We start from the raw sequence: 144,179 nt of genomic DNA on the forward strand, positions 1-144,179 counted from the left end.
ACTAATCTTTGTTAAATGTCCAGTGCAAGTTGAGACAAATATTTTTTCCTCTTGCGTGTTTCTAAGTGCTGCGATAGAACAGGGATGAATAGTAAATCATTTAAGCTTTAAACTTCTATTTCATGCCTACAGGTAAGGGTTGAGGACAGGGTAGCATCACAAGGAGGAAAAACAAACCTGGTCAGAGTAAGCTTGATTCCAGCCATCTTCCCTCAGCCACAGGCTGAGGGAAGATATTCAGGAGCAGCTGCCACAGATGTCCATGCTCTGACCCATAACCCACTTTGATGCGCCAGTTCACCCTTTTTCCAAAAGAGATGTTAGCACCACCCTAACAGCAGCAGTAGTAGCACCATCATGCCTCACCTTTTGGGATTCCCACCACCTGTGCAAGGAAGAGTTCATCCTCATCATATTAAACAGCATGACAAATAGCCACTGCCCTCTGTACCATTTCAACAGCATCAGTATATCATAAATGAAGTACCTCTACATTTTCTCACCTGATCCCATCTATCTCACATTTATCTTATGTGATTGTCTTCTATATGTGGAACAGGTTGGATTTAAGTTACCATTTTAGAGGTAATTTCCAAGGCAGACAAATCTGTTGATAGAGACCCCCTCCAGTGTTTCCAGATGACAGAAAAAAACAGGTATGTTCATGGAAACAACCACTTGGCTTATTGTTTTGCTCCTGAACTGGTTGATTCTGGATTGTTTATGGCAAATTGATACAATTAATTCACTGGGATAATTGATGTCAGTGGTGGAAGTGTGGCAGACTGCAAGTTTTTACTTCAGGAAGTCTGCTATCTTTGGTGTCCAATGGACAGGGACCCTTGGCTGAGTCCTGAACTAGACTGGATCAAGTCATGACAATGCGTTGCATTTGGTTTCAATGAAGGGGTTCAATTTTACCAAGTGCTCCTTGTACTGTCACTATCCAGTCTGTCACTGAAATTTGTGATAAGGATGTGAAGATGAATGTTAGGAAATGTGTCCTGGGTCACTTCCAGCAAGGGTGAAAAAAACTGGGCTGCTGGATAGCTGTCCACATGAATGATGGCCTCTGAGAACAACACTGAAAAATTGAAATCCCCCAAGAAAAGGATGGATTTCTTGGGCTGAAAATGCTAAACCTCAACTTTTCTTTTGGTGTGCTGGTGAACGATAGGGTGCCTGGTGGCAGGTGCAGTGTCTGGGTCCCATACAAGAGATGGGGCTGTCTCACCTCTTGAGCTTCTTTGCCTGAAAAGAAAAAGACAGTATGTTTTATTCCACAAATACTAACACACAAGAGGTTATAGGCTTTCAGCTCAAGAGGCTGCCTTGAAAGAATTATAGATAATACATTTGTTGTTTCATTACCTAGCAGTAAGATAATAGCCTCCACTCCTTGGGTACACTACTTCACATAATGCACTTTCAATTTATTCCTGTTTTTATCTGAACTCCAGTATTCAACACAGGGGCCAGCTTTCCATTTCAAAACTGTAGCAATGATCTAAAGTCTCGTGAATTAGGATGGAAACATGCGCTCATATGTGGGTGGGTGTCCTCCTGGTGGTGATGGAGTTCCTCTGTCTGGGCCTGCAGAACAGACTGTTGACCCCGCAGAGATAGAAGAGATGCTCCCTGTTTCTGATCTCCTCCCTAACACACCGGAGGTCAGTCTGCAGCCTCCTTGTGCTCCTCCAGATCAGACAGGTCTCCTTTTCAAGTGGTTGTTGTCCTACAACAGCCGAGAGTCCTCCTGCCTGTCCTTGCTGTCCCTGCAGAAAACAGCCTCCCGACATTGTTGTAAAATCTGTGTAAAATGAGTACAGACATCTTTTTAATATCACACAGTAGGAAATCAACTTGTTCCTACACAGATTAGTATCCTCAGTGGAAATATGTTGGATTACTCCGGCACACATTTGATCATGAGTCACAATCAATTGAAACAATGTGCCATTGCTGAAAGTGAAAAACTACTGTATAACCAACATCTTTTAAAATTTTGTTTTAGGTAATGCACAATCAAGGTAACAAACAGCAGTGATTGAAAATTAATTAAATAAAAAGTGGAAAAATCCTTGTATCACTCGGCTTGAACATCTTACCCCCCCGCCTCTGTGAACATTCATGATGGCCCTAAATGATATAGACGGGATGAGTAATGAAAACTTAATGACATTGAAGTCACCAATGAGGTCATGAATAAAATCTCCAGTGAGGTTGTTGATGGATCTGATTTGAACTCTAGCAATACTATACTTAATATCCAAAAAGTATGTCACCTTCCATCACAGTTCAGGTAAACTCAATTTTTGTCAGTGAAGAAATTAATTATTTTACTTTTGAATTTATTTGCATGTTACAGTTAATTTTAAGCATAAACAGCACCGACTGATTTTTTTTCCCTGAGATTTCATTGAAAAGTTAACGATGTAATTGTCTTTTTTTTGTCATGGTCTTTAATGGTCGTCACAGTGAAATAGCAAATGAGGGTTAAGCGTAGTTCCACGTTGGACTGACGGAGACATTAATTAAGTGAGGTCAATTCACTTTTGTTGGACGGTAGTGTGGCATTGTAGTTCTGACTGTTGCCTATGGTTCACAAAATGCATGTTGGAGTGTTTAATGTTGACAGTGATCAATATTTGGTAATACTGCACTTGAAACTGCATAATATAACACATAAAAAAAGCTAATTTTGACACGTGGATTGGAAGTCAGGCGTCTACAGTATCAAATGTCCTGTCGGTGATCAGTTGTTCACACTGAAAAAGACGTGGCCTATATGAGCTTTTCTCATCCAACCAGCTGTAACACATGACACCATAACAACACCTGACTGGTGAGCTCAACACAAACGATAGATTAGCATAAATCTTTAAAGTGAAATCTGTCGCTCATTTGAATTGACTGGTGTTACTAGAGAGGCAAATGAAAAGTGTTAAGATAAGCCCTTTGTCTTTGTCTGTTAAATGCCCTCACCTTGGATTATTGAGCTTCTGTCAGCTGCACTTTCGACTCCCCTTTGCTTCCTTGTCTGGTTTGTGCTTGTAGAAGGGCATTCTGGAGAGGGGGTGGAAGACACTTTGCCTTTACAGACACTCAAGACAGTCATTATTCCTGATCTCATCCTGATAAAATTTGGTAGCCCTCCTTTGCAATGTTAGACATATAGTGACAGAGAAATAAATAGCCTGACATCTATGACCAGCTACTGCATTAATATGGGCATGTGGTCTGTTTTGTCAATGCCAGGGAAAATGTTTTAGACAGCATAGAGAAATGGCTGTGTAATAATAATTTGTGGTACTAATTTGACTATACATAGTTTGTCAAAGTTATACCGGTTTTGATACCAAACTAATTTATCTAATGCATCAAAACATGGTGGGATTATAAGTAAAGGGACTGCTCATTGATCTCCAATGTACTTAATATTTTAAGTAGATTACCATAATATTATTTGTAGAAATGGTGACACATTAAATTATATTATTGTTACATATTGACAAATAGCGCCATCATTTTGTAACTTATTTGGTCTGCTGTTATAACAACATGTCTTGTCTGGAATTATATTAAGTCTAAAATTGTATTATTCTTTTAATGTTTTGATATAGGGGCTATTTTTTGCTTCTTGTTGCGGTTTGAACTCATTCATTCTGAATTGTGTCAGAAAGCCTTTCACCTCTCTTTTGGGAGACTGAATATGTTATATGTCCCAGCATATGTCATACAAAATACTCCTGTAGCTTCTGTCATTGCAAAAAAACATCCCATTCTTTCCTTGGTGAAGCCCTGACTTCTCATTTCTAAAGCAAACCTTCCTTTATGTGTTGCTAGCTTGTCATTAACTGCTGCAGAATTGTAAAAATGGTTGAACGTGTGTGCGGCCCTCAATTTGTGACACCTCTGAGAAGCTTCGCCAACCTGACACTGTCATCATTAATTAGTCTTTTCTCTACTACTGTGAAACTGAAACAACAACATAACATCAAATTTGCATTCTCTCTTATCGTGGTGGGAGGACTGTGCAGTCAGTTTGATGGCTGCTTGAACTGGACGGCAAGTCTGCCTCGGCCAACGGGTTTTCAATGAATTCCAGGTTCCGTTGATGTTTCACAAAGTAATCAGAGGTAGCTTTGTTCCAGGTAAAGTGGATAGATGGCTACATCATGGCCATAGACAAATTTTGACTGATCACTTGATCTTGACATAGGCATGACGCCCTTATTAAATTTTTGGGTGCTGCAAAGTTGGGCAGCTATGTCAGTGACACAGTGCAATGAACAACTTTAATTATTAGCCAAAAGAAACATCGGTGCTCATAATAGCATCGATGGCTACAGCTTTACTTGCTTTGGAATGATTAGATATTAGCAAACATGAAACACTTACTGGAGGTTGACCGGTAAAAGTAGAATTAACACTAGAACTCCCATGGCAATCATTTGACTGCTTTCAAAATTTGAAATGTCATAACTTGGTTTAAAAAAACATATGTACCAATAGGACTTTTCCTAAATCTGTGTATATTTAATTCTAACATTATTTGATCATTAAAATTTCAAAACACAAAAGAGGTCTGAGTATTTCTACCTAGAAGTACCATAGGCAGTCATTTTGACTGCTTGGACATTATTCATATATAATTTGGATTCTCGTTAGGGTCTAATGATGACAGCAACCTATTTTGAACCAGGATACATTTGTTTTAATTTCGCAGTTCAAATTTGGATGTGTAATTGCAGAGAAGCTATGTTGTGTCAATTAAATAAATAAAAATTTCAATCATCACAGTTTTAATTTATGTCCTGCTGTGTTTTACCTATTCCACCAATTTATACTTGTGTTATGCCCCATTCTAGGGGAACCTTTGACATAACATGCTTGTGTGCTCCCCCCGTCTTCTCACCACAAGAAAGGCCAGGGACATCAGTAAGCCAAGTTCAAAAAAGGAGCAGTTTTTATTTGCCTCAGAGCCAGAACAGGTGCCAACATAACAAACAATATCCTAAATCAACCCTACCTTCCTAACAAAATAAAAGGGAAATAAATAACAATTTACTAACCTACCTAACTTAAAACAGGAGAAAAGGGGTCAAAGAAAATGGCTTCTGCCTCCTACCAACTGCTCAAACGGTCTACTAATTATGTACAACTATTTACAAAGATATGCTTTAACTTACACACGAGTAGAGAACTTCACCGAATTGCCACAGGGCACAAACTATCTGATCGCTACTATAACTACTGCAACAGTTCAGCAAAATGGCGTTTCCTGGCGGTGGGAAGGCTGGAGAGGAGGCAGAGTGCAGTCGGCGGGCTGTTCAAATAGGTCAGGGGACCCGCCCCTGACCAATCGTGCGGCAACTATCAGGCGAGCCAGCTAATGAGCGGACACCACCTGCTCCTAATTCCCTCATTCACAAAAATAAGACACACACACAAACCAAGGAGAGAGAGAACACTGCAGCACAACACATACACAACACAGTACATGACCCTTGGGGTCATAACACTTGGATATTTTCATAATAATCCAAATTATATACAAATAATGTCTGAGCACTCAAAATGACTGCTAATGCTAGTTCTAGTAGTTGCAGAATCCTGGTTAAATGAATTTTTTGAAAAAACAACTCTTTATTGTACAAATAAACACATTCTGAATGCCAATGTTTCAAACGTCATAATTAATTGAATGATATTGTAGTTACACAAATAGCATTATCTGTGGATGCATCTAAGGTGAGATCATGACTAAGAGAAGAGGTAAGAGGTAGTCAGAGTAGTTCGAATAATCAGCAGTGGCTTTTTTCACTCTTCCACTACACTATTAGAATCCTATGATTTCATGCTGGGGCAAAAGTCCATTGTGACTGAATTTGGAACATTTTTTTTTACATAAGTAACTATAAGTTATTCTTGATTTGACAAATATGACAAACATTGTTGTAAATTAACATTAAATTCATGTTTCTGTATCCAAAAGTAGCTCGGCTGAAACTACAAAATAGTATTTTGCATTAAATAAGGTCCATAAAGTGTAAATTTGAACAGTCATGTGGGATTGTGTAACTGCTGGAGAAACATGCAGTGCTATCTCTTATTGCCAACACTCGAGATTTAACCTTCTTTTTGAATCTTTGGCAGCATTAATAATATGGCAGAATATGTTCTTTACAGCTCACAAACAGACTGTTTAGTTACAGTATAACATCCCAAGTATGAATGCATTACAAATATGGGTGAAACAGGTAAGTGAACTGAATAAGAAAAAATCAATGACCGTTGTTTTTTGAGCTATATCCTTATTTGAGTTGGATCTTTTGTAGATGGGACCACACAAAGACATTATTTTTCTTTTCAATTACCTAGCTCAGAGCTATGCGGATTTCAGGGGGAACAGGTAAAGCATTTATCAGTCAATCACTAGCAGTGAAGGCATGTATTTTTATGTTTCTTTAAAACCGAAAGCTGCGTAGTCATTATGTCTCTGCTCAAAAATGTATTTTTCAGCTCGAAAAAAAGCTTTCTTCAACTCACAGTTATCTTTTCACACTTCAAATAAGCCAAATAATAGTGATTCAGTCCAATCTTCAAAGTACTGTTTTGTATAAATCGCAAAATACAAAAACAACTAAAACCTTAACTACTGACTATTGTCTTCAAGTGTATGGGAAAGAGAGAATTCTAACTTGGTTGCTCAAAATTAATCACTCAATGTTAGCTCATGTTATTGCTTTGCCTTAAATTTTTATAATAATTAAAGTTGATATTCTTTCTTTACCTTGGGAACTCGCAGTATTATTGTGGTGCAAATTTTGATTTTGCAAGAATTGTTTGCTGATTTCTACTTACCGGTACCACCCTTGATGGAAGTTTATCTCTTTACCCCATTTCTTTTTGTCAGCAGAAAAGAAATTGTCGGATGGGAAGAAAGGTGGCATAAAATGCTGGGCTCTAAATTTAACTGCGAGAAAGGAAGGAGATTAAAAAATGCAAAATTATAATTCAGTATCCCAGGGGAAGAGGCAGAAGCATTCGAGGACCAGTACAATTCTCTCTCTGATGGAAACCCTTAATACAGATTTATCTGATCAAGAGCATCTCAACATCTTGCTCAGGTCAGCCTGAGGAATACTAATAATCCTGTCAATGAAAGTCTCATTTCTCAAAGGGAAAGGAATGGGCCTTAGAAATAAAGTCATTTTGGAATGTAATATTCAGTGTTTATGCATTTTGTTGTTGTGATGGATCCTAAAATGGTCATTTTCAGTTGCTTTTGAGTTTATACTGGTTGAGTGGGAACATGTTGATTCACAGTAAAACAAAAAAAGTATTCTTAGTGATGTATTATGTGTTACTGATGATGATTTATTCATATTCATGTGAAAGAAAAAAAATGAAGGATGACTGTACTGTATTCAATTATTTTTTAGTTATATGTAAATCCCAATATTTACATATAACTATTAGAGTCCTATAATTTCCTCCTGGAAATCAAAGGACTCTAATAGTTATATATTTAGTTTTATACTTACATTCTAGCGGGAACTTGAATGAATTCCAGAATAAAACAATAATATCAGACTTCATACTAAACTTAATATGAAAACAAGATTGGGAAAGGAGCTAACGTTAAAGGAAAAGACACCTGTCAAAAGAGCAAGTAGAAACGACATTTTAGAGAAGTGTTAATTCTGTTAGCTGACCGCATGAACAGAACTGTATGTAGTTACAGCGTTTTTGTCAGATGCCTGAGGGGCATTTTGGATACTATATTGATTGTCCCATTCCAAACGGAAACCATAGCTGGACAGACTTTTCGTGATAGCCAGCTAGTTTCACTCAGAATTTGTTGCCGTTTTCTGTGTCGTTCCTGCTGTTTGGACTTTCTCAAAAACAAAAAAATTGTTGGAACAATTATGACACTCTAGAATTATGTTAAATAGGAAGTCCATGCATAGTTGGGGATGAGCAGATGAAGCCCCATGAAGCATTAAAGCTTTTCATCCCAACCGGTTCAAAGCTTCATGAGGCTTCATTTGCTCTAGTACATCTACTGGATGCTAAAATATCAGTGGCATGAGTTTGAAGTGTGTGGCAATTTGCAGAAAGCCTGTTAATAAAACTGTCAGCGAAATAACGAAGTAGGCAAAACATGTATAGTTTAATGATTTTATATATATATATTCCCGTTTTAGAAAACTCCTGCCTTATATCGCTGTCAAAACTCGCGACACAAATTGAACCACTACCTGAATCAGGCCATGTCCACCCGTAGCCGCATAAGTGCGTTGATCAACACTTTTATAAACTCCGAGAAGGGGAACGGCACATGTGGAAATTCAGTTTCTTATATATATCTTCTTCTTTCTTGTATGTATATATGTGTATGTATATATATGTATATATATATATATATATATATATATATATAGAGAGAGAGAGAGAGAGAGAGAGAGAGAGAGAGAGAGAGATTTGATTTTGATTTTTAAAATCACATTTATTCATGAAGTAGGTATTACAAGATAGTTATGATAACAAACATCTAACCGTTAACACATCTAAGAGATATTCACTCAAACATGAACACACACTTCAAAAAAACTGTCATTTGAAATGTGGGCAAAATATACTTGAATTAAACCAAACAGTGACTGAACATGAGTTCCTCATTTAACACAGAACATAAGACACCTTTGACACACTATAGGTTTGTAAAAGTGTCTAAATCATTCATAGCTCTGAAATAGTTAAAAGAGAAAGAGAGAGTGAGAGAATCCTACACCTGGATGATTTTGAAAATAAGACATTCCATGCTGTATCTCTTCAGCAGTATTTTCTGCCATAAAGGCTCAGATTTTTCCTCCATTTTTCCTCTGTAATAACTGGAGATACTGATGCATCATTACAGTGTGCTGTCAATAAATGAAGGAAAAAGAAAAAAGTCTTTTGGCTAGGGCCTATTCAAAAGAGGATGCCTAGCCGCTAGGCAGAGCACATTGGGGTTTGATAGATTTTTTTTCTTTTACAGTTTCTGACTAAATCCACAGTCCTCATAAAACATACAGGCTGTTTGGCAGCAGAGCTGTTGGACTGACTCTGGTAATTTGTCATCAAGACTCAAATTTGTGTCTGGATTACCTCACCTGGATAAGTATCATTGTTTGAAGGTCAGGGGAAATGAATTGGCTGTCCCCTGTGTCCTGAGAAATGCGAGACTTGTTAGACGAATGTTAAAGGTGTAGATATATCAATGTGTGTATTTACTTTCTATCTCAAATGATGTCCAAAAGACTCATCCTCTATCAGACATCACACTCAGCTCATATGTAGTCATAACACCATAAGCCATCCAATATTCTATGTAGTGAAAAGCGATACTGGGATCCCTGTGAGGAATTCACATGCTTTAGAGATACTCCTTTGGGAAAAGTGGAGGTAATCAAGCATAACTGCCCAGATATCATCTGGACATTGGAGTCATAAACAAGAGCCTGGCACTTGCCAATTTAGCAGATTGCACTGTCAGTATGTAAACAACGAAAAGAGAGAGAAAAGACTCATTTGATAGGAAATGTCAGAGCATGTTTAAAATACCTTGTAAATTAGTGCAATTAATCATGAGCTGCAAAATCTAAGGTCTTCTTCTCAAACGCTCTCCTCTGGAACTGAACTCAGTGCCACCAGAAAATTGAACAATTACCTTAACACCTAATTCAAATCAAGAGTATGCATGGCAGTGTCAATTGCTAATTGGGGAAAATAACTCAAAGTACTTCGAGGTAATTGCTATTATGAAAAGTATGGTTATCTCATCTTGTTTTTATGACCCATTTGTTTGTTTTCCTACATAATGAACAATAATATTACACTGAAATCACTTATCTGATGCTGTTCTAAACTGTGAAGCTATGGGCACCACTGATTGTCCTGTGAAAAGTCTTCCTGTGGTTTAGTCCAAATTTTTAATCACAGCAAAGCCAATAATACACATGTCAAGTATAATGTCTTAAACTCTATCATCACTCCACTTTCACATATAAAATTGAGAACTGTAAATTGAACAGAATCTTTTTTTTTCCGCAGTCCATCTTTCACCCAGTAAACCCAGTTCAGTTGACTTCACATAGAAACGGTTTCAGTAATGCATCTTATTTCTCTGTACCCTGAGTCAATGTAACAAACTGCTCCCCTGAGGGCTCCTGCTGCAGGAATGATGGCAAGAGAGCAGGAAGTGACAAGGGCATGTTGGGAAACCAGTAACCCCACCACCACCACCACCCTCACACAAAGGAGAAGAAATAGTTCTCTTTCTGTGTGCATTGATTCTTCAATTGTGTGATGTAATGACATTAGAGGAAATCAGATCAGAAGTTGTCTGACATGACATATTAGAGCTGATCCTGTTTTATTCTGCATGGATTATTGATATTTTTCTGTCTTTCTTTTTTTTGCATGTTACTGCGGATTCTCCAGATGGTAAGGACAGACTGGTTCTGTTCAATGCAGTGAGAACACGACAGACAACGTGGGAAGATGAAGATGTTTTATTTCACATGTACAATTTCTGAAATGTTTCAGTGACTTAATACGTGCAAATTCCTGTGCGGTTTTAAAATATATTTAACTGCGCACACACTCTCCCAGGCAGTCTTTTTTCTAGTTCTTAGTTGATACAGGTGCAGAGAGCGAAAAACATGTATGTCACTTCTCAATGAACTCCCATTTACAAGATTAATATGAACACTAAATGTCTGTGACAAAGGAATACAATAAAAATAGTTCTGCAATAAACGTCATTTTATTGAAACAAAGAGGTCTGTTTTGGGTACAATTAGTCAAGCTGCATTCACTTCTACATAACTTCTCTGTATTTTGATGGAATTTGCATCATATTTAGGCTTATTTTTTATAAAATTACCTGATTACTAAATCACTGCTTTTCCCGTGGTCATATTCCATTTCCATATAATAGTCATAATAATCTCATATCCAAAACCAAACTGGACTCCCTTGTCACCTCTGTCTCTTGCAACTTCAATATGATTTTAATGATATCCACAATAAATCCTACATAGTGAGTCTCAGTGTGTCATTCAGGGTTTCTCATTTAGTTTCATCAGCAAACATTAGATTTCATCACTGCAAGTGCATATGCACAAGAAAATAGACACAACCACTGTTGTTGATTCCTCAGGTGCTGCCTGAGGTTCATCTTCATTCCAATTTCATATCCTCAAAGCTATTTGACTGAAGCTTGCCCCAATTACACCTGGGAAATATTGGATACATGTGGCACAGACTCAAGCAGAGAAACACTATCTCCAACTAAACGACTATTACTGAACTAAAAAAAGGGGGCATGCAGGTCTATGAAAACCTGCTCACCTTAAACTGTGAGCCTATGCACTGTACTGTTGTGTCCATTGCATTTCTCAGATAATCGATTGTTATACAGTTTTCGAGAAGAGTCTTGTACATGACTAGATGATGTCTTTTAGTTCCCTTGCTTTGAAAAAAAGTGTATGTACTATGGGTGAAAGAGAGAATACTAAATTTCTAAAAAAAATATCCTTGTATACGATGCGTAAATGATTTGTAACTGATCAGATGGAATTTCATGAGTGCACAGTTCATGAAGCAGTACATTGATTTTAAAAGGAGTAACAATAAAGGCATTATAATCTGTTCAGCACATGTAGTTTGATCATAGGCCTACTGGCTGTTGCTGGAATATGATGTTAACGCACACTAACAAGTCAGCTGCAGTCACATGACCCTGCCCAGTGAGGTCAACTGTCTGCAGTGATTTATTTATCTGCTACCTACAGTCGCTGTAGGTATTTCATTAAAAAAGGTTGCTTGTAAAATATCGAGGGAATAATTTTTCACACATTGCAATTTTTCTTTAGACAATGTTGCAACATTCATCTCTCCATGGGGAGGATTTTACGTTGCTTAAAAATAAAGCCTTTTCAAAGCCCTCAGTTGCTATTATTTACCATTCATCCAGAAGAGTGAGTGCCGCTCGTGACAGAACCTCTGCTTCATGCTAATTTAGAGGGCAACATCATTATCATTATTTCTTTGTGTTGCATGCAGACAATGTGGCAAATTCCACTGACTCCAATTAGGCTCTTGTTTAATCAATTCCATTTACCAAGGAAATAAATAAGATTCCTCTTCTCAAGACCTTACTAATTCCATTGTCATCTGATATTACCCATAATTTCAATCTAGTATGCAGCTCACGATATAAAAAAAAAGAAAAAAAAAATCAACTGGTATAAAACCACAGTTCCTGTGACTGAGACATGGCTTAGATAGTGTGAGAAAAAAAAAAATAATTTGTGAGGATATTTGTGGAAAAAGTCAAAAGCAGATTTTTTTTTTTTCATTCTGAGTTTGGAAGCAACATTCTTGTAACTCCTAGCAATATGAATATTAATGAATTAATATTCTGTCCATCCATCCATCCATTTTCTTGAGGAGATGACCTTTATCATTCGTCTCCAGGTGCTTTTCCACGGGTGTTACTGGGTCTTATTCTAGCTGGTTATGGGGGGAGGCAGGGTACACCCCGGATGCCTCGCCAGCACATTGCAGGGTTAATATTAGTAATTATTATTATTATTATTTCGATAAATATTAATATATTAATCTTTTTAACAGATTTTTAATTATGTCAGCAAGATACACGGGGAAATACATTTTTATGAAAATTAGTGTTAAAAAAACGTAAAAGTAAGGAAATTATTAGTTTTCACTGCATTATTTTTTTGTATTATTGTTTGTCTTTTTCATGCAATTCTTTTTTTTTTTCGATAATTTTGATGAAATCTGACTTTTCGTTTAGGGAGGACTGAGCTTGGGTTTAAAATAAGTGTAAAATAACCATATCTAACCAGCAGGAGTCACACGACCACTATTTTTTTTTTTTAATGATAAGTAGTCGAAACTTAGAAAATCAAAGCGGAAGTGAGAACTTGAAAGGAAGGAAAACTCTTCGGGGGAATTCGAAGAGGGCTGTGTTACATCGGAACTACGTGATGAAAAACATACAAGCCGAGTTCTAAAGATTGAGAATAAAGTTAGTCGCTGCGGTGCCATGGGACTCCCTACTTTAGAGTTCACCGACTCTTTCCTGGACAGTCCGGACTTCAGAGAGCGCATTAAATGCCATGAAATCGAGCTTGAGAGGACAAATAAATTCATCAAGGAGCTCATCAAGGATGGGAACATGCTCATCACTGCGCTCAAGAGTAAGTCAAGTCGCACAACGTGGACCTTTTCAGCTCTAGAAATAATATTTTTGCCGGCCTAACAGCCAATACCTAAAAGTCACAGGCGACTTGCAAACATTGGATGCTTTGAGTGCGTTGAAGTGTCTGTTTAGAGGTTCTTCTTTGAAACTGGACACACCCGGAGCTGAATCACCCTCACTCCCATCGGGAAACATCTTATTAACAGTTAAAAAGCTTTAAATATGACCTAAAACCACACTTAAACCATTATTCTGACGTCTTTGTCTTTTCTTTTAATCCCTGCCTCTGCTGCACACATGCAAAGACTTGTCCGACAGAGCAGCGACTGAAGACCAGCGTGTCTGCGCGTTATCAGTGTTTCTACTCTGCTCCAGCACCGACTAATAAGGTCACAGGCAGACACGCACCACTGACATGAATTAGTGCATTGTGAAAGATTCAGGCATACCCAAGGCTTTTAAGCCACATATGCAGAGTTCAGAGAAAATGAAGATATTGAGCAGGAGCTGGGTGATTAAATGATTGGGGCACCAGCACTTGTCTTGTCACTTGTTCAATCTGAGATTTCACTGTGATGATTAAAGTGGACTTCCTGTCCTGCTTGCATCCCTGTAGGGATCTGCACATGTTAACGTACCTGTGAGATGAAGAATGATTAGAAAATACAGACCTCATTACTGTAGACAATTTACTTTACTTAACATTTACTTAACATTAGACTGTATAACCAGCAGTCCTCCCAGCAGACCACTCAAAGAACTCACCAAACTCAAAGAACAAAACGTTCTAATTCTGGATGAACAATGTAATCATCAGCCTGTAGTGTATATTTTTTTGATGTGTGAATATAACTGTACATTCTGATAATATGATATATGTTAATATGTTTCCAATATGTGAATATGTCAATACCATATGTTTCAGATGTTAATATGTATGTATATTATTTAACTATTTATGTTTGACCCCCCCTGCTGCCACGATCGCACAAATTTCCCCACTGTGGGACAATAAAGGTTATTATAATAATAATAATGATCATTATTATTATTATTATTATTATTATTGTTACCTTGTCTATACAGACAGTTTCAGTACAATACATGTACATACTGTACATGTACCACTGCTTTTTGTTGCGATGGATGGATGGACAGATGGGTAGATGAATGGATGGATGGATGGATGGATGGATGGATGGATGGATGGATGGATGGAATTTCATAAGTTTATGTAGAATATTGAGAATGAGGTTGTAGAAAAAATGAAGGGGGACATTCTGAGAATGGGGGTAGTTTCTTTTTCCATCCGTGCACAATCAATCCTTCAGTGGTCTTTATTTCACTTTCAGTACCATCTTTATCACCTTTGTGACAGCAGAAACCTCAATCTTCTCCTGCCCTGGACAATTCTTGGCTGGCTTCTCATATGAGCTGGAGATGAAAGGTCACAATAATGCATGAAATGCTTCCTAAATCAGCTGATCTGGTCTATAAGCTTCATGAAAATCAAAGCATGTGGCATGTGAACAAGATAACGAAAAGCAAAAGTTAAATCAGTAATTGCTATAATTATATTATTTTTGTATAATAGATGTATTGTTTTACTTGCATTAGTTTAATATTTGTGCAGAAAAAAGTATTTTACCAAAGACTATTGTATGTGTTATGTAGTAGCGTAATGCATAACATTTAAGTCTAAATCTGGATTTTTTCAGGAAAGGACCCCTGTTTGTCAATGAAGCTCAAAATAATGCTCAGCAGACAGTAGACATTCTAACAGGATTTCAGGTTTTTAAATTTCTTTCACATTAAAGCATTATTGGAATTGAAAATGTTAAATTTAGACTCATCAGACCAAGATATAGATTTTATCTGTCCATTAGTTGTGGTTTATGACCCAAGGACTCCTCTTGTGACTGGATTCCCTCAGTTGTGGTTTATTTGTAGGCATTTGATCATGAATGCTTGACTCACCCACAGCCCTCTCAATAGTTGCTATTGAGATATACCTGTACAGTAACTGCTCCTTGAACTCTGGCATGCATTTATGTGGGCTTTAATCCAAGGAGCTGTTGATCAGCTAATTCTGTGTCCAGTCATTCTCATCAGTACAGTATATCTACTGCTGCAGAGCTTATTCTTGATCCCCCTTTCAGATCATGATAAAGGGCCAGTACACCTTTATTCCACCCTTTGGTTATGAACACAGCAAAGGTGTAATGGGAGTCTGTGTTTTCATCTAAGATAAAGGCAGAGGATGCAATACCGTCCTTTGGAGAAGAATTAACACAAGGGAGAAATGCAGGATGTTGTTCTGAAGTTATAACTTTGTATTTAGTATGTGACCCACATCCAGACGCTTTACAAACTATAGTAGCAGCAACAATTAACTCAAAGATGAAACTGAAAAAGTTTTGTTTACTTTAAGTATAGTAACTTGTACAGACTTTCGACATACATACACTCATTTCCATCTGTTTTCCCCCATTCTTTCTCAAGTCCATGTTCTGTTTTGAGTGTTAATCTAATATCAATTAAAACAGCAAAGACCGCTTAGCACCCAGATGATTGTGCCCCTCTGACTATTGACTAGAATGTGGTATTTCTGAGTGTAACTGAAGGCCAAATCAGTTCTGTAACCAGACTGCTCTGTCAGTAGGCAGGGCACCACAGGTGGACAAGAACACCCTTGTGAATGGTTTATTCATAGCAGTTATACTTATATGTAGGATGTCAGCGGTTCTTCTGGTTTAATATCAAAGATGACCTTAAAACTTTGTGTTGCCTTGAAATGTCTTAAGGTCTCAATACTTCTTTTTGTCTCCTAACAGAAATGTATTGAAACTTTGTTTTGTTTATGTGAAACATGTCATAGATAAGGCCCTGTTGAACTACACCAACAATGTCTCTGGTTTCGTGAAGAAAACACAAGGTTAAAAAATAATAATAGTAGTAACATGAAACTGACAGTGTGTTAATTATTACATGAAATAAGCCAGTACTTCGCCGCGACTGAGCAGTTACAGGTAGGAATGTTTAGGAATGGCTAGTATTTGTCTTCTCTTTAGTAATGAATAGAACAGTCCTCTAAGTGGGAATCCCGTTTCGGTCAAGGCTAGTCTGAGAGCCCTGGAGCTAAGAGATGTAGGTAAATCATTGATATTCTTTAACTTAAGATTCCATAGAGGTTTGTGACCTTTTTTTGACCTATCAACAGTGGTGACATTAATAGAATACTTTTAATGGGAGCTTTTTTCGTAATAGCAATGAACTCATGTTTCAAGCTAGAATACTATACCATGATTAATTTGGTTTCACATGTGCTCTCTGTGTAAATGAGGCCTGTTGAGCCAAGGTTGTCTAGCTCATCACCTCTAATGTGCTCATGCAAGTTACTAAAACTGCAGTTTTTACATCTTACACATATAACTACCATACTTTAACAGCGTTACTATAAGACTAATAAAATCACACTTTAACTGTGTTTTTATTATCCACCTGGATCATCAAGGATCTGGATCAAGTTCATATCAACCCTAGAGGTGGTTCATAGGTACATTAGGTACATAGGTAAATAGGTACAAAATTAACCATTTTGTGAGTAAGGTTGCAGAAACTGTAGTTACAGCAAATAAAATTATTTTTAGTTGTGATAGAAAACTTGTATGAAAAGTGTGTGCATGAAGCCATGAGATCTTATTGGGGATTGCTCTGAAAATTTGTCTGCAACGTCTGTTTTTAAACTTTTACAGGTTTATGCTCAAATCACATAAGCACCTGTAATACTCAAAAAGTATATTTCTCAATGGAGAAAACTAGTTTTGATATGATGGGTAATAGACATCTATGGTGGTACCATTTCTGTAGCCTTGGTCTGCCCAGATGAACTGCAGGCTCGGATGATTTCAGTGAAACTGTTTAATTATAAAATGTATGATTTTGTCAAATAGAGAAAATGAGAGTGTGCAATACTATTGTGGATTGACTATCTTATTTTTGTAACAGACATTTCTAACCGTCTTTTTGATAGTGTTTGTAAATGAAATGTTTACAAAGTCTGCAGAGTCACATTAGTTTTACAACTTTTGCAAGAGACCACACACATATTAATAACATTCATAAATGAAAATAACAGCTTAATAGCAGTTATCATCATACGTAATTTTTCTAAAGAGTTTTGGGGTTTTAAGTTAAGTCATGATTTGTTCAGTATTTTCAGTAAACATTTAATTTTTGTAAATTTTTACAAATTAAAGTGGCGTTTCATCATTACTGGACAACATCCCAGTCTTCACTGGCTATTACTACTCCATGTCCACACCTGGTCATCAGCTACAGGGTGACGCTTCCACCTTTACTTTATTATGGATCCCCCATTAGCACTTGCAAATAAGTGTGGCCATTCTTTCTGGGGTCCAGTACACAGACAAGACAACATATCATTCATACAACAAATGCAATACACAGACATACAATGGTTCACTTCTAGAAGGATAACACATAGTTTAAATTCTAATTTCAGCATCATGAAATATATCAGCAGATAGGCTTTTCCTAGCTTTTTTTTTCCCCTCCCATTTTCTTACTTTATCTCTCTCCCTCCAAATAAACTAGATAGAATTCAATAAACAAAACAAGATTCAGAGTACATATATAAAAACAAATCAATAAAAATAAAAATGAATACAGTTAAAACCTGTGAATGAAAAGTTGATAGAGCTGTTACTATTCCAAAAATATGGTATTGAGCAACTGTGAAAGACCATATTAGACCATTCCACCTATGTACTAATACTTTTGAGGCATGTATATAATATGATTTAAAAACTCATTTAAACTACATTTAGAAGCTGTTGTATTGCCTGAACACATAGCGTGTGGGCTTTTGTTGCTTTAAATGAGGTCACAAAAATGTTCAGTTGAGGGAACTCTTAAGTGGTTGTTTGTCTGTGTGCAGATGATGCTGTCTAGGCTCAGCAACAGGAAATGTCCCGTAAACATGCTTGGATAACCATCTCCCCAACCTCTTTCAACAATATTTAGCTGGACATCGTTTGCTTCATTGTTTGTGTTCCTTTTCTATGCATAGCTCTTCTGGTCTGACTGTAGAACAGCCAGTGAGTTGCAGATTTATGGTGTTTAATGTGCTGCTGCTGCTTAGACTACTTTGAGGAATTTGAGCTCCTGTATTGAAATTTAATAAATCATACAGTTCATTATGTGACTTGTTTGGCAATCAAGCCAAGCAACCTGGTAAGCACAGTTCATTTATCAGAGCAAGGAATTGGGATGTTTTTGTGGACGTATTTTAATAAAGGGGAAATATTTTGTATTCCAAACCTGCTTTTCCATAAACAGCAAAGACACACAAAAAAAAACCTCATTTGATTTGAGAATGAGGTCTGCTCTGAGCTACTCTGTTGTTTCTCTGTCAGTCAAAGTGAGTGCCATAGTGAACACCGCATTTTCAAGCTTTTGTTACACCTTCATCCTGAAAAATATTAGGGGTTGTATTTGTGTGTTATCTCCACGTTACAAACTTGCCCTTATACTCGTCAACTAGACATGTTGTTTTAGCACTAAATCCACATTTTTGTCTTTTTGTCCAGTGTCATTGAAATGCTGTGCTTTCCCAGTCAGTAAGTCAACAAACAGCTCAATATTTGTAGAAGAAAAAGCATCATCGGTATTAATTCCCTGTAGGAGGATTTTTTTTTCCATCTAGTTGTTAGTTGATATATATGTTTGTGTGGGCGTGTGTGTGTGTTTTAGGCCTGTACACACACACACACACACACACACACAAGAGACCTGTAAGCATGCAGATAATGAGACGTAGAGCAGCAGGCAGCCCTTATGAACGACTTGTAAGGGGACGGTGCCTTGCTCAAGGGCACTTTCGCAGTGTTCAGGAGTGGAACTGGCATCTCTCCAATACCAGTTCACATTCCAAACATTTTGGTCCACATGGGCCTTGAACCGGTCACCCTCCGGTCCCCAGCCCAAGACCCAATGTACTGAGCTACCACCACCTCCAAATGATCAAAAAAAGAAATCAAGAATATTACTGTTATGAGTGCGTTCTTTTCAGTTTAGTTAAATGAAATTATTTTTTTTAGAAGTGAGATGAAATGATGAGAAATTTGAATTTGCCACATTACACCCATGATTTTTATATGTTACATTTAAAAATAAGCTTGGCTGGTGAACATCATGAGTTATGTTGTATATTCTTGTGATGAAGGTCAGATTGTACAAGATAATTTTTCACATCAGTTAAACCCACACAAATGGTTTATTCAGACTTTCAATGGAATGCACCACTCACCGACTTCATCAAAATATTTTTGCACCATTGTCTTGCTTAGAATCATGGTCTTGATAAAACCAAGAAAGCTTTTTTGTATTCGGTTTTTTTTTTTTTTTCACATTTTGTAAATGCCATCTGTTATAACAAAAGGAAAATTCTGCTTAGTGCATTTCTTTAAGAATCAACTTAAACTATGATTGATTTTTTTCTTCGATGTCTTCTGTTGTATTAATTACTTGTTCTTCACTTTGAATTGCATTTGACTTGCCCGAAATGCCAATAGAAATAAATTTGACTAGTTGATTAATTTGTCAGTCTGTGTGTCTTTTCAATGAATATATCACAGCTCAGTGTGAAAGCTGTGTCCTTGGTGATAAATGGTGAAGGTTAGCTTGACTGTCATTTTAATTCTGGCATATTATTATGACTATCATAAACCTTTTCTTTAGAGTAACATAGTTCACAATAGAATTGAGTCAGAATCATATCAATGAATCATGGTCAGCATCTTTCATCTCTGTTTTCATTTTGTATTTCAATGAAATCAATGTAGCTGTAATTCCAGCTGTATATCCAAGGTAAAGCCATGCCTCTTGAAAAAAAGTAAAACTATAACGCCTGCAAGCATATTTGATTTGGAAAGAAATTTTGTGAAATCAATCCATTAGCATCACAGAGCATCGCCATTAATTAAGGGTATTGGAGAGTCGCTGTAAAATGTCCCTGTACCCCAGAGACCATGCTCTGTTATTTTTTCCATGTATACAGCCATACTTGTCTTTAACTGAAGAATTAGGACTCAGAGTGACAAACTGCTACTATGGCCTGCTAGAACAGCAGTTGGCACCAATTTATTTCAGGTTTAATTGTTAGGCCTGAGTTTCTTGCAACTTTTGACTATACGAAACCGTCGGTATGCTGTGGTTGACTCCTCTCAGACAGCCATTCTTCCTCCCCTGCTGGGCAACTGACAGGCGAATGTAATAATAAGTGGTTGAAAGAGACCTTACCCGAGGGACCCCTCCTCCAATACAATACCTTCAAATGGAATCAAAGTAGCAAAATGCACCCTACTGTTGCATGAAAGAGATTTCCCTGCCTCTCGTTAAGCTGGGTGTGTCGAAGTGTTCCCCTTTGAGGACCCTCTCATCTGAAATCAGTTGTATCACACTGACAAGATAAAATGAAGATGAGTTTGATCTACAGGCAGACACTGGACTGTCTCTACTAGAGATGAGTATATTTTAAGTTTTATTTTGTTTTTGTTTTCCTCAATAAAAGACAAAGATCTGAAGTTTGGGAATGTCCCTCGAGTATATTAAATAGGAAACTCCTTGACTACATATCAAGTCTTTTCGGGGGAGTTATAAATGTTTAGCTCTTTATGCTGTTTATCCTATTATCTTTCTATATTTCATGACGCTGTGGACAGACATATTAGTCTGTAGGGTGTATAAACTCTGCAAGGGAAGCCTTTGGAGTTGCTGTCACTGTACAATTATTGTTATGACCAATGCCCTCACAATTTATGTCCAAAAGCCTTAATGATATTGGAGGTATTATCCAACTTTGCAGTAAATCAAAAAGCAAATAAAATGGGATGGAAATTCAATTTATTTTAAGCTACCTTTTCAAGCATTATCTGCAATCAATAAATCCTACCACAAAAGAACCATATGATTTCATTATGAGGAGACTGTCATAATGTGATACTAAGTATGTATTACTCTACCAAATTCGATTCATGAATTGTACTGTTTTTCTTTATTTCTCTTTGTGTTTATTCTTAGATCACAAAGTAACTTAAAGGTGAATAGAGCATGTGTGTTATAAAATGGAAACTTTCTTGTGGTGTTTTGTAAAGGATTGTCAGCAGGTGGGTTTTGGTTGTAAGCAGGAGCCCTGAAGCTGAGATAAAAGATGTACCAAGCTACATGTTGTTACTGACAGACATAGTGCTCTGTCACGCCTCACGCACTGGACAACAAATGAGATTATACCCAAATATCAAACATTCTAACATTCTAAGATCCTCTGAGTGGTCTAATCTAAATCTAACCTTCTCTCTAAGATTCTCAAACATTCTCCCTCATATAATGTTACTTTGCCATTATAAGATCTTCTCTTTATTTAATGTTGTCAAAATACATGGTTGTAATCTTAAAAGTAATTGCTTCAAATTAAACATTAATTTAATATGAATAAATAAGTGGGCGGCACTGTGGTGCAGAGGGTAGTGCCGTCACCTCACAGCAAGAAGGTTGCAGGTTGCAGTCCTGTCTGTGTGGAGTTGGTATATTCTCACCATGTCTACCTAGGGTTCTCAAGCTTCCTCTTACCTCCATAAACATGCAATTTAGGTGAATGGATTGATGTAAATTGACCGTAGGTGTAAGTGTGTGCATATGTAGTCGTTTTTGTGGCTCTGCAATGCGGTGGTAACGTGTCCAGGGTGCACACACCTCTCTCCCGTAGTCAGCTGGGATAGGTTTCAGCATGGTGGAAAAGCAACTGCAAAAGAGATGATTACAGTCATCTCGTCGTCAAGAAAATGGATGGATGGATGAATAAATAAGTTGCCACAGTGTTAAAATTCTATGGTGTACAGTAATTACTTTGTTAAGGTTAAAATATAATAAGGAACAAATGTGTCTCCTTTGTAAAGGGATATGTGAGGAATATGGACACTATTGTTTTGATCATTTGACCTGCCAAGGCAGATGAAAGAATATCTAAATATCTGAATCTATATATCCATAGATTCATATAAACATACAATTAGCAGAAAAGGAAATATAATAAAAATATAATGTATATGCAGTAAGTTGATTTGACAGTTTACAGTGAACTTGCCAGTTTCGAAAATAAGACAAATATTATTAAATTAAATTTAATCAACTGTGAGAAGGTGTTACAGGCTGTTAGTTCTGGGTTGACTAAAAAGAAGACAGGTGAGAAAGACTTAACTGTTACTTAACAAGATGGACCACAGTACACGCTTTTATTTTGTGTTTTCTGTACATTCTTTCAGCTGTTGCTCTGTATGGACACAAAGACACACTTTTCCGTGCTTTTTTGCTGGTCTCAGCGGTGGACCCTGCTCAAATAACTCCAGGCCATGACCACAAAAACTTGACATAAGTGTGAGTGAAACGTGTTTGGGTACACAATCAAAATTAAAAAACCTTTTAACAACCTCACACTATCAGAGGTTTACAGTTGTTTTCCACTTTAGAACATGGATTGAATGCCCAACCCTACACAGTTTAGTGTTATATGTGTTTAATGTGGATTGAGTGAAATGACACAGTGGCATAATGTTCACAGGAGCTTCTGGGTTCAAATCACCCAATGGAATAGAGTATTTATTTGGAGGAGTTTGAAGGCTCCGTCTTGGTCCTTTGGCTTCCTCCTACAGTCTCAAAGTATGTAGTAGAGGTGAAACGGAGTCTTAATGAATTGACAACAGACAGGTCCATACCATGAGAACATTGTCATTGCAGCTTTTGGTCAGAGGAATTTGGTTTGGAAGAGTGAAAGTACATTAGACCAAGTCATTCCTTCAACTGAAGAGCAGGAAAGATGCACCAAATGTGACTAGAACTTTGATATCAGGCTAGATAGTTCAAAGTTGCTGTTAAGGAAACAAAATCACCACTGGCTGAGCTCTGGGGAGAAGAAGCTCATGATACTGAACAGAGATAAATGGCACTGGAGAAGGAGGGGCAAGTGGGCTGGGAGGCGAAGTGCATTCCTGGTTGATCCATGTGGATTCACCAAGTTTCTATTGGGGTAAATGACCACTTTCTGTGCAACAACCTGATAAAGAGATAAGTGCTATGGCCTTACCCCTTTCATACCGTCACCCAATGTAGAATTCAACACTGGGGAGCCCACTTGGAAGGAAGTCTAGGAAGGTTACAGCAGCTCGAGTCAAATCGGGTCCAAGATATCTTACTGTTCAGAGTGTTTTGGAATCCATCTCAATCCTCATCTTGGAAGGGAAGACCTTCTTCAGTGTCCTATACAGAGGTTTGAGAGACGTCTTCCTCAAGAACATCTACTTCAGCATCTCCAGAAAGACAGTGTACCTGATGTATCAGCATATCTAGAATAAACCAATGCAGTAACCCAACTAATATAGGATGCATGGGAGGGAAATGGAGACCATGAAGTGCTGTAGCTCAACCTGAATGGAGGATTATTACTTGGTGTACCATCTCAGTTTGCCTCTTTGCAAAAACCCTTATCACCATTATCAGATTATTATCATCATCGCAAATAGCACTTTCATTACATGGCAGGTGATATTGATTATGTTCTGAGGGGATCATAGGGAGGAGGCACAGGAACTTATAGAGCAATGCTGAAGAACTGGAAGAAAAGTATGTCACAAACCCATAGAGTTGGGTGTAGAGGCTTGGCTGGACACTCGATAAGGACTAAACCCTACTTGGCATCACTAGGGCTGCAAAACAGAGAGCCATCAAATCCACCATGGAGGCAGCAGAGAGAGCCTCTTGATTGCTTGTGTTCATAAGGAGTCATCAGTGGACTAATACTGCTGTACCACAAACCAGGGCCTGATCAACCCTGGCTTGGTCATCTGAGGAAGGATATTTGATGTAGTAAAGACCTGAAACTCCCAGCTATCCGAGCAACATCACTGATGATGTGTCCCAGAACATTAAAGGATGTGTCTTTAATTGTTTTTTCTAAAAGATCCGTAGAGGAATGAAAATGCTTTTTTTGTTTGTTGTTGAGTAAATGATTTATCATAATGGAATTGTAAAAGTTTTTTAAGTGGATGTCTAAGTAAAAAAAAAAAAAAACATTTTAGAAAGCTATACATCTCTTGTTTGCCTGTTGATCCTAAGGGTGCAATAGAATAAAATTCGCTGTAGAGCTCACTTGATTCCCTTTGGACTTTTTCACCTACTTGATTAAATAAATTAAGAAACGTCTTATAAAATGAACATAATAGTGGTCACCATTATTCTGATAAGAACTGTGATTTTACTTCATATAGCTTATCATTTGCAGAAGTTACACATTTCTTTTTATTCTGATCTGAAACAGCTGGTTTTTCTATCACACACACACACACACACACACACACACACACACACACACACACACACACACACACACACACACATACACACACAGTATCACGTACGAAATGCCTGCTTCTTTCAGGAGTTGTAGAGGAGATTAAATATCTGGAGAGTCGTTGAAGTCTCCACTTTCTCTACATCAAAGGAATGTTTTTGTCATTTCTGATTTCTTCCCTTTTTTTCTAGAATACAGTCTAGTGACATGCCACCATTTCCCCCCTAAATAGCTCCAAACTTTTGTTTTGTTTACTGCAATTTCGATGATCAGGCAAGCATACTACATTGAGCTATGTAAAAACAAACCTTTAATCCATTTGTTGTCCTGTCATTTAATTTAGAAGCGGAAGAATGCATTTTTGGGTCAAGGACAATGCCTTTTCATTAGATTAAACTCAATTTCCAACCATTAACCTAACCTGCATGTATGTCGTAGCTACATGCTAAAACATATGTTATGACTATAGATATCCATCACCACTGAAATGGCTGCCCTCAGGCAGTTTTAAAGAAAATGTTTGATCTACTCAATCATTTAATCCCTCCATCTTTGTCGCTCAGTTTCTTCCTCCAAGTTCTATCCATCAAGTTGTTTATGTGTCCATTAGTTGACTAAAGATCAATGATCCCACAATGTAAAGGAAAGTGAATAAAAAAAGATGGATCCACAGCTTTATCTACCACCTACCTTGACAAAGCCTAATACATCCTCCAAGTTTCATGGCATCTGTTCAGTAGTGCCTGTGTAATCTTGCTCACAGAAAGGCAGACAAAATAACCAAACAACAGGCACCAAAGGTAACCATCTGGCCCTCCAAAACTAAAATAAGCATTATGACACATTTCTCAGTGAAAAAGCTGGATGACAAAAAAAAAACAAATTTATAAGTAAAGTACCTCAATATGTGAATGTAGATTGCAAACAATTGGCAAAGACATTTAAAGAGATAAAACACCCCAAAAGCAGAGAGTCTTTGTCTCTATCGACTAAAAGATTTAATTGTACATCCTGGAATGTGTAACAGTGATTATTCCTTTACTGCTTGCCTAAAGTTAAAAAGGTTTCTCATTTGTCTTCTTTTGTATTGATTATCTTTCTATTAATCACTGCTACTCTTTCTGTTGATCACTTTAAGTGAGTTTGTTTCAGGAGAACTACTTCCTGCAGTGCTCACTAATGAGCAATGGACCAAAATTGTACGCGTGGAAACCCAACCTTAGTAAATAATGCATATAAAAATGAAATTAGTACAGAATGGTTTAGCGAGGTCTTTCTCAAGTATTGCAGTGATTAATTATATGAACATACAATGGTAATATGTTTTCATAAATATGGTCATGTTGGGACATAGCAACAATAGAGTAGTTACACAATTTAGAGGAGACAATCAAATAAATCTGAAAGAGTACTATTTATTACTTACGAAAAAGCAGCATTTTAAAATGTGGACAGGATATAAGACTGCATTGCCAAGCTCAACCTTTGGCCCATTATTTTTTATGTTCAAAATGCATTCCCATATGTGAAGTGGTGTTTGTTTCATGCATATACAGTACATAGTTTAATATTTGGAAGGGTATGCACTGCTCATCATAGATTCTGTTGCTATTACGAGCGATAAGTGAGCACTAAAGCTTGTGTAATATGGTCTCACTCCCTACTCATTAAATATTACTATCAATATGACTCAGCTTTAAAAGTCTAATAAATAATATATTACTATATTTTCCTTTCTAATGTTTTCAGGTACACTATCAGATATTATCAGGAACTTACTGATAAAATAATTATCAAAACTTCACCACAAGAACTATGGTTATCAACAGTTTTAGATATATTTCAGTTGGCACTGCATTGCTGGACATTAAGTTAGATGCTAAGAGTGATGCTTGCTTGCTGGTCGCCAATGACGTATGACGCCCAACTGACCACTGAATACGGAATCTGCTGCGGTGCAGATTTTTAAGCTTTTCTGACCAAAGGGATGACGCTGCACATATAAAATTTATGTTTTCTTCTATTTTTCATAATGATGAATAACATATATGTCACTTAAAATTAACTTCACTGTCCCTTTAAGATATGTATTTTCTTATTTCACATGAAAGAATATTCAAGTTTCTGTTCACTTAAGTAACAATAGGATTGTTGATGATGTGATGTAAGTGTCAGAAGAAGGAAGGGGAGAAGCAATTAGTGAGTTACTGGCAGTGAATATGAGAAAAAATGTGTCAATTTCAAACTGTGGGGGTTGACAATCTAGATTATTTTAGAGTCTCCATCTTGTTTTGCTTTTAATAATTCAACTGAATTATGAGATGTTAAAAGCCTCAATTATGTGCTAAAGCTTCATCCCACTCTTTAAAGTACTTTGAGGTTACCTCAACCTCAACAAGAACATGATCACAGTACTAACACAGCAGACCCACACACCTTACGTAACTAATGTATAAAAATACTGTACCGAAATTGGTTGCATTATGTAAAATTAAATACAATTTCAAGTGATTCATACGTTAAGTAAGCTATTTGCATGTCAACACTGCAGTACGTTTATTACATGCAGATGAAGCTTACTTTTTCTTCCTCCCAACATGTGCTCACTTCTTTTTGTCAATTTACCAGAAACCAAACCATCTATTATCAGATCCGTCTAATTTCTGGAATGCAAATCCTTAAAAAGCTTTATCTTGTAAGGATCCACATTTTCATATATGTATAAGTCGTTATTTAAAGATACACTCCAGAATTTATTCAGTCTCAGAAAGAGTTCTGTTATGAGCCAGTCTCATATGGTCTTATGCATTCCGTTATGTCATGGTTTCTTATAATGAGTAAATGAAACGGGAGGACAATGTTCAGAAAACTAATACTTAATATTTGGCGCAGTGGGTAGCACAGTGGCCTCACAAAAAATAACCAAAATCAATGCGGATGTTTGTCACTGCTAGTTTACAAGTATACAATCAGCTCTGATTTGGAGAACGCATTCAGATCAAGTCAGCAGCGTTACTGTGCAAATATTTTTTTTCTTCTTTTTACTTGCACAGAAACTCACTAAAATATGCTTGGACTGGATTCAGCCCATTTCTTCTGCACAGAAATAAATGCTGAGGCTCATAGGTACTGGAGTATTCAGAGCCAGTCTCGTATGTGCCAAACTCAACAGTTTCAGTTTCTCACACAAACTTCACATAGCTTCGTAAATGTGTCCATAAAAATGAGATGAAGCGATAACCACTCTACTCTTAATGCATCTGGGATGGTACAGTCATATTTTTTTAAGTAACATCAGTCGTGGATGAGGAAAAAAGGAGGGATAACTTTTTTTCTCAATTGGAAGAAACATTAAACCTTTTCTCTGGATTATGCCAAATGTCAGTGAAAGAAGGTAGCATTTTATCACCTTGAATCATAACTGGAATGCAATGTACATCAACAATACAGTGTGTGTGTGTGTGTGTGTGTGTGTGTGTGTGTGTGTGTGTGTGTGTGTGTGTGTGTGTGTGTGTGTGTGTGTGTGTGTGTGTTTGTGTGTGTGTGTGTGTGTGTGTGTGTGTGTGTGTGCGTTGAATTTTGTGGGACATCTTGCAGCAATAGTTAAAAGTTGCAGGATCATTTTTGAACAATTACAAATACAAATATAGTTTTATATGCCAAGAGAATGTTTGTTTCAAACATTAATATGGCAGCCAATACAAAAAATGAATGTGACCAAGGTATATGAGTTCCCAAACATTAGGTTCTACAGTATGTATTGCTATTTATTTGGTTGATTAATTAAGTTCTACTTGCCCTTTGATTGAAGCAACATTGAGAATTGTGCTCTCATAAAAATTAGTGCTTTTTAAAGATATTCTCCATTTTCAAAATAAATGAAAAAGAAATGTAACTACAAACACACACACACACACACACACACACACACACACAATATTATTAGCCTCAACACGTGGATATGTAGTGCAAAAGGTCCTAATTTTTTATATTATCTTGTCCAGTATTTTATATTATCTATCTATCTTCAGTGTTAAATTCATTTGTACATCCATGTTTTGTTCTGATGCTCAGACCCTCTGATTTTGCAGATCTGTCTGCTGCTGTCCAGAAGTTCTCCCAGTCCCTGCAAGAGTTTCAGTTTGAATGCATAGGCGATGCAGAGACAGATGATGAGGTGAACATTGGTAAGTTTCATTTGGTCAAGCTCAGTCAAGCTCCTGTCTGTCTCCTCAATTCATAAGACGGTCACCTTGGCTGAAGCCTCCTCTAACATTGCTATGAAAAGTCACTTAACAGAAGGGCACATTTTGCTGCAGTATTTATTAAAATATATTACATTTGGGTAATTGATGTGATTAAAATAAAAGGAAAATGTTAATTGTAGGAAGAGTGCAAATTCCTCAGATAGGATTTGTTCTACACTTTACCATAGAGCCGAAAGTTGACTGCCATTCATGTATGGATAATGACATTATTTTGCTTGTCATACTTCCTCTGCACTCTCTCACACCTATAGGAGATCAGAGGGACTAATTGTGATCAGTGTCAGAGATAAATGGAGGTGTAAACCTCCTAGCCACCATTAGGAATATGAAAGCAGCTGCTCAGTGGGCCTGTATTGCTCTAATGGGCAGGACTCCCAGTATGATCCTCCTCCTCTTTTTATTTTTGCTGCTCATTATCCACAGCTCGAGTCCTCTGCTTCATGGAGCTGGAGACTTCTGAATTGCTGTCCATCTGTGAGGCTAGAGTGGGTATCACCATCATCTGTGCAAGGCTGTAATGTTCATCACAAAGCTTAATGAATTGCCATTCTTCCTTTTTTCTCTCAAAGCTGCAGTGTGTGTATTATACAGAGGGGATCAGAAGCCCAATTATGTCTATTGGAAAAAATCCACAGCCAAATCTAAGCCTCATTAGATTCAAACATGCTTTAATTTGAGGCCATCCATGCTTTCTCTGGACTTTTGTCAAGAGCAGTGTTAATCACAAACTGAACAATGGATATGTAAGCTGCTCACCTGCTGTGTCGCTAGTCCTGCTGTGTATTTACATTGCTCAGATAACAGAGCCATAGGTATCTTATCGATTGTCTATTGTAGACGATAACTTAATTTATAATAGATTTAATCCAGTTTACAACATTTCAACAGTACAAGTAACAAAGAAATTGAAATTAAATATTGAAGTCTTCTACCATAGTGTAATGCTGTGCAAAATTTTGGACATTGTGAACACTGAGCTTACGAGGTAAATACCATCTGAAAGAGAAATAACTTACATTAAGCTTCACAACAATCTGTCTGCTGGATATCTTCGAGAGAAAAAGCTGTGAGACTATTTTAGGAGGGGAAAATGAAAGATGTTGAAATCGATGTATTCATCATCGAATCTGAGGTTTCTGACTGACATATCTAGACCTTGCTTGAATGCCAGCCACTGTCTTGATGCAGTATTGGTATAGTTCACTTTGATGCTCCAAAATCCCCCACATAACATTGTGATCCTGTGTGTGCTGTAAGACAGGTTCACCTGACCCTTTATTGATTTCCCTTCATGACTTACTGCAGTGACATTCACATTCAATGTCAGTTATCTTGGAATCAATGGGGACAAGAGATTGATGTGGCAATAGAAATTAAAATTTTAGGAAAGGTGTTTTTCATTCATTCAAAAGGTCAATCTTTTAGTTATCAAAAGCTGTTTTGTTGGGACGGATCAAGCCAAAAGACATTGAGAACTACATCTAAAAGAAAAATCAATTAGCAAACAATTACCAATTTAGAAAGGCAACTTTTTAACTCACAAAATGTATCTGAAACAATAAAGTCTTCATAGGTTGGTTTTAAAAACTTACATTAAATTTCATATTGACTCATCAAACGTTGTTCTCGGCTCGGCTCTTGACTTCATAAATTGTATCGCATTCAATACTTTACAAGTTATATTGCCTTTCTTCCTTTTTACCTGTGAGTGATATGCAAGCTATAACCTCAATTTGACTCTCATTTCCTTTCTTGGGAATCTAATCTTGTCCCATCAACAGCTCCAGCTGTGCCCTACAGCCCCCGAGACGTTTGTACTGTTGATAAAAGAGCTGGTAGCGTTACAAGGTGGCTAGCCTACCAGCAGGATAAAGGGAACAAAATCATTGTTCAATTGAAAACAAAAGAAAATGCATTTCTGTTTTCAAAAAGCTTTGGTCTGTAAATTGACTAAACTGTTTGAGGGTCCCCACACCAGGCCGCTGGGAATGATACTGATATCACTGTGTTGGCAAACAGAAACCTGACTGCTGCTAAATTGCTGAACAAGGGATGACACTGGGCTGACAGAGGGCACCCTGCATCTGGTCCTCCGTTTCACAAAGCTGTGAAGCTATGAAGCTATAATTCTCCTGTAGAAATATGATGATATCATGGAGTGTATGCCGAATGTGTTTGGGTCTGCTGAATATAATACAACCTACAAATGGAAGGGCCAGATGGTTTTGAACATAGCAAGTGGATCAGTTTCTCCTACATTGTGATGGTATATTGTAACACAGTGAAAGAAAATAAAGGGAAGCAATCAGTGGGATCCATTCAATTGAAGTATTGTTGTTTTTGATTTTTTTTTTTGCTGCTAGTCTTGGTTTTAAATTGGACAGCTGCATGATTTTATTAGGTTATAAAATGTTCAGCACTGAAAGCTCTAAAGCTGCTGTGACAATAAACATTTTAGCACCATGCTACAGTGCTTTGTGGGGTGCCAGGAACATCTGATGTTTAACTACTGAGCCACTGCGGTAAAGTATCTTTTTTAATCATCTAAATATTACTACACAGTAGATCACTGTGTACTTGCTCATTGATGAACATACTGCACGTAATGTAGCATACATGTCAATGCATTTACAGTACTTCCTGCACTATAAGGCGCACTGGACTATAAGCTGCACCTTCAATGAATGACCTCTTTCAAAACGTTTTCATACATAAGGCACATTGGCTTATAAGGCGCGCATGATTACAAGGCGCACCTTAAATTTAAAACTTATTTTAAAACTTTCACCAGAATAGGGAGCCCATCATTATAAGGTGCATAGAATAGAAACTACTGTAGTAGCTATGGTTGCATTATGCATCCACGAGATTGAGCAAAGATAAAGGGATTGCATTCACAACTGCAACCTTTTCTCAAATTGCAAAAGCTAAGTCACTGCTAGCCAAAGGTGCTTGGTATGCTACCATTAATTCTCAAATGTGGTTGACACCTGAAACAGCAGGTAACTGTGTGTGTGTGTGTGGGGGGGGGCACAGTTTAGACTGTGTCTGGGCCACTAGAGTAGAGTAGAACTTTATTTATCCCTTAAGGAGGTTCTGTCAGGGAAATTAACTTCTCCCACTACACACAGCACAGTGAGTACACATAAACACAGAAAAAACACAGAGAAAGTAGCATCAGCACCAAATAGAAAGAATAATAAATAATCCACCAAGATTATACAAATATAAGGCATGAATAGGTATAGGAATAAGAAGGCATAAATAAACATGCCTAGGTAGGCATGGGTAGAGTGAAGTGTCTGGATAGGCATGGGTAGAGTGAAGATACTGACCAGATAGGCAACAGTGTGGAGGTTGAGGTTACAACTGAGAACTCATCTGAGAACTCATCTTCAATGAATGGCCTATTTTAAAACTTTTTTCATATATTAAGCGCACTGGATTATCAGGCGCACTGTTTGTTTTTGAGAAAATTAAAGACTGTTAAGTCCGCCTAATAATGCGGTAATACTGTATTGACCAAACATGGTATTGTACAAAATTATCTGTCTGTGTATTTCAGCCCAGTCATTCAAGGAGTTTTCCCAGCTGTTGAACACTGTTGAAGAGGAAAGGAGGCGCTTGGTGAGTTTTACATTTTAAATTTAATTTACATTGCATACAAGGTTTTGTAAATGTATCAAACAAAAGAGTGGGATGCTTGTCTTACTGCTCTCAATCTGTGAGGGTAACCTTTTTGACAGAAATCGGTTTGTGCTGCACTATTTGTATTTATTTTTACTTGTCTGGGGTGTAGATATCTTGTGAAAATGAAGGAGATCTGAAGGTTCTCAAATTCCATTTTCAAACAGCTGTAAAAAGAAAAGTGTATTTCCATTGCCAGTGGAACAGTAAATCATTTTGTTACGCGGTGGAAACTATTGAAATACAGTGCGCCCTCGTTTTTTGCGGTTAATACATTCCAGGAACCACACACGATTGAGGAATCCACGATCGATATCTTAATCTATATACTGTATTTTATCATCTACAGTAATTTAAACGTTTATGAACCCTCCCCATGCTGATATTAAACCACATTCTATCTGTATTACCTTTTCCCACACTTTTATCGACTGTTTAGGGCACTTTTGTTTCTCACTAAAGTCTGAGACTAATGGAAGAGTGCACTTCCAGATGCTGTCAGCCAATAGAATGCACATACGTTTTCACGTGACTGCCTACTAAAAATCCGTGATGAGGTGGAGTCGCAATCTTTGATGCGCGAATGCGCGAGGACGCACTGTACAATGAAAATTAAATTAGGTCAAAGCTATTTTGTGTAACCAAAGTAGCAGGAAATAGATGAGAAATGGAAGCTAAAAATAGGACAACATCTTCTTTTCCTTTCGGCTTTTCCCTTCAGGGGTCGCCACGGTGAATCAGTTGACTCCATCTAACCCTGTCTTCTGCATCCTCTTCTCTCACACCAACTACCTTCATGTCCTCTTTCACTATATCCATAAATCTCCTCTTTAGTCTTCCTCTAGGCCTCCTGCCTGGCAGTTCAAAACTCAGCTTCCTTCTACGAATATATTCACTATCTCTCCTCTGGACATGTCCAAACCATCTCAGTCTGGCCTCTCTGACTTTATCTCCAAAACCTTTAACTTGTGCTGTTCCTCTGATGTACTCATTCCTGATCCTATCCTTCCTGGTCACTCCCAGAGAGAACCTCAGCATCTTCATCTCTGCTACCTCCAGCTCTGTCTCCTGTCTTTTCCTCAGTGACACTGTCTCTAGACCAAACAACATCACTGGTCTCACCACAGTTTTGTACACCTTTCCTTTCCTTTTAGCTGAAACTCTTCTATCACACATCACACTTGACACTTTCCTCCACCCATTCCATCCTGCCTGTACACGCTTCTTCACCTCTTTTCCACACTCTCCATGTCTCTCGACGGTTGACCCTTAGTACTTAAAATCCTCCACCTTCTTGATTTCTTCTCCCTGTAACCTCACTCTTCCACTTGGGTCCCTCTCATTCACACACATGTACTCTGTCTTACTGCGGCTAACCTTCATTCCTCTCCTTTCCAAGACAAACCTCCACCTCTATAGCTTCTCCTCCACCTGTTCCCTGCTCTCACTACAGATCACAATGTCATCTGCAAACATCATAGTCCATAGAGATTCCAATCTAACCTCATCTGTCAACCTGTCCATCACCACAGCAAACAAGAAGGGGCTCAGAGCTGATCCATAATGCAATCCCACTTCCACCTTGAACTCCTCTGTGTCACCTACAGCACACCTCACCACTGTCTTACAGTCCTCATAAATGTCCTGCACCGCTCTATTATACTTCTCTGCCACTCCAGACTTCCTCATCAAATACCACAGTTCCTCTCTGGGCACCCTTTCTAAGCAAGTTTCAACTACTCTTTCCCATAACTTCATTGTATGGCTCATCAGCTTTATTCCTCTGCAGTTGCCACAACTCTGCACATCTCCCTTGTTCTTAAAAATAGGCATCAGCTCACTTCTCCTACATTCCTCAGACATCTTCTCACTATCTAAGATCCTGTTGAACAACCCAGTCAGAAACTCTACTGCCACCTCTCCTAGACACTTCCATACCTTCACAGGTATACTAGTATACAGGTATATAGCATCAGGACCAAGTGCCTTTCCACTCTTCATCTTCTTCACTGCCCTTATCACTTAATCCTGACTAATCTTTGCTACTTCTTGGTCCTCAACAGCCTCTTCTAGTCTTTTCTCTCTCTCATTTTCCTCGTTCATCAACTCTTCAATGTACTCTTTCCATCTTCCCATCACATTACTGGCAACTGTCAATACACTTCCATCCCTATCCTTAATCACCCTAACCTGCTGCACATCCTTCCCATCTCTGTCTCTCTGTCTTGCCAACCTGTATAGATCAGTCTCTCCCTCCTTACTGTCCAACCTAGCATACAAATCATCATAAGCTCCTTGTTTGGCCTTTGCTACCCCTACTTTCACCTTACGCTGCATCTCCCTGTACTCTTGTCTACTCTCCTCAGTCCTCTCAGTGTCCCACTTCTTCTTAGCAAACCTCTTTGTCTGTATACACTCCTGTACCTCCTCATTCCACCACCAAGTCTCCTTATACTTTCCTTCTAAATGACACAACAAGTACTCTCCCATCTGTCTCCCTGATCACATTAGCTGTAGTTCTCCGGTCATCTGGAAGCACTTCATGACCACCCAGTGCCTGTCTTAACTCCTTCCTAAAAGTCATGCAAGACTCCTTTTTCAGCTTCCAACATTTCGTCCTCTGCTCAGCCTTTGCCCTCTTAATCTTCCTCACCACCAGAGGCCTCTTAAACACCACCATCCTATTCTATTTGGCTACACCCTCGCCTACTACTGCTACGTTGCAGTCACTGATCTCCTTCAGATTACACCGTCTACACAAGATGTAGTCTACCTGTGTGACTCTCATAGGTCATCCTATGTTCCTGCCTCTTATGGAAGAAAGTATTCACTATAGCCATTTCCATCCTTTATGCAAAGTCAACCACCATAAGTCCTTCTGCATTCCTCTCCTGGATACCAAACCTGCCCATCACCTCCTCATCTCTTCTGTTTCCTGCACCAACATGTCCATTGAAGTCTGCACCAGTGACAGCCCTCTCACTTCCAGCTATTCTATGCATCACATCATCAAAGTCCAACCAGAATTCCTCCTTCTCCTCCAGCTCACATCCTGCCTGTGGAGCATACCCACGAACAACATTGAACACCACACCTTTGATTTCTAGCTCCAGACTCATCACTCTACCTGACACTCTTTTTACCTCCAGGACATTCCTAACAAACTCCTCCTTCAAGACAACTCTTACTCCATTTTTCTTCTAGTCTACACCATGATAGAACAACTTGAATCCTGCTCTAAAATTCTAACCTTGGGACCTTTCCACCTGGTCTCCTGGACACACAGCATGTCTAACTCCTTCTTCTGCATCATGTCAACCAACTCTCTATCTTTTCCTGCCATAGTTCCAACATTCAACGTCCCTACTCTCAGTCCTATACTCTTGGCATTCCTCTTCTCTCTCTTCCTACGAACACATTTTTCTCCTCTCCTTCTTCGACCAACAGTAGTCCAATTTCCACCGGCAGCCTTTAGGTGAACAGCACCGATGGCGGTCGTTTTTAACCCGGGTCTCGACAGATCCGGTATGGAAGTCATAGATTTGAGTCACATATTTTATTTGGCAAAAGTTTTACGTCAGATGCCCTTCCTAACACAACCCTCTCTATTTATCCAGGCTTGGGACCGGCACAATAAGACACTGGCTTGTGCCCTCTTGCGGCTACATTGTCGTGTTGCGGCTACATAAAAAAAAATAGAATACATATAGGATGTATATTATCTTGTATTATATTCATATACTTGCTATATGTGATGTTATATGTGTATATACATTTTGTTTTCAACTTTTTTCAGTATTCCGATTGTCAAATAAAATAAGAAAGAAAGAAAGAAAGAAAGATTTTTTTGATTTTTGCAAAAACACTTTAATTTCATTCAAACATTTTGCAGTTTTACATTAGATGAAAGCATTTAAGTGCCTCAGAAGATCTTTTCCAAAAAAAAACTCCAATCACATTTAACATTTAGAACATTTAGAACATTTTACAATTTTTCATTAGATGAAATTTCAAAAACACTAAACACTCAAAAACATTAAACACCAAGAAACAAAGGGAAATACAATATAAAAATTAGTGCATTATAACAGGAAGTTTGCAAAAGTGAGGTGGTCATCAACTAAAGTGCATAGGACATTTTTGTAACACCAGATGTTCCTAAAGTTATTCAGGTCTTTTGTCAATTTATAGAAACCAAATTCTAGTTTTAAGCGACATCTGATGTTACAGCAAAAAACAGTAGCTGCTTCTTGAACGGTATTGTTTTCAATTTTCCTCTTCCTGGTCACATAAATTGCAAGTTTTGCCTCCCCAGAAATAAAATTTAAAAGCTGCCACTTTCTCTGATTCGATCTATTGTACCCAGCACCGTAGATGAATTTCCTGATACTAAAGTTTTCATTGAACAAGTTAAAAACATTCGTTAGAAGAGTGAAGAGCACTGCAAGTCTCCCACACTCACTGAAAGTATGAAAGACTGTCTCCTGAAGGGGACAGAAGGGACACTGGCTGGACACCGCAGGGGCAAAAACAGAGACAAAAGCATTGGAACTGACGGCACCATGCAAAATCCTCCACCGGAGGTCGGCTGTTTTTTTCTTGAGGGGAGGTTTGTACAGAAGTCTCCACTGTGGGTCAGGTCCATTTCCTGTCATCCTGTTGGCCCAGGTAGTAGGTGCTCTGTTACACAGGTTTTTCTTGTTGATCACTTTTACACATTGTTTGTACAGTATTTTTTTGTTGGCCATGTGCAGGCTGATCTGTCGTTCATCTCCGAGGAGAGGACCCTCCAGTTCTCCAAACAGGGGACTGATGTGGACCTCTGGGAAAGGATCTTTGCTGTCTGGTACAGTCCCTGTACTATAGTCCAGGAGGAGGCCTCTCTCCTTCCCGGAAAGTCTTTGCCTCCACAGTTGTAGCACCCTCTGAGCCACCCTGGTGGACTGGATGTTCAGCAGGGAGCTCACAGCCTGGGCATCCGCCAGCGCAGGCCCGGCGTTGTCCACCAGCTGCTGGAGGGTCATGGTCCTGGTTCTGCAAAGCGCTGCAGACAGACCAGGTGTGGCTCCACTGCAGACGTCCAGCCTGGCTCAATGCACTAGTGGTTCCCTCAGTAACCAGAACAAAGAGTCAGAGCTTTTTCCTGGGCTGCTTTTAAAAAGGGCCCATGACTTAAAAACACCATGATAAAACGGAGGCAAACCATTTAACTTTAGAAACTTAGAGTCCATTAAAAACAGTGCAGCATCCAGGTCCAAGTGGCTCACTCGTCTGAATATGCAGCTGGCCACCTCTCTCCACGTCAGATCCGCTGGTCCGGTCAGAAACCGCTGGATGAACTGTAATCTGAACGTGGCTGTTCTACTAGCCAGGTGGATGAGGCCCTGTCCCCCCTCCTCTCTTGATTAAAACAACACTCCTTGAGGCACCCAATGCAGCCCATCCCAGAAAAAGTTAACAAGTTTGGTCTGGATTTGGGCTAGAAACCCTGATGGGGGTTCCATACAGGCCAAGCGGTGCCACAGCTGCGAGGCTACCAGATTGTTTATCACTAAAACTCGACCTCTGTACTACATTCTGGGGAGCAACCATTTCCATTTTTTAAGTTTCCCTTCTATTTTGTCAATGACGCCCTCCCAGTTCTTCCTGGTTGTTGTCTCATTTCCCAGGTACACACCGAGATATTTGAGACCATCAGTCTTCCAACACAAGTTTTGAGGAAGAACTGGGAGGTTGCCATGCCACTCGCCAACAGCAAGGGCTTCACTTTTGTTCCAGTTTACTTTTGCAGCAGTTAAAACATTGAATGAGTTTGTCAAACCCACCAGAACATCAACATCCCTTTGGTTTTTGATAAGAACAACAACATCATCAGCATAGGCAGATAAAAGAATGTTCTCTCTAACACCAGGTAAAATCAAACCATCGATGCTTTTGCGGATTTTACAGAGGAGGGGCTCCAGAGAGAGTGCATAGAGCATTCCAGACAGGGCACAACCCAAGAAAGAAAGAATACTTTATTGATCCCCATATGGGGAAATTACTTTTTCACTCAGATGTATGTTTGTGTTAGTTACAGTGCGTGTACAGGCCCCTGAAACACAACTACAGGACACAAGGGGCCTGTGAGCATGCAATTACCTGTAGTTCACACACCATCAAACAGTGTATGGGGAGGCAGAGTGACTTTTGGGGTGCACCCTGATTGAGCAGCTTGTAAGGGGCGCCTCGGCTGTGGCTGGGAGGTGAGCCGATACCTCCACCTCCCATTGTCAGCTTACACTCCAGGTGGCTGGCCGGGAGCGGGAATCAATCCACTGATCTTCGATCCAAGGGCGATCTACTGCTGAACCACTGTGGCCCCGCAAATACTGCATTATTGACATGTTTTGACTTTTTGTCTTACCAGCGTTAATATCCTCATGTTTTTTTTAAACCTTTTTTTAATGTGTTGCTATGGCTATACACAAAATTTGTGGGTCTGCTCCACGCATAATTTTGTAGGAGTAGACATTTTAGAGAAGACTCCAGAGATGTGCCTCAAGGGAGGATTTACTTTATTCCACATGCTGTATGTACTAAAGTTTGGTATCTTGTTTATCAAGTTGGATATTCAAATTAGTTAAGCTGAAGGTTTGCACTCATTGATTTTGTTACTGCTTAGACATTTTCCTTTGGACACTGCAACCTTTTTACTGCCACTATTTTCAAGAAGTAAATTTCAGTGTTTCATATCAGAGATATACTTTGGAGAAATATAAAGATTGGGACTATTGAGGAGGCATTTAGTATAAGTTTTCACATAGTAATTGTTATTTTAAAGTTATTGCAATGAAGTAAATCAACATTGTTTCCATATAAATGTACATGTTCATGTTTTTGGACAAAAACCTGCATGTTTTTGGAGTTGAGAGGAAATCAGGGAACCCAGAGACAACCCACGCAGACACAGGGAGAACATATAAACTCCCCTCAGAAAGGACTTGAACTCTCTTCTCAGCCTTCTTACTGTGAGGCGACAGTGCTACCCACTGTGCCGTGAATGGATTGATGGATATACAGATGTAATTAATCGTAGCATGAATGTCTATTGACATTTAGCTACTTAAACACAAGGTTAAGTTATATGCATTAATGTTAAATCTCAAGTTTATTTGACCTAATGAAAAGTTATTCCTCCCGGTATTCAACCTACAACTTAATTGTTTGATGAAAACTGTTGACCTAAAATGAAGGTAATGGGTCACTGCTGTTCAGGACATAGAATATTCTTTTTTATACTTTAATTTAACTAGCATACAGAGATTCTACAATGAATCATACTGCTTGTAGACCTTGTTTTTTAGCCTTTTTATAAAGCTTTGATACACAAAATTTACTTTTAGATTTGTAGAAACTTGGTGGGAAGGTTGATTGTGTGGCAGGTATGAAATTAATTCACTTTCACATTTTTGCTGGAGCCTATCTCAGTAGACTATAAGTGAACAGTTTTCCAGAACAACATTAGTTTGTTTTGCCATGCCATTATTCTTTAAGAATTCCTGAACCCGTTTATGAAATCTTGAATAGGCTCAGTGAATACCTGTTAAAATATATAGAGAGTGTTAAGTAATTTAGATACAACATGCCAGGAATACTTTTTAGGGCCCCAGATTTTTCCTACATTTCCCAGTTTGGGATAAATAAAGTATATCTATCTATCTATCTATTGAATCTATATTTATCAGCATTAAATTAACTCCAAATACTTAATTCATATTGATACATACATACCCAGAATGTAACGTTGTAATCTGTCAGTAACAGATATCTGCTTTGTAGGCTGGTTTATGATAGCAGTTTACTTTTATGTTTTTATGGTATTTCAAAACACAGACAGTACAGTCATATGACATTCAAACTGCAGTGTAGAGATGAGGTATTGATTGTCAAAGAGAGATGGCAAAGGAGAAAAATCAGCTAAATGCCAATGGCTCAAATATTGGTTTATTTGTCAAACCTTTTTGTACTAAACATGCTTAAACTAAACTACCTGTTAAATGTGACAGCACAAAGAGGAAATTCCTTAAATGCTTTCCAGAGCACAGCTGTCACAATGTGTGCATCTGGTTGGGTTACAAAGCCAGAAAAATGCCAATTACGAGAGGGTTTGACACAGTTGTTCTGCACAATTCATCACAAAAATAACAACAAGAATTTATGGCAGATGGTGTTTATATTTGTATGGTTTGTTCCTGCTAATATGTTAGACAGATGTGACGTAGCCAAACATGAGTAAAATAAACTGAGTGGTGTAAACTTTCAGCAGTGGATCCTGACATTAAACTGACATCTACCACCCCCTTATCCCATTTTGAAGCTGGACTGAATCTGTGAGCTAATAATAGAATGGCACGGACTGTTAAGAGTTAATGAAACCCAGACATATTAAAGGAGGCAGTGAGAAAACCTATATTGCTCAAAATGAGTGTCCTGTCCTTTGTGGAAAATCAACTAAGATAGTAGATATCAAAGGTGGCTTTGCAGCATTGTATAGTTTCTTACAAATAGCCTAATTGCTGCAGGCCTTGTCAAGCCTGAAATGTTTTATTGTATGTTGGATTGGTAGGTGGCCAAGTGGGAATTCTTTTTGCTTGTGTTCTTTTTGGTTGGCTTACCAACTACCTATGTGTGTTATTCTAGAGGAAGACTCTGAATACAATTTTAAAGAGAAATAGATTTCTTTGGCTTTTGAATTCCCTTGCTAATGTTTTTTTTTCAGCAGCTAAGAAGTGGTTGGAGTTCTGCATTGACAGAGTCAGTATAATACTGCTAAGCACGGTTGGCATTTAGGTGTTGAAGGACAGTGGCACAATGCAAAGATGTAAGTTTTTGTGGTGATGAGTGTGTATTGGTTCATCCATAGGTCACCCTGACTGCCATAGTCCAATGCAAATGTAGACTGGTATAGAGCCTGATGAAAGCATATATCTTAATTATGTTTACCCATTTTCAGTGTTAATCTGTAATAATAAGAATGTGTTGGAAAAGCTGCAGAGCATGCTGTAGACCACAGTGCGTATAAAAGCCAAGAAAGGAAAAAATAATTCTGTTGTGAATAATTGTGTTGTTGGTGGTTGCAATTGATGGGCCTGGGAAGTGAAGCAGGGCTGAGAGCTCTGTTGATGTGTGGTGACAGCTAGTTTCACATTGCTTGTTTCTGGTTGTGTAACCAAATTGTAAATGAAAATACTCCTGTCTTCATTCTGTTACATAGAACAGTAAAAAACACATAAAACCAGAAAGATACAGAAAGCCCATAATGCTGGCAATTAAGTTCAAATATGAAGTCACCCCATGAGTGCAGACTGAGGAACAGCTACAAGTTTGGTTCCACTTGTCGTCATGCAATTGAATGGAATTGTTGTTTCAAACGTACAGCAGCTCACACGGCATCATACTTCAAGTCCATCCTGGATTTAGCGAAGTTAGCTCAAGTAAGAATCACAAGATATGTGATAGCCTTTAGAAAAAAATTAACATGGCTGTCCTCTCACAATAGACGGAAAATATTCCATAGAAGACTAGGAGACTGAAGTACTAATTAACAAGAGGAAGCAGAGGCACTCTTACTTAATGTGCTCCTGGTTGGACCTGAAGAACAGCCAGTTGTGCTGGCAGGGTAATGGTGACACAGAGGTTGGTGAAGCAACCTCCACCTAATTCTTGATGGTACCCAGCTATGTCCTGTATTAACTCAGCCTGTCTCATGGCCTGGAGAGACCATTGTAGTTTTGTGCCAGTTTCGTTTTCTTTTTTTTGTTTATACTGTACATAAGACCCTTTTTTCCCCTGGGAATCAAGCAAAAGCAATGCTCACCGGTGATGTTCATGGGGAAGATTATTACTGTCATTGATACAGACCTCCCTTCCATGGCTCCAAAGCCTTCTTTATCCATTCCAATTAAAGGAATGTGACTGGTGTCATGAGTATCAAGCAGGCCCCACATGGCCTGACTCCCGAACATTTTATTGCTGTTAACTGAGCGTTTGAGGGAGCTCTCAGTCCAGAGGGGCAAACTTCACAAGCCCAAGGGTTTTTCCTTTGGGACTATTGGGGTCTGGACTTGAAACTGGAATAACTGGCCACACTTCAGATAGGACTGCCATGTTACTACATACCCTTCATGCTTCCATGTTGCTTCCATGATTCCAACATGGAAGCATTTTGGAATCATGGTGCAGAGCAAACCAAGCACACCTACTTGTCTTTGTGGACCAGAAGATCATGCTATTCCCACATGGTCAGTTTAATGGAGAAAGGCGTTATCAGCCCCAAAGTAGCTGCCAAATATGGCCATGTGGTGAACTGCTGGCTTTTGAATGTTGTAATAATCTCATGTACAATTTCAGAGAAATACACTGCCTGGCCAAAAAAAAAAGTCACCGTTCGGGTTTCAATAAGCAAATTGCAGTGTTATGATCAGGGGCTGCTTCGGTTGGTCAAGTCTAGACTCAGCAATATTATTCAGAAAAAAAATTAAGTGAGATGAGTATCTGAATGTACTGAATGACCAGGCAACCCCATAAATGGATTTATTCTCCCGGATGGCAAGATCATATTCCAGGACAACAATGCCTAAATTTATCGGACTCTAATTGTGAAAGAGCGGTCCAGAGAGTGTGAGGAATCATTTTGACACATCAATTGGCCCCCACAGTCCTGAGCTTAACCCCATTCAAAGTCTATGGGATGTACTGGAGAAGCTCTTGCAGAGTGGTTTGACTCCTGTCGTTAATACAAGAACTCGGCCAAACATTAATGCAATTCTGAACAGAAATAAATGCTGTGACGTTGTACGAGGTTGTTGAAACAATGCCGCGGCAAATGCGCACTGCAATTAAAGCTACAGGCAGTCCCACAAAATAGTAGAGTGTGTGACTTTTTTTTGGGCTGGGCAGTGCACCTGTAGAGGTATAGTGTGGCCATATAAGGTCCCAGAGTTTGTCCACTTCTATATGGGGACTGTGTAATGCATGTTTAATCAGAGCAGAAGTGGAGAAGTGTTAAGCAGACTAGCTTGAGAAACCCATTCAGTGGGCACTTTTAATGCTGGAGGGGGCAGATGGGTTTTGGAACAGCATATGCTGCCATCTTGACAAGGATGTCCCTGCTTATTCCAACAAGATAATGCCGAGCCCCATTCTGTGCATTATACAACAGTGTGGCTTTTGAATAATAGAGTCCAGGTACTAGACTGGCTTAACTGCAGCCCAAACCGATCTCCATTAAAAATGCATGGTGCCTCACAACCAAGTGCAACAATAGAAACCTAAGACTCTGAAGAAAATGCAGTTGTTTATAAAGACAGAATGGGTGAGAATTTTCTTTCCGAATTTAACAGCAGTTAGTGTGCCCTCTTCCCAAATGGAAGTGTTATTAAAGGAAAGGGTTATGTAACACTCATCCTGTCCCAACTTTTCTGAAAGGTACTTATATGCATATAATTATTATTCCGCTTTTATCAACATTTTACGTAATGTCCGGGCATTACTGTAAATGAATTATGTCAGAATGAAAAGACACTTTAAATTGCTCAATTATCAGGTAATTATGACAAATGTATCCACCGTAGCGAGTCACGGGGAGCTGGATCCTATCCCAGCTGGCATAGGGCGTGAGACGGGGGACACTCCGGGCACGACACCAGTGCACCGCGACATACAAACACGCACACACACTCACTCCTACGGGCAATTTGGGAACGGCCAATCAACCTGAAACGCATGCTTTTGGAGGTGGAAGGAAGCCGGAGAACCCGGAGAGAACCCACGCAGACACGGGGAGAGCATGCAAACTCCGCACAGAGCGGGACTGGAACCCGTGTTGTGAGGCGACAGCGCTAACCACTGCGCCACTGTGCCGCCGTAAAAGAAACAGGCAAATAAAAACATTTTATGTTAAATGCTGTAGTGATAGTAATGACCTAAAAAATAAATGGAATCAGGCTGCAGTTTTGTGTGATTTATCCTTCATTTAAATGAGGAAAGTCAAGCTTGGTAAGCATACAGGCTTTAGAAATATCTGGTTATGATCTGGCATAAATCAATGTGATATTTATCGTTATCAGTTATCTGTATAAACCAAGTGAAAAGGAGAGTGAATTCACGATTGTGGTGGCAAAAGTTTAACTGGAAAAACAGTTATTCGCTCACTGTAGTTCTCTGAATATGTGAGCGTAAAATACTGCATAATTTTCAGTTAGCTTGTCTGTGTCCCAAAAGTGAAAGTAAATTCAACTTCTGTCTGGAATGAGATTTACGCTGCAAAAGTATTTTCTTTTCTTTTTTTTTTAATTTAACAACACAGTAGCTCATGGGTGACTGTGCCGGCCTGTGAGGAACTGAGGAATGTCCTGTTGACCATGAAACAGCAGTGTGAAATAAAGACAGTCTTTGTTCTAGGCAAAATAGTGTCCTGTTTAATGAAAGTCAGAAAGTAGAGCAGGGAGTATCAAACCTTTGTGTTATCTACATAACAGATAAAATGAATTCAGTTAGCATTTTTACCTCAAAATGTTAAACAATACAAACACTTTTTAAAGTAGCACTTCAGTGATTTTTAATAGTCCCAGATTGCATGCAAGATACAGTATATGTAAAATATAGTAATACTGTGTAGTGTATAAATTAAGTTTTAAAAATTAAGCCTTAATACAAAATATCAGTATTTAGTATTAAGTATTAGTATTATATAATTTGAACTGCCAGGCAGGAGGCCTAGAGGAAGACTAAAGAGGAGGTTTATGGATGTAGTGAAAGAGGACATGAAGGTAGTTGGAGTGAGAGAAGAGGATAAAGAAGTCAGGGTTAGATGGAGGCAATTGATTCGCTGTGGTGACCCCTGAAGGGAAGGATTTTTGGATGATTTTTTTAAAAATATCAAGCATGTCAGAAAGTAAATTAAAATGTGTTTTTTGCTTATTGTCACTATTATTGATTTGCTTTTGACTAAAACAAGCAAGGACATAAGCCTCATAGGATCTGATGAAAGGCTTTTATGCTGTGATTTAGGCATTCTTTTACCTGTACTTCTTTTTTCTTTGTCATTCGTCTTTCTGTATGTGTGACTTTTCTATTGGAAGGTCACAGATTCCTCTGACAAAAAACATTTTTTTGTGTCAACTATTAAAGAAATGAGAGGTAAAGAAGTCGTTTTGACAATCCATAGAAAACCTGTTGACAACATCATACAATGTGTGCTTGTGTGTGTGTGTGTGTGTGTGTGTGTGTGTGTGTGTGCGTGTGTGTGTGTGTGTGTGTGTGTGTGTGTGTGTGTGTGTGTGTGTGTGTGTGTGTGTGTGTGTGTGTGTGTGTGCGTGTGCCATGGAGGAACTGAATCCCACAGAAGTTTTCCCACATGAGAATTTACACAGTATGTCCTATTTTCCTGACGGTTCAGGTCTATGTTATCGATTAGATTAAGTATTTTACTTCTTACATCTGCAGACCTGCTGACAAATTTTGTCACTTACTCAGGATTTGCTATAAATTGCCAGGTTTACCAGCTCACTGACAGCTAACCATGCTTTTTCAGAAACCAACTGAGTGTTTTATGATTAAAGGAAGGTGTAGTAAATGTTTAGCTTAAGTGTATGGGTACTGCAGCTTTAGGACAGTTGTGTTTTTGTTACGGCTCAAATAATTTGGTCCTCTCACACACTTGACTGAGTTTCTTCTTTTGGCACACAAGTGTCATGAGAAAATAATGACACCATTTTAAAGTTTATATTTTCACCCACTGCTTGGTAAATACTTAAAGAGATATACTTAAAGCTCATCTAATGTCACAGATTTTTTTGAAAACGCAACTTTTTAAAAACACATCGAAAAACAAAAAAGTTGCGTTTTAAAAAAATCCGTCATCATGTGGACGGGGCCTACAAAACAAAGTTAATAAATTCATATTGAAATGCTTTTTTAAATTTGTGTATTCATTCATTCATTTTCCTCTGCTTTATCCGCCGTAGTGGCTCACGGAGAGCTGGAGCCTATCCCAGCTGGCATAGGGCGTGAAGCGGGGGACACTCTGGGCACGACACCAGTGCACTGCGGGACATTTATTTAATTTTTTATTTCACATTTTATAAATAACGCTATGCTAGAAATGTTTTTTTTTCTGGGTTAAAAAATGAAAGAGACAAAAGAAAAAAAAAATTCCCCTTTTTTGGGAGAAATCAGTGTCGCGTATATAATTTACAGTCATATATAAGCTATATTAAATCATCCTCAAACTGTATTGAAACTGCCTTTCAATCTCTCAGAGACTGCACTTAAAACAAATAGAAAGTCCTCGTGGGACCCACAAAGACGGTACTGTCTCTATTTCAGTGGCTGCTTCACATCCTTGTTTAGCATCATTGTCTGATGAAATGTTTTGGACACGCATGTACTCTCACACTGTGCCATGGCTCTGCCTGCAAAGGGTTTGTTTTTTATTTTATAGCTCTTAAAGTTCAGTACTGTTGATGGCAGTGCTATACCAGATCCTCACACAAAGAAACACACACACACACACACACACAAACACACACACATGCACATACATTCACACTCAATCTGCACAGACACGGCTGAAGCACAAAGCTATTACACTCCCACATTTAATAAAGGTCATATTACACCATCAGCATAAAATTAGGAGTTTTATTCTGTCATGATGGGGGCAATAATATTTATTATTCATTTAAGACATTAATTAGGTTTGTGGGGCTTTGCTTAGACCTACTTTATGAGTGAAATTAAGTCCTTTTTGTTGCTGCTACTACTGTCATTGCGTCTATTGGTGTTGCTTATGTTTGTATTTATTTGTTATTCAACTAATGAGCATCAAACAAACTTCTGAAAAATATTTCATTTTGGCCATGTTTCATAAACAATCTTTTGCACAAACGTTCATGTTCTGGAGAGTATGCTTTCTAAAGGGCCAAAATGACATGACTGCAAGTCAATCAGCATAGTAGCACATTATATGTTCACCTTCCTTTTGTCATTGTTTAGCTGGAACACTTTTGGGGGACCGATTAACATAAGCTGAAAAGAAAAAAATACATTTTGAGAAAAATAACAACTGAGCTATGAAGAAATTCTACACCTTCGGTCACCGCTTTTGATATTCACTTAACGTAGTATATTTTGGGGCAGGGGTGATCACAAATGTTAGATTACACCGTACACTTCACTAGCACCAATCATGCCGTTGACCAGCATAAATTGATCATTTAATTAACTACAAATAAAAAATGCAAATTCCAACCCATGGTATGATTTTTGTATACAATACATGACATGTTGATATGAATACTTTGTTTATAAATTTTCATTTGACTTAATTACAGTATAAACTAATTTTGTAGTACTGCTTAACCACATAAGAGCAAATGTCATCTGGTTATTTAATGTTCATTAAACCTACTGTATGGTAACCATGTACAGTATACAGTATAGTTTTTCACAAAACATGCCATGGTGGCAGGACTAGAAGGTTAGATAAATGGCCAAAATGCAAAAAACAATATGTCCAACACTCTGTTTTACACAAGAAAAACACAACCGTACTATCTAACCACAAGGAAATCTGTCCAGCAGCAACTATCAACATTCTACCGCTAAACCTGTCCACGTCTCATTGGTTAATATTACATTTAATAAACTGATACAATTATACATTCAAATCAGCTGCATGTAATTCTCAAAGACCTTCAATGATCAATCACATATGACATGAATTTAGAAGACCTTGTGTAAAAATTTAATCATATCCCAAGAAGAAGGCCATTGTCCTTATGCAAAGTTAATACTACACACTTCTGTCATGGAGACATCTTTACAGCCTCAAGGTAGAGGGACATAATGTGAGAAGATTTTTGATTATTCTTTACATGACAGGAACCTCTACCCATAACTTTGTGAGATATTTTAATTTTTCTGTTTGAGTTTAGTAGGCTATTAAAATTTAGGCTCATTCTCATTTCTCTACAGAAGTTAAATTCAAAATTTTACCCTTACCTACTTGCATAGGTCAAACATCAAAGCTAGTGCTCTGACTTACTGCCATAGATCAAAGGACTAGCTTTGATCTATGGCAGTAGTCTTACTCACACTGGCATTCTCCCTCATCTTTCTATCTTATCCGGTTCCTCAGTCAAGTGTACCTAAGCGGAATTTCTCATTTCATCCCCTTTGCCAGCCAAGTAATTGTGTTTTTTGTTTCATCTTTCTATATCTTTGCAACGGTTGCAAAGATATTTGGTGGACTAACTAACAGACGAACACACAAACAATGACAATTACAATACATCACCTCTTTGAAACGTGATGTAATTAATACATATCATGAAATACATTTACAAAGACAAGAAAATGTAGAATCTTCAGCTGTTCATGCCTACAAGAAGCTCATCAGCTTGTTTCATTTGGCCATAAAGAAACAAATATATTAAGGTCTACCTATCTAACTCCATATCTGTCTACCCATGTGCACACTGAGCTCATCAATTTGATAAAATCTTCCCAGGTAGATATAATAAGCTTTTAGAAACTGTACACAAGTAAGAAAATCCAATCACAATTATCCAGCCTTAACATGTTAGTTTGATAGGTTGGAGCACCTTCGCATTCATTATAATAATGTTATCACATAAGAGAGAGTCAGGAACAACAACATCCTTGTGGTGTGATCCTCTAACAGGGAATAAAATGAGAGGGTCAGATTTTTTTTTGTTGGACACTGTCAAACATAGTTGGATACCTATAGATTAAATGGAAGATATTGAAATAATGGTGTGTCAAATGTTCTCTGTGTCTGCGTTGGTTTATCTCCAGGTTCTCCGGCTTCCTTCGAACTCCAAAATCCACGTACAGTATTTCAGGTCAATTGATCCTTTCCAATTTGCTCGTAGGTGTGAGTGTGTGCGTAAGTGGTTGTTTGTCTTTCGTGTGGCTCCACAGTGCACCAGTGACACATCCAGAGCGTACCCTTGCCTCCCGCTCACAGTCCACTGTAAAAGGCTCCATAAACCCCAGTGACTCAAAAAAGCAGAAGAAATGAACAGAAAATGAAGGATTGAAGGAATGACTGTATCAGTACCGTATGTCTTCTTGCTGATGTAAATTTGAGCAAGATATTTAACCTTCATTTGCTCCATGGACATCATTAGGGCTTTCCACTGTTCATCAGAGACGGGTCAAATGCAGATTACAAATTTCTCAACATTGTGCTTAATATGATTGCATCTCATTATATGTATTATTCATAAAAGCTTTTTCTTTTTAGGCAATTCTTAATATTGTCTAATAAGATACAAAAATGTCATGACCTACTTGTCAGAGGAATTTACTACATGGGTAGAGTTAGCAAATTGCAAGTGACAAGCACAAACTGATTTAACACCCACCTGCCAATGCCCAGTTGGCTTTGCCAAAACCCTGTTATCTGCCTCCATACTTTGTATGTGAGAGTGAAATTGGTAAACAATAACAACGGATACACTTTTGCATTTGAATGGAGCTTTTATGATTCTCCTTCAGCTGGCAAAAAATTGGTGTGTGTATGTGTATTTTTGCTTGATCATGTGCAAAGATATTCAGTTGATTTGTGGTGATGAAGCAAGGCATTAGGTGCATAAAGCGGGCTGTTTCATGTGAGGACGTTGTGAGATGAAATGGTCGAAAAGCCTATAAAAGTTATTTATAACCCAGTTGTACATGTATCCTACAGCACTGTATATGTATGCCCTAAAATCCATTTCAATAGATCTAAAACACTCTGTATTTTATTGTACCATTTTCAGAATAAACCAAATGTTTTTGTCTAATAATCTGTTAACAATGTGTGAACAAATCAGGTATTGTTTTTGGACAAATGGTATTACAGTGGTATTGTATCGTATGCTACCAACAAGAGCATCCCTTAGAGATGGTTATCTGCTGACTTCTCATTGAGTTATACTGTACTTGTATATCCATTGTAAGGAATAATCAGAATATAATGCATTCATATTTTTTTTTCAAACAGTGTTAGAGAAAACTAAAATTTGAAGAAATTCTGAAATAGATTTTGGATATCAAAATGATTTCAATTGCTCCACTTTGCATGTATCAATTTGGTCTGGACTTGTTATAATGCGTCTTAAATTAACCTCAGAGCAAGAAATATTCCACTTGATATTTGGACTGGTAAAAGCAGGAGCAAAGGAAATAGGACACATTGACATTCCTCCCCCTATCTGGTAATGAAATTGTTCAGCACTATTGCATCCTTTCACACCGTGCTTGCTCATATGAATTTAATCCTGTTTAGAGAGGCTGTTGCTGAGGGCATTCGGCACAATGCCAGTTTGAAGCTAATCCATTGAGTTTTAAATAAGTAGGCCTCAAATATAGATATCTCTATCATCCTATTGGAACTTAACAAATGATAAATATGAGATCTTGACAATTATAAATCTTGACATGGTAATTAAATTGTGTGTGCGTGTGTGTGTGTGTGTGTGTGTGTGTGTGTGTGTGTGTGTGTGTGTGTGTGTTCCCATATTGTTAGAACTCTAATAGTGTTTCCTTAATGTGACTCAAGTATGGTAGATAAGAAACAATGACATTCTCAAATTGGCAGATGAGTATAATTTTCTCTGTTGATACAGTAGATGTCATGATGACTTTAATAGGACTGGTGGTTTTCTACAGCTAGATTTGATGACCCCCAAATATCCTTTACACTCCAGATAGAGTGTGATTTGTAGCAGTGTTGCAGTGTTTTATCTGTTTTATTGACAGAAGTCACTTTGAAAACCTCATTGAGTACAGCCAATGGTGCAGTTTTTGAATAGTTATATTTTATGTTAAGTGATTTCTACATGCTTTTAAATTCATTCAAATTTGTGTAATATTAGGGTTGTCATTAATTTTAATTAGTCTTGTCATTATTTAGTCTATAATCATCAAAGTTATAAAATTCAAACATTTGTGACAGTCAATATGATCAGTGCAGTCAACAGTGATATGAAACAACATTTGTGCACCAAAATGTTGTATTCCTGCCAGAATGATAATAAATAGTGAATTATACATCTCAAAAAGGTATCTGTCTGTATTATTATTTTCTCTTTTAAATACAAGGGAACAAGGAAATACATTTGAATTACAAGTTTACACCATTATATAGTGGTTAATGCATGTGAAAGGGGAAGGAAACATTACATAGTAGTATTTCATGAATTCACTCATTCTCCTTGGCTTATGGAGCTGGCGGGGTTATTTTGGGACAATGAAAATGTACTGTGATTAATGATGGAAACAACAACTCCATCTTGAGTTGTGTGTGTGTTCAGGGGACTATAGCTGAGGAGCTGATAGTCCATCGAAGCCACCACCTCTAAATTAGTGTTGATATCATAGATGTATGATTGAGCTCAGCCCTTATTTTATGACTTATACTCACCACACAGAATAACATCTTAAATCAACCTAAGAGTCATGTCTTTCGTGACAGTTTCTCCCATAGAGCAGCCCCACTAGTTGGATGTCATCTGATCTCAGGGGAAGAAAGACCATCCACAGGAAATTCAGCAGCACCTTAATGGCACCTTTCCGATATACTCACTCGCAAAGATTGAGCCTGGACTGTAATTGGCACAATATATCACACCATATCTATTTCTGTCTCCAAAGAGAGAAAGAGGCCCCAGGAGAGACCTTTTACTCTGGTCATGATGCGAGAGAGGTCACCAATATGTGGAGACATACCTCAAACATTTAAATGCATTGCAGACAGAAGGTGTAAAACTCCCTCATCCGCTGTGCTGTGTCATATTTCAGCCATGTCTGACAATGCTGGAGCTATTTGTGCTTTACAGCACAAATAGCTCCATTTTCTTGTATCTAGCAGAACCATTGTTGACTACCCTATGTCCTATCTTAGCTGAATTAATTTCAGGTGCATCATATTTACACCCTGTTTATGGTCACAGGCTTAGGAGATAAGAATTAATGATTTCTCTATCCTCAAATAGTGTATGGATGCAAACCTTCTGTATTGATTTTGAATATATTTATATCTGTAGTCAACCAATTACATCTGCTGGTCCAAGATTGGTCTATACCTGTATTTTCTATATTTTTTTTATTTCAGATCCAGAATGCAGATGATGTGTTGATTTCTCCATTGGAAAAATTTCGGAAGGAGCAAATTGGCGTAGCAAAGGTAAGACACCACCACCACAGATAATTAGCAGGAGAATAGCAGGCAATATTTTACACAGTCTTACATTTGACTCGTGTCTTCATCCCCTTCATCTCCCCTACATATGCACCAGTTAATTGAAGATAAAATGTGACACTGCTAAGAGATGTGGTTTAGTCAAACTTTTAGGAGTGGAATAATATAAAACATTACTGCTCATGAGTTGAAAAGATCATCAGTTTTGTAGGCTGACTTGTTTATGTTTATTTGAAGGAAGCATATTGAACCAAAATTATCTGGCTTTGGCAGGCACTCTTCCAAATAGAATATTATATGCTCTTTAAAAAAATAAAGCAGAGGGTTTGATCTACAGTATAAATTACACATTAGATTTTCAAATGTCATGTGAACATCTACATAGACTGAGTGCCATAGTATCACAGGTACTTCCATGTGATCAAACAGAAAAGAGAAAGGCAGCAATTCATTTAAAATCTGTTGACTTCAAACCTATTTTTATAATCAAATTGCTTTAGTCCTGTTACATGTAATGCATTTTTACCTAACCCATTGGGTATTGAGAACTGGTAACAGCAGGGGTTTGACAGCGGGTTGCTTAGAGGTATCCTGATTCCAGAGTTGAAATGTTGTTGAAGCCAGAGTTCACTACAAAGAGCAGTGTGGGCTTGTTGCTACAAGCCATACTTTCATTCCTGGCCAACACAAAGGCATAAAATGAAAGCATTGCTGCTTGTTTGTGGTCAATCCCTTGGTGAGATCACACATGATCATGGTAGAACTCAACCCTTTGCACAGATCTACCAGATTTGAGTCCACAGCTAACTCTGAGAATCATTTGTACATCTTTATATAGCTATGACAAGTGCATGAGACATGTCCGTTTCAAAGTCGGCTTTACAATCTACAAATGTTGCAGTTTTATTGTTTGTCTGCTGGAACACGATCAGTTTGCATTATGACTAACTAAATGAAGCTAATCTTTCTCACAAACCTTTAGCAAAAACTGACTTAATTCACTGTAAACCACAATGTGGTTTATAAATTAAAAAAATCCTTTCAAAAAAATACACAATATAACAAATTGTGCTTCAAATACAAACACTTTCACTTACAAAAATGTAATTGAACCATGCCACCATGCATAACAAATTTTCTCACAAATGAGTAATTTTTCCCCTATACTACAAGTTAATTAAAACAGCGGAGCCACAGTGGGGCAGAGCAGGTTGAACCAATGAAACCACATGTGGATTTTATTGTATGGGAATATGCAATGTAGTTCTAAATCTGACAAGGATGATGAAGCAAACTGTCATATAAAGCAATGAGTTATAAGGCTGTATATGTCAGTACAGCTCATTGAACATCTGTGATTAAGGCACATGTATAGACTGATAGTTGCTATATAGACAGTGTTATTACCTATTTTAATCAAGGTGTCAAACTAAGGCGAGGCCTGTTGTTCTCCCATTAACAATTTTGTGGATGCAGTAAAAAAGCTGGAAATGCTTTAGTTGTTGAACAATTCATAGATGATCAGATGTTTGATGTTTATTACATTTGCACTCATGGAGAAGGGACACAATATTATAGCCGACAAAGCTTGGAAGCAACATTTAAATGTTTTCAAGCATGCTCTATTAAATAACTAACTAACTGCAGAATTTTCCTAATAAAAATGTGTTTTGACTTCGGCTCAAACTCCCGCTTTGTTTAAATGACCGTATACAGTGCACACTCATGCATCAACACTCGTGACTTCACCTCATCACGGATTTTGGTAGGTAGTCACGTGATACCATAGCGCATTCTGTTGGCTGACGGCATCTGGAAGTGCACTATGTTCCGTGAGTCTCGGAATGCAACTCACTTCCATGAGACACAAAAGTGCTTTAAGCAGTCTATAAGAGTGTGGGAAAAGGTAATACAAATGGAAGGTGGTTTAATATCAGTATTCGGAGGGTTCATAAACGTTTAAATTACCGTAAATAATAAGATAAATAGTTTGTCGCTATTTCAAGAAATGTGTTCTTCTCGCGTGGTTCCTGAAATGCATCAATCACGAGTAATGTGGGCGCACTGTTGTACCAAATGCCATTATGGGGTGGGAATCACTGAGGACAGTTGTAAAAGCAATCCAGACCCCGTACCACAGAAACCACATGTTGTTTCTCAGTGAATCAAAATAAATTGACTTCACATTATCTCCAAACCTCTGTTTTTCTTCAAATTGAGGTTTGAGCATCAGTTACATCCGACTTTATAGGCCAGACTAGTAACCCCTGGCCCCTCTTACACAGCCTGTTCATGGTGGGGCAGTCTACATAAAAGGTACAAAGGCGTGACAGGGCTTCATTGTTGTTTCAGCTCTGAGCCAGCAGAAAATGTAGTTACAACAGCAAATCTGTGTGAAAACAGCCAGATGACAAAACACTAAGATGGACCCATGACTTGGAGATTTATAAAAACAGAGTCAGCAGCAGGTAGTAATTACATGGAGGAAGAAAAACAGCAACTAACCATATTTGCAAATGTGGAGAAAATCCAAGATCTGAGAGCTCAAGCACCACAATAAGAGGAGTGGTAAATGAGAAAGATATCAATACGTATTACTCAATGACAGTGTAAGCTGTGCAAGCTATGTAAAAATTATGGTGTGGCAGTGTTTTGCTGCCATTGATAGAAAAATAGGTAGTGATTAGTGGATCTGCATTGCAGCAAGCATAAGAAATCTCTGTAAATAGAGCTGTACGAACCATCTCAACCATCACATGTATCAGCTGTAATGAAACACAGTATTTTTCCGAGATCTCCCTCTAGTTCTCTCGTACATCATAGTGTGTGTGCCTTCTTATTGCACTGACACTCTCGGTATAAAAAAAAAAAGGTTTCTTAAATGCCACTGGTGCTGACACTCCCTCTGCTTCTGCCTTTTTCCAACCACTTCCTCCTAATGGCACTTTTCTCCCTCCGGCCCATCCCCCTTTAAACATTACCCCAACTAGAATGAGATAAAAGACAGACATCACAAGTGGCTGAGCAACTTTCCACTGTTCCAGGAATCTCAAGAGTTCTGTGGGCTTTCTGACCCCTTCAGTTCCTGTTCTTGCCTTATTTGGCTATACTGTGAGTAATCCTACTGCGTTTATGTACCATTGAACCAGTTTTTAGGCACAAGCACATTTCTATGATTGTTATACTTGTTTAAAGCACTACAGGACAAATGAGGCACAATCAACTTAACAAATCTAAACCAAATGTTTTGGAATAAACCTCTTAGACTATAGCAAATACACAAACCATGAAGAGATGTTAAAATTATGTCTGCCAAGTGGAATATGGAATTACCATATGTTCTGCCTGCAAGACTGAAAACTTAGGAGAGACAACTTAAAATATTTGTATAATAATATTCTTCCCCTTTTCAGACACATTTTAGTGATCTGAAAGTTGGTTTCTTGCCATGCAAAGTTTCATAACTGAAATAGGGATGTGTGTGTTCCACCAGTGTCATGCAATTAAATTTTACTACCCAATTGCCAACAAAATTCAGTTAGACACTGTAAATATGGCAAAAATAGATTATTGTATTGTTTTTTTCTTTTAATAAGACCACCTTTACTCCAGGTGAGCACCATCCAGGGATCATAGGCATATTAAAAAATATTGTTAAACTTCTTATCCAATTTATAATTTGGCAAAACACACCCACCTTCTTCTTCATCTTCTTTTCCTTTCGGCTTTTCCCTTCAGGGGTCGCCACAGCGAATCAGTTTCCTCCATCTAACCCTGTCTTCTGCATCCTCTTCTCTCACACCAACTACCTTCATGTCCTCTTTCACTACATCCATAAACCTCCTCTTTGGTCTTCCTCTAGGCCTCCTGCCTGGCAGTTCAAAACTCAGCTTCCTTCTACAAATATATTCACTATCTCTCCTCTGGATATGTCCAAACCATCTCAGTCTGGCCTCTCTGACTTTATCTCCAAAACCTCTAACATGTGCTGTCCCTCTGATGTACTCATTCCTGATCCTATCCATCGTGGTCACTCCCAGAGAGAACCTCAGCATCTTCATCTCTGCTACCTCCAGCTCTGTCTCCTGTCTTTTCCTCAGTGACACTGTCTCTAGACCAAACAACATCGCTGGTCTCACCACAGTTTTGTAGACCTTTCCTTTCATTTTAGCTGAAACTCTTCTATCACACATCACACCTGACACTTTCCTCCACCCGTTCCATCCTGCCTGTTCACGCTTCTTCACCTCTTTTCCACACTCTCTATTGCACTCGACGGTTGACCCTAAGTACTTAAAATCCTCCACCTTCTTGATCTCTTCTCCCTCTAACCTCACTCTTCCACTTGGGTCCCTCTCATTCACACACATGTACTCTGTCTTACTGCGGCTAACCCTCATTCCTCTCCTTTCCAGGACAAACCTCCACCTCTCTAGCTTCTCCGCCACCTGTTCCCTGCTCTCACTGCAGATCACAATGTCATCTGCAAACATCATAGTCCATGGGGATTCCTGTCTAAAACACACCCACCTGACTATTCCCAACTAACTGAATATGAAGGATCAATGAAAACAGACCAACCTCTGATGCGTGCGTTATCCTACAGATGTCAGATGATTCCTCGCTTGTTTTCCTCTCTAAAGACAGGAATACCACGTGTTCATGGCTAAGAATCCCTCCAAAAATAAGGGTATCAATTAAAGTGATGCGGGGATCACCTTGCAAGCTGTAGACTAAAACCTTTGCATTATAAAAATGTCTGTCGTATGTTTATATTTTTTCTGGTTAACCCTTGGGTGTTTTGCTGCAGACTTTGGAGCCCATCCTTATTACTGAAGGCATTTTATCCCCCCCATCTCCCTTAAATGGAGTTGGAAAAAAAACAAGGATGGGCAAAAACAATTGTTCAATAAATTTTCCGTTTGGTTTAATTTTCACGGTTTAATTGTGTGGTACAATTGTGTTATTGATAATACCACCAGATAGAAACCAGATCTTGGAAGTTAAAGTTGTAGCTAATACTTTTGTCAATCAGCTAACCTAACTCTGATCAGTTCAGACTTTACACTGTTAACACTGTTTATGTGCTGGATCAATAGTTGCACAGGACAAAAGCATTTTTTGTGCAGCATAGGCATTTTGCAGAAATTTTTACTTTTAATACATCTATTGATCAGAGATGAGCAAACCATGTTCCATAATTAACTTTGCTGATTGTCAGTCAACATACTATTGATTATGATATCAATAACATGTTGACTGACAACATATTTTCAGTCAATATATGTATTTTAAAGCCTAAGTACATTAAGCTTTGAAATTGTTTCGTCTAATACCAGTGAGGAAATGCCAGTACAATCATCTTTCTTGCTTTACCATAGATAAGGTAATACATTATTCACATGCCTGTGCCACCGTGTCCTAACCTACAAAGCAGAAACATTATTAGAGTTATATTAGTTGTTGGGGCTTTTTTTGTGCTTTTTTTTTGTTACCAGTACTCACTCCCAGAATTTCACAAGACAATATTTGATGGTTCGCTCTTTACTTGTTTGAAAGCATCAGCCATCATCAACTGTGAATGACATTACAAGCAGAAATATACAAGATAAGTGTAATAAAGTTAAAGAGCCTGACAGTATTATAAGTCAGCATTACTGACTTCATTTAACCTGAATAGTCTTGCTTTTTTGTTTTGTTCACCAATGTGCAATATATGAAAAAATATTGTATTCCCCATCATGAAACAAGTGAGGACAGGCATATTGAAATAGATTTGATTCCCAGTCATTGTTCCTGTATGGGGTAAACTGAAAAAAGCATCAAGTAATTTTTTTCACAAAGCATTTATGTACAGCAAGTATTGAAGTGATACCTTTTCTTATTTACAATTTTCTTTGTTCTGCAATCTTTCACCCACGATGTGCTTGTTCTAATAGTCGTTCTTCTTACTGCTAGTATCTGCAGTCAAGTAGTGAGTTTATGGATGAATTTTGAATTTTGAAATCACATAATAGCTTGCAGTTTAGTTGCATTTAATTCCAATGCATTTGCTGTACACTGGACAGTGAGTTTAGTCTTTAGTTTTGTCATTATTTTTTGCTGTGTTTCATTAAAAAAATTCATTTAAGTTATCTATATAAATATTTATAGATAAAAATAAATGAAGGGAGGGGTTAAAAAAAAAACCACAAAGTGCAGTGTAGCCTGTGTATGCAGTATATATATCAGCATGGCAGAAGTCAACTAAATGGAAGGCAGGATGATAGATTAATTGAAGGATGTCAATTGCATTTCAAATTGCCAACAAAAATAGATTTGAATACTGATATTCATCATCTGGAGTAGTTGTTCATCACTTGAAGTCCCTACTTACTGGTTAAAAAGAATGAGGTATGACTCTTTTTGTTGTTGACAGGAAGAAGTCTTAGACATCCTTGTAGGATGCAACATTTATTCATGTGGGGCTTGTCAAAAGACTTTGTTCCACAATGTAATAAAAATGTTTGTCTATTGGAGATGTTCTTGTTTTTACCATGCAGTTTTACTTAGACCTCATAACAGAGATAAGCAAAATAAGGAATGTGTGTATTTGGTAACTATGTCTCTATTGCAGTGTAGACATCTTTTTGTTTCTGTGTCAAAGGGGACACAGGCATTGATAATCCATTAACAGTATGTCTTTCAAATAACATTTTGCAGTTTGCTGCACATACACTGAACAATATTTAACAGGATGGATATTTGTTTTTCACACTTCAGATGCAGAGTTTTCTAATTATCCCATATTAATTTACTTGCTCTTTGTGATGTCTCAGAAAGTGGGATTTCAGGCTAAGGTGGAGACATTTTTTTTGCCTGTGCAGCAAAGTAAATGAACTCAAGCTGAAACTTCATATTCTCTCAGGTTCCCTTCTGGAAGCAACACCAGTGTGTGTGATGGAGCATCAAAATAACCTGGCTATTGCTATTAAATCACCATTCAGGACCCCGGCTCCAATTAGCTTTCTCTAATGTGCTCATAAAGATATATTCCAGAGTGGTTCCTGTCACATCACTGCTCCGAGAATCCATTTATGAACATGTAGCTATATATTTTTCACAGAATGCCTCACTGGCCACTGATGTTTCTGTTATTCTGGGGCATTGGGCAGATGTGGAAGTATGGATGGTGTGCAGGGTATCTGGGGTTCTTTCCTCCATATGCATACCACATAGACAACTTTGACCTTCTTTGCTGCTTACATCTGTTGCCATGGTGATGAGAGGCTCAGGAGTTATGGCCCTGAGGCTCATTACGGTTGATGTCAAAGCAGGCAATATTTGGTTATATTCCAAACATGAATGGTGCCATCTTTGTGCCTGCTCTCAGCATCCCTTCATCAGTAAATTGCAAACGCACAGCCAGCCAAAAACTACCTGTAGTTTTTCTTGACACCTCCCCACCTGCAACGTTACATTATTAGCACTTAGCAACGTCATATATACTGCATCTGACAACAAAACTCTTTAAGAGCAACATGAGTTGATACCCTAACAGAAGGATTTCTATCACCATATTGCCATCCTGTGTATTATTTATTCATGAGGGTGAACAAAGCAGTCAGATGTCAGAATTTCCCAAGTGTTCGGATCTTGTGTTTTAAGAGGCACTCTGAGTTTATCCATTTCCATCTAGCTGATTAATGTCCCACTGGCTTTAGTTTGTGTCAGAAACATATTTGTTTCAGGGTGTATATCTGCCCTCATCCACATGTTCTCTGCCACCACATGTTGGGCTTCAGTTTTCTTCATGCAGTGCTCCCCCTTGTCTGTGAGAGTCTGCAATGGAAATCTCCCTGACTGCACAAACATGTTTCAGAAGGGGTCAGGTGGGAGGGCACTTGCAACATGGGCAACTACTAGCACCTGTTTCTGTTTGGCTATCATTACAGTAACACCACTTTATACACACCCTGCCTGGATTGGAACAATGCAGGATCCTTTCAGTGACTTAATCAGACTGCCGGTGCCTAACAGACTCACTGCAGCTCTGAGTCACTCCTTAGTAGTGTGGAAGAGTTAACCAAAGAGGAGGTTTTTGCATGAAGATTTCTGGCACACTCACACTGGTCAGCAGTGCTTTGAGATTCCTGCTGTGACTGCGGGCCTCAACTAATCCTAAAGCTCTTAATTTAAAGTGATCTCTAGTGTGTGCCCAGTGTATACACTCCTGTGCATGTGTGGGACTCTTGGTATTTTCTCCAAGGCTTCGTCTCTCTGCATGCTCACAAAAAAAATTCACGTCAACAGTAGTCACAATGGCCAACAGTCAGCTCCCTTTGATTGTCTTACAAGAATCACCCAATCCTTAAGAGAAATGTATTTCCAGCCACTGTGATATAATATTTCTTGAATTCATTTTATTATCTGTCTGTTTATTTTCTTTTTGTTTCCGTATTGTGGCCATATATAGAATTGATTTTCTTCCTCAATCCTGAAAAGATCATTCTTGGGTCAGACATGACAGGAAAGATGGAAATAAAGACACTACTACATGAAATTATGTATTGATTTTTGTGCTGTACTAGTAATAGTCATGTAGGAGGGCAATGTTATGTGGTAAATTTCTCCAGTGTTTAACTGCATGGGGGATACTGAGGCCACATCAGTCGCTATTGGATTTGACTTGCTAAATTTCAGGGTCATGGGAATGCAAGCAAACAAGCAGGATCTGGTTACAGTGGTTGTTTCCTCACACTTTGCCTCCTCAACATCCATTGCCACCAACAAAGCTTGATTCAAAGGTCAGATGGATGCAAGGAACTTAAATGCCTTCACAGAGACATATTCTCTTTTTTGGGGAGGGTATGATTAATGAAGTTGAAGTGAATCTTTTTTTTTGGGGGGGGGGGGGGTGAAATGTTCAATCTCTGAGTGTATACAGTATGCTTTATGGATGGGCATCTGGCATGAAAACCATTTCCTGTCCCTTCCTCAAAGCCTCCTGGAACACTGTTCAAATCTGTTGTTGTAGGTGGAGCATAACAAGAAAGACAAATGTAACCTGCATCCAGCCAGTCCTGTGCCAAGAATGTAATGATATTGATGATTTACATTGATATGTACAGTATTGTTGCTGTGAAAATGTCTACTGCTGGGGAACTGTGAGAATTATAGCATATATTCTCTGAAGCCATTTTTTAGGTTCTTATAGACCATATAGATGTTGTCACTTATAATTATACAGTCTCAGGCCACTTTCATGATCAGTCATTATTTTTGACAGAACCTTTAAATCCCATGTGAAAATGTTATTAGACCTCCACCTAGTGGCAGGTTAAACACACACACACACATGCACACACATTGGAAATGCACACACCATGTTGGTGACATTTAAGTCTTTCTTTTGTCTTATGAACCTTTTTAGGAGGGTAAGAAGAAATTTGATAAGGAAACAGAGAAATACTACTCCACACTAGAGAGACACCTCAGCCTGTCATCCAAAAAGAAGGAAACATATCTGCAGGAGGTAAAGCCAAAACAACTCTCTGATCCCCAACATATCTTTGGATAATGCTGTTTTATGGTCTGCTGCCAAGCTTCTAAAAATACATGTATTGTTTGTGCACTGTTCTTTGCTCATCCCTTCTTTAAGCACCGTATCCAGGTGGTGATGTAAGCATTAACTGTCCCACATAGTGTTCTCCCAGTTTAACCCCTGTCTTTGTTATTAACACTAACCGTGTGTGTGTTTTTTCATTGTCAGGCCGACATGCAGATTGATAAGGAGAGACAGCTCTTTTATGACGCGTCCCTTGAGTACGTTTTCAAAATACAAGAAGTGCAAGAGAAAAAGAAATTTGAGTTTGTTGAGCCGGTAAGAGAAACATTAGTTTTGCATATATCTGTACTCAGAGAGTAAATGGTTGTTTAAAATGAGGCAAGTGGCTTTGATTGTTCCATTAAATTAGAGCGTTATGAGAAGTATATGCTCAAATGTGTAAATGTGTACTTTTAACTTTAAATGTTTGGTGATCTTTGAGTCTAAACAGGCATAATTCTGTGTCTCCAAATTCACCTGCTTTGTGAATTCTCTGTCATAAAGTCAAATCATTTGGGAAAGCAGTGGGTGGATTGGATAAAGTTGTTGTCAGACAAAACAGTTGGAAGTCAAACCCTTTATAAATGTCCCCACTTTACAGGTTTAATATCTTTAGCAGGGCAATCACCACGAAACATCAAGGTCTATATGTGTTAAATGTCTGGGAATATGAGATGGGAGCAGTTTGAAAATATTCTAATTACATGTATCTACATTCACTGGCAGGCACCCCAGAACTCAGGCCAGAAATGTAAATCTCTTAAGTACAGAAGTGATGGGGGCTGGTGATTGATTTAAGCACAGGAAAGGTTGTTCATCCTTGAACTTTTCATATAACAAGCCTAGAAATACAATCGGTGGTAGCATCTTAGAATTTAAATAAGGAGTTCCAAGTTTGTAGGACTCTCCACGCTCCATGGGTCAGTTTTTCCTGCAACAAAGAAGGCTCCCACTTTTCTCTACAAAGGTAAATGATGTTTGTGTTATACAAAAATGGATCAATAACTCTCAACCACAGAGAGCTACAGCTGTGTTAAATTTTTACTTTTCTGCCCTTCATATTCTGTGCCAGACTGTATTGTGGGGCTGCAGTTTATGATTACTGATTATTTCCAAGATTAAACTGTAAAACACTTGCATGAAATGTCAGAAAAAGTTAAAGATAAAAAAATAGAAATTCCACATTCCAGTTTTTCTAAGCAGATACAGATCCACAATTAATTCACAATTAATATAATATGTGACATTTTGCTCAAAAAATGACTGAAATAGGTGATTGATTAATATCTTTGCTGGTAATTAAGTTTCATTCAGTTGATTAATCAATCTATGCAGCTCTGTTGTACTAACATGAAAATACGTTTACTTCATCAGATTATTTAATTGATTATTTTACAATATTTACAAATTCATGTAACATTAATGACCGGAAGCTCGTCACCAGTTGTTGATAAGACACATCGAATCCATCGCTCTTTGAGAATAACACAAGATTTCCATGCCTAGGTGTTTTTATGTTGATTTGGCTCAATATTTCTATTTTTCTATTACAGTGGTACCTCTACTTACGAATGTCTCTACGTACGAAATTTTCTACTTACGAAATTTCTCAGCAGGAAAATATTACCTCTAGTTACGAAAGAAATTTCGATTTACAAAAGGTAAAAATACAGTATTGGCTGATACTCGCAGCTCCCACAGGTTCCTCAACGCAACATTCTCATAGCCGCTCTGCCATTGGCTATTACCTAGTATCTTCCTGGCATCCCATTGGCTAAGAGGGACCTCTGTGTGGAGCTAGATCGGTGTTTATGCTCGTCATTCGGCTCTCGACCCGTGAGGTGTTCTGATAGTTTTACGTAAATATATTAACTTTTTGAGTATTCGCTATGGACCCCAAGAAAGTGACGAAGAAAAGAGGAAAAGTAAAGACGAAGAAAATAGTTTTTTGTCCATACAAACGAAGCAAGAGATAATAGAAAAGCATGAAAAAGACATGCGTTTGGTTGATCTCGCCAAAGAATAATGCATCTACAATCGCCATGTTATTAAAACAAAAAGAAGTTTAAGGAGTTTAAGGCATCGCGTGGGTGGTTGGAGAAGTTCAAAAGGAGGACTGGAATTCACTCTGTTGTTCGGCATGGTGAGATAGGAGCGTATGAACCAAAGAGGGCAAAAAACAATGGGGACAGCAGTTAAAAGGTAAATGACCATCATTTTTATTATTTATTCTTTATTTTTTACAATATGCACAACTCTCATTTATTGTGTAATAATCTAATCATAACATGTATTTGTTGCATGTTTTGATGCATTTTTATGCTTTATAAAACATTTATGTCTGAATTTTGGGGGGCTTGGAACGGATTAGGACATTTGCATGGAAAACGCGTGTCTACTTACGTAATTTTCTACTTACGTCATTTCTTCCGGAACCGATTAATTTCGTAAGTAGAGGTACCACTGTATATTATTTGTAAGACCCATCTTACATTGCTGAATACAGTGTAAGATGTCGTCTGTGCTGTATGTCGTGTATATACGGCACACATGACAATAAAGCTGACTTTGACTTGACTTTGAAAAACTGATAGAGAATTTTATCTTCCATTCAACATAAAATTCATCAACTCTTCCTCAGCCTAAGGTCCACCTTTTGGTCAAAATCCATCTGCAATTTTTCTTCAGCTTTCTTGCTCACAAAAAGACAAACAAGCAAACTTTCATGTTTACACAATCTCCACCTTATTCTCAAAAGTGTGTTTGTGCTTTTTATGTAAAAATATTATTATGTGTGTCAAAAAATGTTGGACAAGATTCTCCATACTGTAGACATTATGATAATTGTGTCATGATATTGAGTGCCTTTTTTACTGTTTGTATTGTTTATTAAAAGAAGAAATTCCCTTTATTGTTCCTCTCCAGCTCCTGGCCTTTCTTCAGGGTTTGTTTACGTTCTACCATGAAGGATATGAGCTGGCTCATGAATTTGAGCCGTACAAACAACAGCTCCAATTCAACCTACAGAACGTAAGTCTTAGCACCTTATAGATTGCAGACGTTGTACACAATAGCAACCAACCACATAATCAGATTCTGCATCTTATCATATTCATACATAACAAGCAAGTTTTCACAAATAGATAGCTGTGTTATTAGATGAGATACTTCGCTGTGCAGAGGATCAATATTTTCTGTGTGCTATATTGCAAACAGTTACTTCAGGCCATTTAATGGTGTTGTGTCAAGACAAACGTTGGGGATAAAATAGCAACTGTCATCATGGCCACTCTTTCCATAACTGTGACTTGACCACTTGCATCCTAACGGTCCCGAATTTCTCTTAGACCCAAAACATTGTAGCCATTACTCAGGCAATTCCCACTCTTCATGTTTTCATTCTTTTAAAGTTATTTTTTGGGTATTATCAGCTTTTATTGTATTAGCAACAGCTGAAGAGGAGACAGGAAATGCAAGAGACGGCGGGGGAGGACATGCAACAAAAGGTTACAGGTCACCAGGGAACTGCAACCTCAATACATGAAGCTCATCCTCTGTTAACTGAGATAAATAAAAGGGTTTTAAGATACAAAAATAAAGAACAGAAAAAGGTTAGTCTGTCAGCACTCTAGAAGGGAGGGTTCTTTCTGGCCCCTTTGGCTCCAGATATTATAAACTAAATAAATGTTGGATCACCTCCATCAAGTATGTTTTTCCATGAAGCATTTAATGTATTTGAATAAGATGTGGTGTTTTCATGAACAAATGGTTTGCCCACTTCTTAGTTATTAATTAATCCAGTTGTTGTCATGCTTCTGCATTCATAAGAGGTTTTTATATAGTCCTTTTTTCTTTGACATAATTTTGTCTGCATGTATTCTCATATCCTCATTTTGGCCTTAGTATAGACAAAATGATTGTAGTTTTGAAACATCATACACAAAACATCCTGTATCATGTATTTTCTGAGTAGACGCGAAACAATTTTGTGAGCACCAAGCAGGAAGTGGAGAAGTTGATGAAGAGGATAAGGTCTGCAGATCAGGATTATAAACCACCAGGCCAGTGGACGATGGAAGGCTTCCTGTATGTCCAGGAAAAACGTGAGTATGTGATGCAGGGCTAGTCAGGCCCTCTCACAGCCGCCATGACCCCCACCTCAAGAGAATACCGTTTTACATCCATCACCATAAACATGTCTTGAGTTCTCCCAGGCTTCTGCAGAGAAGATCCAGCTCTTATAACTCATCCTGTTTACTGACTCTCTTTGATGTTCTCTCATACAAGTAGGGAAGATTTCAAATTTTTATCAGCAGTGAGAAACAACTTCTGATTTATTACAGTTTAATTGCAAATAGATTTTCAGAAGTCCTTCCAGGAGCTGTGTAATTCAGAGGGAAAAAAATTGGCTAACCACCATTTTCCTTTTAATGGATTTTTCTTTCTTAGGTCCTCTGGGATGCACTTGGACACGTCACTACTGCACGTATGAGAAAGGCAGCAAGATTTTCTCTTTGAGTAACACTGAAAACAAATCGGCCACAAAACAGGTACGTAGTTTGCTACAGATTAGTTAGTGCAGTTTGTTTTTACTTTAATTTTCTCTTTAGCTTTTGATAAGGTTTATTTTGTATAAATACTACTCTATTTTCCGCTCATAAAAATAATAAAAGCTTAGAACTGACTGACAAAGTATAATATGTGTGGGTTAAACAAAGAACCCACTTGAGGTTTACAAGAATGTTTCACACCAGAGTGAATAAAAGGAAAAAGACCTCAACAAAACCTTTCAGCTAACAAGAGTTTTGAGTTAATAAAAGATTTGTTAACTCTAGGCAGACAAAATGCTTCAAATATATAAATCCACAAACAAATAACTCAAATGAAAGAAAATGACTTTTAAAGAATAGTAGTTTCTTGTTTTACTCACAAGGAACAGAACAAGTCCATGCTATTTGTAACCATTTGGGCAAATGAGAGAAAGTAATGACTATTAGGATTTAGATACAGATTAAGTATTTTTACATAGGTGTATGCATTTACTGAGAGGAAACACTATATAATTTATTTTTTAAAACTTGTAATTGAAGAATTAAAAATAGAAGTATCTGAAGTAGATAAGAATTCCTGTCTATTCATTCCAGTTGATATTGTACAATGTGTTAATTGATAGAATGGTCTTGTCCTGAACCAGCCAGAGATGTTCAAGCTCAAATCCTGCATCCGGAGGAAAACCGACTCCATCGACAAGCGTTTCTGTTTCGATATTGAAGTGCTGGAGAGGTACAGTTTGTGACAGTGTGAATTATCCTCACCTCCCCAAAAGTGTGTTGTGACATACCTGAACTAAAAACATTTGGATTTTGTGACATTTAGTGCCACCACTATGTCAACATTTGTTTCCTGTCAATAGTTAGGAAAGAACATTGGAAGAAAACAATCTAGACAAATATAACATGTCATATTTCAAAAACTGTATGTCTTTCAAACCATCTTTTTTCTTGTACAACTAAGCTGACACTGGTACTGTAATTAAACCATGCAAGATACTGAGCATTGTAAAAGGTGTTTGGGTTTGACTGTTATCTTCAAAGATGCCTTGTTTAACATTGTTAGATTCTTTTCAAATCTTTTTTTGTTCTGCATGTTCCCCTAGTCCTCTCACACACTCTTATTTTTTGTATAACCACATCGATTATAACTCCATTTTTGGACCCACTCCGTCTTTTCTCTGTGTCCGTGTCAATGTAGAAATGACATCTATCGTGGAACTCTTTTCAGACCACTACAGTTTTTCTGTAAAGTCCGGTATGTGAACTGACCAGTTCTGCCCTTTCAAAGCAGTTGCATGTGCTGCATGTGTGCTACCAATCACCTCACCCAATCTCAAATTATAGACTAATGAAAAACTGTTGAGTTCTTACCTCTTCACTAAATCAGATGTTTCTTGGTCAATATGGGCTGAAGGACACAAATATACTCTTAAGTTTATTACATGTGCCTGCACTTCTAATATTAATTTCTATTCTCTCATTTAATGATTCTTTTTGTAGAAGCTTGTAATCTGTCAGCTATGTGGGAACCTTCAGAGTTGAACAATATTTAATGTTGTACAGTAGGCCAGGATAAGGAATTGCTGAGCTGACACCTTCACCTTGACTGCCCGCCGATTAACAGTGGCTGAATTGATCAAGTCATACATTATTACCTTGACGTGAGCTCATTTTTTTGATGTGTATCACAGAATATAGAGTTAGCTCATTACTGTGCCTTAATGTTGCACAGCACCAGCAGAGCCAGCACACCCTTGGTGAATGGCTGAGCGTGGACAATAACTGTACTTTATTTGCAGGACAACTCATTTATCATAAACTGTGATGCCCCAGGGTGCTTGTTCTGACCACAAGGACAATGTGGTCCAAGCTCCAGTCAGCTTCAAGCTCATTCATTCATCCTCATTACAATAATAATTCTGTTACAGCTACAGCCCAGCCACAATTAATCAATGTGGGAACCTTATTCTTAAGGGCATAGTGAACAGAAATACAAAAAAAATATTTAGCCACACAGTTGTGTATTTTAAATTCTGGTTTTGCCCAAATTTTGAGATATCAAGCTGTGAAATTTTACTCCTTACCACAATCTCAGTGAACAAATACCGATTTTACTGCTGTGTGCAGTGTAAAGATGAGAGTATTATGTCCTTTGGTGATGGCATTTTAACACTGGTGGTGGTAGGGGTGGTGGTGATGGTGGTGATGGTCTGATTGAAGGAATTGTTGAAAATCTGGGAGTTATGTGGTGTGCACCCTGATGAGTCTGGGCACTGGGTGTTGTGGACTGAATATGCATGGAGGCAAAAGGGTTGAGGCAATTTGGCATGTAAATCACAGGTAGCAGTAGCAGGGATAAGGACACCTTTAGTGAAACACAGCGTCACAGAACAAATTTGGTTGGTAATCTAGTTAGTGCTAGCTAGCTGATATACATACAGCAGTTCTAAACCAAAAAGTAGTTCTTATTGGTAAGAATATCAGTAAAGCAGACACAATTTTTTTCCCCCATAATTCCCATCCCTATATTCACCTCTTAATTGAGGTGGAGGCTTTATCGCAAATACAGATAACAAAACTTGTTCAAATAAATCCAAAATGATCTGCATGCCTGGATACCATGTGAGGTGAGATTAGAAATTAATTAATGTGGTTCAATTTAATCCCAGCTCAAGTAACATGACATGGCTCCCTGCTCACTCTATCACTACAGGGTTATGATTTGTGTCATTTTAATTTTATTATTTATTTAGTGCATTTATGTTGAAACTACTACACAAAATGTTTAGACACATGAGACACAGGAACTGCTTTGCTGTATATCGAGGTTAAGATGGAGGAATGTGCATGTTGTATGAAAAAAAATCTATTTTATTAAGCATAATTACATAACATGTAATTGGAAGTGAAATGTGAAACACTGAACAAAAAAGGGCACAGTTTAAAGTCAAGCATTTGCACATGAGCTTTTTTAGTCACACTAGACCTTTTATAGTGGTCTTTTCCAGTGTAAACATGGTCTGTCCAGGGGCCCCTAAGGCAATGAGATCAGACTGAGACCAGCTTTCCTCTGAAATCTTTCCAGGCATGGCGTTATGACACTGCAGGCACTGTCAGAGTCCAACAGAAGATTGTGGCTGGAGGCCATGGATGGCAAGGAGCCGGTGAGGAACTCTTTGTGGTTGTTTTTTAAAATCCTTTTGTGTTGGCTTCTGTTTGGAAAGGATGGTTTGTGGTTATTTGACAAGCAAGCATTGCAAAACTGGATTATTTGTCATTATTGGCACCCTCTTCTGGAGGGGTCAGGCTAGGCCTTTTTAAGAAACTGACCTCATCATATGCTGGTGTTAAAAATAGAACAGTCCACTTAAAGGAAAGAAACTCCGCGGTGAAAAAAAACTATGGCATGAAGATCTTCTTTCTCGGTTTTTGCTCAGTTTTGAAGTGTTTTTTTAGCTTTCTAATGCTTCCTGTGAACTCTCTCTAGATTTACAACCTGCCTGCCATTTTAAGCAAAAAGGAAGAGAGTAAGTGTCTTTTTCTTTAATCCTTCAGAACCATTGTCATCATTGAAACATATCCTTTATAACACTTCATTAAATCCTCATTACACACATGTCAGACACACACTTTGTTACCCATAGCTACTGTATATCTATTCATTTGCAAGATTACTTGGCATAGACCCACTGAGCTGACATAATGAAGCCTTTCTAGTGTAGGGATTGTATCGTATTAGTCAGAGCTGAAACATAAGGGAGACCTTATTATTCCTGCTCGTTGTGTGGTTAACCAATTACAATTGACATGTCAACTCTGTTATCATCTTGTTTTACAGCATTTCTTAATGAGGCGGGCTTTAACTTTGTAAGGAAATGTATTGACCTGGTGGAGATGAGAGGTGAGACTTTTAACTCTCTCATCTTTCATCTGTTAATGACTTGTATGCAGCCTGGTTCTGAATATGAATAACAATAGCAACATATGGCATCGTAATAGATGTTAACTATACATAAAATCTTTGCACCTACTTCCAGTTCATTTCTATACATTTTATTTTTCCATTGCCACCCAGGTATAAATGCAATGGGACTATACAGAATTGGAGGAGTCAATTCCAAAGTACAGAAGCTGATGACCACAGTGTTTTGTAAGTAGAGAAAAAAACAGAAACATGATCAAATCTGTATCTGGAGAGAAAATTCTACATGTTTACAGACCTTTATTAAAAAAAATAACCCTGCAGAATGAGGAAAGAGGTCCTCCTGGTGGTTTGACACTGTAACTGCCATATATCCTGTTACTTTGTCATTTCCTTATTAGATGACCAAAAGTAATTTGATTTGCATGCATATCATACGTTTGAACAGGAAACGTCTGATTAATTCAGGATTTCCTGTTGCTTGATCTCCTCTTCTGTGAGACACATGACACATGTATTCTTGTGCACTTGCATTTATTTCACTTTCCTGACACCAGAACGCAGGCAGCATGTTAATGCTCATTCACGCATCCTGTCAGCTCATTTCATGTTGTATTGGTTTCTTTAATCAGTTTGCAGTTACTCATTGTGGTGCTCTAAAAATAAAACGTGCTTCTAATAGCCTCCAAAGCTCCAGTGGATATGGACCTGGATCCAGAGACATGGGACAATAAAACCATCACCAGCGGTCTGAAGAATTACCTCAGGTCAGCTTGCCCCACCAGCTGTGCATCTTTAGCTATCAGAAATCATCATTACCTCCATGATGCATCTTTGAAACCTCTCTGGTGTTATTTAAGCATACAGCACTGCCAAGGGCTCTCAGAAGCAGGAGAGTGCATTCAAAGGGCCTGTTTCGTTCAGGAAATAAATAGTCACTGTTTTGTTTTTTTTATCCACCAGATGTCTCACTGAGCCTCTAATGACATTCAAACTCCACAAAGATTTTATCTTGGCTGCCAGTAAGTTATGTAAAGTTGTTGACACTTATAATGACTATGCTGCCAACTAATCAGTTTTGGTAGAAAGATTCTAATGTTTGTATCGCATGTTCAGGTTCAATGCATACTAATAAAACTCAATCGTCTGTCAAATGAAGAAAACGTTCTACTTAATCAGAGATGCACATGGGTGAATTTTATTTTACTCAGAACCCTGTAACAATTGATTTACTGTGGTCACTTTTAAATTGGTATTATGTAAATTGTTTTCATTTCAAACAAGCAAATACTAAATCAACTAAATAGTTTTCATCTCAGAAAATGCTTTCATGTCATGTTTATTACATGACCTGCACACCATTGCAAGTTAAAGTTGTTTTAATTTTAAATTTGTTTCTTTCTTTATTCTTAGTTCTTATCTTATTTCTACATAACGCATTAAAAACAACTTCAGTTCCTCTGTTTTCTCTCTGCCCAAGTATGTGAGCCTACAGATCCTATTCATTTTCATTTGCCTTCCCGTAGAATCGGATGACCAGAACTACAGGGTGTGTGCTGTTCATGCTTTGGTACATAAGCTGCCTGACAGGAACAAGGAAATGCTGGAGCTGCTGATAAAACACCTTGTCACGTACGTATTTCTGTAATGAATCAGTTACACTGCAGCCTTAGAAGAGGAACAGCTCTATGAGAAGAGATAAAAATTGCATAGACTGATTAAATTGTCTTTACACTTCAGGGGCTCTTTAATACATTTGTAGATGCCTGTAAAACTCAGTCAGTATCTGGTAAAGAATAAAACTGTCAGCTCATGATTAAGAGCTTTCATAGGTGCATTGGAACTGTAGGTTATGTTGTAACTGTTGTTCTCTGAATAAAGAAGCTATCCCTCCATTTATCTTCATTCCATACATGCAGGGATTCAACTGCAGTGATGATGTGCATGATGTTTCAAACACTTCCATCTTCACACTGCCAATATAAGGCCAGTCTGCATTGATACTCAGAATTTGTTAGATTTACATTTGATTCTGGACATCTGAGGTGGTTGTTCTTTCTTGACTCTGAGAATGATAGTCATATAGATAGATAGATAGATACTTTATTAATCCCGGAGGAAATTGCATTTAATCCCGGAGGAAATTGCATAATGTAATCAACAACGTTCTGTCATATTGAGACTATCTCTCCTCATGGTTTCATATTCCAGGCACACTCTAGGATTCCTGTAAGACATCTCTGATAGTCAAATCATCACAGGTCCAACAGAGGTCCAGGCTAGCAATATACAAAATGTACCAATCCCTTTTAATGCCGACAATGTACAGGACTGTATGCTTGATGCCACCCAGAGTCTGATTGGCTCCCGCAAGATGCCGAAATCTGCATTCATAGTGGTGTAAGGCTGTTGTGGCACTAGACTATGGCACCTTGACACAAATCAATAGGTCAGAAGACCAGTTGTCTGGGGCAATGGACAAATGTTTTAGAGTAGCGCACAAAACAGATTTGGTGGATGCAACCATATTCAGCCAGTTACAATCAGGTCAATGTAAGCCAAGCCTAAAAGGTTACAGCTGTTCAGATCTCAGACAGAAATGTGTCGTTTACATTGCAATGGAAGTCACAGCTCCATAGACAGAGTGAAAGCATGCTGGGAAGCACAATGTATCTGCAGCTCAACTTGCTGAATTATTTGTTTGACCAGTGGGACTGCCTGGAATGAGATAGTGGTCTACACCACATAAGGAGCTAGTCAGTAACCCTATGGAATGTGTGGCTCACATCTCTGACAAAGCACCCTAACCTGGCAGAATAGGGGCCGTTTTTTCCTCAGATCTTGTTCTTCTATTGGGGAGAGATGGAGAATGTTTTATTGAGAATGTGAGAAAGCCTTTGGGAGAAAGGCCAGATCACGACATCATATTTCTCCACTATTAGCCTGTAACAAACCTAACATGAGGTTGAGTGAACTCAATCTGATAGCCCTGGGAGATGTCAAAATTATCTGGTAGCCACCACGAGGCCAGATGACCGGCTGGGGGTGACTGGCAGACCTGACAAAGTGAGAAACTGAGGAATAAGACAGAGACTTTTTGAAAACTGCCATATGAAGACTGAACTTGTGTGTCCATTTCCATATATGCTTCATAATAGCCTGCAGAATGCAAATGATAGTGTATTTCTAGTTGTGTTGTCAGCATTAGCTCTACTTATTTGTGTAACTCACTGTACTTAGACAGTGGTTTGCAACATGCAATGTGCCATCTGCTAATTAGACTCTCTTCTTGTTGTTGTTCGTATTATTATCATTGTTGTTGTCGTTATTATTTTTTAATGTGTTTCTATTCTTATACACGTGTTTGTATGGCCAGGCACACTGTCTTGCTCTGTCAACAATGATGTATTGACTGCTCAGCCTGGAGTCCTAAAAATCTGACTATACACACCGGTGTACTCACACCAAAGCAGCTGGTCCGTCTCACAAATTTTTCCATGTCATCTTCAAGCTGGGGGCAAATCTTTGTACAGGCAGAATATACAACCAGCCTGAGAAGTAATCCTGGTATTAAAAAGCATATACTTTATAGCCATGTCTTTCACCTGCAGGGTTTCCAAACAAAGTCAGTTCAACCTTATGACAATTTCCAACCTGGGGGTCATCTTTGGACCCACATTGATGCGGTCACAAGAGGAGACTGTGGCTGCCATGTTGAACATAAAGTTCCAGAACATTGTGGTTGAAATACTTATCGAGAACTTCATCAAGGTGATTTCTTTTTGACTGTTGAGGGCATTTTACTTTAGCAATATGAGCATTTTGATTCTTACCTTACTTCCATCTTAAACACTGGCAACTGAGCAACTTATAATACATTTCAAGTGTAACTTTCTTGATGATGATGATGATGATGATGATGATGATGATGATAATGATAATAATAATAATGCACAATATATTGTTTTGTGTGTGTGTGGGGGGGGGGGGTGTATGTGTTTGTGTTGCATATTGTAATTTATTCTGGACCATCCAGATCTTTCACCAGCCACCAGATCCCAATGTGCCTCTGCCTCAACCCCAAAGCCGGCCCGGCTCTCGCAGGAGTCGTGCCATATGTCTGTCCACAGGGCACAGAAAGCCCCGAAGCCTCTACACCCCGACGCTGTGTCTGGCGGATGCTGAAAGTGAGTACCAAAGCAATAATTATCACCGTAGGTCATCACACTACGTTACCTCATAACCTGATGTTCGCTTTTTAATATTTATTAGACATCTGTGCATCTGTCTCAAGACATTTTTCAGCTCTTTTAAAGCCAAAATCCCTTCAGCAGGTTTTAATGAGTGCCTTGTATGCCTTTTCTCTGGTCCCTGTATAGGTGACACTTTTAGCAGCAGCCTAAGCAGTACCCCCATGGGCAGCATGGAGTCCTTGTCCTCTCACTCTTCTGAGCAGAACAACTCCTCCAAAACAACTTTCTCTACTCAGGTCAAGGACAATTTCCTCATGCAACAAACACCATCATGGCTTTTGAGCAGCCCAAAAAGTGCTGTATGTATTAGCAGCCCAGAGTCCAGCTCCAGGGAAGACCCGAGGCGTACAGATGGCGACTCAGAGGATGGTCTTAGCCTGTCCTCAGTCACTGTCATACCTAAGCTGCCTCCTGCTCCCCCGAAAGCCCCCCACAGTCACACTGCCCACAGATCAGCACTTCTGAACCTCTCACCTGCTCCCTCTCTGAAGTCACTGCATATATCTGGAGGTAGGATTATTATCAGGTAATGCAAGTGCTCTCTTTCATGAGATGATTATTTTTGTTTCCCTTGCAGTAATTAAGTAGAAAGAAAAATGTCTTGTTCAGGACAAAAGTTCACACAGAAGTTTATTGTAGTAAGGTGTCCCTCCTGGACTTAATACTTAATACATAATGAGATGCACAGCCAATTATTGACTTAAACATAATATGTAAGGCACACAGAAAAATAGAAAATCAGACTGTAGTGTCAGTATGTTATTTAGAAAAAAGAGTAGTTATTTCTTTTCTCCTCCAAAGGCCAAAGTAGCTGCTCAGGATCTGTCCAAAGTCTGTCCCTACATGAGCCTAGAGAGAACCTAAGGCCCACTGAACACCCAGACCTTCCACCAAAACAAGTGTTACACCGCAGGATGGATGCCTCATCCAGCAATGGATACCAAAGACCTGGATCAGTGTAATGTGTTTTAAAATGCTAATTCATTACGGTGTCACATCTGCTGACCTGCTGCTTTCCCTTCTCTTTCACTGTTGACAATGTTGACGTTGACTTCAACCTACTGTACATGCCTATCTTAAAAATGTCACGTGTTATTTATTATAACTACCTTGTTTGTACTCAGCAGACCAGAAAAAATATGCGCACCTCTGGTCATAGTAAGATTTATATTGAGATTCTACCATAATATGCCAACTCCCTTTCATTATTTTGTCTCATCCTCCAGTCTGTTCCCTTGTTGCATTTTGATGTTCTAAAGTTTTACATGTAAATTTGATTTCTTGTGCTAACAAATTCCATACATTTAAACATACATTTCAAATTCAGAATTTTATACATTTTATAGTAGCACTGTAAGTAAAATTAAGTTGTTTGAATTCACAGATATATTCAAGATTATGGTTTACATACAGAGTATAGACTGACAGTACATGTGACTTCATTATTCTAGGTTGACCCCTACCAGCTCTATTTTATTCATTGTACTGAAACAACTAGTGAACAAAAACATAATTATAGTTGGATATTTGTTAAGCTAAAGCAATGGACAGTGGAACATTACCTTTACTGTGGAAAAATATATATCTTATATTGCTGTACTATACACAAATGGAAAATCTCCCTCCTAAGCCCTCTCTTTTGCGCTCTGATTATTGCGAGGTTTCTAAGCTCAGATGAGTATGTGCTTGGAGATTTATGCCTTTTCCTTTCTGGTGGGAGATCTGGCTTTAATTACGCTGTGCTTGCTCTGGGGTTGATGTGACCCAGTAGCAGTCTGCACTCATTCTCTCAGTACGAATGGATTGTTTGACTTGTCATGTCTGAGAAGCTAGTCACATAGTCTCCGAAGTAGTTTCCTTGTATAGCACCCACTCAGTTTGTTCTAGGCTGTGTTGTCCCCTTGACACTGCTGTCGTTAAATGCAGGGAAAAAGACAGTCTTTTTACATAATTTAATTCAAGTCCGTACCATGCTGAAGCTCACGTCGGCTGGAGGAAGGAAACCTCCCATATTATGTCATCATGCCTTCACCTCCTTCTAAACAATGAGGAATGTTGGCAGTGCTGAGAGAAATTGGACAGACTTGATTAGATTTATATTTAGGCTAGAATTTCTCTCTAAGATACAACAGCTGATTTAATTGTCGTAGACATATCAAAATACATTATTTACTATGATAACTTGATCACTTGGCATATTATTCTTACATCATCTTTCAAATCTCCCCTTCTCTTGTCAGTTATATTTATCTTATCAGTCAGTCAAGTGAACTATTCCCTTGTTTTTCATCTTGTTCCAGGGTTGCTGCCAGAGCATTGCTTTTTGAAAATCTCTCTCCCTCCCAGTCTGTCCCACTCGGAAGGTGCTGTAAAAAATGACACCATGCACTGCATTTGTACCTAATTATTAACCACCTGCATTTCCTCCCAACTTATCTCTACATTGCCTTCTTTTGTTGTCTTCATAGAGATGCCAAAGCAATGTATTCATGTGAGGCAGAGCACAGCCATGAGCTTAGCTTCCCCCAGGGGGCGCAGTTCTCAAATGGTAAGCAGAGACAGAAAAAAACAAACACTTTTGTGTGCTTCATCAGAGAATTACTTGTATAAAATCTCACTAGGGCACGTATACCTCATTATATAAGATTACTGGACAATGTACACAGACAATCTGCTGTGTTTTGGCAGCTTGGATGTTTCGTGGAAGCATAATATACTTTGCTCTTAGTGTGACATCACCAGTTACAATGCCAAAATCTAAACAGCCCTTGGATATTTTATTGCCTCTTGCCTTTTCCATGATGACTTGGCCCTCAACCAGAGCAGAGAGGTCACTGTAACCTAGTGATGGAAGGCACCAGTGCCTGTTCTCTGTTAACACAACAAGCAGAGCCAGAAGCCAAGCACAAAAACGTCAACAATCGCTCCCTACCACTTACCGGCAGGCAGTGCTTTTATTGCTTTCAATATTAACTGTGCTCTCTGCAGCTTTGTTCAGCATATCTGCGATATTGTTGTAACTGATCAATTTTATAGCTGTTACAATGATTACTGTTGTTTGTACTTTTATGTTTTAAAGTACTCTGTACCAGTACATTGCCTTCCTTTAACGAGGAGTCTGACCCAGAGTTAACCTCAACTATTTATGTTTCTTCTTAATATATGTTTCTTTCATAATTTTTTATTTATTTTGGGGAAGTTGTGAACGATAATGGGAAAAGTGGTTCTCTTAATGTTACACAAAATCAAAACACTAATTCTCTCATCCTTTTTTTAATCTCCCTTTTTGTCTTGTAGTTTACCCTTCTGTTGAACCAGGCTGGCTCCAGGCAACATATGAAGGAAGAACAGGTTTAATCCCAGAAAATTATGTAATCTTCCTCTAACTCCGATAACAGGCTGGTACATATTGCATCTTTTTCATGGCATCCACGGGAAAATAACCGTGATTCTTGCCGTTTCTGCTGATAGCTGATAACAGCTGGCCTGCATTTTATATAGTCTTAGCAGATATCGACAAATACAGTAACTAATTTAACATTGCCAAACTTCAGAGTCTGAAAACATGCCTCCTTTTCTGTGAACTGTGAAATGTTGTGAATCTGCACAGATTCAGCTGTTGAAATGAAACAGGCATGACATTATAGACAGATATGACATTATAGACAAACACACTTACATTAATGCTTTCAATTCCAATGCAATCCCACATAATTAAATCAACTGCACCCCATTCGACAAGATTTATTCTCAGAGTTATACATTATATTTTATCCATTCTATTATATCATATTATATTAACATACTTTTGTTTTAATGCAACATGTAGGTTCTTTGTAGCAACTGTAATAGAAAAACTGTGATTTGAAATAGTTATAGTAATCTAATCTATTAGAACAAAGTTGACAGTATAAAGGGCTTGCACCTTAACTTTTGTATTTATGGCCTGTGATCATAGCATTTTGACTGAAATTGCCCACTGCTGCAGTGCACTTTCTGGTTAACCTTTGGTACTGTACTGAATCACGTAGTAGCTGATCAAAAAAAATACACCTCATAACTCTTTATTACTGTAACTTATCACTTAAAACATATAAAATAATTTTTTTATATCACATTATGTTCATGAGGTGGAGCTTTCAAGTTTTGACTTGTGGTACTGTAGTCACTGGTACACTGGTGTACAAGCAATGTCATTTAATAATTCATTTTATATTATTGTCACAGAATTTCAGAAGTACAAAGTTCAAAACTGTCAAATAACTTCAGAAATCCTTTCAAATGAAAGATCAGAAAGAAAGCAATCAACGACTCTTTCGTTCCTCAGTTATCAAGAAACTGATAAATTCCCACAAGTAAGACTTTCTATGATACCCTTACGTGTATGTGGGAAGGTATCTGAGAGCCTGCACTTAACAAGATCAGGATGTTCTTTTCCGTTTGCATCTTTAAGACTGACCTTGAACATAGATGCTGGAATAATACTAATACTCCCTTTCCAAGTGAGTTTTTAGAAGCATCTTACAGAAATTATATCCAAATCTTAAATATGTAACATTTTGCATTCTTGTTTTATAAGACAAGCTTGTTGCAATCATATAATATATCATGAAAGTTCATAAACATTTATATAAATAAATACTGTGATTTATCAAACCTGTGGTCCACATTCTTTGTCACTTTTATTGAGTTTAACTTGTGTTCACCGAAGCAAGAAACTCAAACTATGATAGGCAAAACATATGACCAGTGAGAATATATTTAAAGTAGAATCAAGGGTACAATACAGTTGTCTGAGGTCGATTCGGGGTTACTCAAGACAATTTTTTTTTAAGAGATATTAGTAAATGTAGGATTTCTAATCTTCTCATTAGTGTTGCTTTGCCTCAGGCTAAAATGTCTTAGGAAACCTACTATCATGTAATTTAAGGTAGGGTGAAACAATAACTGTCGTCCACTGTTGCTTGTCTACTTATGGCGTAATGGAACCAGTGCAGTCCAGAAGAAAGACTTTTTCAGTTACAGTTTCAAAAAATCAAAACAACCTCTCATTTCCAATATCAATATACGAAAAGAATATCAAAAAATCAAAGGAAACACTGACAAATCTCAATGACCACGGGAAAACAAATAGAGGACTAGGGGTACGTATTTCTCTTTTATGATTTGGGTTCCTTTCTTTTCACTTACATATCGTGTGTTTGTAGTACATTTCATAACATTTTTGCTTAAGATTCTTTTTATTTCAGGTTTTCTATGTATCTGAGCTGTGCACATAGTTTTTTAGTATTCACAGTTCTCACTGTCAATGAAAGCTGATCATTTCCATGATGCCATGCTATATACAGTATGTTTTGTTGATTGGCAAAAATCATATACTTTCCTTTTAACAGTGCAGGCCAAAATATAAAAACTAGTTAAAGTGGGTTCATACTAGTGCAAGTATGAAAAAAAAGTGTGTTTTATACATTTCAGTATGCGGATACAGAAGATCCTGAACATGGTTTATTTAGGCTGGTTTATTTATGCTTTCTGTTTTCAAATGAACTAACGCACTCCATGTTTATTACATTTTTTTTAGATTGCATTGATGTCTATTTTATATTTTGTTAAAGATTTAGAAGTGAAAAAAAAAAACTTTGTATCATGAAAATAACATTTGATGGAATGTGAAGATGAATCACTCAGTTCTAATTCACCCAAGACCATCGTGACTTTTCATAAGATTAATTAAATCTACTTATCGTAAAGGTTTCTCCTCCTACAATGAGTCACTCAACTGCTTTTCCTAAAATCACTTCATGAGCATTAGTGGCATATTTCATTGTAAGATAATAAAAGTGGATGAAACATACTGATTTTTTTAAAAATGTTTGTTTGTTTTGGGGTTTTTTTGCATTTGCCTCAAAAAAAAATAAATCTGCATCCTTAGTTGCTCTCAAAACATACTGTTTCCTTTATCTACTACAAAGGGGCCATTTGTACACAAACTGTATAGATGGAAAAGGTGGATGCACCAGAATAATACAGAGGAGTTTTATTGATGCCTCCGAATTAAAAATCTATGGACTGTTTTGAAGGAATATGTTCATTCTCTTTCAGTTCATTAACATCTAAATAACCATTTGACAAAGTATAGATGACTAACTGCAGAAACAAAGGCTATGAAATATCCAGAAAATGAAAGGTCAATAATCCAGTCATGAGATGTCTCTGTGGAGATGGCTGATAGTTTTGTTGGTATCATCACTTGGTATGGAATAACAGGGGCCTCACCATGCCTGCCAAGACCTTGGGCAGTTGGGAGGCAATAACCTCTGACATCATCTCTGGAAACTCCACTTTCATGGCATCTGCCTGGATGAAGGTGCTCAGACAGAAAAGGTTGACCTTCTTCACTATCTGTCAGCAAAAGAGATATTCATGTTTGCTAGGGTATTCATTACAACACTCAAATAAAAGCATGAATTAATGTCATTCTGGGATACATGAAGGCACTTACATCGTGCATAGCATCCATTATTTTGGTGAGGTGGTAGAACCGCTGTGAGCTGGCCACCAAACCCTTCTCCTTCATGTGGATAGCCTTGGTCAGCTCCCGGATGTAGTTTTGTCTCATCTCTTCAAATGCTCCCTGACTTTTGAGTCCCTCAAGAGGCACTATAGAGCACACAGGACACTTATAAATTCAAACTATATTATTTCCTATACATTATGTACTGTGAATTGTAGTTCAGTTATTGCATTTTATAAAAATGTAACAAATACACTATAGCAAAAGTGCAATCATCAATGGTTAAAACCATGTTTTTCAGTCAATGTAAAACTTAAGACTTGATACGGTAACATGCTTCCTGTCAGGGTCCAGTCACCCTGTCCAGCACTCCCTTTATTGCAATGTGCAAGTAGCTGGTCGTCAAAGCTTCACATCTCTGCTTGCAAACTGAGGTTAATTTTAAAAAGGCCACCATAAGTTTAAAGAGAGTCATCTTGATGCACGATTCAGGAAGTCTTATTTTACCTGTATTGAGTAATATTATAGCTTTCATGCAGAGAAACTCCTCCCGGCTAACTTGAAGATTTGCAAACTCTTGAGGGATGAACTGTATGGCAAGGCAGAGGTCATAAATCGGAGATCTCCTCATTTGTTCCCTGGGAAACAAAAATAGTAAATGGCTGATATTCCATGATATTCCATTAGTTAATTATGAATCATTCCGAATTTAAGTCTGTCTGTTTTTTTCAGGGTGATGTCACTTACTGACTAAGAATCAGATCAGGTGCAAAATATAAATATTCACTGGTGACATTTTGAAAGGAGCGCCACCCAAGAGAGAACACCATCAGGTTCATCCACGAATACTGGATGAGGGTCATCTGATCAGTAATGTGAAGATTACGAAACCCTTTGAAAGAAAATGCAACCCTATATTAGAAACCATTGTTAATAGACTTTTTCTGCAGTGTTTTTTTAAAATATATATGCAGTGATGGATCATATTTGATTTCCGCTTAAAAAATGTGGCTCAACAAATAAGGCAAGATTGATTTCTAAATCTTATTTATTTTTAACATTTCCCTTGACAGATGATGTCTATGTCATGTCAGAAAACACTATCTCAGGCAGTCGTAACGGTTGATCACCATAGGGACTAATGTGACCCTGAGAAATGGCACAGACCCATTACCTGGCAGAGACTTGGACCATTTCACAATCCACAGCAGCTGTTTCTCACACAGCCTGTTGAGACTGTTAAGCAGCAGATGAGGAACATCAGGCTGGTTGTTGTCATAACCTGCGTACACAACCTCTGGTTCAATATTTTCCAGCATACTGAGGATCTGCTGGGAGAGTTGCACCTCACGAATGCCTGGGATGCAAGACACGGAGGTCAAGGCTTGATTGTCACTGGACATGGCCAAGTGGGATTGGAACATCATGGACGGGGCCAAACCTAGAGCTTTCAAGGCCCCAAAACGCTTCAGCTTCCTTCCTGTGACATGAACACAAAGCCTAGTTACATTTGATGACAACTGAAACAGTTCAACAAAGGGGCTTCTTATACCTTAATTCATTGAAGTCTTTTGATCTCAACATTTGAAACCTATTTTTGCTGGTGATGCTGATCATTTCAATGTGTGCATTAGTGTCATGTTATATCAATCACAAAGAGAAATCCAGCCAGATGGTACCTCCAAGCATCATTCCCGCTTGATAGCACTTTCGAAGGCGGCATGCGGGGCAATTTTTCCTCCGGATTTTGTCCACAATGCAGTCATTTCGACCAGCACAGAGATAGCTATGATGGCCTGTTGAGTGAAAGAGTACCAAAAATTCACACAATTTTAACACTGCTTGATTCTATATATTTAGGTAGGAGGGGGAACATATGTTGGCCCAACCAGGGACTGGAGTTAAGAATTAGCACTAGCTATAAAATCGATGTATATGCATAGCATCAGCTGCAAGCTTGTCACTATGTTTGACTGCTTTGTCACTGTCAAATAAATAAATATATAAAAAAAATAATGAGGAGGAAAAATGGCTCTCAGCTATTGACATGGCTACTCCTTGCACACTTAACCAACACTGAGGAAATCTAAAGAAAAAAATAGAGGGAAAGCTGTGAGGACACAGTGACACGGCCATGATGAGACATAGTGGCTCTCATGTATCTCGTTACAAGATAACAAGAAAAACAAGTTCAAGATGAAGAACACAGTGAACATTGGTCAATGTGATACTGTTACTAATGACCTTTAACAACTACCATAGAAGGTCAATCAGATTTGATGTGGTAACTCCCCTTCAGCTATCGAGACCTGTGATAGCTGATATTAGAGATTATTAGTCAGGTACAGTCTGTAATCCCAAATTTAGTATTTTTAATTTAATTTTTTTTATCATTTAGGTCATCTGTCTGGAAGACTAACCATCATTAACCAAAACTTCACATATCCAAAAGTCGGTCAGAGATTTTTCACTCACCTTCGACTGCTCTTTTAAAAAAGACTTTACAACTCCCACAAGTTAAGACTCCATAGTGGCAACCAGATGCCTCATCTCCACAGATTATACACATTCTCTGAGGTGGCATACTAAAATAAAGAAAATACATGCATTGACTGAGAATAACATATTTTGAAGTGAAGAAGCTTACTCATCATGTCCTAAATAACATCGTCATATGACTGTTTAGACCAATCTGTCAAAGCAAAAACTAGATTAAGTAGAACTGGATGTTCTCGATCACTTCAGTCAGAAGGAACAGATTACAGAGAGACAGATTACTATGAATTAATTATTTTTCCACTTGGTCAGACTCAAACTGTCCATGTGATTCAAACAGGTAGGCCTTGATTAAGAATGATAAATCTTCACAACTATATGCTCTGGCAAGGTTTTCACAATACCCCATCTTCTAACGATCACATCAGAATACATAATTCAGAGTTTATGTCTGAAACCATTTTTGTTTTGTTTTTGCATCAAACATTGTGACAAAGAATAATTACCCAGGGAAATTGGAGAAGGGCGATGGGTTCCTCTGTGCCAAAGCCTGGCTCTGAACTCCATCATAGCTGCTGTGCGTAAAAGCGCCCTCGGTCGCCCCTGCAGACTGGCACCAGTACTGAGGCTCCGCCGGAGGTGTCTGCGTCGGCCAACGGGGAACTTCATTCTTGTAGGGCATCAACTGGTTTGCTGTATGTCTGTTTGCATCAAAGTTGATGGCAGTCATCCCCGACATGCCACACCTGGAGTCAGTCCGCACCTGGCTGAATGTTGGCAAATGCTCTGAATGGTTAGGGTCGATCAAAAAGTTTGGAGATCCCTCCATCGCGGGTCGAGGAACCGCCGTGGCGGCCGTGAAGCTTGTGGATTCCCCGTTACTAAGTCCCAGTTGCTGCTTTCTGTTGGTTTCACAGCTGGTCTCAATAGTGGGTATCTCCGATGATGAATCAAAGTTTGGACAGGTAGTGTCCATGATTACAGAAGGCTCTTTTTCATCCTTGATGAACTTGAAGTCTCCGGTTGTCGTGGAAAGGTTCAAACTTCCGTCAGGCAAACTTTCAGATGATGCCACATTCGTCCCCTGAACACTTGCAAACTCTTCCCATGGCACACTGTTGCACTTGAGATACTCACTGCTCCGGTCATAAAAGTGCTTAGCAACAAGTGAACCATCGAGTATGTTGCATTGTTTGAAAACTGTGGCGTCATCGCCTGTATTTAGATCGTGGGTCACCGTGCCGCCGTTTCCAAAATTACGCAGGGCAGAGGATACGCAAATTAAAGTTTGAGAGTCGTTACATTTCGTATTGCTATACCCAGCTCCAGTCATTCCATTTAGTCTTGTATCGGTGGAATCGGCGATTGAAGTACTGATGGTGCTCATCCTTTCGTTTGTTTTATTTTCCATTTTCTGAGCCGCGATGCGCGCACAAGAGTGGAGTGCGCCCTGGCGTGGACGGCGGAGTGATTCGTGGTTCAAAGACTCCGCTGTAGTCCTCCTCCTCGTCGTGCAAGGCTGTGACTTGGACTTTCTTTCACAGAAGTTGGTTCCATTCAACTTAAAAGTTGCTCAAAAAAGTTTTTTTTCTTCTTCAATTTTCAGCCTTTGATGAGGACAACGGGACATGCGTTTTACGTTTACACAAATATTTCGTATTTCTTTTCAAGGCTGTCATGTCTGATCACGCAGCTCCCAAAAAAAACTGTCCACATTCAGACTAAGTATCCAAATTCTAGTGCGGATGATGAGAGTCAAAGCAGAGTGGACAAATGTACATGACAAGTCGATCATTACATCACAACTACCGCAACATCAGCAGCCAATGAGAATGAACAATGAATCACTTCAATTTCAAGGGTCGTTAGTCTCCACCCTGCTGCTCACAAACGAGGAACGACAGGGCTACACATTTGTGGAAGTCATATCTATCTATCTATCTATCTATCTATCTATCTATCTATCTATCTATCTATCTATCTATCTATCTATCTATCTATCTATCTATCTATCTATCTATCTATCTATCTATCTATCTATCTATCTATCTATCTATCTATCTATCTATCTAAAGTCTGTAATGACACAAAAGCAATTATAGTTTTCTTTAGTTTTGTGCTCCTCAGAATATAACCCTTTAATTAAGATATTTTGCAATGTTTACATATTTGCATAATTAAGGCTGTTTAAATGTCTAAATGCTCATTATTTGCCATGTAGCTGCCTAAACACAAGAAATATTTGATAAAATTGAAGACTGTTTACCTGTGTATCTTCTTCTTCTGTATGGCGGTTCTTTCTTTTAGGAAGGAAACTGTGTCATGAAACCCTCACCTTGTTTCCATCTATCTAATTTATATTTCAGTCATCCAAAATAAATAACAGAGATAGTTTACTCTTCTAGTTAATCACTCAAGTGTGAATGTTGCTGATGCATGTAGTTATGATGCCCTCAAGAGCCTTGGACCTCTCTCCTGCGTCATCTATTTGATATCAGGAAGTTCCACAAAGTGGCCTACATAATTCTTAGATAACCAATTTGCAATTTATCTTCATGATGTCACTGATGAATCCTGCAATGACCTATTTTTTACACAAAGTTTAAAATGGAAATCAAACTCAAAGTTTATGTTTTTTTAACCTTTATTTAACCGGTTAGGTCAGTAGGTCCGTTGAGAACATTTTCATGATGACCTGATGTTCACACATCCACGTTCATACACCAGTGTGTGCCTTACCCAAGAAAGCAACAGAGAATGAGTGGGATGGAGTGGAATTTGACCCACTCTCCCATCTAAGCCACAGCCAACCATAGAAATCACACACATTTTAAATATCTATGTAACATCGCCTTCTGGTATTGTTTAATATTTTTTTTCAATATTGTAGGCATGCGGCTATAAAACCATGACACTAGTCTTCATGATGTTGGTGTTACACAACAATGTTGTTGTTATTTTATCAGTGTTGGAATAACTACTATGTCCTTCTTGTAGATTTCCATGGTAAAAATAGCTCTTGTTAGCTCTGTTTGGAGATGTGACAGCTAAAAACTGGTGGTTTTACTCTGGCTGTAGGTGGAGGTGAACTGTTTGTCTCCGTGACAGGTCGGACTGTTCTCAGGCATTTGTCTTGCTTCACGGCAACCATAAGAGTATGAGAGCATCTGCTGCAATGGTTTAAACAGTCCATTAAGCCTCTGAGGTGCATGAGATGGAAATAAGCATTTAATGATATGCATTAAACATAGATCTTTGTGGTCCACATTTAATTATTCATTACATTTAAGAATTGATGTTAATGTCCTGTGAAGAAATTTAGCTGTAGTTATAAATATTTCTACAGGTACATAAAAAACTATCACATAGCTTGAGATTCACAGACAGTACTCAGGGTAATGTCGCCAATAATTTTATGTTATTTTTATGTTATATCTTACTTATTAACCTGCCATGTATAAAGTCAAATGTATTTCATCCAGATTGCTGTTCTGTTCAAGATATAAAGATAAAACTTCTTGAAATGAAACCCTAACAGCTGGTTTATAAGCATCATCATATATTAGCAGTCAGTGGTGCACATCAGTACAGTGATGTGCACCACTACAGTCTGTGTAGCAGGAAAGGGTAATGACGATATAAATAGGTTTATACAGTCACAATAAGGGGAATCAGCAATGTTATCATTTTTTCCAATTAAAAATGCAGGACGTTTACCTTTTAAGCTTTTAAGAATTTCAAAATTGTGAATTCAAGTCTTTGACTGAGGCCCTTTCCGGTGTCCATTAAAGAAAAGCATGAACTGTGTCCAGTTAATACACCTCTATCTTTTACATTCTTGAAAAAAATTGTCTGATAATTTTTATTTCTGCTGAGTGTGCATAACTTTTCCCAATTGCCTAATGAGTTTTGTCAGTGTATCAATGTCCTGGTATCCCCTTTCCAGCAGTTCATAGCGAAGACTGGAGATGTCCCTTTTGATCTCTTTGAGTTCACCTGTGGGGCAATAAAAAAAACACACTTATATCAGGTTTCACAATTCAGTGACTAATATGAAAAGCACTGTATTCTAAAAACCTTGGTATACTCACCTTCATTCACTTCACCATTGTCTTTGTCTCTCTGTGATTTCAAAATGTATCTTTTGGTGAGACGACTCATTATCTTCTGTATCAAGGAATGCAAGATAAAAGTCTTATTCTGATGCAATGATTTACAGATAAACAGTCAGTTAAGCTTTAAGTAGGGCAGTGGCCAATTTGAACTAAAAGGCATCACAACAGGATTTGACGCACTACCAATTTTAGATATTTGTTTTTAATTAGAGGAACCTTTTTTGAAGCACCATTATTTGTTCTTTATTTATAACACGCAAAGAATACTTATTAACATTGCATTATTTATATTCTTGTTGTTTTTATAAAACCAAAACCAGAATAGACAACACACTGTTAACCCAGATTTTCTTAATAGTTAATTGACACTAAAAGTTGCTTTACTTGGTGATGGCTTGGACACAGCGATGCTTCCACAGTCAAATCTTCCTGCTGTCTCAACTAAGAATAGAAACAAATATTGAAATTTATATACGTATTTAAAATTTTTATCAAATTACATTAAAACATTCTTCTCAGGGAAAACCTTACCCCTGCTATTTTAAATTATGACACACGAGGGCGCTGTACACCAGTATCGAAGACGCGCCAATTGCTGTAATTTCACATTCGAGACAATAATGTGGTAATTTAATTTCTTGAAATATCACAGGTTTCTGCATATGATGCCTCACCTTATTTATCTCCTCATCATCATTTGAATTTTCTTTGTTTTTCCTTCCTGGTTCATTCCAGAGAAAGGCCTTTATCCCCAGTATTAGGGAAATGAGAGATGTGAGGCTGGGTAAGAGGTTGAAGGGCACAGGCAGTGTTCCACCATGCTCGAAGTATGAGAACCAAAGCTTGGCTCTGGCAAACTTCCACTCAACATCAGCATCATCCTGCATTTAAAGTGCAACAAAGTAATATTTATAGGAAAAACAAGTCATTCAAATTCCTTTCCCTGCTAACATCTCTTTTAAAAAAATCACAGCTGCGTGGTATCATTGTCTAAATGAAAGAAAACAAAATGTACAAATTCAATCAGCAGTAAATTGTCTATTTTTCCAAATTAATTTATTCAGAAAAAAAACAACAACTATTATCTCACTACCAAATAGTCATCATCATCATCATCAATGTTAGTATAAAAGCAGCAACTGCATATTATTGCATTAAAATGTGAATCGTTACTACATACCTCAATTTCTTGAAAGGAGCTGTTGAACATGGCAATGAGCATATTCAGCAAGACAATCACCATGATGATGTTGTATACCCCATACAGAATATAGCCAATATTCTCAATGAATTTATGGTCAATGTTAAGGACAACTGATTTCACTTCTGATAAGCCAAAGATTGCCCAAAATAGTGTTTTAAAACTCTCTTCAAGCCTAGAGGAATGGAAAAACAGCAATTAAAGTAGCATAGTGTAATCATTATATCAAAATAACTTTGTATGCATTTAACAGAAATTGTATCTGAAGGCAAAACTGGTGCACTCTTAACTATTTTTTTAACAAAATTCAGGCAAACTGTGTTTTTAGAGTAGCATATCCAGCACTTACGTTGTAAAAGCATTGTTGTGTTTTGCTCCGAGGTAGTATGAGTAGAGATTGAACATTCCCACCATGAAAGCCACAAAAACGGTTATAAAAATCACCATGAACTTAAAGATGTCTTTTACTGTCCTCCCCAGTGAGATCTGCAAAGGCCCAAAGCTCTCATTGGCAGGGAGAACATATGCAATACGAGAGAAACTCAGCACGACTGCAATTGCATAGAGGCCTTCAGAAATAAGTTGCGGGTCTGAAGGCATCCAGTTCATTCGAGCTGAAAATAAACAAGTGTAAACTGCCCTTCAAATATCAAGTATTGTTTTGGGATTTTTTATTATGACTTTGAATGACAATAAAATTGCAACTAAATCATATGTCAATACTTTGGTATTGTTTGGGCTACACTTACCCAGTTGAAAATACTGTATGTCAGAGGGCAAGGTCCCATTGGACAGGTCAGCATGGTGCCTGTCCATATAGCATTGGGCAGAATATGCATGCCAGAAAGCCATTAATCTAGCAACGAAAGACGTCACAAATATAGCCAAGATACTAAAGTCAAGAAGGTTCCAGGGTTCTGATATGTACTCCCGGAGGTCCTGTGACCAAATATCTTTACATTCTTTCCCAATCTTACCTGTTGGAAAAACAAACAGTAAAACACATAAAACACTGATATGATTTTAACATGTGTGAACAATAATTAAGAGCACTAAATTAAATAGGACTTAATGTTGCTGTAACAAACTGAAAGTGTAAAATACTTAATACAGTACTAATACTACAATAATTTACTACATGTCGTGAGCATGTTGGTGCACAAGTACAAGTTTCACACTCCCATTGACAGTTGTTACTGTCAAAGTGTAGGAGTTTAGCTTAAACATAGAAAAACAAGAGAGATAGAGGAATATATTGACATTATGACAGGGTGGAAGGGTTTGACTCATGACCTATGACCCAAGATATGATGAGAATCTCCATCCAGGTGAAGGGAGTGGTCGTCATTCGAAACAGTTTTGAAGGGCGGTCATGGATAGTCATGTTAGGCAGCAGTGACGTTCCAGCAAACCGGTCTGCTGCGTTCAGGACCAGTAGGCACAGAAACACCATGAAAGAAGCAGCATGGGCCACAAACTTCAGGAACGGCCCACGCATGAGTTTCCCTAGCTGTCATAAATCATGGGATTGCAAACAGATTAAAACATCAAAATTAGTGTATAGTACAATGTATCTGTAAAATTGTTATATATAGAATGACATCAAAATTTAAACCTCAACACCAAACTGCCATCTATATAGCAATGGGCAGTTGGATGCATACAAAACATTAGTGCTGTTAGCGAATTCCTCTAAAGCTGCACAGCCTGTCATATTGTCATCTTAAAGTTAATGTAGCTGATGTATTTGCAACACTGGCCAAAATCAAAACCTTGAAGACATGGATCAACACAGCAGAGATATAAAATGTAAGTTCTATATTGGTCTCATTTTTATCATTGCTAAAAGTGGTTGAACTGCTTCCTGAAATTATCAAGACAGCAAACTTAGAATAGTTAGTTAAACATAACATATTCAGAAACCAACCTTACTTGATGGTGCAATCCAGTACATCAGGGATAGAACCGGCAACCCCACTGTTACACCAAGGACAAGAAGGACTTTAACGGCTGTGGTTTGCTGACGTAGTCCAGACACATTCTCGTACCAAATGGAGAGGAGCTGCTGCTGGCAGTTTGGATGTGCCACGAACTGCTCCAGTGTGTGTGTGCGTTCATGTGTGTGTATTTGTGTGTATGTGTGTGTGTGTGTGTGTGTGTGCGTGTGTGCGTGCGTGCGTGTGTGTGTGACCATACGGCATATGAAAGAAACAGAATGACACAGAGAAAGAAGACAAATATTACAAGAGTCAATTCTTCTCCTGAGTAGTAATCTGTTTCTCAATATGCTTACCTTTTTGACTTCATATTTGATTGCAAGTTTTAACCTGATCAGGTTTTGCTGGCTGAGCATTTCAGAGCTTTGACATGATTCAGTATCCCCACTTAATATGGCTTTTACTTCCTCTGTGTTTCGACACAAATCCAAAAGTCCCACCACAAAGTCTTTACACTGCATGGACAGCTTCTTATAATCATTCTGAAATAGACAAAGGCATCATCTGACGACCATTAGTCTTCATTATTCTTTACTATTTTGAATCAACATAAAGAAAACTGTCAGACACTCAAATCAATGTAAACAAATAAATCTCTATAAAATCTATACTGTACCTTGAACTCCTTCTCAATGTTTGCCAGAACCGCAAGCTCATTGCCCAGCTCCAGAGCCGCCATCACTGGGTCTTCATTGGAGAGGGACAGATATGCTGGACTGGCGAGTCCTTTATACGCATTGATTCGAGATTGTGAATGACTAAATGAGTCCTGTCTCTGTTGTTCATTGCAGATCCTACACTGACAGAAGTAGTCATGGGGCCGTTCTATTCGGGCCCCCTTCATCAAAAGTGTATGTACAATTTCATACTCATGGCACTGAGAAGCCAGGATGATGGGAGTGATGTCTTGAGAGAAGCGTGTGCCATCTTCATCATAGGCAAAGAAGTCATCACGTGTCCCCGCCTGTCTGGGACTATTGGTCAGCCTCTGACCATCTGCAAAGGCCTGGTGGCTCAGTATCTCCTCCACAATGCGAATGTAGCCTTTACTTATGGCTAAAAGCAACGTGTCTCCTATTCTAGCGAGGTTGTTCTGACTGAGTAGAAGCCTAGTAACCTCTAAATGCTCATTAGCAACTGCTAGCTGCAATGCATTCTGGCCCATGTAGTTCACGCAGTTGATATTAAGCTCCCGGACTTCCTCAAGCAACCGCCTCACCTCAAGAATGTTGCCATATTCTGCAGCGTCTAAGAAAAGCTCCTCTGTCATGGAAAGACAGGAGGAAGACCGAGCATGAGACAGGTAGCTGGCAGCCTGGAAAGCTCTTGTCCGTGGTTTGGCCATGAGTTCTCCTTAAAAAAGATATAAACATTTGAGATGATAACTGGATCATCATATGGCTGAATCTCTGTGTTAATGAAATATCCAAAAAATTTACCATGAATATATCACAAAACAGGCACACCAGTAGTAGGAGTCTGCATAATCAGATTAAAAAAACACCTTTCTTTTTCTACTGCATTATGGAAAACTATAATAACCCAGCAGTGACCTAAGAATTGACTGGGCGAAAGGGTGCAATGGACAGCTTGTCTCACCTAATTTCTAAATTTCACCGCATGTGTGACACCACCCACAAACTCATCATCTGCTCGCCTTCTCTCCATGACCTGGAGCTGTCTGTTCACTTCTCTCTCTTATAGTGGGACGGTCTTATTTTGCCTTCAAGGCTATTATTGAATGATATTAGTCACAGTTGATAGTTAGTCCAGTAGTAAACTTTAATTTACTGTTTAAATTGGGGCATTATGCACTTTGTTATACTCTGACCACAGTACAAATGACAGTGAATATGTTTATAAGTGTAATTATATTTTGTGCCATTGTAAAATGAGCATGTGTACCTTCTGCTCAGTAATTACATTACAACAATGTGGTTATCTCAGAACAAATTGCTTGAACACAGATTATAATAGATGATAACAACTTGTATATCAATCATAATTAGTGTTAATAAGATTTTACCTAAGTGAACACCATTATGATCATGAACAGTATATATACTGAATTATAAATTCATCAAGCTATTCATCATTAATTTAGTCAACATTCACCCAGACCAAATTAATATGGTGCCATGTTTCTTTTTCAGACTGGGAAATTCTGAAAATATTTTGATTATCAATATGACTTTAAAAAACCCTTGATCGAGGTTTTTATTAACTTTTTTTGTATTGTTTGTTTTTTGTCCTTTTTTTTTTTTGCTTTATGGGCAATGTTGCTACATGAAATTTTAACTTACATTGCTTTGACATGACAGACAAAAATGGCAATAACATCATTACCTGACATACTGCATGATGACAGAAAGATTTACTCAGCATTTCCAATATTAGAAAAAAAAATGTTTTTCACATGAAAGCAAGATGAGACAAAGGGTGTCAAAATAGGAGAAACAAGAGATCACAAGGTCACTCTTATACTGTGAAAAGTGAGCGGAATGCCATCTTCAATATATTTTTCACACTATACATTCTACTGATACACTAAAAGGTCCATCTACTCACCCCTCTGATCAGAAGACGAATGTTCGGATGTATCTTCACTTTATCTTCTTCACAAGCCAGAGCGACTATACTGTAAATGCCGGCAATCTGCAACTCCCTCAGTTGTGTCCGACTAATGACAGCTCGTTGATCACCTTCGTGAGTCTCTCTCCTCCCACCTTGGCTCCTGATGCTGACGATGCTGCCTCTCGGCGCCTATGAGTGATTCCCAGAAGCTTTTACTGTGTGGTTTATTATCAATTGGCTTCTAACTTGCAGATTAACCATTTATTTGTAAATTAATATTTCTAGAGCATTAAGCTCTAGAAGCATTTTGTAAATATTAAAGAACTCCAGTGCTGCGTTGACCTTAATGGTTGGACCATAGAGTGGAGCAGTGGAGGTGATCGTAGACCCACTAACATTATATATGGTGAAACTGAAAATCAATTTGATGAAGTGGCGCCTGTTGGGAAGGACAGAATAAATAATCTCTTGAAAGCAGCTTTTCCAAAATCCTCTTAACACACAGTGCAGTGAGATGTAAAAATGAACGGCACATCTTCATCTAATGTGAAAAGAACCCCGTGATAAAAACTGGAAAGCCTTATGCTAAAAACAATTTCAAATAGCAGTAGCTTAGTCCACTAAGTCTTGGGCTGGGGAGGGTGGCTGGTTCGAGACCCATGTAGACCAAAACAGTGGGAGGTGCCAGCTCACCTCCTGATCATTGCAAAGGTGCCCCTGAGCAAGGCACCACACACACACACACACACACACACACACACGAAGGCGGAGCTGCTTGCCACACTGTATATATTGCATGCTTACAGGCCCCGTGTGTGTGTGTGTGTGTGTGTGTGTGTGTGTGTGTGTGTGCGTGTGTGTGTGTGTGTGTGTGTGTGTGTGTGTGTGTGTGTGTGTGTCTGTTCTTCGCAGTCTTTGACATACATGCATGTCAAAGACTGGGGAAAAATAATTTCACTGAGGGAATCAATACATCAAATTTCTTCTTCTTCATGACTACACAAATAAAAGTGAAGTCAGAGCTCTATTTTAAAAGTCATGCTGGAACAAAAAGCAAGATTGAAGTATTCAGATAACTATTTATTTACAGGGGTGGACAGTAACAGAGTAAATTTACTTAAGTACTGTACTTAAGTACAGATTCTGAGGATCTTTACTCAAATACTAGAATTCTTTCATACTCATTACTCTTACTTGAATATATTTCCAAGGCAAAGATTTCTACTCTTACTGGAGTTAATTTCTAAGAAGGCTCATGAATACTCGTTACTTTTAGGTTTGCCTGTTGTTGTTTTTTGTTGTTGTCTTTTGCCCCCTCCCCCCCTAAAATGCAATTGGCCACACGTAGTGTTCGTCAAAGAAGGAAACCTATCACAGTACACGTTCTCAACTGGGATTTACGTAAAACCGGAAATACGTCATCTCCTACCCAATCAGCTCAAAACAAGACCGCGGTGGCAATGGCGACTGTCGAAGAAGTCTCCGCTGAATCTGATGAACATGATGAGCCGGAGTTTTATGAGGCGGAGGAAGAAAACCCATGGCCTCATCTTAAAGATATGTTCGAGTTTGTAGAAGTGAAAAAGGACAACGCGGACTCAGACAAGATAAAGTACTTTTTCAAATGCTTATTGTGTTTGTCGAAGAAAAACTGACAAAAGTCACACCTAGAGACCTCTGGTCACTTAATTTTACAGACTGACAGGGACTGGTGGACACAGGGCCACAGAGGCACACAGACTGGGGGGCAGGGGGAGACACACAGATTGGGGGGGGGGGCAGACAGACAGACAGGTAGGTGGGGGGAGAGAAATATTGTGGTCCTGGGATATGTCCTTCCTGTAAACATTGAGTTGTTGAAGGCAGAGCTTTAGTTTGTTGTAAAGCAGTGGTTCTCACCAGTAGTCCACCAGGGTGTCCTCTAGGGGTCCAGTTGGCCCCCAGTTAAACGAGTTGGTTGGACCTGTATGGCTCCATTTGGTCTTGTGTGTGTATGGAAGGGGGGAATTTTTTAATAAAATGTGAAAATGACATCATCGTCCTCTTTGATGATCCCATTAATTTTATTTCCATTTTTATAGATGTTGGGGAAGGCTTGGTACAGTATAACATAATGGTTCTACAGGCAAGCACATCAGTGCAGGTGGTTTCAAAGAGTTTTCTCTGAAACAAGAGATACAAGGTACTATATATATAAAATTGTAAAATGACAGTAATTCCGTCAGGTCCATTCTCATCAAAGATATAAAAAAAAAGGAATTTACTCTTACTTTAAGTACATTTAAAAGCATTTACTCTTGAATACTTACGTACATTTAAAAGCACTCTTACTCAAGTAATGTATTGACTGGGGTACTCTTACTTGTAGCGGAGTAAATTTTGACCAGAAGTATTTGTACTCTTACTCAAGTGCTGGGGTCAAGTACTCTGTCCATCTCTGTTTATTTATAACTTGTGGTCAATGGTAGTATAATTCACAGCCTACACAGGGCTGTAAAAGGTTATATAGAGACAGTTCTTTTTCATCATCGACATCATTAGTCATACAGGTGGTTGATGAGGAGCGGAAGAGGGGAGTTGAGCTAGATGTGGTAACTTCAACTCAGAAATCCTCAAACTCACTGAGAAAATATTAAACTAATATATATTCTGAACATAATAACACTGCTCCTCCTCCTGCTCTCTCGCTCTCTCTCTTCTTCTCTCTCTCTTCAACCCGGAGCCACAGAATAGCACGCAGGACACGGATAACAGCACAAAGGATGGACAGACTGATTTGGTGAAGGCTGAAGGGGCCAGAGAGACAGCTGCCAGGGTGGTAGAGTCTCTCCTGGGGAAGGAGGAGGAGGAGGATGATATTGTGATAGACAAGGAATTATTAAAGATAGCTCTTAAAAGTAAAAACACACACGAATGAATAAAGCGAAGACAATTGGTAAAGAAACACCTGAGACACCTGATACAAGTAGCTTCGAGAACGAAAATGACAACAGTTTGAAAGAGGCTGTAAAAGAAAATATGATTGAATGAATGCCTTATTTCCAACATGTGCAGAATAACAACAATAATCAAGACAAAAATAATAATAACAATACACAAATCATGTCCGAAAAGGAGTAGGATGAAGCATAAACTTATTTAATCCTACCCCTTCTTCACTTCTCCATTAATATGAATTCCCTACTTACATTAATAGAGTGCATAGTACAGAACAAAAATAAATAAATGAAGTACTAAACATATAAATTTATACAAGAAAAGAGAATAAACAGAAGTAACAAATAGAATTAATAAGAAAAAACACCCACTTGTTAGAACCCTTCCCAGATTTTACAGACCAATAGTTTTATACATTGAAAAACTAAGCAAAAAAGTAAAAGACATGATTGTAGAAGAGATGATTGTGGAGAACGGATAATTGTTTTGTTTCTTAATTTTGTCTATTTTGTTTTAGTTTGATACATGTTAAAAGGTTAGATGTTTCTTTGTTCAGAAAACACAGTATTATTGAAAATCCTCTTTAGGTGAATCTCTTTTGGATTTTGTGTCAACGTGATTATTTTGCAATTTGACTTTTATGAATAAACGTGACGCTAAAAATCAATCAAATCAATCTTTCTCTCTTTCACCTCTCTCTCTCTCTCTCTCTCTCTCTCTCTCTCTCTCTCTCTCTCTCTCTCTCTCTCTCCCCCTCTTTCTCTCTCCCTCTCTCTGATGCATGTGAAGCCTTGACCCCGTGAGAGCCCCCTGCTGGACAGGGCTGAAACTGTCAACACGGTACCTTGTTGATGAACCGCGTCAGTGGTTGCTATAGGAACTGTGAGACCTGTTATCTCTTTTCAAGGTTACGCTGGACCCCAACAAACGCTGATGAGTATTACAATGACGTAACAACAGATTTCACGAACACCACTGTTCTCAGATCTTGAAAGTGAGCATCCGACCGGGATTTTGTGGATTGAACGAGCCACGTTTGAAGGACCACGGACGCTGTTAGAACTCCTGCTAGCGGGTTTGCTCGGAGCTGAACCTGCATGTCTGCGCGGCGGCACCGAAATCAGCCTAATAGGATGAAAGTTCTTCAAGACAACTTCTTTAAATACTCGTATCCTATAAAAGTACATTAATATTGTATTGTAAAAGCTTGTGTATAATGAACGAGGTTATATATATATATATATATATATATATATATATATATATATATATATATATATATATATAAAAATGTCTTTCTGTGTAAATCGAAGACTACTTTACGACTGCTTGACTTAGCTGCTCACTTCCAGAAATTCAAGGCTGACAGATGAGAGAGGCCTTGAAGATGAGAGAAGGCGTTTGTCTGAAGAGCAGAAGTTATCCAGAGCCCGAGTTCGTATAATGACAATGGAAACCAACAGACGCAGGAGGTCACTTTTAATGATCAAATAATGACGCTTTTATTTAAGTTACAAATTCAGACTGTAATTAATAACCACAGTTAATTTAATTAGGATTCTTTCACTTTTTGTTTCATAGTTATCAGGTGTTGTTATTATTCAAAAAAGAGGAGGTAGCTTTAGGTCGGATGTCAAAGATAAGTTTTGTAGTTTTGCTGTCATAAAGGTAGTGTAAGATTGTCACAATACATAAAATTTTAAAATTTCGCAGGATAAATAAAACTCTTGTTATTGTGTTGATACCTCATCAAGCTTGACTTATGTGCCTGCTTGTGCAAAAGCAACAGCAACAAGAAAAGTAACAGTGAATACTGTTGTTCTGGGCTCAGGGCTTTAGAGGAAAGACAAACTGAGTGGAACATGCAGCAGAAACAGATGAGGGAGAACATCCTGCTGCAACGCAGACAGCAAATACAGGATGCGACTGAGCGCTTCCAAAGAGCCCATCTTCCCCCCTCTCAGAGATATCGACAAGGTTAATCATTGTTTTACACATGCTTTATGGACATAACATACAGCAGTCTTTTTGCATTTCACTTTATATCTTCTGTTTTACGGTGTTTTTAGATTTTAGAAAAAATGTCCCAGATATTGAAGATGCACTCAATCATATTCAAGGTAAATTGGGTTCAACAAAACGGCAGTCATTTTTCCTGTCCAGCAACTCTAACATTAGCAGGTAAAATTCATTAACAATTATATTATTATAATTTACAAAAACAGTCTTGTCAATGGTCTAGTCGAACACTCACAATTTAAATGAACATTTTTTAATAATTATGTTGATAATTGTAGATTTTATTTTTTTTAAATAGCTGTATAAGTCAGAAATTGCATTTATTTATTGATTTATTTCCTTTAAAGAAGCCACACTCCTTCCGCCAAGCCTCCCTCTAAGGTCTCTCACCGCCAAACACGTTCTGCTGTGGAGATTTCCAGCAAACCGATTCCAGAGCAAAGCACGACTTCCTTCAATCACTGTCAACAAACCGAGAAGTCACAAGATAAGCAAGATAAACTGGATTACAGACCACAGGTATATGGATTATGTATTGGAATATCCATAAATACTATGTTTATGTGACATTCTCACAAATGATTCTTGATTAAGTTGTTAAAAATTTTTTTACAAACATGAATACATAAACTTTGTTGTATAAAGGTGCTTGATATTATAAGGTTTTGTGACTCATACATACACATGTTGACACACACACACACACACACCATCGATTCTGTAAGTCTTCTGAGTAACGATTACTCTTCTCTGGTATATCACCTGTTCTAAAACCTGACTGCAGGGCTTACTATTATGGACTTATTATTATTTTTAATATTAAATATTTTCTCATGCTTCATATTTACTTCCCACCTTAAAAAGATATTGAAGAGAAGTCAGACTTTCTTGAAATAAGCAATAACATGTTCAGATATTAGAGATACATAAACTTAAGCCCAAAAAAAAAAAAAAAAACCATAATCACTCTTCTCTACCAAAAAACATTTATTCTTAGTTTGGAGCTGAATTCTACCCATAGATTTGGAATGTAAACTCTATTATTGTTTTTCTAATAAGCATTTGCTTCCTTTATTTCAGGGCAACACCCTATTTTTGTCCAGTGATTCTGACAGCATTTCAAGTACTGACAGTTTGGAGTATGAGGACCCTAACCCCACCAGAGAAAATCTGCAGTCCTTCCATTCATCATTCCTGCTTGGCTTAGAGAAGCCGTTTCTATCCTTGGAGCAGAACAAGCAAAGTGATTTGTGTCCAACAACAGATCTAACTTCTTTCTCAGACAAGATGCTGCATGGTGATAACTTAACCCGATCAAGCAAACTACATGAGCAGAAAATGCAGGAGGACTCTGAATCGACTAACAATGACCTGCACACTTCTAAAGCCTCTTGGGAGTTTAAAGCTGTTGAGCAAATGTCCAGACAGAAAGCTCTAAGTGATTCCATAAACAATCTCAATAAGGATTTGAATTTGGAGCTTAAAATTGAGAGCTTGGTTAATACAGTATCACAGCAACATGCATGTCATGAGGTTTCAACAGAGATAACAACAGAAAAGTCCATTAATATAGCATCACAAGAACGCCCTTGCTATACAGTTTCAACAGAGCTCCAAACTGAGCAGTCCAATAATATAGAATCACAGCAACATACATACTTGTACAACATTCAAGCAGATATTCCTAAGTGTCCTGAAAAGGATGTACCAGTACAAAAACTGCCTGTTTCAGTGGGCCCAATTCATTCTATACTTCATGTCAGATTTGTGAAAGGAATCCTTAAACAGCAATCCCAACATATGTCAGGATCGCACATGTGTGTGTATGGTTCAGAACATTTCATGTTTCCAGAACAAGTAGCTTTAACAATCAGGGATAGTGTTGAAATAACCAAAGAAAAACCCAAAGGGTTAGAAAGCACCAACACTTATAAAAAGAAATTACGTTGGTTTGATGAAGAACATGAGGACAATGAGGACAGAAAACAGGACATGACACAACAGATGAATTACATGTCTTCTCATCTTTGTCAGTCAAGTAACAACTTAGATGGCCACCAGCAAAGTCTCACTACAGTCTCACACGCTTCCAAACCTGTACATGACACTGGTAATCACATTACAAAACAGACAACAGCAGATGTTGGGATTCAAGTAAATTTGCCCCAGGAACGAGTAGAAGAGGTCAAGTTGCCATGCAGCAGCAATAGGACTGATGACCTCAAGGTCCCTCAAAGAGAGTGTTTTGCCAGAGTTGGACCAGGTCCTGTTTTATTACGTACCAGAAGAGGCACTATTTTACGACCTGTGTCTGCCACTGAGATGAATCAGATTGCAAAAACACATGGGAAGTTAAAAGCCCCACGCCCACCTCCAAACAAGGAACTGGTGGATGGAAGGACAACCAACATCACTAAGTTTCCATATCATTCAAATGTCAACTCTGAACAAGCTCTGGATTTAGATCAGGCTGTGTACAAAAAAAATTCTGAAGATTTGTTTTCACAGGACACGAATAATGTCATCAAAACTGTTTCAGGGAGCAACACAAAGGGTAATTCCAGTTTAGCCCATCAGGAAACACAGAGCTGCACAAGGGGAAGCAGAATGGTTTACTTTAAAAATGGACTCCATTTAGATCGCACTCCCACAGATGAGGAAATATCACTCCTCTGGAAAGATGTCCGCAGCGTTTTATCCACCAAGGACGGTAATGTATACAGTCTTTTGGCTGACAGCCGCTCACAAAACTTAAATCGCTTGTGTGCACAGAGACGTGTCAGTCCATGCTATTTTACAGCTTTTGCTCCCAAATTTAAAATTAATCCTGTAGTACTGGTAAGAGGGATGTTTATTTACCCCTTTAATGCTTAATCCTTAACATAAAATTACAGTCCACAAGAGCCTATGAGTCTGTTCTTTTATCTGCAGCTATTCTCTTGGACTATCACATTGATGATAGATGCATATTTGTGTCGGCCACTTTGAAATTTGCAGTCAAGGGGAATTAGATTAAATTCCCAAGAGACCACAATTGAAGGCAATTGTTCATCATTTCATCACTCATGAATTTTAGGAAATGTCATTGTTTTTATATTGTTCTTTCATGGAAATTTTATAACATGCAGTGACGTGTGGTGAGGACTTCATCATAAATCAGATGAAGATATTTACAAACATATGAACCTATACTGTAGCTTATTCACCACTTAATAAGCATTTAAGCATGGGTCATTTTTAAAGTCTCATAGCAGAATTATTTATTCATACAAACTGTAACACACAAGTAAGCACATTTGATTAAAAAAAACTTGTCATGTTGTTACCTTCATGTTTTTTTATATGTTATGTTTATTTATAAATGGAAATTTAGTTCATGGAGCAAACGTGTTTGAGCATTTTAATAGCAACATATGGAGAGATGGCTAACAGTCTCATTGTATAGCATGCCAGCACAGCGAGCCTCACCGCAGGTCTCTAATCAGTATTTCAGTGGTAAATGTGAAAATTTTGAATAAAAATAATGTAAAATTGTTGATGTTAAATGAAAAATAACTATTTAATTCACATCATTGATAAATATACTGTCACCATTTAATTTATTTCTTACCTTTTCCGTATTTTTCTTTTATGATGACAGGTGAGGCACAGCCTCCCCTGACCGCATGTCACTGATAATATGGTATAGAACACTGACTTCATCATTATTTATATTAATGTATTTATGTTCTTGTGTTTTTAGTGACTACTCTTTCAGAAAAAAACAAGCTCAGAAGTGAGACCACAGAGAGTGAGCACTTTGTGAGGAAATCCAATGTGAAACAAAGTACACAAACTCCCGGCTCAGGACACAAAAGTTTACCTCAACTCTCTCAGGTAAATGCTTGCAATTTTCTCATAAAGAAGAAGACTAAGACAAATAATGAGAATGTGTGTGCATAAGAACATGTTGAAAAATTTTGTTATCCCTGTTATATTTGTTTTAGTGTCTTTGGTGTTGGTTAAACTGACTTGGTGCCACAATCAAGAAAAATCTTAATCTTATTGTTGTCACTTTCAATGTTTGCAGCGCACATCAGGCTCTATAAGTATTAATTAATTGTCATGTGTCTAACATTTTTATTTTTTATGTGTAGTCAATAAGACTGACGTCAGACCCAGTACTTTCCAGTTTTTGCATGAGGGCCTTTCCAGATGAAGGTACTATGATTATTGTCTGCTTTTCTTTCTATAAGCCTTAAAACAAACCTTCTGTTTGTTGTTGTTCCATAAAAGTCTATATACAAAAAAAATATTTCATCTCTTTTTAAGATTTTGTCCTGTAGTTGTATTATTAAATGTATAACCATAAAAAAAAAGTCTAGGAGAAATTTTAAGTAAAAGTAAAGTAATATTTTGAATCTCTGTTAAAGTCATGGAACATTTCAACAGAGATTTCACAAATGCAGACAAACAGCATAACCGTGATGGTCCCAGTGTATTACAGTGTTTTGGGTCTCAGGTGATCACAAACCCTCCATTGGGTGACTCAGTCGGGAGTGGTCAGTCTCAATCTTGTGTCTCTGCAACCCTTCATCATGAATCTGCCCTCTTGATTCACAGCCACCCTCAGGCTTTTTCTGTAGCCTCACTTTTGGATCTAGTGGCTAATCCATCCTTCATCCCTCTGATTCCAAGGTGTCTGAAAGCTCAGCGTAGAATTTTCCTGAAGAATTTCTACAGCCCACTTTGATTGTCTCAAAATGGGTCAAGCATTTCATCTTCTTGGACTCACATACCTCATCCATCTGGTATTCCCAGGGGATTGTAAAATCCAGCAGCACAACTTGCTTTTCAGAGTCGTATGTTAAAAAAACAAATCTTTCCTGAGTGATGCCCTTCTTGTGTCTTCTGTTTACTTCTGCTAGCTCCCAAGGCATGGGTCTTACCAAGACAGTGTCTTACCCTTGCTTCTGTCTGAATAACTGCTTCCTGTGCCTGTGCCTGAGGCTGTTATCTTTTGGGTCTCTGCAGAGTAACACCTTCCTGGGTCCTCTGACTGTCGTCTCCTGAGGCAGGCCAGAAGTTGCAGCTCATTTTAGTGCCCATAAAGGGCAATACTGCTAAGGCTCCATGTCAGGCCCATCCATCTGCAAAGAAACTGAATGATATTTCATCCAAATTCCTCCATGATGGAAAAACAACTTCATATATCCACAATGGCTGTGAACTTATTGGGTTGTTAAATTCATGTCTTCAAAATTTCTTGAAGACCTCATGTGCCCAATGCTGACAGCCAGGTCTTCAGTTCCTTGTGTGTTGTCTGTCCCACTGCCTTGTCTTTCAGGGTAGCATCAAGATTTTCCCTAGGCTTTTCATAGGCTTCTCTGACACTGATGGAAGAAGGACTCCTTCCAAGATGCACTTGTCTTCCACTCTCCTCTTCCTCAGGACCAGGAACTTGGATATGTCTGGCTTGAACATCATTCTTGCCTATGTCATAAGCCTATCAGGTTCATATCGAAGCCAGCCATTCTCTATCACTAATGTTGATGCGACTGTCACATCATCCATGAAGGCTCAAATGTGTGAACTGGACAGGGGCCCCACCTAGCAACTGATGACAGGCATATTCTTCTCATGGGAAAACTTCTATGATTTTATCTTCACTGGACCACTGTACATTATCAAACACACCCTGACAGATTCCTTGGATTGTCCTTTATCACATGGAACAACATGGTCACCGTTCCTGTGTGCTCAAAACAGCCTGATGTGTTTTCTGCACTGTAGAGTCTTCATATGAATTTCTCAAGAGGAATACTCTGTGTGACATTAGCACAAACCTCAAGAAAACATCTTGCCTTCCACACTAAGCAAGGAAATGGCCTAGAACTTTGGTATCCAGACACTTTCTGCATGCCTTGCCTGCTTGGCTACATTCCCCTTGCACATACTTGTTTATAATGTGCATTTATATACAGTATGTTTACTGTGTATTTTACTGCTTTATGTGATTTCAATTGCTCCTTGGGGACAAATAAAGTTTTTTGAATTGAATTGCATTGAATTGAATTCCCCCTCCAAAATAATACCCTGATGACTCTCCACAGCCTCTCTAAGAATCTTGGGCAATGTTTGTCCTCTTTAAATAGCACATAGGGAAAAACAAAATCAAAGTGTTATCAGGTGAGGATGTATGCTTCTGATGTGGTTTTGTTTTTATTTGTAGCTTTGAAAAGTAAAACACAGTTACACCTGGAAAAAGAACATGCTGAAGGTTTCTTGGAAGAAAAGGATGATATAGTTACCAGGGAAATGCAGCAAACAAAGAAGCCTGTTAAGATGCAGCAAAATTGTAATCGGCGGGGTCTCACCACCATTTCCATGGAAGAACAAAGAGTCCTTCTCTCTTTGGATAGACTCAACCACCAACTTCTCTGTAAGCATTTTACTCAGATTACATCTGACTTCATCATACCAGAACTGATTATTAGATTGTTGTCTACATCTCCAGATATATTGAAAGATTTCCATTTCAGTGCAGAATAAAACTATGACCTGTTACTTTTGCAGGTGTGCAAGACTGTATGGGAGTTAATAATGGCCTGGTACGTGATGGACCTTCTTTATGCATGAATGTCCATTCATTCTTTGCTCTCCTCAATACATTAGGTGACTGCTGAACATATTTTGTTAATAACATGCTATCCCTGCTTACAGACGAGGGATGTGAAAATCCAAAACCATCACAAGCACTGTGCATCCCCACCTAACAACTGCTCTGGATACAAGAAGAAAGAGTAATTTAAAGCTACTAACATCAGTGGTGGATGAGAATAATTGGAAGGTTTTACTGTCCACTACATCTCCTTCAATGCTTCAATGCCACTGCTTGATTATTTTCCTGAAGATTACAGAGCAGAAAACATCTCAAAAATATCCAGGTCTGAAAAATCCAAAATAATGTTTGTGTGGATTTACTGCAGAAGAAGAGTTCCCTTGTGTTTGAATCACTTCATTTGATCCCAACTTAAATTTTGCCATTTACAATATGTTGAAGGTGCAAAGGGTGGAATTTGCAATTCAACAATGCCAACACTTCTCAGAGTTGGAAAAAAGAGACTTCTAAAGAAAAAAAGGCTAACTTGTGCTAATATTGGAGTCCATCTACAGTGAAATATTTTCTGAGCAATCTGAAGACAATGTAATAACCATGATAGAGCAAGTCCTGAGGGAGAAGTAATTGTGAGATAATGGATGGATGGATGGACGAACGGACGGACGGACAGACAGACAGATAGACTGCATACAACTTACTGCATACATTGAAGGATATCAGCTTCCTCAGGAAATAGAGTCTGCTCATCCCCCTCTTGTGTACTAAGAACAGTTAGTGAAAGCTGAACTCTGTAGTCTATACCATACAGTTGAGACTTGCCTTCAAGGAGCTCTTCATCTCAACAGTGGGTGTCTTCATGCAGAATTGTGATTCAATATATAGGGAAAACAGTCAGAAAGAAAGATGCAGAGTAGCACCGCCACACCTGAAAGAAAAGGGCTTGGTTGCAAAACCAAATGCCTCATCCAGACAGAAAATTACAACCTTGAAAACTTTGATGAGGTGATGATATAGTGTATATATAGTATATATGCTCCTGTGATAGTCTGATCTCAGGAAACAGTAAAATGAGGTTTAACACTGTGTCCTTTGACAATTATGTTTATGGAAAAAAATATCTTGAAAATGTAAAAAAAAATTCTTCCTTTTGCTTTCACTTCAAAAAGGAAATGTAAATTTTTCCTATATAATATTTTAGTTTCAAAACGTGAAATCATTTGCTCATATTTATACATTTAATGATAGTGGGGGGTTTTTTCAACCAAAAAAACCCATAAGTTCTGTTTTCCATAATATTTCATTGTAAATTCTAATAATCCTACTGCTATTATTATTTTAAATATTGTCATTATTAAATACTGTGACATTTTTTGAGACGGGTATAATCAAGTGAAAATGTCAACCTACTGTATTTCAACCCCAGATCCAGCACTAAGCCACAAATATGTCAAGTTGTTGTTGGCTGCAAAAACACCCCAAACATCTATTAACTCTTTTAGACTCACCCAGCACACTTTTTTTTTCATTGTTTGCAAGTAAGAATGTCCCAGAGGACTTTAAGGATTGAGATCTTGTAGTGATTGTTTTGCCCTAAGTTAATTTAGTGCTTTGTCAACAATATAGTAAGATTTCAAAATCTGTCATTGATAGAATGTAGTAATCTGACACATCATGTGCTCTACTTTATAGATTTTGGTGAGGAGTATAGCAGTAACATCCTGAACCACTTGCAGCTGTCTGATGTTTCTTTCAAACCAGCCAAAAGCAATTTTGCTGTAATCTGGTATTCTGAAAATATATGCATGTGGAGGATTACTGCCCCCCCCCCCCCTCGACCAAGACTCCCACATTTTCCGAAGCCTCCCACTGTCAAGAACTTTCTGCTGTGGAGGCATCCAATGAACCGTCTCAGGAGCTAAGACTGTGATGCGAGAAGAGCCAAGAGAATCATATTTCAATGTCCAGAAAAAAACAGTGTTTGGCTGGTAGCATGCAATGATAGCATTGCCACAAACATTTCAACTGTTGTTCATTATATGGGATTTTCAAAATATTCCGATAGTACTTCTAAATTGATTTTGTTTGTCAGCTGAGTGACCATGGTTATTCTGTTCTTTAACTTATACATGCTAGTACTTACCCTCACTTTTGATGATTTTAGGTATTGTATAAAAACATAAAAATTGGGGAGAAATAAAGACCAGAGTCCAAATGTTGACGGAAGGTTGTACTCAGTAAAACGCTCATCTAGTAAATAAAGGAGAGTATTGGCATTCTTTATATTTGCACTCTTTATACTGGATGTGTTTGCATGTTAAGGACGTTAAAGAGTGTGTGTATTGATTAGTTGATCTCAGTACAGACTGACACAGGCATGTATTTTACAAATTGCTAAAATTATCAGGTAAGCGAATTGCCTATTTCAGTATCTTGTTCTACACAGATAGACCACTAGAGGGCGGTGTGACACAAGCCCTTTCCTGTAACTGAACTAAACCTTGTCTTGGCTGCTTTAGTGAGCAGTAACAGAAAAAAAGAATGATTTGCAACGCAGAAGCTTAGTTCTAACTTTAATGGCATCTACCTCAATCAGTGACAACCAGTATAGAACAAATGTCTTTTGATAGATAGATAGATAGATAGATAGATAGATAGATAGATAGATAGATAGATAGATAGATAGATAGATAGATAGATAGATACTTTATTAATCCCTGAGGAAATTGTACATATCCACTGCTCAGGCATTACATAACGAATAAATACTGGAAAAACGCCAGGAGAAAAAGAAACACTGACATCACAGGACATACCACAAGACATACATTACACTAACAGACACAAGCAGCATTAACAGGACATATACTAAACTATAACTAAAATAAAAACAGAATAAAGTTAAAATATAAACAGTATACAATTTAATTAAATCCATTCACACACACACACCCCTTCCCCACTCCTCCTGAGAGAGTCATTGTACCCCCTGATGGCACGGGGCACGAAGGAGGACCTCAGCCTCTCTGTGGAGGCGCTGTGTGACAGCAGTCTGCCGCTGAAGGTGCTTCTCTGCTGGGTGAAGGTGGTGTGTAGGGGGTGCCTGGTGTTGTTCATGATAGCCTTAATTTTAGACATGGTCCTGCTCCCCAGAACTGTCTCCACAGAGTCCAGGCTCAGACCGACCACTGAGCCCGCTCTGCGGATGAGTCTGTTCAGACGGTCCATATCTCTTTTCCTGGCCCCCCCACCCCAACACACAATGGCTTATGACAGCACACTGGACTGATAGAACATGAGATGGAGCTTAGGACAGATGTTGGAGGAGGCCAGCCTCCTCAGGAAGTACATCCTGCTCTGCCCCTTCTTGTACACACAGTCTGAGTTGAGTGACCAGTCCAGTCTGCTGTCTAGCTGCAGTCCCAGGTACTTATAGTTTCCTACCACCTCCACCTCACTGCCCTCCATGATCACTGGCTGTGGAGAGGGAGGTGCCCGTCGGAAATCCAGCACCATCTCCTTCGTCTTGGAGACATTGAGCTGGAGCTGGTTCTGTTGGCACCACTCCACGAAGTCAGCCACCAATTCCCTGTACTGGTCAGCCACCAGTACAGGGAATTGTGTTATATGCCCTGTACGCCCTGTATGCCCTGTTATATGTTATATTTGGTGTGTTATATGTGATTAGCGCTGCTGCCTCACAACACGGCGGACCCGGGTTCGAGTCCCGCCTTGTGCGGAGTTCGCATGCTCTCCCCGTGTCTGCGTGGGTTCTCTCCGGGTTCTCCGGCTTCCTCCCACCTCCAAAGGCATGCGCTTCAGGTTTATTGGCCGTTCCAAATTACCCGTAGGAATGAGTGTGTGTGTGAGTGCATGGTTGTATGTCTTTGTGTGTGGCTCCGTGGTTTACTGGCGTCGTGCCCGGAGTGTCCCCCGCCTCACGCTCTATGCCGCCAAGATAGGCTCTGGCTCCCCGTGACCCCCTGCGGCGGATACAGCAGTGGTAATCTGAAGATGACTGACAATGTTCTTCCCTTGTAAATAGTATCAGGATAATGTGCTTCTCCCCATGATGTGTGCATATTACACACAAAATATTCTAGTGCCATTCCAAAAAGGTTAGGTGAAGTTATAAAACACAGCTACATTTTCACAGATATGTCCACGTTAGGTCAGAATGAGAGAGAGAGAGAAAGAGAGAGAGAGAGATTTTGATTTGATTTTGATTTTTAACATCATATTTATTCATAAAAGTCAAATTAAAAAATAATCGCGTTGACACAAAATCCAAAAGACATTCATGTAAGGAGGATTCTCAATAATACTGTGCATGTTCTGAACAAAGAAACATGTAACCTTTTAACATAGAGAAAGATTACAGTTTGTAGTATTTTTAATAAATATCACAATGACAACAACAATAACAATAATACTTATAAATAATACTAACAATAATAATGATAATGGTAATAGTAATGATAATGTTGGCCAATAGAATCAAGGACCAGCACTGACAAAAATTTTCAGAAAAAAATCCCCAAAAATTTAAAACTGAGGTTGTGCCTAGTCAGCTCACAGCTCAATTGTGTAATTTAGCTAGAAAACGTTGTAAATATTGATTTAATTGTGGTAAGTCATTCTCAATTACTGTAGTTTCATTTTCTATTTTAGGCTTATGCTGCACAGGATTTAGCTGTTAACACATGCTTGAAGTTGTAATTCAATGTCTTAAGAAAGTTCACAAATATTTTTTAATGCTTTGTTCAAAAGTGTCTGTAAGTGCCTCCTTGAATAAACATAAGTGGACAGCTACCAACCAATAACAATGGAATTTCAACCTCACTTGAAGGCTGCAAATCTCTATACTCCAGTATGGTCTATCTAGTTTCTTTTGACAAATAAAATCCAATCCTTCACTCAAGTCAAAGAGTTTGAGTGCAGTGGTGGACTTTTGGTGGCATGTTGCATATTTCATTCAGTCATATACATTTTCTAAAACATGTTGGATGGGTGGGATGACACAGCCACCAAAATATAGTCTAGACCAGAGTCTTAAAGCCAAGAAAAACGTACCTTGAGCCATTACCTTGGTAGAATCATTCACAGCATTTTATACAGATAAACTGTATCCCAAACATCTATACAATGTCTTTTGATTGACTTCATGTGTCAAATGTGAAAATAAACCCACAACATCCAATGAAATGACAAGAGAATAAAAAACAAAACTTAAATAGAGTTCACATTAAGTTTAAGAAATAAATTCTGTAAAGGTAAGCTTCAAAATATTTTATTTTACAAAATTCAAGTGTTTATGTAGAAAAATTAAAACGTTTCATGGTACATCAACAGCGTCTGTAATATTTCTTTCTCACTTCTCCCTATGACTTCAACAAACTAACTGTATTCCACCCCAATTTATATGGAAACTGCAATTTTTTTCAATATTTTCTAACCATCACTTTGACTACCACATTTCAGGACAGTCACACCCAATGATATCATTGCTACAAATGAAGCTAATCTCAACAACACCGTTCCCCCAAAGTAAATTATTGTCTTAAACAATAGTACAGATAACATCTGTTACAATTTGGAAAAATAACAAGATGAATAAACAAGAAAAGAAATCTGCAATCATCTAAGCAAGAGTTTACTGCTTCCATAAACAACCTCAATAAGGTTTCTCCAGAGCTCAAAAGCCAGTTAATACAAAATCACACGCACACTTGTATAACATTCAAGCCTTTACTCTTAAGTGTCCTTAGAAAGGACATGTAGGAAAGGAAATGTATTCAATACATCATGTAAGATTTGAAAATGAAATCCTAATAAAGTAGTTATAAGCACATGTCAGGCAATTAAAAATCTGTGTGACATAGGACATTCGAATTTTATCAGGGATAGTGTTGAATTGAACACAGCAAAAACAATACTGTCAAAAAGAAGCTGCTTTGGTTTTAATGAAGAACATAAGAAAGATGAGGACAAAAAACAGGACATGATAACACATGGAATTTTTTTCATCTCTATAATGACAGCTCTACAGTAACAGCCCAGAGGACCACCAGCAAAGTCTCACTACAGTCACATGCTTCCAAACCTGGACACAACAGAACCTTTACAGCATCCACTGGTAGTCACTTTACAAAACAGGCAACAGCAGATGTTAGGGTTCAAGTCAGTTTTCCCTAGGAATGAGTAGAAGAGGTCAAGGTGCCATGCAGTAGCAACAGGACTGATGGCCTCTAGGTCCCTCAGAGGGAAGCATTCTGTCAGAGCTGGAGCTGGTCCTGTTTCACTGCACACTAGTAGAGGCACTCTGACATAAACTCAATCTGCCACTGAGATGACTCAGATTACTAAAACCCAAGGGAAGATTATGGGAAGACCTTAACTCCAAGCAAACTTCAATGGAAAGAATTGCATATGAATAACTTACTTAGACTTCAAATGGCATCTATCATTTTGGTGCCTAAACAAGCTCTGGGAGTAGAGCAGGCTGTACACAAGGATAACTCCTTTTTTTCACCTGGCCCACATGTGATCAAACACACTTTATACAGTAATTGTGCATTGTGCTTTTGCAAAAAAGTGAAGTCGTTTGTTTACATCTTCAAAAATATTCAGAGCATTGCCTTTTTGAAAAGATACTTATGTACACAGATCAGTAAATACATTTGAAAACACCCTGGAATACGTGCAATAAGTAGTTGGAAGTTTAACAGTTCAGTTCAGCTCAGAACTGATGAGGCCTCTTAGGTTTGTCTTCAACCAACCTAAAGCAAATCCACTTGTTTCTTTTTGGCTCTTCCTGATTTACTTCGACCTGGATCACTGAGAACCTACACAGACATTAGTAAAACCAGCAGATTCACCAGCTCTAACATATTTTACAAGATTACACTCTGGATACCCATTTTCAAAGATTTGCATTTGCAGGCTCACAAAAAGTAAATGCTGTGTAAATGAACAGCCCAACTTGCACACCGAGAATGAAAATACATTTTATTTTGTACTGTAGTAATGGCATATATTCTGTCATGAATAAAACAAACGGAGCTTATAGTAGAGGGTGTGGAGAGGAAGTTGTGAGGAAACCCAGCACAGAGGAGCTACGTATAACCTCCTGGCTCAGGGCACAATAGATTTCATTAACCCTCTTTGATAAGTGCATGCAGTTTTCCTGCTGGGAGGTAGAATGAAAGCAATTACCAAAAGATTAGTGAATGGGTGTGGTTATAAACTTGTTGAATCAGTTCTTAAATCAGCTTCAGACTATCCTTACTGTTTGTGACGTGACTGTTGAAACAAAATTTTCGAGATGTACCTAAATATATATGTTTGACTAAATTATCTTTGTGTCTACATTGCTGCAAACACTGTAAATACTAACAATAAATGGTAAAATAAGTTGTTAAGAAACATGCTTTACTACTAAATATATTAATATCTATCTATCTATCTATCTATCTTACGGTCGGTCCGTCCATCCGTCCATCCGTCCATCTGCCCATCCATCCACCCATCCGTCATGACCTAGTTCCTGTTTAATATTCTGAAGGCCTCAATAATCTTGGGACTAATTTTAAAGTACAGTACTGATATTTTAACTCAATACCATTTAAATACATTTATCAGTTTTATAGACATGACAACTTTAACCAATCACCACCTCCATGTTTTACAAATAAATAAATAGAGAATAACATTGAAAGTAATGTAGAAACTGTAACAATGTATACATCTGGGCAACACCTGGCTGATGTACAGTATATGTAAGTGCGTCTTGGAATAAGGGGACATCATGACTTCCATGGAAACATAATTTAACTAACTGATCTGATAGTTGTCTATGTGTGTGCTGGGTTTAGTCTCCTATTACTATAGATTTACCTAGCAGAGTATATTTCTTGTCCATGAAGCTGGGTTAGCTTTTGTTGGCCCTATACTATTACGCAGACAAGTCCCTATGAAAGTTATCACTTAATTTTACAAAGTAAAATGGATCCTTATTTATTTTTAACACTATCGTACTAGGAATTTATTTTATGTACAGTAATAGGTCATTTTTCTAAAATAATTCATTTTAAGGCCACATAGCCTCAAACACTGGTAGTTTCGGTGTGATTCATCATCTGTAACAGTCAGCAATTGATCTGGGGACCGGATACAGTTTATGGAAGTTTTGAAACAAAGGTGTGTGTCTCTTTCTTTGATGATTAAAGGATGATTAAGTCTTGTGCTGCAGACTCGACCTACTGGCTCAACAAGGTGACTCCCTGCCTCCAGCCTGCTGCAATTGCATCAACCCAAACTTTTCTCTTGCTTTAGGTTCAATTTCATTTGATACATTAGATCATTAGATCATCATTCCTAAGTCATAAAAAAATCAAATACATGTTTATCTCCATAGGTGCTTCTGGGCAAAAAGCAGCAGGAATTGATGTGATTGAAGTAGCCCCTCCTTCCCCAGCATGTCAGGTTTTGCCCCTCAGTCAGCCTGTTAGGACTTGCTTTGAGTCCATGTTTTAAAGGTAGAGGAAGCCCAACTTTCTTTTAAGAATAAGACTCTAACTTGTGGAGAAACTATATTGGTATGGATTTACTGTATATGTTTTTGAATGTTTGAATGAAGTGGTGCAAACAAGGATGGAACAGCAATGTCTCAAGCTTATGTCCTTGTTATCTTACACCACAACTGCACATAGACATGAACATAGAAAATATTCCTTAGTTAAGTGTACAATGATGTCTGCAGTATCAGACATAATTTGAGGAGTATTCTGCAAAGAGACACAGAACAAATATTGATGCCACTTCTACAGTGTCACTTTTAAACCAATGGGTAAAAAGTCAAAAGAAAACTAACTAAATAGGTCAACGACAGTAACGTACAGTACATAGTAGTTCCTTAAAAAAAAAGGACTGAGAATGAATGCCACCCGTGATGAACCTATCATAGTGAATGATGATCCATTTGATTGTGTTGACAACTTTGTTCACTCACTTTAGTGACCGTGACAGCAGGGACAAGCCAGGACAAAAAGACCTCAGAGCATGGTTTTGGAAATCGTGTGTTGCATTTGCAAAACTTCATCCCATCTGGAAGTCAAAACAGTATAGCTTAAAAACAAACAGCACTGTCAAGCATGGTGTCTTGTGTGGATCTAAATGCTGACACACTGTAAAAAGTTACATGAATAAAATGATGACACACCACAGTGAATGTCTGTGAAACGTGTTTTGCATTTTCCTGTCTGAAAACATCTTAAATGATGAAGTGTGCTGGAAGAGTAAAAGCCAGAGACATAGGATCTCAGGGACACATACCATGGCTTGGTCAGAACATGCCTAAAACAGTACTGAGACATACAGTACAGTCTGGAAAACGAAGCTTGGCCCAAAACAACCTGGTGGGGAACCTGCGACAGCCAAGATGAAAGAACTAGATGAGATTCTGGGTAAGGCTCAACATATGGCCCAAGACAGTCTCGGATGGACAAAGCTTATTGATACCTTCTGCCCCACCATGGAAGCACAAGATGAACTAATATATATATATATATATATATATATATATATATATATATATATATATATATATATATATATATATATATATATATATATATATATATATTACTGATTAAATGATTTGTTGTCTTCATGTTTGTATATGCAGCAGATTGGGTTGCTGTTATTCTTTAAAAAAGCTGCATCCTGTTCATTAATCCACCTTTCATTGCAGAAGCAAAAATAAACAAGTAATACTAGTACATTTTCATCTCCACAGAGTATCCGCACACCCATTGGCCAAACTTTAGAAAACTCTTCTGCTGAAAGTGTCTATCTTGAATATTCAAAGTTATTACATTGTTATATTGTGTGTAATTTAAGCTTTAACTAATGCAACACCTATACATTCAATAGCAAAGGGCAATAAAGCCAGACATTTCCATAAACATTAGCTCAAGCTTGTGCTTGGGTCCATTGTAGACCTATATTTCACAGCTATCTCATCAGTATAACTAAGTGGCATGCTTCATTACAGTTAATGTAAATTGCAACGAATATATGTCTTTCACTGGCTCAGTTTCTGGACAACTGAATATCTACCCAGCTGCAATTGTGTGGATATTAGTTTGCAGCTGTTAAACAATACTGCAAGTACAGACAGTATGGAAATAAATTGTAATTTTAAATAATCCTTGTTTTTGTTGTTGCTCCATCATAATCAATTCATATATTTGACATTGTACTTAATTAAAACGTTTTGAAGTCAGACATAAACATTCTATATGTAATAAAGATAATAACCTACTGTATGTGCCTAATAAGACTGTAGGGGGCACTCAAACTCTCATCTACCAATCTGCCTGTATAGTAACACATTGCGTCATTGAATCCGATAATAACACCAGAAAGATTTTTTCTCCAACAGGAGGACTGATACAGCCACGATATCTACCATGACACTCGATGGATTTGGTGTAATAAAGTTTAGGACACCATTCCTGTTATTTTATAGCTTCAAACAACATGTCACAGAGATTAAGTCACTCCAGAGGACACAAGCTGTTGACCAGCAGAAACCAAGGTGCCAAGTGGGTGGTCCGCTCAGGCCTGCTGGGACACTACAGTCCATCTCTTTAATGTGTCTAAGTGCATTACAATTATGTGAAAATGAACACTCCACCCAAACAGGGAGCATCTCTTGTATGGTAGCATGCATGCACAGAATGCCTCATCCATAACTGAAAATGTGTGGCTTTGACTCACAATTATTGTGCAACCTTTTGGACAGACACTAATACACATACATACATACATACATACATACATACATACATACATACATACATACATACATACATACATACATACATACATACATACATACATACATACATACATACATACATACATACATACATACATACATACATACATACATACACATATGCAAACAAACAAAAATAAAGAAACAAAAACTAACTAAGAAATGAGCAAAGCATACTGGAGATGAAGTGTGCACCACAATTTGGATTTGTTCATCATCAGAGCTGCATAGTGTCTGGGTATTTTACAGGGCTTCATATCATTCATTCAGTCGATGTATGGGAAAAAGAGTTGAAACAGAGCCTCGTATCCAAAGACAGTCGATCTTGACAAAATGATTTGTCAATGGAAGAGGGGCCTCATTAGCATAACAATTGTGGGAACTGCATGGATCTACTTTCCATGAGACAGTACTAAAAACAAAACAAAAGAATGCTAGGATTATAATGTGATGAAAGAAATGTGGTCTTGTACTATTGTAGAAATTATTTTTTCTTTTAAGTAAAAAAAGATTTATGATGTCCCATCATCTATAACTATGGATACAAAGTATATTTACACAGTAAAATGATTACATATCCTTAAAAATGCAGAACATATACTCTTAGTGTATTCAAAAACTCAAAACATGTACACAGTGAATGGAATTCTGAGTTGAGTTGAGGTTTCCTCATTTACAAAAAAAAAAAAATTTCACTGTCATTTTTGATGATGTTTTGTACGGTAAAAAAAATAATGTTAGTTATTGCTGGACATCAGTTGCATGTTGCAAGTTTAAGGGTACCCTTTTCCATTTGCTTAACACCCCAGAACTTCTGTGGGAATTTAAAATTAACCATATTTCAATATCTTTTAAATATTGTTTCAGCAAACAAATTTGGGGTTAGGAGTGTCCTAGTATTACAGTGTATGCCAATAAAATAGGGAATACTTTCTGTTTGTAGCATTTGTTGCCCAGATTATTTATTATATTTCTCCTAAAATAATGGCATATTGTTATTATGTATTTATAAACCATATAAAAAGTCAAAATCCTGACAAAGATTGTGAGCAGTAGCTCAGTGCACTAGGTCTAGGTTTGGGAGGTGGAGGATGGAACAATCAAAGACGAGCATAGACCAAAGAGCATTGAGTGTGAACTGGTAGTTGGAGAGGTGCCGGTTCATCTCCTCAGCATAGATAAGGTGCCCTTGAGCAAGGCACCAAGCAAGCCCTGCAAGTTGCTCAGTGAGTGCTATGTGGCTGCTCGCTGCTGTATCATCTTTCTCTCCTTGTTTGCATGCTTACAGGCCCCTTGTGTATGTGTGTGTGTGTGTGTGTGTGTGTGTGTGTGCGCGCGTGTGTGTGTGTGTGTGTGTGTGTGTGTGTGTGCGCTGCAGCCTGTATATGTATGTGGAATATAGTGAAAATAAAATGTTATATAATAAAATAATCATAACACACAAAAAAAGACTTATTTTAGGATTTGGCATTTAATTGTTGCATGTCTACTTTTGGTAGATTTGTAATTTCATTAATCGTCGAATAACATCGGACTTGAATCTGGGTCCCCTGGTCCTCCTCGGGCCCCTGCATTAGTGGACTGTCCCTTTAAACACTCCCGTCCCAATGGAAGTCAGGCCCCGCCTCCGGAGCAGACGTCCCATGAGTCATAAAGTTTGATGTCCTGCCCAAAGTTTAGACCCGTCTGGAGCAAAACTTTTTTTCTGGAAAGTGAAGTGCGGAGATTTGTTTCACGAACAATGCATTTTCCCTGAAAGAAAAGTTACTACATTTTGCTACTTAGTCGAAGTTTAGAAAAGTGTGTTCTAGCCAAGGGTTTATTGTGTTCTTTTCTCCACTTTTTCACTTTTTGGCTACGTCTGCGGTTTTTGTTTTTTTTTTTCTTTTCTTTTTCTTTTTTTGTTAAAAAAAAGTTCAGACCGGACGACAACATAGATTCCAGTGTGAGTTTAAGAAAAAAAAAAAAGCTTTGTTAAATTCTCAAGTATGCCAGCAGGAATTAACTGGAAAACGCTGTCTATCGCATGTGATTTCGATAGTTAGCAAACTTTAGAAGAAAGAAAAGTCGTCGTCGTTAAACTTTAAGAATGACTCCGGATCTCTGTCACTGAGTTGGTTTCCTGCTATCCTGCTGTGTGTAGAAAAAAAAAAAAAAAAGGAGTTTGGGATTGGCTCCACTTGGTTCGTGTAAACTTCTGTTACTTTTTCGGAAGCACAAAGTTCGTTTTGGGACAATGGATCCGAGCCAGCATAACCCTCCTGCCGGACACCAAATCGTCCATGTACGGGGTGACTCTGAGACCGACCTGGAGGCGCTTTTTAACGCCGTGATGAACCCGAAAAACACCATTGTTCCACCCTCAGTACCGATGAGGATGAGGAAGCTGCCAGACTCTTTCTTCAAACCTCCAGAACCAAAGTCCCACTCCAGACAAGTAAGCCTTCCTGGTTTTCCTCTGCCCTACCTCCCCTGTCCCGTCCCAAACATTCCGTTCATCTTTTTTAGCTAACACCACTGCTCCTTATACGTAGATGTAGGAATATTCTTCTTCTAAACTACACCAAATAAAACAAGTTTAATGATTTTATTGGGATTGAATGTTAAGTTACTGTTTAAACGCAATAAAGTGGATTCAAATTTTGCAACCAAGTTCGTAATGGATAAAAACACAAGCAAATTAACCAAAATGTCCTCAAAAGGTATTTGTTTTTTTCTTCAAAATATGCAGCTGGGTTTGTTTTTTGTTTTTTTGTGCCAGAGATCAGCGAAAGTTATATTATTAGTTAGCCGCAATAGTGGATGAACTACATTGAAAAACTTTATTTTAAATTTTTGATATTTTGATTAGGTCACGACGGATAAGATATGTGCGGATAGCAATCATGTGAAATAAAGTTAAGGGATTATCTAATTTAGTGTTTTGTAACGATTTGCAGCAAAAACATTTTTTAGTGTTGAATATGGCCTTCTTACCCCCCCTCCCCTCCCCCTATGGTCTCCCGAAGCTTTTGGATGTGGTCTGCGTTGTGTTATCAGTGCGCATGCGCAGATGTGTAGCGGAGTCTACGAGCGCCCGTCCTCCAGAGGCCCTGTCCCCCCGTTTATGCTCGTAGGCATGAAAATAACTTTGACATAAAGATGGAGGTGACTGTAAAAGGGAAAAAGGGACTGACATGCATCGTGGATGAAGATAATATTTTTCTGCATGTCAAAATCGGATAGAACAAATAAAAAAGGTCTCATGGAAAAGCCTAAATCCAGAGGTTTTAATTTATTAATTACATCTTCATAACGTTTTGTATTGTGTCGCATTGGTTAGTGCTGTTGCCTCACAGTAAGAAGGTTCAAATCCTTTCTGCGTGGAATTGGTATTTTCTCCGTATGTTTGCATGGGGTTATTTCTGAGTTCTCTAGCTTCCTCCCACCACCAAAAACATGTTGTTTAGAAAAAATAAATAACTTTAAATTGTCTGTAGGTTGGAGCGTGAGTGGTTGTTTGTCCTTTGTGTGGCCCCGTGATGAGCTGGTGTCTTATCTGGGGTTTACACTGCCTTTCACCTGTAACCTGCTGGGATAGGCTCCAGCAGACCTGTGACCCACAGGGCAGATGGATGGAGGGATGGATGGATGGATGGACACAACTTAACTGTTTCTCTATCAACCACATACAGGCTAGCACAGATGCTGGGAGCGGTGGAGCACTTACACCACACCATGTCCGTGCACACTCATCCCCAGCCTCCCTGCAGTTGGGAGCTGTTTCTGGTGGCTCCCTGTCAGGCATGCCCCCAGCAAGCGCCTCCCCTCAACATCTCCGTCAATCTTCCTACGAGATTCCTGATGATGTGCCCTTGCCTCCAGGGTGGGAGATGGCTAAGACTGCTTCTGGCCAGAGATATTTCCTGAAGTAAGTATGTTAATAACCAGTATTGAAAGTTTGCATGTCAGAGAAGTTGGTTTTGGAAACTGGCTTTGAAAATAGAAATAATTCCTATTCAGCAGATATTCAGCAATATACGTTAATGTCACGGTCCGTAAGTGTTAAGCAAAATGTGGCCAAGTGATCTCGAGGTTAGAGTCTCTCATGTCAGGTCTGTTTAGTTTACATTTTACTGTCAATACTTGGCAAACATACAGTGCCCAGTAGTGGCCAGTATGCCAAAAAAGAGACGATTGCAATACTTAAATTGTATGTTATTAAATTTGGTGGTGTCCACAAATAAGAGAAGACTTTTGATGGCCTGCTGTATGCAGTACTTCTCGTCTTGGTCTCAGGTTTCACTAGAAACAATGGATCATTGTAGCTGTCCCAGACGGCAAAGGACAGACAGCACTGCAAAATTCATCGAGTCACTAGTAAATAACTTTCACAGCAGTAATGCAAAGTCAACTTTTTAAATGATTGGTCTACCAGAGTCCTTTAGGCTTGTCAGAGTTCATTGGTACGTTTTTTGATAGTACGGATTTTCCTTTTATTCTCCAATACTTTGTGCTGTATTTTTTTTCATTGTTGAATACCTCTTTTCCTCTTTTACTGTAAAAACATGGATGAATTATTCATAAAAGTGGTATCCATGTCAACATTTTAGAATATTCGGCCAATATGTTAATGTTCCATTTACAGCATGCTTAATAGATCACAATTAGAAATTATTTTGATATTAAAAGCAAGCATTCATTAAATACAAATTGTTTGTGTTCACAAATATTACTCCCAACATGGGGTTTGAACAAACATGATAGCCTCAAATACACTTTGATCAAAAAGGCTTTCAGTGCCAGATGTTTTAAGGGCTCACATCTGGAGAACATCTGCTCTGTTGTGAAGACACTTCTAAATTGTACAACAGGACTGGGGGTAGAAAATGCTTTTCTCTCAGCGGAACTTGGCTTGAAACTGCCCCAGCTAATACCTTTCCAGGCAATTAAGTAATTTGTTTCACAATAGTGGCTTTCCAAACTAAGATGCAATCATACACAACGTGTAGTTTGTTGTTTAGCTTTTTAGTTGTTTCCATGACAAGGGCAATCATAAAAATTATGTTTGAATTCAGTTGTTTTTTTCTGTTTTTTCTGTTTTTGTACTGAAGACAACCCAGGGCTGCCATTTGAAGTAAATATCTATTAGTCATTTAATAATTGGGGCTTTTGTCTCAATGTTTCTTACAACAAAAGCACCAAAAAGCTTTATGCAGAACTTTATGTACTTCCGGGTAGAAAGAACAAACTTTCTCAACCGGCAGAGATTTTACCATTTCACTTAAATATATTCCTTCACTGCTTGATAAAACAACAATGAAATACTAGGAATTTAGACAACATATTGTCTTTATTGATACAACAAGTGCAACATATCAAAGAGTATATAAATGTATACATCAATTGAGAATGTAGAAAATTCATTAAATATTTAGAAGTTTGTTTCAACTGGCATGTTGCACAAACATACAAACCGTATTACACAGCATTTGTTTTGAAGTAAGGGAAGCTCAAGGCGACATCTCCAGTACGCTGCACATCAAAGTGCAGATATTTGATCTGGAGTACAGGCGGCTTCAGCAGAGCTGCTGGAAAAGACACTCCCCTATTTATAAACAGGAGTTGTCTGACTGAGACATGTTGTAGAAAGAGTGAAGCAGAGTATGAGAGAGTGTGTGGGTGGACTGGTGGGGGTTGGGAACTCGTCACCAGCTCACAGAGCTGAGCAGAGAGTGGGGCCTCACATTTCACTCAGGTGACTGCTGTTGTCCTTAAAAATTACATCAACTCAGGGTGAAAGTTTTTAAAAGAATAATCTCCTTCTCCATCTGTTATGTACCAGTACTCTTGGATCACTATGATTAGCCTCTATGATTCACAACACTTGCTTGGATGTCGATGCTCTCCTCCCGTGGGGTTTAGCACTGTGTTGGTGCCTCTTTTGTGTCAGTGGAGTTAAATGGCAGCCATGTGGAGATGACTGGAAGAAGGGCCAAGAGAAACTCCAACACTCCCTTTGTCCAGCAGAGAAACAGCAGTCTATATTCAGACCCCAGGCCTGTAAAGTCTCATGTGAGCCTTCCCAAAATAGATAAATTGTTGATATGAAGTTTAAAGATGGTGACAGAGGACAGTGGCTTTTAAAGCTGGGTTGCCTTCTTCACATCTGAAATTTTCAGATCTTGTCACAGTAGGAGTTAGATGTACATTTTAGTCAGGTTCTTCTTTATGAGTAACAACTTGTAAACCATTTGAATAGTCAGTCCCAACATATTTTTGAAAACACATTTCACAACAGCCATGCATTAAGAATATCTCTGAACGATAATATTATCGTTCAAAGATGTAATCATTTAGAATATTTCTGAACGATAATATTTTCCAACTTCTATGGACCTACAAATTTCAGACACCTATCACCTCAGGTTCTAAACATTCTAAATATAAACTAAGACATTCTTACCTGATATAAGCAATCTTTTGCAAAAATCTGTAGTTGGTTTCTGCTTTTACATGAAAAACAGAAATCTTAAGCTGAGAAAGGCCTAGGAGAACGTCAACAAAGTCTGTTGACCTTTCCTCCCCTTTCTTCCAGCAGTTTGCAGAGGCCTTTGATTTATTACAGCAGGGGCAGAGAGGTTGGGTCACCTTGCATGGTGCTCGGATGGAGGCGTGGCCGGTCTCTAGGGCTGGGTCATAAACTAATGAAGGTTTCTAATTTAGACACACCGGTAAAGTAGGAGGGGTGATCACTGTTTCCGGACGCTTATTAAATGCAGCTGTGAACGAGCTTTTAGTCCGTGGGAATTCACCCCTAAGCAGAGTAAAGCTTTGGGGGGGTTGTAGCTATTGTCTGCCCCCAGGGGCAGGTAGAGCCATGTGTTGATGGACACTTGTCTTTTTCAAATGGATTTGAAACTGTTTTGATGGGCTTGTTTTCCCACACAATCACAGTTGCTGACCTAACAGTGATTGTGGAAAGATAAAAATGTTGTCTGTAGCCAGAATTGTGTCTTCTCTATTTTAGATTATCATTAACATTGTTTTTCGTTCACCAAAAGGCCAACCATGCAGAAATTACAAACAAACTGATAACTGGTGTTAGCTTCAGAGTACACCATCTCAGGTTTCCAAATGAGCCATACCAAAGAAGGACAGATTGACATGTTTTCTTGGACCTTGTTAGCTCATTGTATTCAGTTGATTCCGTTCTATATCGTTGATTTGGACTAAGAATGTGTTAGGATTTCAGGCAGACATGTGTAGTTTAAATTTGCTAGCTTTGGTAAAATGTAAATGATTAGGTCAGATTTTAACTTCCCAAAATTGCCCCATTTGTTAAAAGAAAACTACCTTTGTAGTCTTGTGCATAAATGTATTATTACTTTTTTTCAAGTGGTGTTGTTCAGCAGTATAGTGGCATGATTTTCAATATTAGTAAGATGCAATAATGTAACATAATTTTGTTTCATGTTCCATAAAATGATAATTATGCTATGCTTAATTTTTATTTTATGTAACATAATGATATAATATGCACAAGGTGCATTTGAATACTGTAATAGTCACAGTCCATTAAAAATATAACATGTTTTAGTCTTTTTATTTGAAATTGTTTTCAATAGTAGCTTGGATAACAATTTTTGTAATTGTTTTTAATATAAACGCCAAGTGTAATACCCAAATATTTTCAGCATTAACTGTTAAATTATAAGTATACTCAAATTAGATTTAAAATGAAGCTGTTGTGGATGTTGGTCACTTGTTCATCTTGAATTGGTGTTGGGAAGACTGGGCTGCAGGCCTGCGTGAAGTCCTCATTTTGAGCAACTTTGTGTTTGACAAACTTTTGGTTTACTGACCACACACAGACAAGGCTCTTCCTGTTCAACTGGGGCCTGTCAGCTCAGTACACAAATGGGACTGTGAGAAAGTCAGACAAGTGTTTACCAAAGTCTTGATGTAACACCTCTGTTCCAGACATCAATGCCCATACTGTCACTGAGGCCATCTCCACAGAGATGTAGTATCTGAGAAGTGGAACCTCTCAAGTTGGCTGAACATTTTCTAAAAGACTCAAACCATAGCATTTTATGGGAAACGAATAGTACTTGAAAATTAAAATCAAGATATTTTTTGTAGAGATGTTGTCAGTTGCTGCATCCATAATTTTACCAGCGAAGTTTACAGGTATTTGCTCATTTAAGTTACATTCATTGGTTGTGAAATTCTTATGAAATTTTTCCTGAGAAAAAAGAGAAAAATCTTACTATGTAAAGTGGTTTTAATTAGGAAATAGCTCTTTAACTAAAACTTCCAGTGCTGCACTCGGTCCTGATATATTGTGAACTGGTCACTTCACTCAGAAGTATAATGATGCAAGCTATCCTTCAAAGAGAAACTTAAAACCCCAATAGGGTCACAGAGGTTGCCCTAATAATCTCTGTTAATGATGTCCCGCTGATAGAGATGCAGCCAGGCATCCCCAATCAACCAGTGTGGAGGTGGTCATCCTCATCTGGAGACCTTATTGCATCGGGCCTCCCTCACTGTGCTATTTAGTCACTGACTTCAACCACCATCTATGCGTATACTCCCTGGGTGGAGCCACTGTGGCCTGAGGATCCCATTTTTAACATTTGGCAACTTGTTTGTGGGGTGTGTTTCAACATTGCTTTAGTCCCCAAAACTTCACACCCCGGCTATACAACAGTAAAATATTTTAAATGTGGTTTAAGAAGCTTCAGAAGGATAAATGGTCAGTCAAGGTTCAAATATATCTTAAATTGGGTTGTTTGTCTGGCAGCAGTTAGAATTATTTAAATTCAACAGTTACATCTGTATAAACATGTGATCCATAAGTTGAATTTAGTCATTCTACTGTAATAAAATGAGGCCGGTGAAATGCATGCTGTATTCTGATGCCTTCATCCAAATGTCTGTTGACATTATTAAGTTACCCCTTTTTTGTTGCCAGTTTAAGCTTCTGATTCAGATGTGGAATGTCCTGAATGATCCTTGAATAGGTAGTGGGGAATTTGCTCCATAACATTACCACTGATCAGAAAAAATATTTAAGCAAAGTTAATTTCTGCTGTTATATGAAAAGGTTCCTCAACATCCTTCCTTTTTAGCTCTGTGAATGCCATCTTGGTTATTGGACCATCATTCAAAGAGATGCCAAGTGCCTGAATTGAGAGTCTTTCTCTGCGTCCTACAAAACCAGTCAAGGATGAGAACATCTTCAGCAACATTAGCAAGTACAGCTCTTCTCTACAGTCAATCAACTTTTTAATGGATCAATTTGAGTAATGCACACTACCTGGATTAGTTTCCCCTGAAGAAGAAAATGATGGGATATTTTTTGTCTTGGGTGATTTGTAACAGAATGCTGGACAGCAGACATAATAGTGCATGATTGTAGTAGTAATAGTGATTGTTTGAGCCTCCAGCCCATAATATGCTTACATGTTGGAGTACCACATATCTATTTATTTGAAATTATTCACTGAAATGTTATAGAAATGGAATGGCTCTTGTGCCTTGAACAGCAAAGGACTAAAATGGAGTAAAATTCAATTCAAATTCAATTCCATTAACTATGTAACAGTAATGTGGACGAGGCACGATCAACAAGCATTGTGCTGTTTCCACTTAACAGTGTTGCCTGAGGTCGTGGGCGTGTGGTCGCTGTCCTGCTGAGCTTGCTCTGGTGTCAGAAACATGTAAAGACAACACTGAGCAGTTGTGACCATAGAGGTTGCATATCATCAGCAATTCCTAACAGCAACTGGTGGCCTCCAGGCATCCCAACAGTTGCCATGACATTGTTTTGTTTTATGTTTCGGCTACAGGAAGTGGACTACAGCCCTTACCACACAGAGTATTGGGAAGGTTGAGAGAATGGATTATCTTTAAGTTTTAACATCTGGTGATTAATTACTTGCTCTTGGTAACTCATTCACCACTTCTCTGAATTCCCACATAGATGCACTTTGTCAGTCTGGGAATCTTGACTATACTGTCCTCTTTTTTATAAACGGACTCTTTGTTTACATATGGTTTGGTTGGTTCGTGCAATAAAGGTTAACCTGTTAAGCTCTGCTTTGATAGAAAATTCAACATTTGTACTTTATTCTTGCTGGGAAAAGAATAAATTAGGGCAGAAGAGAACACAATCAGAGATTTCAAACATTTGCTCGTTGTATATTTCCATTAATGTTTTCCTCTATTCTCTCTCTCTTCGGCATTGATGTACCAGGATGTGCAGACCTCTCATTTATGATAAGCCCTCCCTTCCCCTATTCCACTTCTCTTCCCAGTCTCCTCCCCTGTTCTCCCTTCCCACTATTATAAATGTCATAGTTTCCAGAGTGGGAAGGAAGCAGCAAAAGGGGGCAGGAAGGGTGCTTACCATATAACAGAACCACAGCAACTTGTACAGCAAGTGGAATTCAGAGAGATTACTTCTGTGGATGTTTTTTTTTTTTTCATTCTTTTTTTCCCCCCTTAGTTGTCGTACCCTTCTCCCTTTGACCCCTCTTTCTCAAGGGGCCCTCCAATCTGAGCAGTTGCAGCCATTTTGCTTGGTTTGTGGTGTTTGTGTGGTGGTGAGGGCTGGCTGGGGGGAGGGTTAGGTTGGGGATTTGGCAGCTCCTTTGATCAGTAAAGCATAAACAAGAGGGGGCTTCAGAATGGGTTGCATTGTGTGTGGGAGGGGGGTGTGTGCTGAGTCAGGGCCTCTTACTCCGGTCTGGGATAGAGTGTAGACGGGCAGGCAGGGATCACGGCAGAGGCCAAGAGAAACTCTGAATCTCTCACTTTGGCCAGCTGTTCAAAAAATCTGGGGTAGTGGCACTTTTTGATCAAATGAACAGCGACTTATGAAGAGTAGCAGTAGGTGGAAAAACATCCTGAACACTGTTATTGCAGGGTACAATTACTGAAAGTAATATCTAATTGCAATGTAGATGCACTCTGTATTTTAGTGTATTAAAATAACGTATCCACATAACAACAGTTATGGTGTTGCATAAACACAATAAACGGTTTGAGTTTGTGGGTCTTTTAAAAGGGATGTTTCAAAAAACAAAAAGGAAGAACAGTGAATAGTGGGGTTTTATGTTGTAGCTCAGTCTGTGCTTTTGTCAAGCAGGTGAAAGCTTTGTAAATGTGGCGCCAGATTGTTAAAACCCCTGACACTCCATAGTGTCCGAGCCACTTCCAGGAAAAAAGGACCCCCTGCGTTGAGCCCTGGGACTGACCCTCCCTCAATAGAGAGGGTCCCGCTTAAGAGAGGAGGGTTTCCTGTATTAGCTTTCCATCTTAATCAAGCAACAAGTACCAACAAAGCACTAATTATCAATGCCTTCACAGAATGCAACACAATGCCCCCTCCCCCGGTCCCCGCTCCCGTCCCGTCCCGGCAAAGACGAGCCACAAAAAGATTGAGCAACATTGTTTGATGTTACAATAGTTGTTTGAAGCCCATCATGGCCCTTTCAACATTTGTTTTATATAGAAGTATTTAATTTACGTGGCGAATAACAGATGTTTAAATTATTTAATTTTAACTTCATTTATAGGTGAACTTTCTGCTTCTTGGCTCCTTAAAGGGAGCATGTTGAGAAAAGATCTTAAAATTAAATCCTTGTGTCAATCCAAACTGAATTGTGTGTCCAAAAAGACACAGCTGAGCTTGGCTTCCTGGAACAGTCATCGTTTACAGAAAGAAGGAGTTAGATTCAGAGTTTTCATTAAAGTCCTTGTTGAAACTGTTCTGAGTCATCAGTTCCTGTACGTGACTGGCTGCTGTGCACTGATACTGCCCCCAGTTTGAACTCTCTACTCATTACTGTAAGAAACACATTGTTAGATTGTTATTTTTCTGAACTTTTTTGCTGTCTTGTCTCCTTGCAGCCACATTGACCAGACTACCACTTGGCAGGATCCTCGCAAGGCCCTGCTCCAGATGAACCAGGCTACCCCAGCCAATTCTGTGCCAGTACAGCAACAGAACATTATGAACCCAGCCAACGGTGTGTTTAAATTTTGCAGTTTGTTTTCTATTGAAGCAGCAGATGACTTGCCTCGTTTCATCATGTTGTGATTACATTTTTGTGAGGTTATTTCTGGGCATTTTCTTAAGGTCAGACAAAATCCGGTACAAGTCTGAAGCTGTCTACCTTAGTTATTGCATTTCACCATGTCTCCGTGTACATCAGTTCTGTCCATGTAGTTGGAATTTGCCCTAGGTGAGGTAAGACTCTTAAGTAGAACGTGACAGGTCCTGTCTGACATGTTTGGGAGCTTCAGTGAGTCACAGATTACAGAGTTTACAGATGAAGTCTCTGTATTTTCAAATCGTCACTGGTCTGCCTGTCATCCTGCAAAACAATGTCGGAAAGCTGGCTTTCTTATCAGTAACAGACGGCTAACACTTATTGCATAGTCAAAGATGAAGTATATGGTACTGCTGTTTGTCTCTGCATGTCCACATTAGGATATACAGTATATATAATATTCTCCTACTAAAATAAGTAATATCTATATAACTACTTGTATTTTACCTGCCTGCTTCACATGTCATACCTCAGGTCCCCTCCCTGATGGCTGGGAGCAAGCTATTACATCAGAGGGAGAAATTTACTACATCAACCACAAGAACAAGACCACATCATGGCTTGACCCACGACTGGACCCACGCTTTGGTGAGTTCGATTTAGACAACAATTTGTTCAGATCCTGATTTAATATAGAAATATATATATAAAAAAAAGGATTTCCTAATTAAAGTTGCTTTGAACACTTCTTTTTGTGTGTAGCAGGACGTGCCTCTGCAGAAAAGAGATTCTTTAAAATGTCTCTTGTGACCAAAATTTACTTCCTTCCGTTGAACTTTCTGACTAATCCTTATAATTTATTTTCAATATTGGAACAATAAGTTCAGTTCTGTGTGATTCATAGTTCAACTCGGAGCCCAACATTGTTTCATAGTAAATATTCATATCAGAGGCTGCTAAACAGTCCAAAAAAAAAACCCTTAAAATCTGTAGCTAACTTTTTGTCAGCCATTTTAGTGTTGCAGCAGCAGCTGAGTTGGCCATTAATCCCCCAGGTCAAGCTAAAGTTTGACTGTTGGCTTTCAGTGTGTGGCGGCCAGTGTTGGTGAATTAGTGACAAGACCACATACATGTGTTGAGATTTCTCTGTGGCCATAGCAATGAGCTAATCACCCAGCAGTATGAAGATTTCCAGAGGAGAAGGCTCCTACTTATGTCACTCTGACTCATTTATGCTTCAGGTGCTACCCCTTCATTACAGTGGCATTCCCAAGGGAAGTTCACTCCCGTTCATAAAGGTAACATGTATGAATCAGCATGCTGGGCTTTATCCTGCTAAACGTTAGTGTTGCTTTTTATCAAGTCTGGGTACTTAAATTGTACGCAATTGTGTGTCCCACTCTGATGGTAGGCAGGAACATTCAAAACTAACAGCAGCGGGGCAGCTGGGGAGAGATGGCGGCTCTGATCGTTACACCTCTTTGAAGATTTATAAGTCTTGAACACACAAGGCTGCTGGGCCTCTTGAGAGCGAGTGAGAGGCAGAGAGTTATTAACTCATGATGTGCCATCGAACATATTTTGTTCCACATCAGATAAAATGCTTAAAAAACTCTTGAGGTCCATATTTATAACATCTAAATTGTAATGTCGATTACTCTGCTGCTGAACCTTTTGATCAAGTAGATTTTTGGTCGACTTTGAACTGTGTGTTATTAATAAAAGTGTGGCTTTGTGTTTTAGAAATGCCTAGTTTTATTTTTAACAGCATTTTTCTATTCATGTTTTTCCCATTTGTACATAAAAAGGAGCTTCAGAAATATCCACGCTACAGCTATGTAGGTCTGGAATCATAAGCCAGCTGCTTTGATAATGAAGGCTAATTTGAGCTTTGAGAAGAAAAGCAGCAGAGTGCCTTGAACTGACGGGTTGTTGCCGGCCGGCTTTCCCTTGCGTGAGGCCCAGAACAGGCACAGCCCAATTCTGCCCGAGCTCCAGACAGACTTGAATCTCTGCCAGGCCTCTTTATTCTGTGGTCCAACTCTTAATCTGTTCCAGACCTTTTTAGTCAAAGAACTTCAATGTGAGAGGGGGTAGTGGGGTAGGGTGAGGCAATGCAAAAGGGGAAGAAAGAAAAGTGAGGAACAGAGGAAAAATGTCGATGGGATAAGCATACGTCCTCTTTGTCCGAGGAGGAGGTGAACAGTGAGCAAGCTAGGCGTGCTCTTTGACGGCGCTCAGTCGTGGGTATGGTGTTCTCTCTGCCACTGTGGATGAGCAACAAGGCCATCAAATACGCTACAAAAAATAGATTTCTACTGGACTTTTGATATCTTAATGTGAAGCTGTGTAGTTATGGATTGATAATTCATCACGTGTCAATGTTTTTCTTCTGTCATGATGCTTCTCAGAAATGTGGGTTCCTTATTAAATGATAAGCCATGAGCTACTCATAATAGGCAAGGATCATAAACCTGTTTATAGGGTTATCCCTGTATATATGTGGGCAGTGTAATATTTGTCAGCTCATTTAGTTTGACCATTAAATACAACTTTTGGAAAACAGAAATTTGTTCTATTAAAAAAAAAAAGTTACATTAACCCACTCACCTTTTTTTTGTGCCTTTTCATTGTGACTGTTTTAATAACACACATTCAAGGGGCTTCATTTAAATAAAATTGACAATTGCTGAACTATGGCTGATATTAAAGCAGTCAAAAAGCTAAAAAAATAAAGTTCATAGCAGGATAGGACCAACACATCTCTAAACAAGATGACTTTTTAACCAACAGGAACATCAAAGCCAGATTTGAAATATTATTTCCATGTGAAAATAAGATGCTTATTATTTCATGTATTCTGCTTAATATAATGCTAAAATTTATATTAAATAATGAACCCCCGGGTGATATTTTTACACATCTGAGAAATAAACATTGCATTATGATATTCACTTTCAATTTTTAATGATTAAAGTTCTTACTCTCCATCAAAATGCCAGTGGATGTGTTGTGTAGAGTCAGGTCAGGCTAGCTTTGCTCAGACTATACTCCTGCATGAGATAAGAAAAGAGTTTGTGTCACATTCAGATTTTCTCAACTTTTCTTATCTCAATCCTAGAAACAACACCATCCCAGGACGACTTAAAAAAATTTGTTAAAACAACAGGAGGCAAATATTTACAAAGCCTTTTAAAGGTACCGTTCCCTGGTCACATAGAGAATTTCCCACTGCTTGCACACCCACAACCTTACCTGCCCCAGGTGATGTTGGTGGTGTAATATGTCTGCCAGTGTGGTGGTCTGATAACGGTCAGTGTTGCTGGTTCGTTGTGTTGCAGGGGTGCGTGAAAAAGACAAAAGACAGACAGCCTTAACTTGTTTCTTATCTACTTGGCCCACCAGTTACACTGCCTGTGTGTGCTGCTACCTCTAACCAACCCTTTGAAAACACACGTGCGCACGCACGCACGCACACACACTGTCTTCTGGTCTGTCTTTATTCTTTCACTCAGGCCATGAACTGAACCTGTCCTTCAGTCCTATCTCATCCACAGATGTAATTCCTTGCTTCGATATGCTCATTGTTTGTGCATAGTTCATCCAGTAACATGGGTTACTATTAGTTGTTTGGTCTGTGAGAGAGTCCTTGGCTTTGAAGATTCAGGAGGAACTGTAAGACTGCATTCTCCAAGAGAAGGTCTCTGCAGCTCTCTTCCTCACTGATACACAATCTTTTTCTATATATGCCTCCCTTTACATTTTCATATGTATCTTCAGAACTCAAACTCATACAGCCCATGTGCAGCACCTTTCTCTTTAGAACAGCTAACATTTCCCCGATGGTGGAGTGATCGAACCACAAAAGGGCTTGGTATCTCCAGGAGATAAGAACCAGTGAGGTTTAACACACTCTCCCATGACTTCTCTCTATGTGTGGGAGAGAGAGAAAAAGGCAGCTCCATGTCTCTGATTGCATGTTTGTGTGCAAGTGTACTGCATGACGGGGTGGGATGAGATAGAAGATGGCAGTGGGGGTGCAGGCCATGGCCTCTAGACCCTCCCAGGGAGAGCCCCTAGCCATGGTTCATTCAGATCCTGAGACAGTGTAAACAGACAGTGATTGAATGGTGATGAGAAAGGTGCCGGGGCGGGCAGAATGGCACAGAGACGCAGCCCCGCATGAAAATTGTGACCCTTTTGTTTTGGTTGGTGCTTCAAGCGCATAAGTAAACACATCTTTTCATTGGTTCCATTACTTTTGGTTCCACCCTTTACAGCCAAACTCAGCTGCTTCTCTTCACTACTACAGTGGTAATACTACTTGTGGCTACATTACAGTGATAATACTTAAATACCCAATTTACATGAATACATTGAAGTGTTTGTCTAAAGTATATCCAAGATATAATCATGAATGAATCGTCGCTAAGCATGTTTTGATCGTGTTGACATGAAGTGTACAACAACACGATTACATATGTTCGGTGAAAGTTGTTTGGAATAATTCTAATAATAGGTAGAGGCTTGGATATTTGTGAAGAACCAATAAAACTTTTTCTGAAAGCACATAAGAATCTATAAATAGAATTACTTAACAATTAGAACATGAATAGCTAATAAAAACATACATAAGCCCCGTTTAATGGAATTGAATGTGTTAGGAAAATGGTTTAAGATTCAATTACTTATGTAATAAAGAGAAACCACAAAGAAATCCAATAGAATACCAATTTTAATTACAAGAAAAAACTTTTTTATTCACTTTGTACAAATTTAGAAATGCAATTGCATTGTGCAAAAAGAGTTTCTCAAATCACTAAAGAGAGAGACACTACTTGTTTAAGTCTGAAAATCCTGTATTTTTATAAGTAAGTGTATGTTTAACTGTTAAAACTGTAACAAACGTAATGGAGAACAATATTTCCGGTAGCACAATGTTTGCAAAACTGGATATTTTTAAATATGCACACAATGCATCCATTAAATTGGATTAGGAGGATGTGTCGGGTAGTTGTTTTATTGGGATAAACTGATTTGTTTAGGAGGAAACAAAGCACACAATGAAAGAGATCAGTCATAAATAATGCAATGTACACAAATAACAAAGCCTGTCTTAGTCAGTGAGTGGGAGGGGATCAGGTCTTACAGGACCTGACAAACCCTACAGTAGTGGTTTCAGTCACTGTGTGGAAAACCTGTGTTGGGACTTCCCTTTTCCTACACAACCTGCTGCACTGGATCCGCTCTAATGAGTTCAGCTTAAGTTGTTGGTCTTGTTATGCAGCAAAGTAAAATCTGTGCAGTTGCAGAGACAAGGTGTATTTGCAGTTTTAGTGGAAGTCTTGTATACATCCGGTATACACAAATACAAAAGCACAAATACAAAAGTGTCCCATGCCACCTAATGCCCAAAACAATTTCTGCTGTTAAAATTTGACATTTCGACACAGATGGAGAAAATTTGGTGAACTGTCTTGTGTGCACCTCAGTTTGAGATCCTTTTGCTCTGTTGTTCCTCATAAGCACTCGTATCCCAATTTTTAGTCTAGCCTATTTACAAAGTTTTTAATGAACATTATATATTCTACTGACAGTTGTAACTAATCTGAGCTGCTTTCTATGTCTTTCAGCCCTGAACCAACAGAGAATGACGCAGAGTGCCCCTGTGAAGCAGGGAGGGCAGCTGCCCCCTAGCACCCACAGTGGAGTCATAGGAGGCAACAATCAAATGAGACTGCAGCAGATTGAAAAGGAAAGGCTGAGACTGAAACAACAGGAGCTGCTTCGGCAGAGACCACAGGTCAGACATTATGACTTAATGTATCAAATATAATAAATGTAGGCTTCTTGATCAGTGCTGAGGTCTTAGAGAGTAACAGCTTATCTGAATTAAGTTAAGGTAGGTGTCCACCAGTGTAGCTCTAAGACACTGGATCTGCAGCAGCTTTTTTTTTTTGTGCTGTAAAATGTGATATGCATTAAAAATAATCCTTTGAATATGAGTTGACACTCATATATGGATAAAGCTAAATTCCCTTTGATTGGTCATTATTGTCAACCACTCTGCAATCAAGTCTCATGAGTCATATGTGGTAACTTTATTACTTCCTAATGGTGATGTGTCATTGCACCGCCCACACAGGGTGGTGCATCCGAGTCCAGTGGTTTACTCAACTCTGTGTCATAACACCATGAACGGAGCTTTATGATTATGAATGAGGGTGCTGGCGACTCTGTTTACTATGTCGTACGTGTGGGTTGTTTAAAGATCAGAGTGAAAGCTAACCTGTTACTGTACATGCACCAGGCTATGGAAAGAAAAAGGCAGCATGAGGGACTATACTGACAGAAACACATGTGCAAATGACCTGACTACTTGAATTAGTTGATTTTTCTGCCTGCTGGGATGATTTTTTCATGACAATTGTTTCACCCAAAAGCAATACATTTTTGTCGCATTTTGACCATTACAATTCCATTTGGGGCCTGAAAATCATGACTTATGGATAGGTAGAGTGGATTTTTTTCCTCAAAAGGCCACTAAATGCAAATGAGCAAAATGCAACTCAGATTAAAAGGATCACAACACTGGACTGCAGGACTGTTGTGTTTGTGCTGCAAACTCTCATCTCTCAACTGTTTGATCGATGCTCCTACACAACTGATTTTATTCAAAGTTGATTTTGAAAGAGTACACCACCATGTTTTTAGATCCATGTTATTAGGGATCATTCCCAAAAGTGTGACATGCCATATGTAAACCAGAAATATTATTTTAGAAAAATAGGGCTGAACGCACCAAATGAGGGAGGAATCTTTTGTCGGTAAAAGAAAATAAAAAGAACCCTGGTTATCATGGAGGATTCTGCTAGAGAATCATGACCCCTTGACATCTTCAACTGGATGATAACATGATTTTTAAAGTCTTAATGCATGTAGACTTTTATTGGCGTAACCAGATTGTTCCGGCATTTATATTTCATGTATTCCTGTCTATTTTTTTTTTCCTGATGGATATTCAAGTTTATATTTAATGCTGGAATCAGAATTAAAGAAAGCCAAAAGAAAAACTGTCACTCATAACAATCACGAGCTGCCAAGTTAATGGCATTATATGAGAAATAAAGTACGAGGAGATTTTATTGCAAACCAGATTCCATTCAACGAGTGTCTCTAAAGCCATTGACCAGATTCCAGTAGCCCCTACATTATAAGTATAATGACACATAGTTGAAGATTGTCCCATCGAGGAGGATATGTACTGTATGTATGGAGTTCAGCTTTAGGGCAGTACTTGCTACACCCAAATCTATTCCACATGGCAAAAAGTATGATGACCAATGAAGTATGTAACATGCTGGTGGCAATCGAGTGCTGACGCTGCTCAGTCATGCACAAAGAGAGCCAATAAAGCCATGAAGGTTGTTGACAGTATACAGCAGCCATAATCCCTGTAAATCAAAACCAGATTGTTTACATGTGTGGATGGGATTCTGGGACGAATGACATTCGAGAAGAAAACGCCTTCAAGTTCTTCTGCCAATGCAACTGAAATAAACCAGTGAAATGGAAAAAAGACTCATTACTTTATCAAGGGCTTCTTCTCCTTTTTCCCCCCTCAGAGAACATGATGTCCATTTCTCCCAACCACAAGCAATAAAAGATTCTGGTAACCACTTAAGGTGTCTAGCAACAGTTTTATATCCTTACTTTTCTTGCTTCATGTTGTCATCAGCGACACTTTAAAAGTTTAATTGGTTGCCAGAAATGTGACACTGGTCTTGTCATTTCACCTTTTTTTGCTCAAGAACTTCAGGACAAACCAGTGTTTAAAAAAACAAAAACAGAACAACATGACTGCATACTCCTAGCTCTGATAGAGCATGTGTAGAAAACAATTGTGTCCAGCTGTTGTGGGTGGCCTCCCATGTAAGTTGACACCGTGTATGGGAAGAAATGGAGAACGTGGTGTGTAAGTTCTTAATTTAACTTTTTGTACAGTGACTGCAGAGCAGCAGGACTTGAGGCGGCTCTGACATGTTTCTGTGAAGCTGAGGTTGTGTACAATTAGTTTGCAAGTTTAGGGGTGGGGTTCTTTTTGTTCCTCATGGGATTCGTGCTTTCATGTTACAGGAGCTCGCGCTCAGAAATCAGCTGCCTACCAGTATGGATCAAGATGGTGGCACAAACCCTGTGTCTTCCCCTATGGCCCAAGATGCTCGGACCATGACTGCCAACAGCTCTGACCCATTCCTAAACAGGTTGGTTTCATATCAGGTTTGCTCTCAGAGGAACAAATGCTGCCTGGGTAGGAGTTCATCCCTTTGCTCCACCTCCTCATCAGACTTGATATGCTGGATCTGTGTATTCTAATATTTCAGCTTGAGCTCTGATAAGGACTCCCTGAGTTACATAAGCAGTAAAAAACAGGAGAACAGTCTTCACTTAACTCTCTTCACATGGTGATGACTCATTGGGACCAGCAGGTCTGTTTCAGCGTTAACTGCACAATGATGACCTCTGGTGTACAACTTGTGTAGTAAAGGACAATTGCAACCAAAAAAATACAACCTTGGTGGTGAAAAAATACAATCTGATCCACTGAAACTAGATGTGACATCTCTTGCAAGTAGGAACGGATATGATGCTCATTAGCCTTCTGGGTAATTCTTCCCAGCATTTCCACGGGCTCACTTAATAACATGTATTTGATATTTAACTTAGTTTTCAGATCTTTTTTGATTATATAAAAAAATTCACGGAATCTTATTTCTAATTTATGTAATACATACATCTCAAATCAATTTAGATTGGCAGATGTTATCTTGTGATTTGCTCTCAGAATGCCAGCACAAATTATGGTTTACTCTGGAAGTCATGGATCAAAATCAAACTTCCTGGAAGACATGGCATGTCTGACAGCACATACTATGACTGAGCCAAAAAGCACACTACAGACACAATGCTTTGGGGTTATCAACACTCAACTGAACAATGGCCAGAAAAACATCTATGGCTGATAAAAAGTGTTTGGGCAAGACACTTTTCACCCCTTTAATTGGTCATTCCTGTTTCATTCCTCATAAAGCTTATGCAAACTTCACACACATGCGTTGTCACATTTAACTCTTAATTTAACATCTCCACATGTCCGGCAAGAAAATCATTTAATTAAAGCCTAAACTTTGCTTGGAGCTCAGATCATTTCTACGTCAAAGTAAAATTCTCTAAATTACTATTTTTGTCCTCCATCTGGTTTCTTGCTTTAAGTCATATGTCTGATTAAAATTGATCATGAGCCTTTTCAGAAGTTAGACTTTGGCTCCAGTTTTCCTGTGTGCGTATGAAGTGAGGAAAGAACTGAATAGCAAGCAGGCCATGAGAACATGTGCTCTAGTCAGTAGATAGGCCAACCTAATCTCCCCTCCTCCCCCTGTTGCCTCCACTCCCCTGCTTTTACAATAGTCTCATTCATCCTGCCTCTGCCATACTCTGCCTACATATTTTCCTCTGCTAATTAGTATAGGCATGTCAAATGTCTTCTCTCTGCCTCTTCGTCTCTGTTGCCACATTCATTGCTGCTCTTTTTTTTAATATTCTGCATAGAGTGCGAAAAAGTTTCTTCTGTGTTATTTGTGGAGTACTCTCCACGGTCACTAAAAAAAAGAGAGACTGAAACATGGATGTTTGCTGAAAGTACCTGAAGAATAAACATTCTCTCCCTTTTCTCTAATAACATTATTAGTGCTAGGTTGGGTCAGTTATCTAAATTCATTAAGTTCTGCTTCAAAGTAACGGAAAGGGCATAAAGGGTATCCAAACCTTCTGAAACATATACTTTTAGATTTCTTTTACATTTTAACAGAAACCATCATCTTTTGTAGTGTTTGTACAGTTTCTGAGTTTCTAACCCCGATCTTTTTGTTTTCAGCGGGACATACCACTCCAGGGATGAGAGCACAGACAGCGGTCTGAGTATGAGCAGCTACAGCGTTCCTCGCACTCCAGATGACTTCCTCAACAGTGTGGATGAGATGGACACAGGTGAGGTTGGAAGCAAAGTGGCAATGAGCGACTGTTAGACAGTTTGCTTATGACATCCGATTGTATGAATAGATTTGACATATTGAGAGGTGCCGCTTGATTCAGTCTTTTTTTAGACTCTTAGAGCATTCTCTTGCTCGTTTCATCAAATAGGTGAATTCATTGTGTGTTCATTAGGGGACCCTCTTCCACCTTCAATGGGAACGCAGCCCAGCCGTTTCCCTGACTACCTGGATGCCATTCCAGGAACAGATGTGGACCTGGGCACCCTAGAGAGTGAGAGCATGGCGGTGGAGGGCGAAGAGCTGATGCCCAGTCTGCAAGAGGCCCTGAGCTCTGACATCCTCAATGACATGGAGTCTGTGCTGGCAGCTACCAAGATTGACAAAGAAAGCTTCCTCACATGGTTATAGAAGATCAGAGCAGGATGCTCCTGACTGCTCTTCCCCATACACTCTGAACTGCTGCCTGCTTTAATCTGTGAAGGATTCATGGATGCTATTACAAGACATTTCAAGCGTCTTTGGACTTCTGTTTCTGTCTTGGCATGTAAGGCCACCCTATTGGAGGCAGTATTGCTCTGTTCTTCTCACTGGTGTGTTATCTCTTTACTTTGTCTGTGTCTTCAAGGCTGGCCCATGAACAGACAATTACACAAGGGTCCCCAAATTTTTCACAGGTCTGTCAGTGAATCTAGGGCAGGGGTGACTCCTTCCCCTGATCTCCCCTCAAACCTGGATGCATGTTCACTCCTGCAAGGACAACCATCATCAGTTATTGCCTGGAGTCTCTGGTGTCTCTTTCTTGCAAGATCATGCAATCGAGCGCTTTAGAATTGCTTTCCGGACTATTGCGTCTGACTTAGTAGCTTTATATGTGGCCTTGCATGGAGAATCTTTTTTTTTTGTTTGATTGTTTGAAAATCGTTTTGTTTTCAACACGCCTGAGAAACCAAAAATGATGTATTTGGAACATAATGAATAATACTGATTTGGAGAAAAGGTGAGATGAGGCCCAGTTCAGACATGTTACCTTGCTGGAGGGGATGGGTTTGGGTTGGAGCCTGGGGACCGACTTCATTGCTGCTTGGCTGTGCCAGCATGTCTAAGTTAAACCTTTGATAGATCAAGTGCCTTCATTTAGACTTTTAGGACACGAGCAACACGAACAATTACTCCAGAATTACTACGCAATAAGCATTAGGTTATATTCATTTATACCTGCCACTCCTTCCTCTTTTCAGTGTTCAATAATCAAAAATATCATTTTTGTTTTATATAAAAAAACATGAGTGGATTTAGGGAGGTTGTTTTTTTTTTTTTTGAGGGGGGGGGGTACCCAGCTTAACTCTACTTTGTTTTATCTCAGTCTTATTCATTCATGATTCATTCTTGTTTTAACTTTTTAGTACTTTTATTTTTAGGTTACTACACATGTATTATAGCTTAGATCAATGGCATTTTTCCTTGTTTTTAACCTTTTTTAATAGATTTATTATACATGTTTAACAAGGATTACAGTTGTCACATACATCACTTTGCCAAGTTAGCCAAGACACAGATTGAGTTTTTTTTTCTCCTCTGATTTTCTATACGTATTAGTGTTATTATTTGTTGATCATATACAGCCTTTGTTATATTTCATAAACATTAACCAAAAAGGCAGATCTATTGACTAAACAAACTAAGTGTTGGATCAGTTAAAACTTGTTAAATGTACAGAGTAAAAGAGTTACAACATTTGAACATGTGTTCCAAAGGAGGGATCCAAACCCTCTACTTGATGCTGTGCTGTGTGTGAATTAAAGGGTTTATAGTGTACAGCTACGACAGGTTTAAGCAGGTTTAAAAGTCATGTCGAAGGGGAGTGAAGAAGGAAAGGGTTTGACTGGCAGTGAGAGTTACACAGAATCTTGAATTTTTTTGTGAAATAATCAAGAAACACTCATTCAGGAATTGTCGTGGTGTCTTCCAAAGATCTTTTTGTAATGACAATAACACTAATATTTGTTTCCACTTTCAGTCCAGAACCAATCTAATGTAAATCAGCCTTTGTATGAACACAATGTATAAGCTAATGAGAAGGTGGCATAGGTTGTATGTATTAATGGCCATGCCTGAATAGGTCTAGCTGAAAAATTTGGTCTTATTTCTAAGACAAGATGGTTGTTTTGAGTGACTAACCCTGTAATTTAAGGATGAGCTTTCAGAACAGAGCAAGTGATTCTTCTTACAGTGCTCATATGTTTACATTCTATCTGAGGAAGAAACTGCTAAAGCCACAGTGAAGACAAAATACTGACAAAACTGTCATAATCGTATTGTTTTGATGTTTACAGCTCAATAACATCTTTGCATTACTTCAGTAACTTTAAATAACACCATGCATGCCCATGTTGGAGGCATGCAAGATGTCACACTGACGATGTTGCCAACCAGTACTTAAATGGTTGTATTAACTTGATCAAACTATTATCTATATTTTTTAGATCAGAACATGAACAATTTTAAACTCTGTGTGAGAAACCTCTTTAGTTCTGATTTTATTGATTTTTAAATTGTGTTGATAATGGATTAAGATTGATAAACAGTGTTGGTGAGAAAAAATTCAGCTAAAATGAGTGGTACACTACAGTGCTTGTAATGCAAAGACAGAGTTTTCATTTTGATGCGATGACACATTTTTCCACACAAACCTGATTTATATGCTTCCTTAGTGTGTAATTTTCAGAACATATCTGTTGACTGTCATTGTAGCATTAGGACTAATCACACAAGTTTAAGAATTTCATCTTTAGAATTTTCTAAATGCACATGAAATGAATTTATATTCAGTAATGATCTGTTCATTTTTTGATAGATATGTGCATGTGTTTTAGATCAGTAAATTCTGTTACATTATGTCTTGCTTCATGTGATACTGTACATTGAAATTGGCCTGAAATAAAGTATATACTTTGTGGTAATACTTGACTTGCTTTATGTATTTAAAAAAAACAAATTTCTCATAATGAAAATAGATGTGCCCACTTGTCTCTCAAATGTTTATCTCATATTTTACATTCAATTTATGGCTCAGGTTTGATAAGTACAGTAAGCAATTTCTTGAATAATACAATTTGTGCAGTAGCTCACAGGTCAAAGCCAATCCAAAGTTCCCAACGTTTTGGGGCCACATTTTTTCTGTCATAGGTTCAAGTTTTATGTTGAAATTTTTATAATGGGAAGTACTCTGTTTTGTATTTTCGGTGAACATCTTTACGCGTATGCAGGAAACTAGCAAACAAACTGTAATACTAAAGAGTATAAACCAGTGGTCAGTGAAAGTCGCATTTTAACAACTCCCTCTGACTCCGACCAACAGTCCCATCAACCATCATTGAGGAGCCAGACGTGTCTTAGAATATGAATAGCACTGACCAAACCTCACAGGGTTAAAAAGCTGAGACAACACCAACCACCACCAGAAATGAAGAAGACTCTTGCATGAGAGGTGAAACATCTTAAAGAACCTTTCTTAAAAGTCCAGTGGACTGATTTAAACAAAAGAAGAACCTATGCAGACAACAGAGCCATTAATCAATGTACAACAATCAGTTGTCGCTAGTATTCAATTCTAAAGTATTAAGCGTGTACAGTCATTTAAAATGTGAGACATAGCATAATCTCTGGGTTTCTTTTGTTTTTGTAACAGTACTGACGAAAACTTGATACTGTGTTGAACTCTTAAATCTTGAATGTCGTGTGGGCCCTCTAGCGGTCACACTGCAACACTACAACACAGTCAATTAAAGGTCCCATATTATGTTTTTTTTACATTCATGTCATTCAGCTACGTCCAACTACACTGTATTTGAAATGTCTTGCCCCAAAGTGATCTGTGGTCCTCAATATCTTTGATTGATTATTGATAAAATCACTTCCGCCCCCAAACACTCTGTGTTAATGGGGCGTATGGACAATGAGACCATGTTCGCTATGACGATGGGGATACATCTTTTGCGGACACACACACACACACATGACTACAACGGAGCTAAGTAGTTGGCAAAATGCTAGCTGACTTCAATAGTTTGTGAGGAACTTACAGTATGTAGCTCTGAGCCAGGTCGTTACCACACACCGCTACCATAGCCTGAACACGACCCCCCACACACACACATGACTGAAGTGAGGTTAACTAGTTAGCCCAATGCTAGCTGACTTCAACAGTTTGTGAGGAACTTTCAGAGTGTAGCTCTGAGCTAGGACCTTACCGCACAATGCTGCCGTATCCGGAATGAACTCCCCCCTCGGGGATAGCCACGCCCTTGGGCATGTCAACCAAATCAATATCGTCAATCACTCTGTCCAATCACAGAGCGCCGTTTGTGACGTCACAAAGGGCAACTCTAGCAATATCCAATCGTTTTGATTCAGTCCGGGTAAGAGTTAAGATCTTAAGCTTGAGCCTGAGTCCAAGCCCAACTCGAAATTCGGGCCGGGTCGGACTCAAAAAGTCAGAAGTTACGTTCGGGTCGGGCTTTAATACCCTCGGGCTTGGGTCGGGCTGGATTTTTTTTTGGACCTCGGGCTTAAAATCTTAAGATCCAATATTTATATATTATGTAACTCAAACGATCTATGGATATTAAACTAAGGAATACCCTTATAAAATAAATAGTTTAGGTAAAACAGAAAAGGCGCTGTATGAGAAACATCCATCTACAATACCTGCTCAGTTCCCTCCGTGCGTCAGCTGTATCTTCTCCTGTCACTTAACCTTTCGGATCATACACACTGAAAGTAGAGGTAAGATCTTAAGCCCAAGCCCGAGTCCAAGCCCGACCCAGCCCGAAATTCAGGCCGGGTCAGACTCAAAATGTCAATAATTACTTTCGGGCCGGGTCGGGCTTTAATACCCTCATTTTCGGGCTGGGTTGGGCTGGGTTAATACCATTGGGCTCAAGTCAGGTTGGGCTGGATTTTTTAGGCCCGATCTTACCTCTAGTCCAGGCCACGAATTCCTAAAAAATCCAAATATTTATTGATGGAGGAAGCATTTGTTTTCCTGATTCTAGAAGTTGTTTGGGTTAGGGAGGACCACTATGTATATGTAGAGACCTGAAAAATGGGATTTTCATAATAGGACCCCTTTAAATTAACGTTAACGTGCATGTAATATATTCGGTCACTTCCGGTGAAAACTTAAAATACAGTACTCAAAACAGAGTTGTAAAGCTAGACAGTACTTATTTCAGTACAGTACTTATAAACGCAGGAAGATGGGAAAAATAATCCATTCATATTTACAACATTTTCTAATTTAAAGTTAAGATATTAAAAGTTTTCAATTTTTAAAAAAAAATCTTTACCCGAATCCAATACTGGAAATATAAATGACAGCAAGACGCAGAGTAATTTCTTACATTGAATTAAATGTAAAAGCATAAATAATTCGGGTTTATAACGTTTGCTTCAGGAAGAGAGAACTATTATTAAGAAAATTATCAATACTCAGAAATAATATTCTATGATTGCTGACATGCAGGCACAACCATGAAAAGATTATGGTGGCTATTGAGGGTA

At 38.4% G+C, this 144,179-nt stretch overlaps 5 protein-coding genes across 12 annotated transcripts; 3 read left to right on the top strand and 2 right to left on the bottom strand.

The window, feature by feature from the left end:
- Positions 1-12,998: 12,998 nt before the first annotated feature.
- On the top strand, positions 12,999-81,057 carry LOC137596221 (rho GTPase-activating protein 42). Of its 5 annotated transcripts, XM_068316534.1 has the most exons (26): positions 13,234-13,277; positions 14,632-14,726; positions 28,796-28,891; positions 32,538-32,599; positions 52,827-52,898; positions 62,326-62,427; positions 62,665-62,775; positions 65,425-65,529; positions 66,473-66,602; positions 66,949-67,049; positions 67,673-67,782; positions 68,251-68,307; positions 70,138-70,216; positions 70,540-70,579; positions 70,891-70,953; positions 71,128-71,202; positions 71,657-71,741; positions 71,938-71,996; positions 72,501-72,606; positions 74,586-74,745; positions 75,011-75,161; positions 75,342-75,737; positions 76,029-76,185; positions 77,528-77,590; positions 77,696-77,775; positions 78,525-81,057. In XM_068316534.1, the coding sequence occupies exons 2-26, from the start codon at positions 14,720-14,722 to the stop codon at positions 78,611-78,613; spliced, it is 2,556 nt and encodes an 851-aa protein (XP_068172635.1). In that variant the 5' UTR covers positions 13,234-13,277; positions 14,632-14,719; the 3' UTR covers positions 78,614-81,057. The 5 variants fall into 5 exon arrangements, with proteins under 5 accessions (XP_068172631.1, XP_068172632.1, XP_068172633.1 ...); XM_068316530.1 differs by lacking the exon at positions 14,632-14,726 and having other exon boundaries at positions 12,999-13,277; XM_068316531.1 differs by lacking the exon at positions 14,632-14,726 and having other exon boundaries at positions 12,999-13,277; positions 75,354-75,737.
- A 154-nt stretch (positions 81,058-81,211) lies between these two features.
- Positions 81,212-85,997, bottom strand: pgr (progesterone receptor). The gene is made up of 8 exons (XM_068316536.1): positions 84,744-85,997; positions 84,217-84,326; positions 83,421-83,537; positions 82,916-83,221; positions 82,489-82,633; positions 82,249-82,379; positions 81,730-81,887; positions 81,212-81,629 (listed from the first exon to the last, which is right to left on the bottom strand). Exons 1-8 carry the CDS (start codon positions 85,646-85,648, stop codon positions 81,474-81,476), a joined length of 2,028 nt encoding a protein of 675 aa, XP_068172637.1. The 5' UTR covers positions 85,649-85,997; the 3' UTR covers positions 81,212-81,473.
- A 918-nt stretch (positions 85,998-86,915) lies between these two features.
- Positions 86,916-94,405, bottom strand: trpc6b (transient receptor potential cation channel, subfamily C, member 6b). Its single transcript, XM_068318042.1, has 12 exons — positions 94,119-94,405; positions 92,167-92,903; positions 91,847-92,032; positions 91,481-91,645; positions 90,847-91,063; positions 90,303-90,530; positions 89,903-90,167; positions 89,533-89,728; positions 89,027-89,233; positions 88,737-88,793; positions 88,329-88,404; positions 86,916-88,233 (listed from the first exon to the last, which is right to left on the bottom strand). Exons 2-12 carry the CDS (start codon positions 92,893-92,895, stop codon positions 88,100-88,102), a joined length of 2,460 nt encoding a protein of 819 aa, XP_068174143.1. The 5' UTR covers positions 92,896-92,903; positions 94,119-94,405; the 3' UTR covers positions 86,916-88,099.
- Positions 94,406-95,547: 1,142 nt separating this feature from the next.
- Positions 95,548-107,961, top strand: cep126 (centrosomal protein 126). 4 transcript variants are annotated; one of them, XM_068318040.1, is made up of 14 exons: positions 95,548-95,736; positions 97,851-97,943; positions 98,022-98,229; positions 98,414-98,533; positions 98,893-99,038; positions 99,131-99,242; positions 99,428-99,599; positions 100,161-101,790; positions 102,823-102,956; positions 103,217-103,280; positions 105,292-105,501; positions 105,636-105,670; positions 105,783-105,862; positions 107,371-107,961. In XM_068318040.1, the coding sequence occupies exons 3-14, from the start codon at positions 98,159-98,161 to the stop codon at positions 107,378-107,380; spliced, it is 2,784 nt and encodes a 927-aa protein (XP_068174141.1). In that variant the 5' UTR covers positions 95,548-95,736; positions 97,851-97,943; positions 98,022-98,158; the 3' UTR covers positions 107,381-107,961. The 4 variants fall into 4 exon arrangements, 3 of the variants coding, with proteins under 3 accessions (XP_068174141.1, XP_068174140.1, XP_068174142.1); XM_068318039.1 differs by having other exon boundaries at positions 98,047-98,229; XR_011035605.1 differs by lacking the exon at positions 107,371-107,961 and adding an exon at positions 106,123-106,748 and having other exon boundaries at positions 97,851-98,229; positions 105,783-106,006.
- Positions 107,962-117,995: 10,034 nt separating this feature from the next.
- On the top strand, positions 117,996-141,577 carry yap1 (Yes1 associated transcriptional regulator). Its single transcript, XM_068317642.1, has 8 exons — positions 117,996-118,958; positions 120,196-120,431; positions 128,423-128,541; positions 129,100-129,213; positions 134,199-134,368; positions 136,702-136,829; positions 138,500-138,612; positions 138,790-141,577. The coding sequence occupies exons 1-8, from the start codon at positions 118,758-118,760 to the stop codon at positions 139,023-139,025; spliced, it is 1,317 nt and encodes a 438-aa protein (XP_068173743.1). The 5' UTR covers positions 117,996-118,757; the 3' UTR covers positions 139,026-141,577.
- The last annotated feature ends 2,602 nt before the right edge of the window (positions 141,578-144,179 follow it).

The sequence above is a fragment of the Antennarius striatus genome, chromosome 6, assembly GCF_040054535.1.
Source record: "Antennarius striatus isolate MH-2024 chromosome 6, ASM4005453v1, whole genome shotgun sequence".
Lineage (NCBI taxonomy): Eukaryota > Metazoa > Chordata > Actinopteri > Lophiiformes > Antennariidae > Antennarius > Antennarius striatus.

Coding starts and splice junctions, on each gene's coding strand:
- pgr (XM_068316536.1), bottom strand. CDS start 85,648: ATGGAAAATAAAACAAACGAAAGGATGAGCACCATCAGTACTTCAATC. Junction 82,380..82,488: donor CCTGATCTGATTCTTAGTCA/GTAAGTGACATC, acceptor TTTGTTTCCCAG/GGAACAAATGAGGAGATCTC. Junction 81,630..81,729: donor TAATGGATGCTATGCACGAT/GTAAGTGCCTTC, acceptor TTTTGCTGACAG/ATAGTGAAGAAGGTCAACCT.
- trpc6b (XM_068318042.1), bottom strand. CDS start 92,895: ATGGCCAAACCACGGACAAGAGCTTTCCAGGCTGCCAGCTACCTGTCT. Junction 91,064..91,480: donor GGATTGCACCATCAAGTAAG/GTTGGTTTCTGA, acceptor GATTTATGACAG/CTAGGGAAACTCATGCGTGG. Junction 88,405..88,736: donor TGTGTCCAAGCCATCACCAA/GTAAAGCAACTT, acceptor TCCTTGATACAG/AAGATAATGAGTCGTCTCAC.
- cep126 (XM_068318040.1), top strand. CDS start 98,159: ATGTCTGCGCGGCGGCACCGAAATCAGCCTAATAGGATGAAAGTTCTT. Junction 99,243..99,427: donor AGCAACTCTAACATTAGCAG/GTAAAATTCATT, acceptor TTTCCTTTAAAG/AAGCCACACTCCTTCCGCCA. Junction 102,957..103,216: donor GTTTACCTCAACTCTCTCAG/GTAAATGCTTGC, acceptor TTTTATGTGTAG/TCAATAAGACTGACGTCAGA.
- LOC137596221 (XM_068316530.1), top strand. CDS start 13,124: ATGGGACTCCCTACTTTAGAGTTCACCGACTCTTTCCTGGACAGTCCG. Junction 28,892..32,537: donor AGATGATGAGGTGAACATTG/GTAAGTTTCATT, acceptor TGTGTATTTCAG/CCCAGTCATTCAAGGAGTTT. Junction 62,428..62,664: donor AGGAAACATATCTGCAGGAG/GTAAAGCCAAAA, acceptor TTTCATTGTCAG/GCCGACATGCAGATTGATAA.
- yap1 (XM_068317642.1), top strand. CDS start 118,758: ATGGATCCGAGCCAGCATAACCCTCCTGCCGGACACCAAATCGTCCAT. Junction 129,214..134,198: donor ACGACTGGACCCACGCTTTG/GTGAGTTCGATT, acceptor TATGTCTTTCAG/CCCTGAACCAACAGAGAATG. Junction 136,830..138,499: donor TCTGACCCATTCCTAAACAG/GTTGGTTTCATA, acceptor TTTTGTTTTCAG/CGGGACATACCACTCCAGGG.